This window comes from Mytilus californianus, unplaced genomic scaffold, assembly GCF_021869535.1.
Source record: "Mytilus californianus isolate M0D057914Y unplaced genomic scaffold, xbMytCali1.0.p SCAF_9, whole genome shotgun sequence".
Taxonomy (NCBI): Eukaryota; Metazoa; Mollusca; class Bivalvia; order Mytilida; family Mytilidae; genus Mytilus; species Mytilus californianus.
Genome location: NW_026262745.1, coordinates 85,108,938 through 85,239,280, shown reverse-complemented (window position 1 = coordinate 85,239,280; position 130,343 = coordinate 85,108,938). Strand labels below are relative to the sequence as shown.

General features: G+C 32.6%; 5 protein-coding genes and 2 long non-coding RNA genes across 7 annotated transcripts; 4 read left to right on the top strand and 3 right to left on the bottom strand.

The window, feature by feature from the left end:
• Positions 1-14,427: 14,427 nt before the first annotated feature.
• Positions 14,428-16,651, bottom strand: LOC127714747 (zinc finger protein Xfin-like). Its single transcript, XM_052220800.1, has one exon. The coding sequence runs from the start codon at positions 16,594-16,596 to the stop codon at positions 14,734-14,736; it is 1,863 nt and encodes a 620-aa protein (XP_052076760.1). The 5' UTR covers positions 16,597-16,651; the 3' UTR covers positions 14,428-14,733.
• LOC127714013 (zinc finger protein 728-like) lies at positions 16,605-51,430 on the bottom strand. Its single transcript, XM_052219962.1, has 4 exons — positions 51,311-51,430; positions 33,283-33,387; positions 16,647-20,355; positions 16,605-16,615 (listed from the first exon to the last, which is right to left on the bottom strand). Exons 2-4 carry the CDS (start codon positions 33,358-33,360, stop codon positions 16,605-16,607), a joined length of 3,798 nt encoding a protein of 1,265 aa, XP_052075922.1. The 5' UTR covers positions 33,361-33,387; positions 51,311-51,430.
• An 8,522-nt stretch (positions 51,431-59,952) lies between these two features.
• Positions 59,953-63,137, bottom strand: LOC127714751 (uncharacterized). The gene is made up of 3 exons (XR_007987919.1): positions 62,861-63,137; positions 62,267-62,446; positions 59,953-60,277 (listed from the first exon to the last, which is right to left on the bottom strand). It is a non-coding gene; the product is annotated as an uncharacterized LOC127714751 (long non-coding RNA).
• A 15,519-nt stretch (positions 63,138-78,656) lies between these two features.
• LOC127714753 (uncharacterized) lies at positions 78,657-81,593 on the top strand. The gene is made up of 3 exons (XR_007987921.1): positions 78,657-78,904; positions 79,621-79,800; positions 81,350-81,593. It is a non-coding gene; the product is annotated as an uncharacterized LOC127714753 (long non-coding RNA).
• A 4,930-nt stretch (positions 81,594-86,523) lies between these two features.
• LOC127714742 (uncharacterized) lies at positions 86,524-102,438 on the top strand. Its single transcript, XM_052220793.1, has 4 exons — positions 86,524-86,689; positions 94,711-96,701; positions 99,330-99,471; positions 100,648-102,438. Exons 1-4 carry the CDS (start codon positions 86,673-86,675, stop codon positions 100,667-100,669), a joined length of 2,172 nt encoding a protein of 723 aa, XP_052076753.1. The 5' UTR covers positions 86,524-86,672; the 3' UTR covers positions 100,670-102,438.
• Positions 102,439-125,721: 23,283 nt separating this feature from the next.
• LOC127714748 (uncharacterized) lies at positions 125,722-126,948 on the top strand. Its single transcript, XM_052220801.1, has one exon. It carries the CDS (start codon positions 125,732-125,734, stop codon positions 126,923-126,925), a length of 1,194 nt encoding a protein of 397 aa, XP_052076761.1. The 5' UTR covers positions 125,722-125,731; the 3' UTR covers positions 126,926-126,948.
• Positions 126,926-129,966, top strand: LOC127714012 (uncharacterized; the record flags this gene model as incomplete). The annotated part of the gene is made up of 3 exons (XM_052219961.1): positions 126,926-127,706; positions 128,776-128,890; positions 129,879-129,966. Coding segments are annotated over 3 exons (918 nt in total), but the record flags the coding sequence as incomplete, so codon positions are not given.
• Between the last annotated feature and the right edge of the window lie 377 nt (positions 129,967-130,343).

Sequence of the window (130,343 nt, the reverse complement as noted above, 5' to 3'; positions counted from 1 at the left end):
TTCTGATAAAACTCATAGACAATAATACTTGATTGTCTTCATGCATAGACAATTTCTTATTTCCTTTAAAACGTTTTTCTAAAACTGATATTTTCTACTTCAGAATTTTTTATTGTCTTTTGGTAGATTCATTTCCTATGTAATTATTATTCTGTATAGTCATTAAAAAAAAGGTCAGAATTCCAGAAAATTTGTAAAAATCCAGTGTTTGATCTTTTATAGATTAATGGTAGATAAAGTAAAGATAAAAACATATTTAAGTATTAATGCTTCTTGATCCAACTTGTCGTGTACGCTCACTCACCAGTGACACAAATAAGGAGACTATACCAGGAACAATTGAAAACATTGGCTTGAAGAAAGACCAACAAACCATGGCTAAATGAACAGACAAAGAATAGTCAACATAACGGATAACATTACACAGAAGGCTAATGAGTAATAACTGATTAAAAAACACCACCAATAATTTGGGGCTAATTTTAAATTTCCGAAAGGTCGAGCAATACCAACACAAATAGAGCAAACAATGTGTTACTCTTGTTCAAATACATGTTTGTTAATAGACATTTCCAGTTAAGAATTATCCATTTGAGATTTGGCAAACGTCCGATGTCCAATCATTGGGCGTTTTTAAAGAACCAGACATATAGTTACATTGTAAGTAAACCAGACAAGCGTTTCGTGATACTAAAACAGTTTTAATTATCAGCTATTGCTAAAAGTAATTGCTATCTAATATGCCATTGTTTTCTAGTAGCAGTCCAACTATTCTGCTCTTCATCCATGTTGCATCACCTTGCGATTAACCCTATGTATCTATTGTTAATAGTTTATTGTCATAAATGCTTTAATAAAGATGTTTAGTCATAGTCTTGTTGCCTAATGGGTAACAGTCTAGAGACATATAGAGCGGACATAGGAATGTTTCATGCTCATACGAGGAAATCAAGAAGATTTCTAAATCACCCTCCTTCTTCGTATACAGATATACTGTGTGTGTGGTGCTTACCTGCGTTGCTCGTTCCTCTTTGCTGCCCTGCTCTGTCTACAAAGCTTAAATCCAAATGTAAATGCAGTATTTTTTCTCTTCGTATTGAAATTCATACTTATTGTAGGTAACGTTGAAACTAATCCGGGTCCAGAAAGATCAAGTTCATCGAGTTCACTAAATAATACTTTAGACAATACAATCTCACTTTGTAATCTTAACATTCGAAGTATAAGGAACAAAATAGACTTTCTCCATGACTTTGCTGAAGATATTGATATTCTATTGTTAACCGAGACACATCTTGACGAACGGATTGACGATTTTACTATTTTTCTAGAATCCTTTTCAAATATAATACAGCGAAAAGATAGAACCAATGCGGGTGGTGGTCTACTTATAATGTGGACTAATGAATAAATACTTCACGTCAATATCAAAACTTGAAGAACAAAATGTTGAGATGCCGCCATTTGAGAATAGAATGGAAAGTATTATTAGTGATATTCAAATAACAGTGAAATAGTTGATATACTTCTTACTCTTGATCCTAAAAAAGCATCTGGACCAGACAGAATCAGTCTTAGGATGCTCAAAATATCACCCCCCCCCCCCCTCCACCCCAAAAAAATAAATTTGCAAAACCCCTTAAAATTATATTTAATAAATCCCTGTCCCAAGGTAAATACCCTACTTCATGGAAAATAGCCAATGTAATTGCCATATTTAAGAAAGCAGATGTATCCCTACCATCTAATTATCGACCGATATCCCTGATTAGCTGTGTAGGAAAAGTAATGGAGAGGGTAGTCTACAAACATATTTATAACCATCTACATAGGAACAAACTTATTTATATATATCAGTCAGGATTTTTACATGAACATTCAGCTGTACATCAACTTATTGAACTTTATAATACTATATTAAATTCTCTTGAAAAAAAAGAATTCAGTTGCTTCGTATTCTGTGATTTCTCAAAAGCATTTGATAAAGTATGGCATAATGGACTTATACATAAAATGAATTCTTATGGAATAAAGGGAAATTTACTTGCATGGACTAAACATTATCTGTTTCAAAGAAAACAAAAAGTAGTTATCAGAGATTCGTCTTCGTCATTGTCAATTGTTTCTGCGGGGGTACCCCAAGGCTCTGTTCTCGGTCCCCTTTTATTTTTGCTGTATATAAATGATATTGGCGAAAATTTAATTTCACTGACTACACTTTTTGCTGATGATACGTCGCTGGGATATTCCACCGCAAGCATTACAGACTTAGAGGTAGTAGTTAATCATGATTTAAACAAACTCAATGATTGGTCCAAAAATTGGTTAATGTCCTTTAACCCAGATAAAACGGAAATAATGATTTGCTCAAATACTAATATTCCAAGTAATTTAAGTTTTTCTTTCAATGGAAGATCAATATCTAACACATCAAGTCATAAACACTTAGGCGTAACTCTCTCCCATGACGCAAAGTGGAATGAGCACGTAGAAAATATTTCCAAAAATATTACAAAGCATTTAGGAGTCTTAAGAAAAGTAAAATTTAAGATGAAAAGACAAAACTTAGAAAAAATGTATCTGCTATAAATTCTTTCTATATTTGAGTATGCTTGCGAAGTGTGGGACAATTGTGGTATTTGCTATTCAAACAAATTAGAAAAACTTCAACTGCAAGCTGCGAGGATTGTAACAGGACTGCCAATCTTTACTAAAACAGAATATTTATATTTAGAGACTGGCTGGGAACCCCTACACAGTAGGAGGCACAGAAGAAAAATGCAATTATTTTATAAGATGTACAATGTTCTCGCTCCACAATATTTATGTGATTTATTTGCCCCACTTTACAAAGTACAACTGTTTATCCACTGCGTAATGGCAATGACTTAATAGCCCCCTTTTTCGACTCTCCTTAACAAATTCTGCATTTATTCCCTCGTCCATCAGAGAATAGAACACACTTGATAATTCTATCCGTACACTTGATACGTACCTATCTGAGTTCAAACGCTTGTTGAATAATACATACGAAGCAGAGACTGTACCTAAGCATTGTATGTATTGTCCGCGGAAATTGAGTGTAATTTTAACACAGCTGCGATGTTCAGCCTCATTTCTAAATAACGACCTATTTGAATCAAATATAATACAAAGTCCATATTGTGCTTGTGGCGCTCCGCCTGAAGATTCATTTCATTTTTTCTTTAACTGCAATAAATACAACGATATAAGGAACGATCTATTAACCAATATTCACCGTTTTCCAGTGACAATAAATCTACAGTTGCTCACTGAGGGTAGCCAAACTTTTTAACATACGAGGAAAACTGTGAAATCTTTAAAGAAGTCTTTAAATATATATAAAAAAATCAAAAAGATTCCTTGTAGTTTAATCAAATAAAATATGAATAAACAAAAACACCGTGTCCACAGAATTTCATTTATTTATTTATTTTTCTTTTCTTTTATATTTGTATTATTTCTTATTTTTCTTTTATTTCTATTTTTTTCTCTTTCTCAATTCTCTATCCTTTTTCTTGTTAATTGTGTTAGGCTTTTTTCTTTTTTTTTCTTCTCAGACTGTGCAAATGCCTAATTTTAGTATTACCTTTAATATATATCTACTGAACTGTGCATGCTCTGTATAATTGTTATTGTAATATTAATATGTAAAGGAGAAGACTTCATAAGTTGGTTAAAATTGTGTCCGATCCTTTTTGTATCTTTGAGCAAATAAAATTGTTATAATCTCATAAATATGCAGGAACTAATTGACACTGGAAGTTAGGCAAGCTCAGCATTCAATCTAATAAATCACAAAAATTATTATGCATTGTTCTATTGTCTTGATTAATATTAATTGCATACATTATCTGAAAATTAAGAAAAAATATTTTAATAAACAAACTACGCAATTTCATCGATAACTGTCCAGTATTACAATTATCTATGTGATTGGAACTTAAATGAAAAGGCAAATAACTGACCATGTTTGTCCAAACTCATTATTTTATTGTTTGGCAATTAAAAGAGGGACGAAAGATACCAGAGGGACAGTCAAACTCATAGATCGAAAACAAACTGACAACGTCATGGCCAAAAATAAAAAGACAAACAGAAAAATAATAGTACAGATGACACAATATAGAAAACTAAAGACTAAGCAATACGAACCCCACCAAAAACTGGGGGTGATCTCAGGTGCTCCGGAAGGGTAAGCAGATCCTGCTTCACATGTGAAACCCGTCGTGTTGCTTATATTATTACAAATCCGGTAAATAGTCTAATTCGATAGGTCAAATTCGTGAAAAGGGAAGGGTATTGTAGTTACGACATAAGGAACATATCCGATATCATCCGTGAAACGGTTATTCCATAACGGTCAACCAACTCGTGATATGAAAGTAAAAAGTACAATCTTAAAAAAATCTGATTGATTTAGCCAATGCATATATCTTAATAACAAGTGGGGAGGTTACAATTTTTCAACAAAAATATACCTATATGTTACTATAAAACATAGTTTTCTATAATCACGTATAAATTTACAAATGATCTGTACATATGTCTAACCATTGCAGGAATGTTTTCCAGTTTTGCACTTTAACACAATAATGGGAAAACGTATTCCTTGGGAATTTTTTTTTTTCAGATGGAAGAGAGAACCAATGAGAAAAAAAGTTATAGTACATAACATGCTAAAGCAGAGTCTGTTTCGATACCGGAATTTCTTTAATGAACAATATATAAAAGTAAAAGTAATATATGTGTTTGAATTGGGGTACACATAATGATAATAATAAAACATTTGGTTTAATAATATAACTTGACGATTTGATAAAAAAAATAGTAACTGTTACACTTGACATCTACAATCATAACAATATTTAGTTTTCACAGATTAACGCAAAAGCATCGTTACAGTCACGACCCCTAGCCTCCATGCTTCTAAGTCTTTAACTTTATGATACATCTCATACAGTCTGGCCCTGGTAAGCCGTCAGATTCATCCTCGGAATATCTATGTCCCAGTTATGTATGTAACATGTTCTCCATTATTTGTCCAACGAAAGATTCCATGAATCCTTCCTGTGATGCATTCGTCCCACTTATCCACCATTACAACTTTCCAGTTTTTTTCTGTAAAGTGAATTCACTCATCAACGATACCAGACTTTCAGACATTGTGATAAAAAATATAAATGTGGACTTTGTGTGGACATTTGTACGAATGATTATAATTACAACTTACATATACTCAACGAAGATATAGTAAGTGTTGTTTGCCATTACGCATGTAACAGTTATTACAGGAGATTGACACATCCCCTTCACAAATATATATTTTTGGACATATGTATAGAATCATCAGGAAATATTAGATATTCAAAATAACAATATCTATAACACATGAATACAAAAATTCTGCGCATGTCTGTTCCACTTATAACCAATACATTTTAGTATATTTTCAGCAGGTCAGAAACTGGCGAAATTTAAACAAAATATAGGAAAAATTAAATGAGACAATTTAAAAAAAATAGTTCAATTTGGAATGATTGCTAATAAGACCGGTGTCAAACTATCAAAGTCCGAATAAAGTTAATTTATGTTACTTTTTTCATATAGATTAGACCATTGGTTTTCCTGTTTGAATGGTTTTACACTAATCATTTTGGGGGCCCTTTATAGCTTGCTGTTCGATGTGAGTCAAGGCTCCGTGTTGAAGGCCGTACTTTGACCTATACTGGTTTACTTTTACAAAGTGTGACTTGGATGGAGAGTTGTCTCATTGGCACTCATACCACATCTTCTTATATCTATGTGAGCAAAAAAAGAATATGGAATGCCGTATATAATCATTAATAAAAGACTCCGACATCAAAATATAAATTAACAAAATTAAAATCCAAACGATATACCAATACAAAAGCTTTTGTATTATGCCATAAACATCGCTTATACAATTTACATTAAGAAATTTTAAACCAAATATGAAATATTTAAAACTGTCGGTCCAAATCCAAACACGTTGATTCGAACTCAGAAGCGTGCATGGTTACGTTTGACCTAGATTTAATTAACTATAGAAATCTTGTTAGAACTTTCGTTTAACATCAGCAACGTTCTACATCACAAGGAGGTAACATCTAAAATTCCACTTTTTTTCAAAATCAGTCTGTTCCTATTGTTTCCTACAGTTACACCAAAACTAATTGCACCCAAAGTATTTAACAATAAACAAGCATTGCAGGACCTTGATTTAGAACAATACCTAAAAAAACCCTCTGACATGTGACTGTTCCCAATCGCCTTATATTTATAACCCATCTGGCCATGCTATTATTGCGGATCTAAACATAATTCAACATGAAAATCTCCAAAAGGTCCTAAGTTTAGAGAACCCCAACACATCAATTGGAACCATAACTTCAAAATAATTCGTAATGAATTCAATTGAGGACTACGCCAGAGCTTGGGCTAATGGAGAAGTTGAACTGGGCACTTTGTCGAAATGGTTCAAAACAATTAGGTCTCTGATGATACGTCGCTTTTATAAGTTGAAACAACTGTGTGAATGGTCGACCAAAGTTCGTTATCAGAGACAAAGAGGCTGTGAAATGTCTACCATCTCTTCACGATAAGTATGTTGTTGTTCCTGCGGACAAAGTTTCAAATAATATTGTCTCTTAAATAAAATAAAACTCAAGTTTAAAACAGAATTACTATATTACAAATGGAATGCAACACTAAGAGAATAAAGAAGAGCAATCAATGAACAAAAGACCAACCCGGGAACAGATAAAACACAAAACAACTAACAATAGACAAATAACACTGAAAACTAAAAATAAATCAGAAACATAATGTCATTGGATCCCGAAAAACGGGGGCTACGTCAGAGGGTGAACAGAACTTGCTTCTTGCAAGACACTCGCCGTGAAAACAATTTAATATGAAGACAAGCTTTTGTTTTTGAAATTTCCTACATGAGGCGTTTGACTTAATGTAGTTACAGACCTGTAATAAAACGGAGGTAAATGTTCCTGAGACCCTGAGACAATATACCTCAAGTTAAATGAAACCCATTGTCAGACATTTCAAGTACATTAATATTTATACATTGTATTATTAAAATATTTTGGAAGTTTTTCCCGAAAAAATATGAAAAAAGACGAATTTTGGAAGAATCTGGTGCCATCTCATACTTAAGAATAACATTTATTGTAAAATGGCTTAAAAGGCCTGCCGAGTTATTTATTTTCAATACATCGTAAGTCAGGTTATTTATTTTCAAACTACCCCAAAAGAAACCATTTATTTTTGTTATTATCAAGGCTGAGTTATTTATTTTCAAAATCCTCCTGCCCCTCCCTCAGAATATCAAATGGTCGTCCCCTTGGCACTCAGGTATCCTACATACAAAAACATATCATTTGACAAGAATGAGATTTTGGCGAATTATGAGTCGTTCATGGTTTCAATGAACATTTCATTGAATAGGACATCGGAGGACTTACCTTTGTTGTATTGGATACCTAAGCTACACAAAATTCAGTACACACAACGGTAAATTAACGGCTCATCTGCATGTTCGACTAAAGAATTGTCCATTAGATTAACAAAAATTCTGTCCGCAGTAAAAAAGGGTCTTCAGAAATACTGTGATACTGTTTACACGCGTAGTGGTATTACAAATGTAACCATATGTGGATCATAAAAAACTATAAAAAAAACTATAATCAGTGGATAATTTTAAATCTCGATCTTTTTCTGAAATTAGTTCATATGTTTACATATTTATGATCCTGTTGATAATAACTTTCTCTGTTAACACTTTCACCAGCTTGATCATTCCATTCTTTCTCGTACAGACTATCATTCAACAAGTGACCTCTTACTGGGTACTTAATATCGCTTACAAAGAGCATATTATTTGATTGGAAAATTGTGAACAGCTTTCCAAACAGATGCTACGACATAATCAATGGTGTAGGTAGTTTGTCTATTCCAAGGTGTAGTAATATCAACACATTATTATTGTTGAACATCTCAGTTCGACGCAATAGTAATCACGGTCATCGAAAAATAAATCACCTGTAGTTCACACCGTGTCTTTGGATGGTTTGATATCATCTTTTCACATAAACATTTTAATACAATAATCAAAGATCAATTCACAATTTACAGAGGCTCAAATTATAACCGTTATTGTTTGAATTTCTACTCAGTACTTGTTTGTTGCAATAATTATGATCTTCTTCAGAATTCAATTTGGCCGCTATCCATGTGTATTTTTACTGGTAAAATCCCAAGTTTTGTCTCTATGAGATGAAACATAGATATCGTATCTGGTAACCAGTAGGTAAAAACAAAATATCTATGAATATTATATATATCCCCAAAAGAGGCGTGTTTTGAGAATCAGCTGTATTTACAAAGTGCAACCTATAGGTTATTCCAACTCGTGACAACTACTTCTAAAGATGACGAAAAACGTAGTGCTTCATGTCTGAATCGTTACTAAGGGTTTTGATGCAATGAATATAAACCAAAACATGTGTAAATCAAACAATTACTTCATGAATAAAACTAAATGATTTATGTCTTTCATTAACTTATTCAAAACATATTGCATCAAAATGTTTAACTTCAAGAGACATTAGAGACTTTTACGCTGAAGAATGTAAAATTCAATCCTCCCGATCGCTCTTGTAAATCATCCCCCAAAAAGTTACTCTAGCTGTTTATGTTATGACTGGAGACATTGGCATAGCAACAAGTTATCAAAGCCCAGAATATCAAACACCAAAGTCAATCATCTAGAAAAAATTCTTGCCATCGATGATGCAGAAGGGAACTATCACCAGTGTTCACATATGCCAATTCAAGCTCTCACATAAGTTAAACTCTGTATCACATTCATCACGTTAATGGGTTTTATCACCAGTATGTTCTCATATGCCCAATGAAGCTCTCGCAATAGTTAAACTCTTTATCACATACATCACGTTTATGTGTTTAATCACCAGTGTGCGTTCTCATATGCCCATTTAAGCTCCCACATTAGCTGAACTCTTTATCAAATACATCACTTTTATAAGTTTAATCACAAGTGTTCTCATATGCCCATTAAAGCTCTCACACTAGCTGAACTCTTTATCACATACATCACGTTTATGGGTTTTATCATCAGTGTGCGTTCTCATATGCCCATTAAAGCTCTCACATTAACTGAACTCTTTATCATATACATCACGTTTATGGGTTTTATCACCAGTGTTCTCATATGCCCATTAATGCTCTCACACTAGCTAAAATCTTTATCACATACATGAAGATAATGGGTTTTATCACCAGTGTGCGTTCTCATATGCGCATTAAACTCTCACATTAGCTGAATTCTTTATCACATACATCGTGTTAATGAATTTTATCACCAGTGTGCGTTCTCACATGCCCATTTAAGCTCTCACATTAACTGAACACTTTATCACATACATCACTCTAATGGGTTTTATCATCAGTGTGCGTTCTTATATGCCCATTAAAGCTCTCACATTAACTGAACTCTTTATCATATACATCACGTGTATGGGTTTCATCGTCAGTGTGCGTTCTCATATGCCCATTAAAGCTCTTACATTAGCTGAACTCTTTATCAGATTAATGGGTTTTATCACCAGTGTGTTCTCATATGCCCATCAAAGCTCTTACATTAGTTAAACTCTTTATCAGATACATCACGTTAATGGGTTTTATCACCAGTGTGTGTTCTCATATGCTCATTGAAGCTCTCACATTAGCTATACTCTTTATCAAATACATCACTTTTATAAGTTTAATCACCAGTGTTCTTATATGCCCATTAAAGCTCTCACACTAGCTGAACTCTTTATCCCATACATCACGTTTATGAGTTTTATCACCAGTTTGTGCATGCTCATTAAAGCTCTCACAAAAGCTTAACTCTTTATCACATACATCACGTTAATGGGTTTTATCACCAGTGTGCGTTCTCATATGCCCAATAATATGAGGCGCCGTTTTACTATTTACTCCTTATTTTCTGATATCAAAAAATGATTTTTTGATATCAGGAAATATTTCTTGATATCAGGAATTCAATTTTTTAATATCAAAAAATGCCTTTTTTGATATCAAGAATTCGATTTCTTGATATCAGAAGATAATCTTTATTTCTTGATATCAGAAATTCGATTTTTTGATATCAAGAAATCCATTTTCTGATATCAAAAATTCGAATTCCTGATATCAAATGATGTTTTGATATCAGAAAATAAGAAAAATATCAACGATTGCTCCCTGTGTGTCAATAAAAGCATCAACGTTCACCAATGAGCCCTTACATTAAGTCTGGTGTTTCGGTCGTGTAATATATACGAAAGCATATATCAGAGTTCGGCTTCATCAGTCTTAATATAGGAAGTTTTGTGTTTTTTGTGTTTCACATATTTATTATTTTAAGGTTTATAGTCAACAATTGTAAGTTCTCGCTTCTTTTATAAGCAATTATTGGTTTCCTCTTAAACAGATTTGTGCAGTCAGGTTTTTGCAAATATCAAGCCCCAGTGTTTTGTTCATCTTGTTTTTATAATTTTTTTCCCGTTGTTTATGTTGAGGATTTAGTAAGTAAGTTAGTTCTGTTAAGTTTAAAAATAAGGAGATGTGGTATGATAGCCCATGAGACAACTAGCCACCAAAGTTCAAATGAAGTTGATGTAAGCAATTATAAGCAACCGTACGACCTTCAACAATGAGAAAACCCCATACCATATAGTCGCCTATAAAAGGCCCCAATATGAAAAAGAAATAAACAACTCAATTTAGAAAGCTAAAGGCCTAAATGATTTATACCAAAACAATTTACGTAAAACAAATATGGCAGACATCATTCGTAAATATAAATCAACATGCAGACTTCCTATACGTTCAGGTATTTCACATCCAATATTTTATGGAAATATTCTTTACAAAGCACAAAAATGTCGGCATTCACCTCAAAATCTAACCAAACCTTTAAACAGACTTATTCGGAAAGGATATACCGGTAGTTACGATACTGTTGTCAATTAGTCATTAATGATTGCATATTTTGGTATTAATATTGATTCACTCATAGGGTCTTTGCATCGGAAATAAACACATTTATTCTAAAACCAGTTGTTGGCATGATACGGTTTAGTTCTTCTCATAGATTCTATGATGGTATGATACTAAACTCCTAACGAGAGGGATTGTACTTGATTTTCTTATGATGAAGACATAATCTTTCAATCAGTTTAATTGAGGTCTGGATCTGGCATGTCAGTAACTGCTAGTAGTCCTTTGTTCATTTATGTATCATTGTCATTTTGCTTAGTTTATTTTGTTACCTATTCTGACATCGGACTCGGACATCTTTTAAAATGAGTTTTACTGTGCGTATTGCTATGTTTTTCTTTATTCTACATTGGCTAGAGGTATAGGGGGAGGGTTGAGATCTCACAAAACATGTCTAACCCCTCCGCATTTTTTCGCCTGTCCCAAGTCCGGAGCCTCTGGCCTTTGTTAGTCTTGTATGTTTTTTTATTTTAGTTCATTGATATGTTTTGGAGTTTAGTGTGACGTCCATTTTCGTTGAACTAGTACACAATTTTATTTAGGGTCCAACTGAGGACCACCTCCGGGTGCGGGATTTTCTCCCTGCGTTGAAGACCCATTGGTGGCCTTCGGCTGTTGTCTGCTCTTTGATTGGGTTGTTTTCTCTTTGACATATTCCCCCCATTTCCATTCTCAATTCTATGAACCAAGACAATGCACTTAACTGCAGGCTCCGGACTTGGAACAGACACATAAAGAATGTGGCGGGATTAAACATGTTTGAGTGCTCAACTCTCCCCCTAACCTGGGACACTGGTGTTACATTACAACATAGTGTAAGAACAAACGTGGCAGGGTAACAACAACAAAAAGACACAAATTACAGATGTGATAGTGACAACTTGACTAGTTCAAAGCCAACAACAACATAAAAAAATGCATGTCTTGTATTTTCAAAAGATTTGTCTATTTCGTCTTTTTACGAGACTGCTAGTATTTCTTATGAACCGCGTCTTCCATAAACCTTTTAAATACATATGAGCTTTTTCTGTGAAGTAATGAAACTTTTCAGTAGGTTGGATGTACCTTTTCATCATTTTTTAATATCAGAAAATAGGTAATAAATAGTAAAACGGCGCCTCATACATTAAAGCTCTCACATTAATTTAGCTGAACTCTTTCATCACATACATCACGTTTATGGGTTTTATCAACAGTGTATGTTCTCATATGCCCATCACATATATAAGATATTTCACGTGAGTGGGTTCTCCTATGTATCTGTATTTTAGCTTCCCCCTTCAATAAACTTTTTAAAACGTATGTCCAAGTTCCATGTTTTTCTCCAGTATGTATTCTCATATGTCATGCATGTACTAGTAAGTTGTATCTTGTAACATATGTCACATGTTATGTAAAACGTTTATTACAATATAAAATAAAATGCTCCGCTGGGCGCAGCTTGATACGACCGCAGAGGTCGAACCCTGAACAGTTGGGGCAAGTACGGACACAACATTCAAGCTTGATACAGCACTGAATTTGGATTGTGATTAAATATTTGACACAGCATAGGCTTCTGACACAGACTGAATGTGGTCTAAGAACTTAAAAAAATTTAATTTACCTATTCAAACCATATCATTATTATTTGCTTTTATATATAAATCAGAAATAACCAATTTAAAATGGAAAATTTTAAAGAAAAAAAAAAAGGAAAAAAAGGAAAATAAAATCCCTCCCCCAAATTTTTTGAACCCCCTTATGATTCATCACCCCCAAACTCAATCCCAACCTTCCCTTTGTGGTATGGTACCTTGCTGTACAATTTCAGAGAGATCCATTCACTTGAACACAAGTTATTGTCTGGAAACTAGAAAAATGCTTGTTTTTTGGCCCCTTTTTGGTCCCCAATTCCTAAACGTTTAAGGCAATTACCCCCAAACTCAAACCCAGCTTTCCCTTTGTGATATGGAACCTTGTAGTACAATTTTATAAAGATCCATACACTTACACACAAGTTATTGTCCTGAAACTAGAAAAATGCTTGTTTTTTGCACCTTTTTGGCCCTTAATTCCTAAAATTTTGAGGGAATTACCCCCAAAATCAATCCCAGCCTTCCCTTTGTGGTATGGTAGATTGTAGTACAATTTCAGAGAGATCCATACACTTGAACACAAGTTATTGTCTGGAAACTAGAAAAATGCTTGTTTTTTGGCCCCTTTTTGGCCCCAGATTCCTAAACGTTTAAGGCAATCACCCCCAAACTCAAACCCAGCTTTCCCTTTGTGATATGGAACCTTGTAGTACAATTTCAAAAAGATCCATACACTTACACACAAGTTATTGTCATGAAAATAGAAAAATGCTTGTTTTTTGCCCCTTTTTTTGCCCCTAATTCTCAAATTTTTAGACAAATACCCCCAAAATCAATCCCAGCATTCCCTTTGTGATATGGAACCTTGTGGTACAATGTCAGAGAGATCCATACTCTAACACACAAGTTATGTCTGGAAGTTACAAAAATGCTTATTTTTGGCCCCTAATTCCTTAACTATTGGTACCATAACCCCCGAAATCAATCCCAACCTTCCTTTTGTGGTATTGAACCTTATGGTAAAATTTCATAGAGATCCATTCACTTAAACTAAAGTTAGAGTGAGAAAACCAATGTGTCTTCGGACGACGACGCCGCTCGCCAACGTCATACCAATACGCGACCACAAATTTTTTTTGCGGTCGTATAAAAAGAAAATGTTGTATGATTGCTAATGAGACAACTTTCGACAAGAGACAAAATGACACAGAAATTAACAACTATATGTCACCGTACGCCTTTCAACAATGACCAAAGCCCATACCGAATAGTCAGCTATTAAAGGCCCGAAATGACAAATGTAAAACAATTCAAACGAGAAAACTAACGGCCTAATTTATGTACAAAAATGAACGATAAACAAATATGTAACACATCAACAAACGACAACCACTGAATTACAGGTTCCTGACTTGGGACAGGTACATACATACAGAATGGGGTTAAACATGTTAGCGGGATCCTAACCTTCCAATAACCTGGGACAGTGGTGTAACAGTACAACATAAGAACGAACTATAAAAATCACTTGAAAAGGTTTAATTCACAAGTGTGTTTCCTCATGCGAAGTAATAACTGTTTATCGCCACTAAAGATTTTACAACATAGTACATAGTATAAATTGTTCGTTTTCAGTTTTAGTTTTTGTGTAATACCTCTGTCTGGCATGCTGTGCCTTTTATCATGTTTATTGCAGGTGAGACCATAGAGACAAAAACTATCATATATACAAGAGTTTTTAATTGATAAATTTACAATTTCAAAAGGTAAAAAATAATACTTTAATTATTTTAGAGTACATCAAATAAACACCAGTTAAATTGTACATTTGCTTAGAAATCTGTCATTTTCGTCAGGTTAATTTCGGGTATTACACGTAGTTGTAAGTTGTACTTTCCATTTAACCTAAATTCATTTACATCATATGTTACATCTAAAAGGTTCATCACATGATCTAAAAGGTTTATCACATGATCTAAAAGGTTCATCACGTGATATAAAAGGTTCATCACATGGTCTAACAGGTTCATCACGTGATCACAGATAATAATGATTTGTGTGTAATTTTTGTGTGTAGTCGTAATTTATTCTCTTCACTAAAGCTTTTACGACAGACACCACATAAAAATTGTTCAATTTTAATATTTGATATTGTGTGATCATGGTGATGTTGATCATTCTTTGATATTGTGAACTCTTGATCAGTATTTAATATTGTGTGATCTTGATCAGTATTTGATATTGGGTGATCATGGTGATGTTGATCATTCTTTGATATTGTGAACTCTTGATCAGTTTTTAATATTGTGTGATCTTGGAGATGTTGATCATTCTTTGATATTATGAACACTTGATCAGTATTTAATATTGTGTGATCTTGATCAGTATTTGATATTGGGTGATCATGGTGATCTTGATCATTATATGATATTGTGAACTCTTGATCAGTATTTAATATTGTGTAATCTTGATCAGTATTTGATATTGTGTGATCATGGTGATCTTGCTCATTATATGATATTGTGAACTCTTGATCAGTATTAAAATTTGTGTGATCATCATGATCATGATTATCATGGTGATGTTGATCATTATATGATATTGTGTGATCATGGTTATCTTGATCAGTATTTGATATTGTGTGATCATGATCATTGCTAATATCATTTCTGTCATTAGCCATGGTGTTAGTTATATCACAAGCGTGTTTTTTCATGTGTAGTACTAATATTGTATCCCCACTAAAGATTTCACCACATACACCGCATATAAATTGTTCATTTTCAGTTTCAGTTCTTGTGGGTTCCTGATCATTGCTTAAATGATTACTGACATTAGCCATTGTGTTATTTACACCATGTTTATCAGGTTTAATTTCCGTTTGTTTTACTAAAAACTTTCGTAGTATGTTTTTTGATGCAGCAAATTCAGTTTTTGGCGAGTATTTCTGTAAATGACATCTGCAATTTGCAAAATCGCATACATTACAATGATCAGCATGTATTTTCATATGGTTAGCTAAGGTGCATCTATGAGTAAACCCTTTAAAACAAATATCACATTTATAAGGTGTTTCTCCAGTGTGTGTCCTCATATGTACTTGCAATCTTAGCTTTCCCTTAAACCCTTTATCACATATCTTACATGTAAAAGGTAAGTTATCAGAAGTCTCTTTCCTCTTAGGTAGTACATGTAGTAATGACTGTTTATCTAGACTAAAGCTTTTATCATTCACAACACATATATTTTGTTCATTTGAAGTTTTAGTTCCTGTGGGATCCTGACCATTGTCAACAACATTTCTGAAATGCATATCTACACCAGATTTATCAGGAGTTTTTCCGTTATTTTTTCTGAAATATTCTTGTAGTTTGTTTTTTGATGCTGCATTAATTCTTATGTCCCTTTTTGGTATTTGGCTCTGTGGATGACCATGATGTATGTTCCTATGTCTAGTTAAGGAGGTTCTACGGCCAAAAGCTTTACAACAAATATCACATTTATAAGGTTTTTCTCCAGTATGTGTTCTCATATGTAACTGTAATTTTGTCTCTCCAATAAACCCTTTAAAACAAATATCACATTTATAAGGTTGTTCTCCTGTGTGTGTTCTCATATGTATCAGGAATACTTTCTTTCCCTTAAACTCTTTACAACATATGCCACAGGTTTCGGTTCTTTTAGGTTCCTGATCATTGCTTAAATGATTACTGACATTATCCATTGTGCTATTTACACTATGTTTATCAGGTTTAATTTCCGTTTGTTTTACTAAAAACTTTCGTAGTATGTTTTTTGATGCAGCAAATTCACCTTTTGGTGAGTATTTCTGTAAATGACATCGGCAATTTGCAAAATGGCATACTTTACAATGAACAGCATGTATTTTCATATGGTTAGCTAAGGTGCACCTTTGAGTAAACCCTTTAAAACAAATATCACATTTATAAGGTATTTCTCCAGTGTGTGTCCTCATATGTACTTGTAATCTTATCTCTCCCTTAAACCCTTTATCACATATCTTACATGTAAAAGGTAAGTTATCAGAAGTCTCTTTCCTCTTAGGTAGTAATGACTGTTTATCTAAACTAAAGCTTTTATCATTCACAACACATATATTTTGTTCATTTGAAGTTTTAGTTCCTGTGGGATCCTGACCATTGTCAACAACATTTCTAAAATACATATCTACACCAGATTTATCAGGTTTTTTTCCGGTATTTTTTCTGAAATACTCCCGTAGTTTGTTTTTTGATGCTGCATTAATTCTTATGTCCCTTTTTGGTATTTGGCTCTGTAGATGACCATGATGTACATGATGTATGTTCCTATGTCTAGTTAAGGAGGTTCTACGGCCAAAAGCTTTACAACAAATATCACATTTATAAGGTTTTTCTCCAGTGTGTGTTCGCATATGTAACTGTAATTTTGTCTCTCCAATAAACCCTTTAGAACAAATATCACATTTATAAGGTTGTTCTCCTGTGTGTGTTCTCATATGTATCAGGAATACTTTCTTTCCCTTAAACTCTTTACAACATATGCCACAGGTTTCGGTTCTTTTAGGTTCCTGATCATTGCTTAAATGATTACTGACATTAGCCATTGTGTTATTTACACTATGTTTATCAGGTTTAATTTCCGTTTGTTTTACTAAAAACTTTCGTAGTATGTTTTTTGATGCAGCAAATTCACCTTTTGGCGAGTATTTCTGTAAATGACATTGGCAATTTGCAATATCACATACTTTACAATGAACAGCATGTATTTTCATATGGTTAGCTAAGGTGCACCTTTGAGTAAACCCTTTAAAACAAATATCACATTTATAAGGTGTTTCTCCAGTGTGCGTTCTCATATGTACTTGTAATCTTATCTCTCCCTTAAACCCTTTACCACATATCTCACATGTAAAAGGTAAGTTATCAGAAGTCTCTTTCCTCTTATTTAGTAATGACTGTTTATCTTGACTAAAGCTTTTATCATTCACTATATATTTGTTTTGTTCATTTGCAGTTTTAGTTCCTGTTGGATCCTGACCATTGGCAAAAACATTTCTGACATTAGCCATCGTGTTAACTTCACCAGATTCATCAGGTTTTTTTCCAATACTTTTTCTGAAAAATTCCCGTAGTTTGTTTTTTAATGCTGCAACTTTTTGGTCGCTTAGTTCTATTTGGCTCCGTAGATGACCATGATGTTTGTTCCTATGTCTTGTTAAGGAGGTTCTACATCCAAAAGCTTTACAACAAATATCACATTTATAAAGATTTTCTCCTGTGTGTGTTCTCATATGTAACTGTAATTTTGTCTCTCCAATAAAACCTTTTGAACAAATATCACATTTATAAGGTGTTTCTCCAGTGTGTGTCCTCATATGTACTTGTAATCTTATCTCTCCCTTAAACCCTTTATCACATATCTTACATGTAAAAGGTAAGTTATCAGAAGTCTCTTTCCTCTTAGGTAGTAATGACTGTTTATCTAAACTAAAGCTTTTATCATTCACAACACATATATTTTGTTCATTTGAAGTTTTAGTTCCTGTGGGATCCTGACCATTGTCAACAACATTTCTAAAATACATATCTACACCAGATTTATCAGGTTTTTTTCCGGTATTTTTTCTGAAATACTCCCGTAGTTTGTTTTTTGATGCTGCATTAATTCTTATGTCCCTTTTTGGTATTTGGCTCTGTAGATGACCATGATGTACATGATGTATGTTCCTATGTCTAGTTAAGGAGGTTCTACGGCCAAAAGCTTTACAACAAATATCACATTTATAAGGTTTTTCTCCAGTGTGTGTTCGCATATGTAACTGTAATTTTGTCTCTCCAATAAACCCTTTAGAACAAATATCACATTTATAAGGTTGTTCTCCTGTGTGTGTTCTCATATGTATCAGGAATACTTTCTTTCCCTTAAACTCTTTACAACATATGCCACAGGTTTCGGTTCTTTTAGGTTCCTGATCATTGCTTAAATGATTACTGACATTAGCCATTGTGTTATTTACACTATGTTTATCAGGTTTAATTTCCGTTTGTTTTACTAAAAACTTTCGTAGTATGTTTTTTGATGCAGCAAATTCACCTTTTGGCGAGTATTTCTGTAAATGACATTGGCAATTTGCAAAATCACATACTTTACAATGAACAGCATGTATTTTCATATGGTTAGCTAAGGTGCACCTTTGAGTAAACCCTTTAAAACAAATATCACATTTATAAGGTGTTTCTCCAGTGTGCGTTCTCATATGTACTTGTAATCTTATCTCTCCCTTAAACCCTTTACCACATATCTCACATGTAAAAGGTAAGTTATCAGAAGTCTCTTTCCTCTTATTTAGTAATGACTGTTTATCTTGACTAAAGCTTTTATCATTCACAATATATTTGTTTTGTTCATTTGCAGTTTTAGTTCCTGTTGGATCCTGACCATTGGCAAAAACATTTCTGACATTAGCCATCGTGTTAACTTCACCAGATTCATCAGGTTTTTTTCCAATACTTTTTCTGAAAAATTCCCGTAGTTTGTTTTTTAATGCTGCAACTTTTTGGTCGCTTAGTTCTATTTGGCTCTGTAGATGACCATGATGTTTGTTCCTATGTCTTGTTAAGGAGGTTCTACATCCAAAAGCTTTACAACAAATATCACATTTATAAAGATTTTCTCCTGTGTGTGTTCTCATATGTAACTGTAATTTTGTCTCTCCAATAAAACCTTTTGAACAAATATCACATTTATAAGGTTGTTCTCCTGTGTGTGTTCTCATATGTATCTGGAATTTTTTCTTTCCCTTAAACTCTTTAGAACAAATATCACATTTATGAGGTTGGTCTTCATTGTGTGTTCTCATATGTACGCGTAAGAGTCTCATTTGATTAAACCCTTTACAACATATGCCACAGGTTAAAGGTTCATCTCCATATACATATATATGTGTTTGTGAGGATTCACTTTGACTGTTAACATTGCTATGAATCAGTGTTGGCTTGTATTCACTTTGACTGTTATCATTATTATGAATCAGTGTTGGCTGGTATTGACTTTGACTGATATCATTGCTATGAATCAGTGTTGGCTGGTATTCACTTCGACTGTTATCATTGCTATGAATCAGTGTTGGCTGGTGTTCAATTTGGCTGTCATCATTGCTATAAATCAGTGTTGGCTGGTATTCACTTTGACTGTAATTATTGCTATGAATAAGTGTTGGCTGGTATTCACATCGACTGTTAACATTGCTATAAATCAGTGTTGGCTTGTATTCAATTTGACTGGTATCATTGCTATAAATCAGTGTTGGTTTGTATTCATTTTGACTGTTATCATTGCTATTAATCGGTGTTGGCTGGTATTCACTTTGACTGTAATCATTGCTATGAATAAGTGTTGGCTGGTATTCACATCGACTGTTAACATTGCTATAAATCAGTGTTGGCTTGTATTCACTTTGACTGGTATCATTGCTATAAATCAGTGTTGGCTGGTATTCATTTTGACTGTTATCATTGCTATGAATCGGTGTTGGCTGGTTATTAGTATGATCAGGAGATGTAACCATTTCATTTGTGTCAAATATTTGTATTTGGGTTCCTATTTCAGTGGTCTGTTTCGCATGTTTTGACAGTAAGGCTAACTTTGCCTAAAAAATAAAAAGACATTTGGTAGTTGACAGTCTTATCTAAATATATATTATCTATGAATATAAACTATAATATATTTACCCAAAACATTTAAATTGATCATAATGTCTAGCCAAGTTAAAACACAGTCAAATATCAGAATAGACAAATGATAGATGAATTGGTGTTCAACACCACTTACAACACTGTATATTATGCTATTAAATGGAGGTCAGTTTTTGTTAGTGGAGGCAGCCAGAGAAACCCATGAGAGCACCCTAGACCCTCCCTAGGAAAATTAACAATTCTAGTCAATTAAGATTGGAGGTGGGCGCACCTGCCACATGCAAAATTCAAACTCACAACCTTAGTGTTGACTGGCTAGTGATACAGTATTTTGACTACTTAGACAACTCAGCCACAGAGGCCCCTATCATAATAGAAATCTTCAAACTGATTATGATTTAACTGGGTTCTCATGTTTATGCTAATAAACAAAACAAACACGTTTAACACATTATATTATCCTTATAAATAACTATAAGCACCTTGGGAGCAGGATCAGTTTTTTTGCGGGATACATGTTGCTAAGTCTTCAGCTTTCTTTGCTATACGTATACTGTACATTAATTGTTTGCCTGTTGATCTTATTTCCCTTTTTAGCCATGGCATTATCAGTTTAAGGGACTTTGGTATCTTTGGTCTCTCTTTCAAAGTTTGCATTTATATATACTTGTATGTGTGCATTACGCTTCCTATTTAGAGTGCATTTCTTTCTAACCAAAGTTTGGTAAACATTGTGTGCCGTTTGTTAAACGTTACAAAAGTAGAAACAAATGCCTCGTTTAATCAGTGTTTACTGACCCTGTTTGAACTGTCAAAAAGGTATACACGTGTACATGTTGTTGGTATTTGAACTTATTACGCGTAGAAGATAGCCTCCGTAGAAGATGTTATAGACACAGACAATGACAGAGGACATCGCTCCTCTATGCATATTTAATTTAAGTGGCAGTTCTTCATCTTAATCAGAAGGATGTATGAAGATATATAGAGATGATAAAGCCTTTTTTAAAAAGAGGTATGTTCTTTCTTGTCATAACTAAAAACGATGTCTAAAATTACTCAAATTTAGGTATTACGCCGCCCCCTTTCTTTCATTGGTGTTATTTTAATGAAAGAAAAGAGGTTAATACCTAAATTTGAGTAATTTTAGACATTGTTTTGAGTTATGATAAGCAAGAACATACCTCTTTCTTTCGTGTAAAAATACGTTTAGATAATTGATTTAATGTTAAAGTTAGAAAGAAATAATAATAATTATAAATTCTTTATTTAAAGAGGATAAACTCAGTTAGTTACAATAAACTAATCTTCCCTGAGGCCCTCACATACAAATTACAATACAATCAAAAACAGATATTTACACATAGTTAATTTACAGTCAATTAGTTCAATTTAATTTTACTAAAATGATAAGATATAAGACTGTGCAAGATGCACATGTAGTCAAAAAATCAAATAAAAATAAAAATAAAAGAATATACAAATACATTGTAGAAAACATAATCTTATCAGGACTGTGTTAAGTACTTCTTGATACTTTGTTTAAAAGTATAAGTGTTTTGAGTTTTACGCATTTTGTGTGGTAGTCCATTCCATATCACTGATCCAGAATAAACTAAAGATTTCTTAAATAGCTCAGCTTTTGGCTTAGGAACCATCAGATTACCTTGAGTGACACCTCTCAATGAGTAAGGATTATTATCTGATTTCAGTTTAAACTTTTGAACTAGGTACATTGGTGCTTCCATGCGCATACATTTATATAGAAATAAATATTTGTGGTATTTGATTCTATATTGTCAACTGTCATCCACCCAAGTTCTTTAAATAAGGGGGCTGAGGGGGATTTAGGATCTGCATCTAGAATTAATCTTGCTGCCCTTTTTCGGAGTTTTAAAATTCTTGTTATCCCTTAATTTTTACATTCACCCAAAATAATACAGCAGTAGTCAATCAGGGGCAGAATATACCCATTGTAATGCATCGTTTGTATAGTTTGTTAAAGTGTATTCAAACTTTGCAAACATATTTAAGAAACAAATGTTCTAAACGTGTGCTCGCTGAACCGTTTGTATCGTTTTTGTTAGAAAGAAATGCGCTCACAGTAAACCTTTATTTTCCTATCATTTTGACAATTGTGTCATTTTTGTTAAGTTATAACTCATATGAATACATTTGTTATGTCTTGATTATGTCACAACATAAATATCAACCTTTAACCTATCATATATATACAGATAGCAAAATAAGGAGTACTTTGCAAAGGAGTAGGAGCCGGTTTTGGCCCTAGAAATCAGGGCTCACACTACTTCAGAATCATAGGGAGAAGTGACTTCTCTTTTTGAAATTGAGAGGGAGAAGTGGTGAGATTTGAAAGAGAAGTGCTTGTTCGCTCCCAGTGCTACAATGTTTGGTTTTTACTATAATACATTAAGGGCCATATGTATCTTATTTTTTATATTGTTCAATTTGTACCTGGGTATACAATTAAAGAAACTGTTCAAAAGTAAATGTGGATAGTGTCCACATGTGGACACAGATTATGTCCCCACTTGCATATCATATAGTTATAAAGGGACATAACTGAAGAAGGGTAAATGTGACGCTTCCCAAATTTGAACTTGATCTGAGTTTTGTGGTAATAAGCATAGCGTGTAAGTCTCATAACGTTTGGTTGAGGCTAACTTAAGAACAGAACAGAAACTAAACATTGATCAATATTTCTATTTGTAAACACGCATAACTCTAGAACAGTTGTGCATAAGTTTTATAACATTTGGTTGAGACAGACTAAAAAATTCAGCAATTTCTATGTTTATAAAGGGACATAACTCAAGAATGGTAAAAATGTTGCCACCAAATTTCGTACTTAATTTGTTTTATGTAGTAATAAGCATTGTGTATAATAGTATAAGTTTCATAACATTTAGTCGAGGCAAACTAAAGTTAGAAAACGGAAACAAAAAAATTGTACTTGATCTTAGTTTTGTGGTAATGAATATTGTGTAAAGGTTTCATAATGTTTGGTTGGGGCAAACTTAAGTTTATACAGAATGGAAACTAAAAATTTTGCAATCTTTCGATTTATAAAGGGGCATATCTCAATAATGGTTAAAGTGACATGTACTACCCAAATTCAACTTGATCTGTGTTTTATCATTGGAAGTCAAAATTAAACATTGCATTGAATAAAGCATTGATTGTAGTTGATTTAACTATAATCATGGACAAAGGAAGATAACTCCAATTTTAAAAATAAAATGCTCCGCAGGGCGCAGCTTGATACGACCGCAGAGGTCGAACCCTGCACAGTTGGGGCAAGTATGGACACAACATTCAAGCTTGATACAGCTCTGAATTTGGATTGTGATTAAATATTTGACACAGCATAGGTTTCTGACACAGAATGAATGTGGTCTAAGAACTTAAAAATTTTAAATTGGACATTCACCTATTATGGTCCAATATCCAAAATCTTAATACATGGTTAGATTCAGCATATCAAAGAACCCCAAGAATTCAATTTTTGATGAAATCAAACAAAGTTTAATTTTGGACCCTTTTGACCTCAATGTGGACAAAAAATTGTCAACTATGTATTGGCTTCCGAAGCTACACAAAACACCTTACAAATATAGATTCATTTCGTCTTCAAGCCATTGTTCCACTACTAAATTGTCTATACTTCTTACCAGTACACTTGGTACAATCAAAAACCTGATAATAAATTGTTCAAATAAGGCCTTCGAAAATAGTGGAATTAATTACTTTTGGAGTGTCAAGAACTCGTTGGAAGTACTTGATAAATTGCATGCATATATTGGTGATTTTGAATCTGTTCAAAGTTTTGATTTTTCTACCCTATATACCACATTGCCTCACATTCTTATTAAGAAAAAATTCACACACCTAATTAAATGGGCATTTAAAAAGTCAGAATGTGAATATATATGTTCAAACTCTTTTAGGTCATTTTTTAGTAGCAATAAACAAAAAAACTATGTCAATTGGACATGCTTTGATACTATATATGCCCTTGAATTTTTACTAGATAACATTTTTGTTCGCTTTGGAGATTCCGTATATCGTCAGGTCATCGGAATTCCAATGGGGACTAACTGTGCACCACTTATTGCGGACCTTTTTTTGTATTGCTATGAGTTACAATTTATGACAAAAATCAGCAAAGACCCATCGAAACAACATCTGATACACAAATTTAATAATACTTTTAGATATTTGGAATATATTTTGGCTCTCAATAATGACGACTTCAGTATGTATACTAAAGAAATTTATCCTGTTGAACTTACTTTAAATAAAGCTAATACTAACAATGACCACTGCCCTTTCCTCGATCTTGATATCTATATCATTAACGGAAAGCTTAATACTAAAATATATGATAAAAGAGATGATTTTTCATTTCCTATCGTTAATTATCCATTTTTAGATGGTGACGTTCCCTTGTCACCATCTTACGGTGTTTATATATCTCAACTTGTACGATTCGCTCGTGTATGTAACAATGTTTTAGATTTTAACGAGAGAAATTTATGTATTACTGAAAAATTATTACACCAGGGTTTTCGATATCACAAACTAGTCAAAACATTTACTAAATTTTATCATCGGTATAAGGACATCATTCGTAAATATAGCTCAACATGCAGACTTCTTATACGTTCAGGTATTTCACATTTAATTTTTTATGGAAATATTCTTTATAAAGCACAAAAATGCCAGTATTCACCTCTGAAGCTAACAAAACCTTTAAATAGACTTATTAAGAAGGGATATAGTTACGATATATAGTTACTGTTGTCAGGTTATTAAAGATTGCATATTTTGGCGTTAATATTGATTCACTTATAGGGTCTTTGCATCGGCACTAAACACATTTATTTAAAAACCAGTTGTTGGCATGACACGGGTTATGTTCTTCTCATATATGTTATGATGGTATGATACTAAACCCCTAACGGGAAGGATTGTGCCTGATATTCATATGATGAAGACATAATCTTTCAATCAGTTTAATTGAAGTCTGGAGCTGGCATGTCAGTTAACTGCTAGTAGTCTGTTGTTATTTATGTATTATTGTCATTTTGTTTATTTTCTTTGGTTACATCTTCTGACATCAGACTCGGACTTCTCTTGAACTGAATTTTAATGTGCGTATTGTTATGCGCTTACTTTTCTACATTGGCTAGAGGTATAGGGGGAGGGTTGAGATCTCATAAACATGTTTAACCCCTCCGCATTTTTGCGCCTGTCCCAAGTCAGGAGCCTCTAGCCTTTGTCAGTCTTGTATTATTTTTAATTTTAGTTTCTTGTGTACAATTTGGAGTTTAGTATGGCGTTCATTATCACTGAACTAGTATATATATTTGTTTAGGGGCCAGCTGAAGGACGCCTCCGGTTGCGGGAATTTCTCGCTGCATTGAAGACCTGTTGGTGACCTTCTGCTGTTGTCTGTTCTATGGTCGGGTTGTTGTCTCTTTGACACATTCCCCATTTCCATTCTCAATTTTAAAGTTGATAACGGGGCCCAAAAATCAAAAATCTAAATACATGGTTAGATTCAGCATATCAAAGAACCCCATATATTCAATTTTTGTTGAAATCAAACAAAGTTTAATTATGGACCCCGATTTGGACCAACTTGAAAACTGGGCCCATAATAAAAAAATCTAAATACATGTTTAGATTCAGCATATCAAAAAACCCTAAAAATTCAATTTTTGTTAAAATCAAACTAAGTTTAATTTTGGACCCTTTGGACCTTTATGTAGACCAATTTAAAAACGGGGCCCAAAATCCCAAAAACTTAATACACGGTTAGATTCAGCATATTAAAGAACCCCAAGAATTCAAGAATAAAACCCCATTGAAATTGATCAAGAAATAAGCAATTTATACGAAGTATCTTCTTTTGCACAATACTGTGCAATTGAATATTTCTTGCTATTGCGCAATACTGTACAATTGACAATTTCTTGCTATTGCGCAATATTGTGCTATTGGATATTTCTTGCTATTGCCCAATACTGTGCAATTGAAGATTTCTTGCTATTGCGCAATACTGTGCAATTGAAGATTTCTTGCTATTGTGCAATACTGTGCAATTGAAAATTTCTTGCTATTGCACAATACTTATTATATAATAATTTACACATCCTGTTTGGTGTGTATCTCCTACCATATCATTATTATTTGCTTTTAAATATTAATCAGAAATAACAAACTTAAAATGGAAAATTTTAAAAGAAAAAAAAAGGAAAAAAAGAAAAAAAAAGAAAAAAAACAAATCCCCCCCCAAAATTTTTTTTTTCAACCCCCTTATGATTCATCACCCTCAAACTCAATCCCAGCCTTCCCTTTGTGGTATGGTACCTTGCAGTACAATTTCAGAGAGATCCATACACTTGAACACAAGTTATTGTCTGGAAACTAGAAAAATGCTTATTTTTGGCCCCTTTTTGGCCCCCAATTCCTTAACGTTTCGGGCAATTACCCCTAAACTCAAACCCAGCTTTCCCTTTGTGATATGGAACCTTGTAGTACAATTTCAGAAATATCCAAACACTTACACACAAGTTATTGTCATGAAACTAGAAAAATGCTTGTTTTTGCCCCTTTTTTGGCCCCTAATTCCTAAAATTTTGAGGCAATTACCCCCTAAATCAATTACAGCCTTCCCTTTGTGATATGGAACCTTGTGGTACAATGTCAGAGAGATCCATACACTTACACACAAGTTATTGTCTGGAAGTTACAAAAATGCTTATTTTTGGCCCCTTTTTGGCCCCTAATTCCTTAACTGTTGGTACCATAACCCCCAAAAGCAATCCCAACCTTCCTTTGGTGGTATTGAACCTTATGGTAAAATTTCATGGAGATCCATTCACTTAAACTAAAGTTAGAGTGCGAAAACCAATGTGTCTTCGGACGACGCCAGACGACGACGACGACGACGCCAACGTCATACCAATATACGACCAAAAAATTTTTAATTTTTGCGGTCGTATAATAACTTGATATTTAGAAGAAAATAAAAATGTTGCAATTTTTCCATTTATAAAGGGGCATAACTCTAAAACTGTTAAAGTGACGCCACCAAAATTCAAATTTGATCTGTGTTTTGTAGTAATAAGCATTTTGTATAAGTTTCATAACATTTGGTTGATGCAAACATAAGATAGAGAACGGAAACTAAACATTTTGCAATTTTTCCATTTATAAAGGGGCATAACTCTAGAACGGTTCAAATGATGCCATTAAAATTCAAATTTAATCTGTGTTTTGTGGTAGTAAGCATTGTGTATAAGTTTCATAACATTTGGTTGAGGCAAACTTAAGTTAGAGAACGGAAACCAATTTTGGGACGTATGGACGGACGTACGCATGTACAGACAGACAAGGGTAAAACTTAATGCCCCCACTGCTACGACGGGGCAATAAAAACTACTCTGTTATCATGTTCATGAAACTGACAGAAAATAGAATGATTGAAAACTAAGCTATTTCTAATAAATATAAACCAGTCGTCAAAGTTTAATGAAAACGGCTCTAAGCACATTAACATGATTAAGGATATTGTCTAAAACTTGAAAATCACCCCTTTTTCATGTTTTTTTATGAATAAAATCTTATAACTCAGAAACGTAAAATCTAAAATTTATAATAAAATGCTCCGAGGGGCGCAGCTTGATACGACCGCAGAGGTCGAACCCTGAACAGTTGGGGCAAGTATGGACACAACAATCAAGCTTGATACAGCTTTGCATTTGGATTGTGATTAAATATTTGACACAGCATAAATTTCTGACACAGAATGAAAGTGGTCTAAGAACTTAAAAATTTTAAATTGGACATTCACCTATTATGGTCCAATATCCAAAATCTAAATACATGGTTAGATTCAGCATATCAAAGAACCCCAAAAATTCAATTTTTGATGAAATCAAACAAAGTTTAATTTTGGACCCTTTTGACCTCAATGTGGACAAAGTTGATAACGGGGCCCAAAAATCAAAAATCTAAATACATGGTTAGATTCAGCATATCAAAGAACCCCATATATTTAATTTTTGTTGAAATCAAACAAAGTTTAATTTTGGACCCAGATTTGGACCAACTTGAAAACTGGGCCCATAATCAAAAATCTAAATACATGTTTAGATTCAGCATATCAAAGAACCCTAAGAATTCAATTTTTGTTAAAATCAAACTAAGTTTAATTTTGGACCCTTTGGACCTTAATGTAGACCAATTTGAAAACGGAACCAAAAATTAAGAATCTAAATACACGGTTAGATTCGGCATATCAAAGAACCCCAATAATTCAATTTTTGATGAAATCAAACAAAGTTTAATTTTAGACCCTTTGGACCTCAATGTGGACCAATTTAAAAACGGGGCCCAAAATCCAAAAACTAAATACACGGTTAGATTCAGCATATTAAAGAACCCCAAGAATTCAAGAATAAAACCCCATTGAAATTGGTCAAGAAATAAGCAATTTATACGAAGTATCTTCTTTTGCACAATACTGTGCAATTAAATATTTCTTGCTATTGCGCAATACTGTACAATTGACAATTTCTTGCGATTGCGCAATATTGTGCTATTGGATATTTCTTGCTATTGCGCAATACTGTGCAATTGAAGATTTCTTGCTATTGCGCAATACTGTGCAATTGAAGATTTCTTGCTATTGTGCAATACTGTGCAATTGAAAATTTCTTGCTATTGCACAATACTTTTTATATAATAATTTACACATCCTGTTTGGTGTGTATCTCCTACTATATCATTATTATTTGCTTTTAAATATAAATCAGAAATAACAAACTTAAAATGGAAAATTTTAAAAGAAAAAAAAAGGAAAAAAAGAAAAAAAAAAGGAAAAAAAAAAAAATCCCCCCCCCAAATTTTTTGAACCCCCTTATGATTCATCACCTCCAAACTCAATCCCAGCCTTCTCTTTGTGGTATGGTACCTTGCAGTACAATTTCAGAGAGATCCATACACTTACACACAAGTTATTGTCTGGAAACTAGAAAAATTTGTTTTTTGGCCCCTTTTTGGCCCCAAATTCCTAAAATATTGAGGCAATTACCCCCATCATCAATCCCAGCCTTCCCTTGGTGGTATGGTACCTTGCAGTACAATTTCAGAGAGATCCATACACTTACACACAAGTTATTGTCCTGAAACTAGAAAAATGCTTGTTTTTTGCCCCTTTTTGGCCACTAATTCCTAAAATTTTTGGCAATTACCCCCATCATCAATTCCAGCTTTCCCTTTGTGGTATGGTACCTTGCAGTACAATTTCAGAGAGATCCATACACTTGAACACAAGTTATTGTCTGGAAACTAGAAAAATGCTTATTTTTGGCCCCTTTTTGGCCCCCAATTCCTAAACGTTTCGGCAATTACCCCCAAACTCAATTCCAGCTTTCCCTTTGTGATATGGAACCTTGTAGTACATTTTCAGAAAGATCCATACACTTACACACAAGTTATTGTCATGAAACTAGAAAAATGCTTGTTTTTTGCCCCTTTTTTGGCCCCTAATTCCTAAAATTTTGAGGCAATTACCTCCAAAATCAATCCCAGCATTCCTTTTGTGATATGGAACCTTGTGGTACAATGTCAGAGAGATCCATACACAAACACACAAGTTATGTCTGGAAGTTACAAAAATGCTTTTTTTTGGCCCCTTTTCGGCCCCTTATTCCTTTACTGTTGGTACCATAACCCCCAAAATCAATCCCAACCTTCCTTTTGTGGCATTGAACCTTGTGGTAAAATTTCATAGAGATCTATGCACTTAAACTAAAGTTAGAGTGCGAAAACCAATGTGTCTTCGGACGAAGCCGGACGACGCCAGACGACGACGACGACGCCAACGTCATACCAATATACGACCACAAAAATTTTTTTGCGGTCGTATAAAAATCAAAAGTGAGCTTACAACATTAGATATAAACAATTTACCAAAGTTTCATTAAAAATGCTGAAAGCACGGAAGGCATTTTTGAGTTCTTGTCCGAAAACTGGAAAATCCCCTTTTTGTAATGAATAAAACCCCATAAATAGTGAACTTATAGTCTAAAATTTATTGAAATCAAAAGGGAGCTCATGTCGATAGAAATAAACAATTTACCAAAGTTTCTTGCAAATTGGTGAAATTGTTTTTGAGTTATTGTCCGAAAACAGGAAAATCCCCCACCCCCCTTTTTCTTAATGAATAAAACCACAAAACTCGGAAACGGTAAATTTGAAATTTAAAAAAAAACTAAAGTGAGCTCACGTCAATAAATATAAACAATTCACCAAAGTTTCATGCATATTGGTTAAAGTGTTTTTGAGTTAATGTCCGAAAACTGGAAAATTCCACTTTTTAAATGAAAAAAAACCCAATAATAGGAAACTAAAAATCTTAAATTTATAAAAAATGAAAGGGAGCTCAGGTCAATAGATATAAACATTTCCTTAAAGTTTCATGCGAATTGGTTAAAGCGTTTTTGAGTTATTGTCCGACATGTTGACGACAGACGGACGGACAGATGGACAACGGTAAACCATAATACGTCCTGTAAACGGACGTATAAAAAACAACTATTCTTCATCAGATAAATCTTTAACAGAAAAGTTTAACTCCAAATTGTCAAAAAAATTGTTTCTTAGTTCTCTATTTAATTTACAATCTAATATAAAATGTTTTTCCTTTTCTAATGTGTTACATTTAAGGCATAATCTCTGCTCTCTAGGAATATTAGAATGTCTGCCTTTTTCTATATTTAAATTATGGTAACTAATTCTTAGTTTTGTTTTTAATTATATATATATATATAGTATTATCACAAGTATTTCTATTTCAACTCCCTCAGGCAAAGTTCGCCTTAGATGAATTTGGCTATTTTTTTATGTATTTTTGTCATATAGCTCTTCAACTGTTTTGGTACTTATACATCCTCGGATTTCAAATGTTTGGCTTTGAGCGTTCCTGATGAAGGTCAATCCAGAAAAGCGCTTCGGACGCATGACATTGTTAAATGTGTTGTTTTTAATTTTTTTTTGAACTTGGTCTGTAACTTGTCATAAAACTATATACCAATCAATAAATCAATACCTTCAAGCACAAAGAAAAATAAATGGGACACAGAATGAGATGATGCTCCCGCTTGGATATCATATAAAGGGACAAAATGAAGAACGGTAAAAGTGATGCTACCCAAATTTATTACCGATCTGAGTTTTGTAGTGATAAACATTGTGTATATATAGGTTTAATAATATTTGGTTGATTTAAACTTAAGTTAGAAAGTGGAAACAAAAAATTCAGCATTTTTTTCCACTAGTGTTTCCTAAAGCTTTAGAAAAGGGCAGGGTAATGTTTTTCTCAGAGGGCACTGTTAGCGTGATTGGCTACATTTAAAGGGCACCCTTTGGACGGAGGACTACACTTTTAGGGCACTCTTAGCATAGATATAAAGGCACTGTAATGGACAGGGATTAAATTGAATATACCATTGTTTCATACTTATCTTGCTTATTGGTAAGAAATGAAGATATGTATATTACTATTAGGTTGTTAATTTAATTCCTTTTAGTAATAAAATTATCACTTCTATACTCAGCTAATAGAATCTTGATCATGTTCATAAAAAATTTGTGCAACTGCCTCATTCCAATCAATTAATCCAGTTATTAAGTTTAACATGTTTAATACTGGACCACTGAGTTTGGTTGTGTAAGGATGTGTTGTGAAAGTGGACTTTGCATGACCAAGAGCATATGCAATGCATCCACCATAAAATTGAGAATGGAAATGGGGAATGTGTCAAAGAGACAACAACCCACCATGTCCACCAAAATTTAGTCTTCGTCTGTATTTTGTGGTAATCATCAGTCAGGGGACTTACTTAAATGAATGATTTCTAAATCACTGATTCAAGTAACATTTTGTCCACAAATGTTGGAAGTAAGTGTTGTCTTTCTTTAATAATCACCTATTTAATTCAAGTAGTACAAATAAATTACTAGACTAAGTGATTTAATTTTATTGTAGCTTTAAATATACAATACTAATGATCCAGGGACTAATTATGTTGCTAAAATTATCAGAACCAACATCTGTGTTGATACATATAGGATGACCGGTCATGTCAGGTGATGACCTTGTACTGAATCTGGGATAATGACATGAAAATCACTTGTTTAAGTATCATACCTCTATTTACTTTAAAAAAATCACTTCTTTAAGTTTTATTATTTTAGGTACCCCTACTAATTTCAACACCCCCGAACAGTGAAATTTTGATCCGGAAAAGTAAAATTTTATTACATAATCTGTAAGATAAAACCTAGAATTTTACAGTAAAAATACTCCCACTGCTTGAAAAAATCTGTTAAGAAAGTATCAGTTCATTATGTAAAGCCTTCATTATAGCATTTTTTCAACAAATATAGAATTTACAGCTAAATGGTTGTATCAAAGGCATAAACCTTTAAAAGAAGAAAAAGGTTCATTTTTTTCAATTTTACTAATAATAAGATGTAATCTAAACCTATATGTTTAAAATTTTGGTAAAACTACAAAATCACAATTTGTGATAAAATTTCGAATTTGCTATTTAAATAAGTGATTTTATAAATCACTTATTTCAGTAATTCCCCTGACTGATCATGGTAATAAGCATTAATGTATAAGTTTCATAACATTTGGTTGAGGCAAACTAAAGTGGGGGAACTTCATGAAACCTTTGGGACATACGGAAGGACAAGGGTAAAACTTAATGGGAACTAATGAAAGCAGTCTCGTTTTAACCAATTAGTTTTTGATAGACTATTTGTGAATAAATACATACTAAGTGTCTTTGACGTCTCTTATGTAGCTTGTTTTCCAAATTTCTTTGACTCCTTGATTTTCTCTTCATTTTAGGCATTTTGTTTCAATCACCAATGTTGCATACCTTACAGAAAAAAATCAAAAAATCTTAAAGTTATATACAAAACAGTCATGACTGTGTGAACAAATATACCTTGTACAATACTTATGTTAAATTAATGTTTGATGAAAGCAGCAAAAAGTTTAATTTAGGACTGTTCAGACTGTTAAGAAATTGAAAACAGGGCACAAAATTATCAGACCAACTTGATTTTTTCATGATAAAATAATGAACCAATTTGAATTACTAAATCAATATCTTCAAAATGATGAAAAAAATAGTGGAAAACTGAATATTTGAGCGAATTTTCGAAGTCCAAGAATCATAACTATGCATAAAATTATCAGACCGGAACAAAATTAAAACTTGATCTGTAACTTGTCATGACAAAACAACATACCTAACATCAAATCAGCTATCTTAAGCATGAAAAAAAAGTGTGGAAAACTGATTTGCCGGACTGAAGGATTGACAGACAGGCAGACAGAGTTCAAACCTAAAGGTCCCCTTCCATATTGTCGGTAGGAGACTAAAAACTTTACTTATACAGTCCTACAGAGCTCAAAATCATCACTTAGAAAACACACAAAATTTTCAAATAAACCTGTCACTCAAATCATTATATACATGATATACATGTACATTTTGTAATTGTGTTATAAATAATTACTTAATACATCTTAAAATCTTGATCAGTTAGGGGACTTACTTAAATGATCTTAAATGAATGATTTCTAAATCACTGATTTAAGTAACATTTGTCTGCAAATGTTGGAAGTAAGAGTTGTCTTTCTTTAATAATCACCTAAATGTGGTCCGAGTACACAGTTATTTCTTAGTGCATTTCTTTTAGACAATAAAAGAAAATAAACAAGCAATCAGAGAGTATTGCATAGCAATACATAGTCCCCTACCAGGTAAAGATTCATCATACTGGAACAGGCTAACTTGTTCTATAACTTGTCATGGTGTAAACAAAAAGCAAAATATCAGGTCAATATCTTCAAGCATGAATAATAAACTGCTTCGCTGAGCGCAGCTGGATACGCCCGCAGAGGTCCAACCCTGAGCAGTTGGGGCAAAAATGGACACAATATTCAAGCTTGATACAGGTCTGAATTTGGATTGTAATTTTAAAAATACTTTTGACATATTATAAGTTTCTGAATAAATGTAGTCAAACAACTAGAAATTGGTTATATGAATTGAATTTATATTCAATTAAAGATTTCTTGGTGTTGTGCAATACACTATGCTGTTGTGCAATACTTAGTAAATCTGTTGTCAGACTATAAACAAATAAGATTTATAAAATTCTAAAGGGAGCTTATATCAATAGATATAAACAATTCACCAAAGTTTCATAAGAATTGCTGAAAGCATTTTTGAGTTATTGTCTGAAAACTGGAAAATCACCCCTTTTTAATGAATAAAACCCAATAACTCAGAAATGTAAAATCTAAAGTTTATAAAATATTAAAGGGAGCTTACATCAATAGATATCAACAATTCATCAAAGTTTCATGAGAACTGCTGAAAGCATTTTTGATTTATTGTCCAAAAAAATCCCCCTTTTTTTATGAATAAAACCCTGTAACTTGGAAACGTAATATCTAAAATTCATAAAAATCAAAAGGGAGCTCATGTCAATAGATATAAACAATTAACCAAAATTTCTTGCAAGTTGGTGAAAGCATTCTTGAGTTATTGTCGGAAAACTGGAAAATCCTCCTTTTTTTAATGAATAAAACCCCACAAATCGGAAACTTAAAATCTAAAATTTATAAAAAACGAAAGGGAGCTCACGCCAATAGATATAAACAATTCACCAAAGTTTCATGCAAATTGGTCAAAGGGTTTTTGAGTTAATGTCCGACATGTTGACGACGGACGGACAGACGGACAACGGCATACCATAATACGTCCCATAAATGGGAGTATAAAAAATTGACAAGTCACACTGTCCACACTATGGACTATATTCTCGGACAACGAAAATCAAAGGACGATAACTGTGTACTCGGACCATGTATTTATTAAGAAGTACAAATAAATCACTAGACTTAGTGATTTAACTCTATTGTAGATTTAAATATACAATACTAATGATCCAGGCACCAAATATGTTGCTAAAATTATCAGGAGCCAACATCTGTGTTAATATTAGGATGACCAGTCATGTCAGGTGATGACCTAAATTGTACTGAATCTGGGTTAATGACATGTGAAAATCACTTGTTTAATGATCATACCTGTATTTACTTAAAAAAATCACTCCTTTAAGTATTATTATATCAATTACCCGGCCCCACAAATTTCAATACCCAAAAACGCTGAAATTTAGTTCGGGAACAGTAAAATTTTATTACATAATCTGTAACATGTGTAAGGTGAAAACTTGAATTTTACAGGAAAATCCCCCCACTCACAGTTGGGATAAATCTGTTAAGAAAGCATCAGTTCATTATGTAAAGCCTTCATTATACATTTGAAGCATGTTTTTCAACAAATATAGAATTTACAGCTAAATGAATTCATCAAAGGCATAAACCTTGTTACTTAAAACATGTAAAAGAAGCAACAGCTAGGTTAATTGTTTCTCAATTTTACTAATAATAAGATATATAATCTAAACCTATATGTTGAAAATTTTGGTAAAACCACGAAATCACAATTTGTGACAAAATTTGCTACTTAAATAAGTGACTTTATGAATCAATATTTTATTTGAACCCCATTGAAATTGCTAAAAAAAGAAACAGTTTCGTCATTTGGTTGAGGCAAGCTTAAGTTAGAAAACAGAAACTGCAAATTCAGCAATTTTTCTATTTGTAAAGGTGCATAACTCTAGAATGGTAAAAGTAATGCCACCAAAATTGGAACCTGATCTGTATTGTGTAGTAATAAGCATTGTGAATTTGTTTCATAACATTTGGTTGAGGCAAATTAAAGTTAGAGAATGAAAACTAAAAAATCAGCAATTTTTCCATTTGTAAAGGGGCATAACTCTAGAACAGTACAAATGACGCCACCAAAGTTCAAACTTGGTCTGTGTTTTGTGATAATCATGATAATAAGCATTGTGTATAAGTTTCATAACATTTGGTTGAGGCAAACTATAAAAGTTAGAGAATGGAATTGAAAAATTCAGCAATTTTTCAATTTGTAAAGGGCATAACTCTAGAACTGTAAATTTGACGCCACCAAAGTTCAAACTTGATCTGTATTTTGTGGTAATAAGCATTGTGTGTTTGTTTCATAACATTTGGTTGAGGCAAACTAAAGTTAGAGAAGGGAAATCAGTTTTGGGACGTACAGACGTACCTTTGTACAATGTACGTACAGATGGACAAGGGTAAAACTTAATGCCGCCTTAATGATACGGTGGGGCATAAAAAAATCGTTTTACAAAACTCATAACTAAAAGCAAGTAAACAGAAACAATCATTGATAAACTAAAACAAGCAATCTGTGAGTATTGCATGGCAATACATAGTCCCCCACCGGTTAAAAATAAATAGTAATGGAACGAAATTCTAACTTGATCTATAACTTTTAATGGTGTAAAGTTGTAAACTACATAAAATAACAAACAAACTTACCTCTAAATTTTTCAAACAAATTACTAAATTTAAACAATTTACTAAAGAAAAGGAAAAAAATCCAAAATGTCATTTATCTTAATACAATGTCTTTTACAAAAATCTTTTAAAAATGAGTTACTTCCCTTTGAACAGAAATCTAGTAATTAATAAGTATTTCATCAAGAGCCTGAATCGCTCACCTGTTATTTTTTGCTTCAATCTTTCATCAATGATTATTTTTGCTTTTCAATATATATTAATGAGTAGATCGAGTGGCTTAACATGCCATTTAAATGTTCTTTGTATCTGTCATATATACCTCAAAAGCAAATAAATGCATTTTACCCATACACTGTATGATCCATTTTAGCCCTAGTGGCTATGTTTCTTGACGTACAAGGAAAAAAAATACAAAATCATGCTAGATTCATTTGAAGAGATTTTTTCAAGTTAGAAATCATAAACAAATTGTGTAAAATTGTCCTTAAAGGGCAATAACTCCATAAAGGGTCAATTGACAATTTTGGTCAGGTTGACTTATTTGTTGATCTTACTTTCATGACTTTGCTGAACAATTTTGCTGTTTACAGTTTATCTTTATCTATTATAATATTCAATATAATAACAGTTGATTCACCGATGAACAGCTTCGCCATGAGCGCATGATATGCCCATCGTCTTGTGTGTGAAGTTTTATGCAATAATCATCAATAGTTTTGAGAAACCCCCCGCCCCCTTTTTCAAAAAAACACTCAATAACTCTAAAATGAAATTTTGAATCATCACCAAAAAGTATACAGATCTTTAGATTAATATAACTAAGGAGTGTGTAAAGTTTTAAGCAAAAATCATAAATCGTTTTTGAGATGTGGCACGACATGTGAACCCCCCCCCCTTTTTTTTTTTACAAAAAACTCAACAACTCTAAAATAAAATTTTAAATCATCATCAAAAAGTATACAGATCTTTAGATTAATATAACTAAGAAGTGTGTAAAGTTTTAAGCAATAATCATAAATTGTTTTTGAGATATTGTGCAACATGTGAAAAAAACACACCCCTGTTTTAGTTACAAAGTCCCATAACTCAAACTCTTATTTTCACCAAAAACTATACAGATGGTTTGACCATCATGAGAAACAACTATGTTTAGTTTCATGAAATTTGGATAAGTTGTTCTCAAGTTACAGTGCAACATGTTTATGCTGGACAGACGGACAGCGGACATTTACATACCATAATACGTACGTCCCGTCAAAATTTTGACGGGCGTATAAAAACTGCAAAATTTCCTTAAAATTACCAATTTAGGGACAGCAACCCAACAACGGGTTGTCTGAAGTGTCTGAAAATTTCAAGACAGAGAGATCTTGACCTGATGAACATTTCTACCGCATGTCAGATTTGCTCTAAATGCTTTTGTTATTGAGATATAAGCCAATAAAATGCTATGCTGGGCGCAGCTTGATATGACCGCAGAGGTTGAACCCTGAACAGTTGGGGCAAGTATGGACACAACATTCAAGCTTGATAGCACTGAATTTGGATTGTGATTAAATATTTGACAAAACATAGGTTTCTGACACAGAATGAATGTGGTCTAAGAACTTTTTAATTTACCTATTCAAACCATATCATTATTATTACTTTTATATATAAATCAGAAATAACCAATTTAAAATGGAAAATTTTAAAGAAAAAAAAAGGGGAAAAATCCCCCCAAATTTTTTTAACCCCTTATGATTCATCATCCCCAAACTCAATCCCAGCCTTCCCTTTGTGGTATGGTACCTTGCAGAACAATTTCAGAGAGATCCATACACTTGAACACAAGTTATTGTCTGGAAACTAGAAAAAATGCTTGTTTTTTGGCCCCTTTTTGGCCTCAAATTCCTAAACATTTAGGGCAATTACCCCCAAACTCAAACCCAGCTTTCCCTTTGTGATATGGAACCTTGTAGTACAATGTCATAAAGATCCATACACTTACACACAAGTTATTGTCTGGAAACTAGAAAAATGCTTGTTTTTTGCCACTTTTTGGCCCCTAATTCTTAACATTTTGAGGCAATTACCCCCAAAATCAATCCCAGCCTTCCCTTTGTGGTATGGTACCTTACAGTACAATTTCAGAGAGATCCATACACTTGAACACAAGTTATTCTCTGGAAACTAGAAAAATGCTTATTTTTGGCCCCTTTATTCCTAAACATTTTGGGCAATTACCCCCAAACTCAATTCCATCTTTCCCTTTGTGATATGGAACCTTGTAGTACAATTTCAGAAAGATCCATACACTTACACACAAGTTTTTGTCATGAAACTAGAAAAATCATTGTTTTTGCCCCTAATTCCTAAAATTTTGATGCAATTACCCCTAAAATCAATACCATGCATTCCCTTTGTGATATGGAACCTTGTGGTACAATGTCAGAGAGATCCATACACTAACACACAAGTTATGTCTGGAAGTTACAAAAATGCTTTTTTGAGTTTTGTCCGAAAACTGGAAAATTCCCCCTTTTTTTTTTAATAAAACCCTGTAACTCAGAAACGTAAAATCTAAAATTAATAAAAATCGAAAGGGAGCTCATGTCAATAGATATAAATAATTCACCACAATTTCTTGCAAGTTGGTGAAAGCATTCTTGAGTTATTGTCCGAAAACTGGAAAATCCCCCTTTTTTTTATGAATAAAACCCCATAACTTGGAAACGTAAAATAGATTCATCAAATATGGACGTACACAGGGTTTGACATTATCTTTAATACCAACTTGTGCAGTTGGGCAAGTGCCCTATTACTTTTACTTGTCCGAAAGTGAAATCTACATGCCCAAACTTTTACATGCTATTTTTGTGGTTGTAATGTAGTACATACATCATTTTCATAGACTGAGATACTTATTTCATAATAATTTATCTAAGTAATGCCATTTCAAATAACTGCTTCGCTGAGCTGGATATGCTCGCAGAGGTCCTACCCTGAACAGTTGGGGCAAAAATGGACACAATATTCAAGCTTGATACAGGTCTGAATTTGGATTGTAATTAAATATTTGACATATTATAGGTTTCTGGATAAATGTAGTCAAAGAACTTGAAATTGGTTATATGAATTGGATTTATATTCAATTAAAGATATCTTGCTGTTGCGCAATACACTGTGCTGTTGCGCAATACTTAGTAAATCTGTTGTCAGACTATAAACAGTTAAAGTTCAATTTCTTCTCAATGTCATATTTGAAATTTATGAAAATCAATAGGGAGATTACATCAATAGCTATAAAAAATTAACCAAAGTTTCATGAGAACTGCTGAAAGCATTTTTTGAGTTATTGTTCAAAAACTGGAAAATCCCCCCTTTTTTAATGAATAAAACTCCATAACTTAGAAATTTAAAATCTAAAATTTATAAAATTGTAGAGGGAGCTTACATCAACAGATATAAACAATTCACCAAAGTTTCATGAGAATTGCTGAAAGCATTTTTTAGTTATTGTCCGAAAACTGGAAAATCCCGCTTTTTATATGAATAAAACCCTGTAACTAGGAAACGTTAAATCTGAAATTTATAAAAATCCAAAAGGGAGCTCATGTCAATAGATATAAACAATTCACCAAAATTTCTTGCAAGTTGGTGAAAGCATTCTTGAGTTATTGTCGGAAAACTGGAAAACCCCCCTTTTTTAATGAATAAAACCCCATAACTCGGAAACTTAAAATCTAAAATTTATAAAAAACGAAAGGGAGCTCACGTCAATAGATATAAACAATTCACCAAAGTTTCATGCATATTGGTTAAAGCTTTTTTGAGTTAATGTCTGACATGTTGACGACGGAAGGACAGACGGTCAACGGTATACCATAATACGTCACGTAAACGGGCATATTAAAACCCTTCTTGATGAACTGACAAATTTGTTAAAGTTTAATTACATTTTCTCTTTCAAGCTTTTAGGTTTTTCCATCTTAGGGATATACACATCCAATGTCAAATTCTAAAGTGAGAACAACGAAAATAGATCTCCACTTTCCATGGGTCGGTGGGAATAACACGTGCGCCAGAGTGGTGTCCCAATTGATAACGATAATGACGAAGCAACGCCACGGCTGCCTGATTGGCCAATATTTTTAAACGTGATCTATTTTTGGTAAAATGGAGAATTCAGGTCGAACAAATGACATAATATATGCATTGAAGGGGGTTAATACCACTTTACTCGACCGTGCGGTGTTATCACTGAGTAATCTATGGACAAAACAACAGACACTATTGATTTTGTGAAATTTTAATGATATAACACTTTTTTTTTTCACTTGCCCGATCGGACAACCAAGATGATGTTTTTACTTGTCTGAATACGCCATTAACTTGCCCCGGGCAATTGGACAACAGTAAGTGTCGGACCCTGGTACAGAGGGACAAGGGTAAGATTTAATGTCCCATCCGCTACAGCTGGAGCATAAAAATATATATATATAGCATTCAAACTTTCAGAAAATTGGTTATACAGAATAACAAACAAACCTACCATCATGACCATAAATTATTCAAACAATTTACCAAAGAAAAGAAAAAAACAAGTATAGACACACATTTAAGCTTAAAGCAGCTCTGAATTTGGATTGTGATTGAATATTTGACACAGCATACATGTAGGTTTGTGACACAAAATGATTGTGGTCAAATAACTGAAATATTTGAAATTGGCCAATTACCTACATGTATTATGGTCCAATATCCAAAATCTAAGTACATTGTTAGAATCAGCATATCAAAGAACCCCATGAATTTAATGTTTGACGATGAAATACTTATTAATTAAACCATTTCTAGATCTGTTCAAAGGGAAATAACTCAAACTTATTTCCATGAACCAGTAAAAAAACAGCAAAATAGTTCTCTAAAATTAGATATGATTTAACCGTTAAATAAATAAAAGTTCTCTAAAATTAGATGTGATGTTATATCTATATTCATGTATTACCAGATTATAATTAAATATAATTAATATTTCCCAATATTTTTTCTTTCATTTGTCACAAACTAATCATGCTAATAATATCAGTGTTCTCGCCTGCCCTAAATAGAAGGGCGGCCCGCCCTTGGTGCCCTTACCCCCGCCCTTCTGCCCTCTAAAGTAAAAGAATGCACCCCTCTGCCTTTTCAAAAAATTAAAATTTCCAAATTTCATGCCTACCGGCGTTTCCGGTAAAATTGTTACCTGATTGTGTAACACTAATTAACTGACAATGGGATTAAGTTAAATACCTAATACTTTGGCAGTTTTATCACCTTTGTTAATGATTGTTTACTGCTTATTAGTGGATTTAAGATAATTGAACAAATACTAGATATTTAATACAGAATGAAATGTCCACATGTTATCCATTTGTAATGTTTATGTACAGCATGTACACCTGAAAAAATTTATTTCAGTAGGCATAACATAAAAAATAAAATCGTAAACAATTTTAAAGGCATACATAGTTTTGACTGAATTGGTAAAAAATATATTGTTTCATAAGCATGAGTATGAATTTAAAGAAGAATAAAAGAAATTTGTACTTTGAACATAACAAGATTCACTTCCTGTTTTACTTCTTGTATTTTATAATCCTCCTGACACAAGAGCACTCAACAAATTTATTTTTAACAATGATGGAGAAAAAAGTAACTGTTTATACCTTCTGCAATATATTATTGCATCAATATAATATGATCATCTCCTGTCTCACCTGTTATATTTATAAAACTCCTTACTGAGGAGCACTTTGGTGTGCACTTAAAAATACTTTTTTGTAACAATTCAAATGATAATCATGATAATAAACAACTCTCAATAACATATATACTATATGTTTGAACAAGTAATTTAAATGTAGATAATTTAATTACATTAAACATTCAATTTTGCATGTATAACTCCATCTTTCAAAACTGCTTGTTTATTTTGGTATAAGTTATAAAACATTGAAATTTCTGAAGACTATTTTCCTTACCAAATGTACAAGTTTGTTTAGATTAACATCAAAATGATATGCTTTGCTTCATGGTATGATAATTTGATCAAAAAAAAATTCTTACTGGAACCAACATCAAGAACACATTAATTTTTGAATATGGTTTAAATACAACTAATTTTCTCCAGCTGAGCCTAGCAATATTCAAGGTAATTTATACACTGTCAAACATTGCCCTTAAAATCTGGGTTATAACGCTAAAGTGCCCTTTCAGACAACTAGCACCCTTCTGCCCTGAGATTCAAGCTGGAACACTGAATATACATGTAGATCTGCAACTTATCTAACAATGTCACATGTGTCAGTCAACAACTTTATCTACACAATGTAATCTAATGAAATATATACTTTAATCTTAAACAGTTGTTAAATAAAGTTGTTACTAAAGGGCATGAAATAACTCAAACTGAATATTATAAGTTATATCCAATAAAATTAGATATGATTTAACCACTAAAAGATTGTTAGAATCTGCATATCAAAATGATCAAAGAACCCCAAGAATTCATTTTTTTTTATGAAATTAAACAAAATTTTATTTTAACACCCTTTGGACCTCAATGTGGAAAAACTTATTAACAATTAAATAGATACAGGTTTAGATTCAGCTTTTCAAATAACCTTACATATGTACATTATACATACATTAAAAAAAAAAGAAAACAAAAAGAAAACAAATTCAAAATGTCATTTATCATCAATACAATATCTATTAATAAAATGCTCCGCAGGGCGCAGCTTGATACGACCGCAGAGGTCGAACCCTGAACAGTTGGGGCAAGTATGGACACAACATTCAAGCTTGATACAGCTCTGAATTTGGATTGTGATTAAATATTTGACACAGCATAGGTTTCTGACACAGAATGAATGTGGTCTAAGAACTTAAAAATTTTTAATTGGACATTCAACTATTATGGTCCTATATCCAAAATCTAAATACATGGTTAGATTCAGCATATCAAAGAACCCCAAGAATTCAATTTTTGATGAAATCAAACAAAGTTTAATTTTGGACCCTTTTAACCTCAATGTGGACAAAGTTGATAATTGGGCCCAAAAATCAAAAATCTAAATACATGGTTAGATTCAGCATATCAAAGAACCCCATATATTCAATTTTTGTTGAAATCAAACAAAATTTAATTTTGGACCCCAATTTGGACCAACTTGAAAACTGGGCCCATAATCAAAAGTCTAAATACATGTTTAGATTCAGCATATCAAAGAACCCTAAGAATTCAATTTTTGTTAAAATCAAACTAAGTTTAATTTTGGACCCTTTGGACCTTAATGTAGACCAATTTGAAAACAGAACCAAAAATTAAGAATCTAAATACACGGTAAGATTCGGCATATCAAAGAACCCCAATAATTCAATTTTTGATGAAATCAAACAAAGTTTAATTTTGGACACTTTGGACCTCAATGTGGACCAATTTAAAAACCGGGCCCAAAATCCAAAAACTTAATACAAGGTTAGAATCAGCATATTAAAGAACCCCAAGAATTCAAGAATAAAACCCCATTGAAATTGGTCAAGAAATAAGCAATTTATACGAAGTATCTTCTTTTGCACAATACTGTGCAATTGAATATTTCTTGCTATTGCGCAATACTGTACAATTGACAATTTCTTGCTATTACGCAATATTGTGCTATTGGATATTTCTTGCTATTGCACAATACTGTGCAATTGAAGATTTCTTGCTATTGCGCAATACTGTGCAATTGAAGATTTCTTGCTATTGTGCAATACTGTGCAATTGAAAATTTCTTGCTATTGCACAATACTTATTTTATAATAATTTACACATCCTGTTTGGTGTGTATCTCCTACCATATCATTATTATTTGCTTTTAAATATAAAACAGAAATAACCAACTTAAAATGGAAAATTTTAAAAGAAAAAAAAAAGGAAAAAAAAAAATCCCCCCCCAAATTTTTTGAACCCCCTTATGATTCATCACCCCAAAAATCAATCCAAGCCTTCCCTTTGTGGTATGGTACCTTGCAGTACAATTTCAGAGAGATCCATACACTTGAACACAAGTTATTGTCTGGAAACTAGAAAAATGCTTATTTTTGGCCCCTTTTTGGCCCCTTATTCCTAAACGTTTTGGGCCATTTCCCCCAAACTCAATTCCAGCTTTCCCTTTGTGATATGGAACCTTGTAGTACAATTTCAGAAAGATCCATACACTTACACACAAGTTATTGTCATGAAACTAAAAAAATGCTTGTTTTTTGCCCCTTTTTTGGCCCCTTATTCCTAATATTTTGAGGCAATTACCCCCAAAATTAATCCCAGCATTCCCTGTGTGATATGGAACCTTGTGGTACAATGTCAGAGAGATCCATACACTAACACACAAGTTATGTCTGGAAGTTACAAAAATGCTTATTTTTGGCCCCTTTTTGGCCCCTAATTCCTTAACTGTTGGTACCATAACCCCCAAAATCAATCCCAACCTTCCTTTAGTGGTATTGAACCTTATGGTAAAATTTCATAGAGATCCATTCACCTAAACTAAAGTTAGAGTGCGAAAACCAATGTGTCTTCGGACGACGACGACGACAACATCATACCAATATACGACCGCAAAAAGTTTTTGCGGTCGTATAAAAATCTGTAAAACTTATCTGTAATTATCTTCAATATGTCTAATAATGAACAATAAATTTCAAACTTTATTTATACTGTCCTTCAAATCTTCTCATTAACACTAAGGAACCCAAAGAATTCAATTTTTGATGAAATACTTATTAAATAAACCATTTTTGTTTAAAGGGAAATAACTCAAAGTTATTTCCATGAACCAGTAAGAAATCAGCAAAATAGTTCTCTAAAATTAGCAATGATTTAACCACTAAATTTATACATAAAAGTTCTCTAAAATTAGCTATGGTGTTATAATCTATTTCCAAACTATAATCAAATTTATATAACAAGTGAAACTGTGAGCTACTGCTCACTGATGATACCATGGATACCCCCGCCACAAGTGATAATTTTAATAGTGTAAAACAAAACAAGTGTTCAGTAAACAGGAAGTTGTTGTGTGATAAATCTGAAAACGCATCACACGGTATAGCAGACTTATATAAACCCTGAAACCAAATTTCAGAAATCCTTGTATTGTAGTTTCTGAGAAAAATGTGACGAAAATTTCAACTTGGCTATCATATGTGTAACACGTGTAAAATGAAACAAGTTTTCGGTGAACAGGAAGTTGTTGAGTGATGAATCTAAAAACGCATCACATGGTATAGCTGACTTACAGTACTACCTGTGACATCATCTTATTAATGGTGGCCATAAAAAATATGGTCACCATGATGGCCCTTAATGTCCATCATTATACCTCCTGTTGCTTAATTAATACACAAGGTATTAATCAAAAACTAGTCAAGGATAAAGGAAAATCATGACTGCATTGAAGTGTTTAACTCAAAGGTAAACATGGTAAAGTGTCTCAGGTAAAATATATGTGTTTGTCAAATTTAATAACTGTGATTATGACAAGAAAATTCTAAAATAAAATGAAATAATAAAACTAGTTGAACACATAGCTTCCTAACTTTTTTTTTGTAAACATTAATTTTTCTCATGACTGTTTGTTTTGATGTTATACCTTTTAAATAATTCTATCAATTTAAGTTATTTTTTACATGTATTTTTTGGCAAGTGAATAATAAATGAATAGCATCTTCTAATATAATGCAAACTTTCACAACGCCTGCCTTTTTCCATTGAAAAGGTGTTTCTCAAATTAATTTTCTAAAATGAAAATTGTTTATACTTACTGCATTTAACATGGTTAAACAAATGTTTAAGATGATCTTTAGGACTTATTCTAAATAAAATTTAGGCAATTCATTATTTCTCTATTGAATAAATACATGTATATTCAAAATATTCATTACAGAAAAATTTGATAATATTTTTGTTGTCATATAAACATATTACAATTTAATCAAGTTTCTGACAAAAAAAACAAAAACAATCATTATAATGCAAAGAAATAACAATTTTATAAGAAATCAAAACACATGGAAAAAAATTATTAGGTTTTATCCTCAGTTCTAATGACTTTTTTTTTATAAAGGAGCCAATATTTTAAACATGTTCCATGTTATAGAGGTTTAGCATTTCTTTTGCTTTTTGTTCTTGGTTAAGATTTTATTCATAAGATTCAAGATTTTATTCATAAACTGGTCAGAGACATAATTATGAGAAAGTAAACAATTTTCAAATAGATTTTACAAACAATTCTATCCTTTATAGGAATTTTTATCCACCATTTTCTATTTCTAAATTATGATCATTAATTCTTTACTGCGTGAAGCATTTGAGTTTACTGTTTTCATCATAAGTTTTTATTTTATTTTCAAAAATATTCTTATTTTTTTTTCTTAAAATTCATTTTTAATCAAGGGCTTTAAAGAATCTAATTCATTCAAGTCCCTGCAATTATTAACTTTATCTAAAAGGCCTGAGTTGAGTGAAATATTCTTTGTAAATGTATACCAAGAATATGTATCATGCATATGCCAATCCTGCAGTTTCGACAATATAATACACAGAACAAAAAGTTATTTAATTAATAGACCATAAAAATGTCACAATCTATATAGACATGATAGAAGTGTACTTTATTTTTTCTGGAGACAAATTTTGCCTGTTAACTGACAAAATTAGCCAAACTGAAGATAACATATTTGATAAGTTTACAATTATTTCAAAAAGCAAGACAATTTTTTCTTTAAATAATTTCTTTTCATAAGATTTACTTTATTCAGCTCAATATAGAGATAAGAACATTTTTCATTATGATTAGCATATATCAAAATTTGATGGTAACTAGGTAGCCATTTGGAAAATTTAAGTCTCTAGTGATTTGTCATGCACAACTCGAGTTTTGAGATTTGGAAAAATATAAAGGATAAACAAAAATAGTTTATTCCTATACCATATAATGATATTTTTAGTTTTCCTGGATAATAATCATGAAAATAGATTGTACAACTTTGTTAACAAAATTTATTGTAAAAGGATTGATATTCATGATATTGATAATTTTAATTAGTTAAGAAACAGGCTTGTTAAATTACTTGCTTCATGGTTCCTTTAAACATATCATTTGCATGATTATAAGTTATAATTAATAATAATTCATTTAGTAATGAAAACAAACAATTGAATACCATGTACATCATGTACAATAACTTTTTTTTACTGTAAAAATAATTATTTAAAGGATTCTCTGTTTTCATGGTTTTATTTTCAAATGCTAGTCAATAACTTTACTTATCTTTGAGTTTTTGTCATTTCTACTCAAGATTCTTTCCAAGAAGAAATTAAAAGAATAAGAAGCAAAAAAACAAATAAAAAAATAACATCATAAAAAAAGGAAAATATGTAAATTTAAAGACAGAAAAATCAAGAAATGATATGAATTAACAAAGACTAAAACAACATTCTATTCTACATTTTAAAGAAAAGGTGATATGTCAATTTGAGAAGAAACCTGAGTTACCTGTACAGGTAAATTTTAATGAAACATACAAGCTGAAAACTTCAACCCTGATTGATTTCAACAGGTAACATAATTAAATAAAACATTAACCTATGTTTTATGACCCCAATAAATGGCCAACATCTCAAGATTGAATACCCCAATAAATGGCCACCATTAGATGGTGACCATACAAGAGGGTGGACATAACTAAGAGGAAGTCACAGGTTGTACTGTATATAAACCCTGAAATTAAAATTTCAGAAATCCTTGTACTGTAGTTCCTGAGAAAATGTGACGAAGATTTTCAACTTGGCTATCATGTGTAAAATGATACAAGTGTTCAATAAAGGAAGTTGTTGAGTGATGAATCTGAAAACTCATCACACAGTATAGCTGACTTATATAAACCCTGAAACCAAATTTCAGAAATCCTTGTATTGTAGTTCCTGAGAAAATGCGACAAAAAATATTAATGGGGCGGAAGGACAGACTGAAGGACTGATGGACGGACAGATAGACAGAGGTTAAACAGTATACAAATGTACCCCCACTTTTTTAAAGCGGAGGTATAATTAATAGTTCCCAATATTTTTTCTTTCATTTGTCACAAACTAATATAGATCTGCAACTTATCCATCAATGTCAACAACTTTATCTACACAACGTTATATAATGAAATATATCCTTTAATAAAAATAGATTATTATCTACATGATATAATTAAATAAAGGTTTAGATTCAGCTTCTGAAAGAACCCTATATACATGATATATATACATGTGAAATGAAACACACATATATACTTATTAATTTTCTATTCAAAGGGAAATAACTCAAACTGAATATTTCAAATTATAATCAATAAAATTTGTATAACTCCTGGATACTAAAGAGTGGACAAATCAAAAACGAGCATTGATTTTGAAGTTGGTTGCATGTTATTTCATAAAAACAATTTTTATCACTTCCCACATGTCTGGTATTTGTTACTCCAGAACGTACATCAAATCATTCTAAATTTTTACTGCATTAGAATGTGATAAAATTTGCCTGAAGTAAATTTGTTATCCATGTATTGCATTAAAAACGTCAAATTCCTTACCAAACAGTGTGTCAAACATTGTTTATTTTGTTACAATTTTCTTTGTTCGCCACTGAAATATTTGTAAACTACTGCTTGTACTGATCAGAACCGGACCAGCTAAGACGGAAATCCGGATTCAAACGATAATGACTACCGACGAATGAATGGCACAGCTGACAGAGGAATATTGATCCCAAAAGGAAAAATTACACATTCCACGCACATTAACATACTTTTGGTTAGATCTACTAGATTAATGTATATATTTCCATGTATATGCATTGTTTCAATTTATAAATTAGAATTGCTCATCTCTGGGACTTTTATACTTTGTCCAAGCTTAACTGTGTTAAATTTATATATATATCTTTTTAATGAGAAACACTGAATTTCATAAACATGATAACAGAGTACATTTTAAGAGGGTGGTACATGTAAAGGAGGTTCCTGAACACGGAAATATTTGAAATAAAAATCGCAAAAACGTTGCACGGAAAATAAAAATCTGGAAAAACAAAGCACGAGAAATAAAATAGTAAATATTAATGAAAAAAGTACTAGAAATTATTACTCAGATCATGCAGTCTTATTAATAGAAATAAAGACCCTGTCTTCACCTTTTACATGTTTTAGCGTCTGTTCGTTGAAAACAAATATTATTCATAGTAATTTCAAGAACTTTATTGCATACCATTCATATACAATATCCAAGCCAAATTGAATAAGCCTGGTTTACCTTTGAATCAAATGTGGGACAAGCATGAGAAATAAAGAGTACCAACACGAAATACGGCATGCACATCAAACTTAACACAAGAAAACGAGAAATAAAACGTCAAAACACGAAAACACTTGAAATAAATAGGCCGAAAACGTTGCACAAAAATAACCCTTTACCACCCTCTTTTAAATTTTAGTTGATATAACAACTTTCTTTTCCTTTTTGATATGAAACAAATATTTTTTAATTATTGCTTTATATTTCACAGTTTTTTTCTGATAAGAGGACTAATATGATTGTGCAACTAGATATGATTAAATTAAACAACTTTGAATATTAACTGTTACTTTTATTGTATTCTCTCAGTTTCACTTCTCCCTATATTGCCCTACATGTATGTACACGAATCTCCTGTTTTGAATGGACACTGCTTTCTGTCTCTATATTGCACCAAAAAAATGGCAAAAGCAATAAAAAGCAAATGCAAATAAGGAAATATATGCATAATTTATAGGGACAGAAGAATTTGGTCTATGGTCCTGTCACGAAATAGAAGTTCCTTCATAATATTAGTTCCAAATGGAAAAAATATTCTGGAATATTATTTCCACTGGAATAAATATTACAGTATATGTTCCTAACGGAATAAATGGTGTAGAATATTTGTTCCAACAGGAACAGATATTATGACATTGTTTATAACAAAATTTCCAGTAGAACTTCTGTTAGGCGGAACAAATATAAAATATACGTTGACAGTCCCCCTTATAACTGTTATAAAGAGTTCTGAATTCGCCACTGAAATTTCTATGACAGATTGAAATAAGTCCAAATAAGTCTGACGTCTTGCAAAGCTATTTTTTTTTTCTGGGACGCCTACCTACGTAGGAAGGCGTCCCCCCAAAAAAAAATAATAAAACGTCCCAGAAAAATAGTGATAATTATTTGTACTAGATTGAATTGTGCAATACAGCTCTAAATTTAGATTGTAAACGAATATTTGACTTACCAAGTTTCTGATACAGTGTTAGTGTGGTTTGGGAGCTTTAAAATTGGACGTTTACCTAATAACCTATTAATAGTATTATATGAAATCCAAATCAATCAAAATTTACACAACACAATTCACAAAGGAAGTTTCCGGAGATACATTAGTTTTAGATCCGAGACGGAAAAGACTTTTTTATCCGCAAATTTGATATAGTAATTTAACAACAAATAGCTTTTCTAAAATGCTTGCCGTTTTATAGCTTATTTTGTTGAAAATTGATTTTTTTTTTGTAGTATAACTATTAAGCCATCCAAAATATTACTCTGCATATAAACTGTATTGGAGTTAAAAAGTTAAATATTGGAAAGGCCAATATGGTTTTCTTGTGAGGTTCGTATTGCCCAGACTCTACAAAAGTGAGTTTCTATAATATATTTATGGACGTATTCGTCGTCTTTCGTTTTTTCTGCCATGACTTTGACAATTTCTCTAGACTTGTTGTGAATGTTCGTTAGTATCTTTTTTCTCTCACACCTACTGTGCAATGAATTGTTCTAATGAGTACCAATTTTCGAGAATTGAGGGAACATATTGTATTTTTGTATCATAGCAAACTTCTTCATACAAGCCTATAAAAATGTCTACTTTGTTGAATATTTTATTTCTTTTTCCACGACTAATGATGAATCTACAGTATATTAGATCTTATTAATTAACATAGTGGCACATAATTTGTTATGATTCGCGAAGGTCAAGGCTAGTATGAAAAGCAATGATCACAAGGTGTTCTTTTTAATTGCTTTCTTACATTTATGTAAACTAATGATACACGTACACTTTGTGTATAATTTGGAGTTTAGTATGACGTCCATTATTACTGAACTAGTATACATATTTGTTTAGGGGCCAGCTGAAGGAAGTCTCCGGGTGCGGGAGTTTCTCGCTGCATTGAAGACCCATTGGTGGCCTTCGGCTGTTGTCTGCTCTATGGTCGGGTTGTTGTCTCTTTGACACATTCCCCATTTCCATTCTCAATTTTATTAATAAGTATCGCAAAACCGAGATTGGTTCGATATATAGTAATTCAAACTTTGTTATTAAACTCAAAATATATCATAGACAATTTCTTTTCTCTTTTATACTTTTTTCTGAGACTGCTATTTTTACTTCTCAGTCCTACAACTATGCGCAAGAATTTGCATCAAAATGATGTTGGATTGAAAATCAGCTTATCACCAACACCACTTAGAAAACACAAAATTTTCAAATAAATTTGTCACTCCAATTATAAGTTTGTTAGTTGATGAATACCACATGTTTAGTTTTCTTGATAATTGGTGGTAATTGTTGCATGAGTGAATTAGTAGTAAATACAAATGTGAATACATGTATTTAGTTAACTACAAATGTAAACATGTAATACAAATTAAAAATTATAGGAAGACAAATATAAATTTCAATTTTTTTTTATGTGTAGGGAAATATAACATCACAAACTTTCCTTCATCCTTTTTAATATTTAATTTCCATGAGTAGTTATTAAAATGTTAAAATAATCAAAATTTCAATTAATTTCATTGTTCCTGTTCTGGAATGGTAATATCAGAAACTGGACACATTGTGTATTATCATCTCTACTGTTATTACAAACTCAGTTTTTTGTTTTAAACATCTGTTTGTTAAGTATTATTATCTGACCCTTTATCAGCATCAGGTGACAGATTTACAGCTTTAGTTAACCATTTTATAATTGAGAGAAGATATGAAAATTTCACTCTGTAGGGTTTGGATGCAAGACTGTTCTTTGTTTGTCTTTTAGTAGATTCATTTTCTACGTTATAGTAATTGTCATTTTGTGTAAATATTCATTCATTAATTTTTTTTTTAAATCCTCCAAAAAATAACAGAAGTCTAGAAAATGTTTGATCTTTGATATATATATTACTGGAAGATAAAATAAAAGTTAAATAAGTGATGATGAAGTAAAGATAACATAAAGATAAAGTAATGATAAAGTAATGCTTAAGTAAAGATAAAGTAAAGATAAAGTAATGCTAAAGTAAAGATAAAGTAAAGACAAGGTAATGATAAAGTAATGATAATGTAGAGTTAAAGTAAAGATAAAGGAAATATATCATAAATACCTATTTAGTATGAATGTTTCTGGCTCCAACTTGTCGTGTACATATTAAAAAGAAGATGTGGTATGATTGCCAATGAGACAACTCTCCACAAGAGACCAAATGACACAGAAATTAACAACTATAGGTAACCGTACCGCCTTCAACAATGAGCAAAGCCCATACCGCACAGTCAGTTATAAAAGGCCCCGAAATGACAATGTAAAACAATTCAAACGAGAAAACTAACGGCCTAATTTATGTACAAAAAATGAACGAAAAACAAATATGTAACACATAAACAAACGACAACCACTGAATTACAGGCTCCTGACTTGGGACAGGCACATATATACAGAATGTGGCGGGTTAAACATGTCAGCGGGATCCCAACCCTCCCCTAACCTGGGACAGTGGTGTAACAGTACAACATAAGAAAGAACTATAAAAATCAGTTGAAAGAGGCTTAACTCATCAGATGGATAAAAATACAAATAATACAAATACAAGTGGACGTGGCCGGGTACTTGTACATCCAAACAACAAAAAGACACAAAGTACAGATCTGAGAGTACTCGCAGTTAGTGACAGCTAGTTCAAAGCCACTAACAACTAATAAAAAAATCATGCATCTAAGACTAAATTATCAATCCGTACACATCCAACATCCAATGGATTTAGTGTAAAGACGTCATAAACAGTCAGAGAAAAACATGACCTTGTGCAATGCCAAGATACAGGTATCGACAGATGGTAGATCCATGAATGTGTATATGTAAATAACAATAATATTTAGTTTGCTTTTAATTAACTGATAACAAAATCAATATTAGTACCAATAAAAACAATATTTAATGACCTAATTACAGTGTTGAATTGGTAACCTTTTAGAATAAGTTTATTTAAAGGATCGATAAGTTTACCAGGATTGTTTCTAAATTTCCGGGCACGGTAAACAATATTGCCGTAAAAATGAGGATGTGCAATCCCGTTTGAAATAAGTTTTCTACAGGTACAACCAAACTTCAAAACCAAATCTTTATATCTGTGGAAGAATTTAGTAAAGGTTTTAAGTAATTTGTGGTAACGAACTCCCTGGCTTAATAATTTACCATTAATACATAGATTACGTTCGTTAAAATCAAAAACGTCACAATAGACACGGGCATAGCGAACGAGTTGTGAAATATAAACACCGTAAGATGGTGCCAAAGGAACATCACCATCCAAAAAGGGAAAATTAACAATAGGGATTGAAAAATCGTCCCTTTTTGTCGTAAATTTTAGTGTAAAGTTTCCCGTGTAAAACCGAAATATCCAAATCTAGGAAAGGACAGTTGTTACCGTTTAAATTTGATTTATTTAAAGTAAGTTCCTTTGGGTAAATTTCGGCAGTATATTGAGAAAATTCTTCATTATTTAACGAAAAAATATCATCAAGATAACGGTAAGTGTTGTTGAATTTATCAATTAAATGCAATTTAGACGGATCTTTACTGAGTTTGGTCATAAACTGTGATTCATAACAGTACAAAAACAAATCTGCTATTAAAGGGGCGCAATTAGTGCCCATAGGAATACATACAACCTGTCGATAAACTTTGCTGCCGAAACGTACATAAATATATCAAGGAGAAAATTAACAGCTTAAATCATCTCATCACACCTCCAGTAAGTATATCTAGCATATTTACCTTCTTTCTCATTAGAGATGAAGGCTTTAAATGAGTTGCAGCAAATATATTTGCATTCAGATTTACCAAACGACCATTTAATTGAATAGTCAATTTTTTGTTTGATAAGATTGCGTGGAAGTGTAGTGTAAAGAGTAGAAAAGTCAAAACTGTCAACAGAATCAAAAGGACCATCAAAAGCACGTAATTTATCTAAAACATCCAAAGAATTTTTTACACTTCAAAAATAATTAATTCCACTATTTTCATATATTTTATTACGTTCACTCACCAGTGACTCAGATAAGGAGACTATACCAGGAACAGTTGAAAACAATGGTTTGAAGAAAGACCAACAAACCATGGCCAAATGAACAGACAAAGAACAGTTTAACATTACACAGAAGACTAATAACTGTTTAAAAAAAAACAACAATAATTTGGGGCTGATTTTAAATTTTCCGAAAGGTCGAGCAATTCCAACACAAATAGAGCAAACAATTTGTTACTCTTGTTCAAATACATGTTTGTCAATAGACATTTCCAGTTAGGAATTATCCATTTGAGATTTGGCAAACGTTCGTTGTCCAATCATTAGACGTTTTTTAAAGACACCAAACATATAGTTAAGTAAACCAGATAAGCGTTTCGTGATTATACTAAAACAGTCTTAAATATCAGCTGTTGCTAAGAAAAAATGCTATCTAACATGGAATTGTTTTCTAGTAGCAGTCCAGCTATTCCGCTCTTCATCTCTGATGCATCACCTTGCAGAACCTACCCAGTGATCAATCGTTAATAGTTTATCGTCATAAATATGCAGGAACTTATTGACACTGGAAGTTAGGCAAGCTCAACATTCAATCAAATCAATTACAATTAATTATGCCTTGTTTTCTTGTTTTGATTAATCATGTTAATAATATTAATTGCACACATCATCTGAAAATTAAGAACAAATATTCTCATAAACAAACAAATTATATGACACTTTAATCAAACACATTTTTACATATGCTTCCGGTGTATGGGGCATTAATATACATAATTGTATAAATAGTTTGCAAAACAATGCCTGTAAATTTTTCTTAGGCTTAAGCAAGAAAAGCAGCAATTTAGCTGCTACAGGTGATATGTGTTTTTTATCAGGCGATGCACTACTAAAAGTTGAAGTTTTTAAACTATGGAATCGTCTTAAATGTGACAATACTAGTAATATATGTAAAAAGGTTCATACCTGGGCGATAAGGAAACAATCTTCATGGGATTATAGAGTTTTACAGTTAGCTCGAAAATTTAATTTAATTGAAAATTTAGAAGATGAAATTAATTTGAGTAATGTATGGGATTCTATACAAACTTTTGAAAAAGAATCTTGGTATCATGAGGTATGGAATGATAAAAATAATGTCAATGGTAATAAATTAAGATTTTATAGATTGTTAAAAATTTGTATTGGTACGGAGCCTTATGTAAAGGTTGTTAATAATAGATGCCACCGACGTATTTTGTCACTTTTCAGAGCTGGTTCGTTACAACTTAAAGTTGAAACTGGTGGATATGCTAGACCACCAGAACCTCTACAAGACCGTTTATGTATTTTTTGTGATAGTGGCCAAATTGAAGATGAAAAACACTTTCTTTTTAATTGTTGTTTTTACTCTGATATCAGACATGAATTATATGCCAAATCCTGTCTTTTAAATGTTGATTTTGAGTATTTATGCGATATTGAAAAGCTTCGTTATCTTATGTGTAATGAGAATATGGTTCCTCTTTTAGCTAGTTCCCTTTATTCTATGTTTTACCGACGAAAACATGTTGTCATCTAGAAATTATATATGTATATTTTTTTTTGGTTTTATTTACGAACTACTTTTTAAATGTAAAAAAGTTGTCCTTTTATGTATGTATTAGATGTTTGTTTTAATGATAATGTTAATGAAATGCGGACACAAGATATTTTGAACAACTAACACGTGCAGTGTTGCATATGTCAAATACCATGATGTGGGAAATTAGCAAAATTCTCTTAGAATCTAGTGTTATGAGTGCGAATACGATATATTATATCAATAAAGTATTGATTTGGGTTTGATTTGTTTTGCTTTTATTTTGCTTATTACGAACATAATGCGTTTACAAGTCTGATTTGCACTCCAGTTGACAACTTGCACACGTCTTCACAAGGTCAAAAACTAAACATGTCAACCACGGGATGTCAAGTCAATCTGTTTCTCTTTCTGTACAGAATGTCTACATGTTTAGGACTTTTGCAAGAGCAAAATTGAGCAAAATTGAAATGGAATGAAATCAAATGTACCGAAAACGACCGACCAACATGCAAATGAAATTGCAACAATGTCTCGTAGACAAGAGGCTATTTGACAATGATGCTATTGGCTAATTATTTATGAAATTAATGTTATAAAAACATGAATATGTATCAACACTACTGTGCGAAATTATTGAAAGTGGTAAGGGAAATGAAGAGGTAAAGAGTTGGACCTTCTTAATGCGGAAGAGGCATATGAACTTATTGATATCAAAGATATTCTTTTGAAAGAAATGTTTTAATAAGACTTTTTAAAACATGATAGAAATAAAGTAAACAATACATCGGTTTTAAAGACCTCTTTAGACTTTCTGCGAGCGTCCAACAGTAATGAATTTGTACATCCAGTCGTCTGTCGGTCTGTCCGTCCGACTAATGAAAAACTTTGTGTAAAACCGAAAAACAAACGAGATTCCTCATGGGGAGGTCCCAGTAATTGCATAATCCCCAAATTTTTTACAATATTATCACATAATCATTAATTATTTGCTTTGGTAATAATCATTTAAAAATTTAAATGGAAAATACTTATTAACAAAAAACTTCAAAAATCTTGGTTTTCTCTGGCATATCTTGCTCGTTTACTTCTATGATTTTTTTTCAGCAAGCTATTCCTCTTCCTCATCTATTTCCTCGGGTGAAACAGTAACACCTGCATCTACTACAGTTGGTTCGGTAATTTTCTAATGTGAACGACATATACCTCACGTTTTTTTTTTTACTTGCATGGATGAATGAATGTTAGTAATTAATCATCCTTTGCACCGATCGTTAACCTGTTGGGTTTGAGACATTTCATATAAGGCACCGAACTAGGCATGCATGTTCTGCACACGTTGTTATCCTATCGCCAGTCGGATAAAATCCGATGCCATTATTGGTCATGAGAGAACGGCCGGGTATTATATAGAAATAGTATATATATGTGGGACGAAATGCAACAAACACCAATATGGTATCATCATGAGTGACCACAATCTCTAGCACTATTTCTTTATTATGGCCTGCAGACTTTCGGTGGGTGCCCTATTATTGTAATCACCCTGTCTGTCTATCCATCCGTCCGTCTATACTTTCTATATCGAAGGATAACTAAAGTTTTCTCCGACGGTTTTAACTTGAAGAATTTGAACACACCATTTAGTACCATTAGGGGAAGCTCCTTTCCTTTTTTTTACTTATCATTTTGGAGATATTGGACTTGGGCCGGCAGGGCCCTTCATTGAGGAGTGACACGGGTCAGTATTCATAATACTGAATTTTTTCTATAATTCCCTGAAATTTGTGGTTTCCATTTTTTCCCTATTCCCATTTAATTTTTCGGACATTCCAATTTAAAGTTTTGCATGTTTCCCTCACACCTTGCGTTTTCCCATTTTTGATTTCCGATTGAAAAATAAGCATTTTTACTCATTCCATAAACTGTGCAGATGTTCATGGCGTTTGATGGGCAGCAAAAAATCATACTTGTCAAAGAGTAAATACAAACCCGAGGATACATAAAAGTATCTCACAAGTATCGGAAAGTGCAAATGTAAAAATATCGCCTCAAGGCGGCGTATGCTCTAGGACTAAGAATTTTTAAGTGATAAGGACATTAAAACACATTGCAATGAATGCCATGGGATTTGAAATTGAAAGTTATCCCAACTATATCACGTACAATGTATATAAATTTGTATGCACGCATTCATCTTGGAAGACAATATATCACGATGGAAGTTGTCAGTACAAAAAAGTTTCTGCATCTTATATAATTTATTAATTGGCGTGGTCTATGATATTTACTGAACTTTTTTAATCTTAATTTTCTCACCTCTCCACATGTATTACCAGTTCATGTGAGAAAACCATTCCCAAACATGCTTTAAGATGCACTGGAGGGTTTTCATGAAAGGTGATGTTATATATACATAATCTCTCCGTTTTGAATAGCAAAAACTATTAAAACTAAGTGTCCGCAATTTAACGACAAGGTGTCCGTATTTTAACTCCCCCTGTCCGCATTTATACGACTCGGCATTTCCGCGGGTTTTAAGAGTCTTAAATCTAACAATCAAGAGAGGAGACCTGAAAACGCGGGAAATAGTTCATTTGATACCCCTCTATCCTCTTCTGCCAAATGCAACCACCAGTATGTGAGCTGTTCGCAATTGGCCTCGACGGTATCCAAACTTCCGGATTTGAAAAAAAAATGTCCGCAATTAGGCGAATTTCCCCTAACTGACCATGTTTGACCAAACTCATTATTTCATTGTTTGGCAATTTAAGAGGAAACTTCGTGCAATGCTGTATTTTTCTATACTCACACAAGCTAGTTTCCAAATTGCTGGGCTAGGAATGTATTCCAGTTTTACACTTTAAATCAATAATGGGAAAACTTATTCCTTGGGAAAGTTGTTTTTCAGATGGAAAAGAGGATAAGAGGGGTAAGTTCTAAACATGATAAAAAGAGTCTTCTTCGGTACCAGCATTTATTAAATGAACAATATTTAAAAGTAACTATAGTAATACGTTTTGGGGGTTTGGTAATAAAAGTACATATGAGTCATCAATATAACTCGATGATTGGATAAAATAACAGTTTCACCTCTCATCTATAATAACGAAAACATTTTGTTTTCACAAATGAACGCAAATTCATTGTTACAGTCACGATCCCACCATGTTGCTTTAGTCTTTGATTTAATGATGTATCTCATACAGTCTGCCCCTGGTATACCGTCAGATCCATCATCGGGTTGATCTATGTCCCAGTTACTGTATGTAACATTTTCACCATTTTTTATCCAACGGAAGATTCCTTCCTGTGATGCATCCGTCCCACCTATCCACCATAACACCATTCCAGTTTTTTCTGTAAAGTGAATAAACTCATCATAGATACCAGACTTACAGGTTTGTACGCATGACGTGTATTTTGTTTACAAAAGACTGATGAGTGAAGCTCGAATAAAGAAAAAGTCAAAAATGCGAAATAAAGTACAAAGTTAAAGAGCATTGCGGACTTTATAAATGCGATCAATGTAGGAAAACTATTATACAGTAAGTATGCAATGTGACGACCATTTTCTATCCAAATTTGATTTGATCAAGATTTGTTTTCTAATAGAGGTAGGTCAATTTAAAACGTATCCAAAGTATATATACGTTGACATATGGGGAATATGCTCAAATAATTACCCTGATCGAGAGTATTACTCAATGTATCAAGTTTAAGGAAAACTGGGGATCAAACTTTGTGGCACTGATTAATTTGCATCTGTTTATTTCAGAATGCCTCACTTCAACTTAATATATAACTTCTTTATATTTAGCATTGGAACAACAAAAAGGAACATAATCCTTTATGTTCATCATCACTTGTTGGCTGATATGGCCGTTTTTACACCACAAATTTTACTCTGAGTACAGACAAACCTGTATACCTGGAAAAGTTTTAAGGAATGGCAGGAACTAGATAATTAAATTTCAAATGCATTTTATGTTTCAGAAAATTATAAACTTTTCTGAATTTTGCTATTTATTTTTTACATTCCTGCAGAAGTTGCCAAAATAAACTAAGTTGGGAAACAGGCTTGAAATGCTCCCCTCAAATAATAAATGGTGTGCGTAGTATTGATTTAAATGGCCAATAGATGGACAATATACATCTGCAAATAATAGATGATTCAAACTGTTTAACTGAGTGCGCCGTATCAAATGAAACTCTTGTGTTTGCTTATTTTGCTATCTTCTGCAGACTGGAAAAAACACATATCAAAATCCAGGTAAGTTTTTAATTTTCTGAAATATAGACTACGTATTGTTTTTTATATCTAGGTCCTGCCATGCCTTTAAACTTTCCTAGATGCATAAGTTTGTCTGTACTTATAGTAGATCAGGTTTGTGGTGTAAACACGACCATATTTTTCAATTCTTTTTGATGAACCTTAAGTCTATGTTTTATATCAAAGATCTTTATTTCATGGGGACCTACAACAATTAAACACAGTTTTTTTCTAGATTGGCGATGATATTGTTTTACGAAAAGATGGGATCTACTAATGAAGGGTAGTACGACATATGACATTGATCCCCATTATTCTTTAAAAAGAATACACCGAGTAATATATTCGATTTGGATAATTATTTTAGCATATTCCCCTAGATACGTATACGTCAACGTATCGGATACTGGCGCAAATACAAAATTTCAATCCTGGTATCTATGATGAGTTAATTTATATACTTTGGATACGTTTAAAAATTGACTAACCTCTATTTCAATTAAACATTATTTTTTGTGTAGACATCCGATTTCGACGTTATCGCTCATTGGAAGTGCTTATATAGTACAGTTATTATTTTTGGTGACGAAAATAAAAATTCTTGGTTTTAATTCCCACAACAAGTGCTGTATGACTAATATATAGATGGCCTTATATTTGGGCTGTTTTCTGCTCTTCGTTCCGGTTGTTGTCTTTTTGACACATTCTCCGTTTCCATTCTCTATCGTATATATATATATAATATATTTAATCAAATAAAGTCTAAAATGTTTACAAAGATGCATGCTACCTTTTCTTTATGTTCTGTTATGTAATATGTTGCTACTATATAATAACAACTTTATATTTCAAAATAAAACTATCAATTATTTAATCCATTTATCAACTCTAGAAAAATGTTACTCAATAATATATTACATTTTTTATTTTTGTTAGTTTTAGTTTTTTTTATATTATCAGACAACATATTTGATGTTTGTGCTCGTCGTATTGCTAATATTTGTGTATCGTCTTATTTTTTCAAAAGCACGTACCCTGACTTTGCTATAAATCAGTACTATTGAGGCGGAACATACCATATTTGTCAATTAAAAATGGGAAAAAGAAATAGTCTTTTCTTGCAGTTTCAACAGATAATAGATTTCCATTGTCTTCAACGCATCTTTGCTGTGAATCATTCCACGTTAGTTTTGTAGTATAAAACATAATGCAAGTATTCAACTGCCATATATTTTCCTACCCATAATGAAGGCAATCTACAAAAAGTTGAATATTATCATTTTTAGCTATTTTCTACATATGCCCTGTCATCAAGCATTTGTAACAAAAACTGAATAAATATAAGTTGAGAATGGCACATTGTATAACATTACTTTAAAGAGTAAACCACTGGGAAAGCAAAAATAGAAAAGAAAAAAGAAGACATATTGGTATCTGTTTCAGATTTCCCGCATATGCTGCTATGTGCATCAAAGCTTGTCATGGAACAATTATGAATGTTTCAACGAAAACAAATGCTGTCGTCCATTATAATACTTTTCCTTAAATGTCCTGTGACTCGATCAGAATACCTTGTATTCAAAAGTACATCTTCTAATGAGCGTCAATATAACAAAACAAAAAAGCCCCACATTCATCTTTATTAAAATCACATATAAACAAATACTTACTTTTCTTTCGGTAAAAAAATTCTCCTAAAATGATATCCTTTATGACATTTCCATCATTATTTTCAACAATCGCACAATATCCTGTGGTGTTGTTAAAGAAGATACCATCGCAAACATCAGACTGTTGACAATACCTGGCACACTGTAGATACGTATCAACAATTTTTGAAGTTTCTATTTTCCCTTGAACGTCCAAACTATCCCACTTTGGAATCCCATGCATAATTCGCACTGTACTGACTACATAAAATATATGTAAAAACAAACGCATTCAATAAAGTTTATTGATTGTAGAAAAAAATCAGTCAAATTTAGATTAGATATACAAGATAGCATGTGAGTCATGGGAAATTTAATTAAATGAATGTCTCTTAAAGGCTAATCAACGTAATGAGTATATGTCAAAATAAAACAAAAAAAAGGATACATGTACATTTGTACCATTTCTAGTTAATCTTTTGATTAAAGGTTGTACATTTTAAGATCATAACAAACAACGTTGTAATCTGTTTTATAAGTTCACATTTCCAAAACGTCACACTGAGTATGCATGTGTACAAAGATCACAGTAAACCACATTGTAAATACATTAAATAACGTCAAAGTAAACAATGCTATATTGTTTTAAGATCATAATAAACAACGTTGTATTTGTTTAAGTCACTTAGACATGTTATAATTTCCCAATGAATATAGTAAACATGTTGTTAATTTAAGATCAAGGTAAACACCGTCGTAAATCAAATATCATATAAGTAACATTGCTAACAGAAATCAGATGGTCCATCGGTCATTTTTGACTTCCATGAATATAAACTCACCTGTACAAATTTCAACTGACATCAAAAGACACAGCTGTTTTGCACGGAACCAATGCATGGTCATTATTATTGTAAAACTATTACAGTACTGCGCGTATTTGAAATAAACTGAGTTTTTATTATATCAAGTATTAATTGTTTTGAATTAACAAAAAAAAAAAAACAAACTTAAAGAACGACAGCTGAACAAATATAAATACAAAACACAAATGTTGATGCTTACATAATTTTCTGTCGCAATAACAGTTCTGTACCTCAACGTCCATAATATTGATTTGAAATTGAATTATGCATAGAGAAACACAATACGAAACTACTCGATTAATTTCAATTAAGATAAACCAATATTTATTCCACTATTAATTTATTTAATATTTTTTATTTTCAAATACAATCGGCTTTTTTTCATAAGCCAATCAAGTGTGTTTGTGCTCAACAGTTGGTAAAGTATTGGCAAAGTACAGATCTGAAATTGAAATTGTAAAAGAAGAATGTGTTTTCCCCGAATTTTGTTAAATTATTTATTGAAAAAAAAATTAAATTAAATCAATCATATTAAAAATTCAGGTGTTGTTTGAGAAGTATTTTTAAGTATTTTACAATTTTTTTTAAATTACATGACACTTAATAAATCAAATAATGAATAAAATTTTGAAATGGAACAACAATTCAAATCTCTTTTGATGAAGAATACCTATTCGTTAATAAATTGGACGGTGAAGATTAAGCGTCAGTATGCAAAACCTCTGGAAAAACATGTTGCATTTGCAACAAGATATGTATGATTACATGAAGGACAACACATTGACCCGTTGAAAAAAAAAGTCGAAATAAATAAAGGTAAGCAAATCCTGCTAATTTAAATACGTGTAGTAAAATGTTGTTAATAATTTTACTTTTATTAATAGTTTTTTGATTGCATGTTAAATAATTACATTAGTTAAATTTATTAGATTTTAGTACTTTACATTTGTTTATTAAAACAATTATTTATATTCATTTATTAATTGATTAGAGTGATACGTTTTAAACTATTTTTTATAAAATTTATTAATAATGTGATTAATAACTATCGAAATTTTCTCATAATATTAAGGAAATGCAATCAAAATAATGAGGAAAGGCTTCCAGTTCAAGATTTAGCTTAACCGAGCTATACTGATTGAGGTTAGTACAGCTGCCACATACTTACTTCATCATCAGCTGCTAATGGCTCCATAACTCCATAAATTTGTAAAGAATTATACTTAGTTTTATTTTCACTTACTTTTGATTGTTTAGTGTATATACACTTATCATCTGTCCTCGTTCTGTCCATCAGTCAATGAACAAGTATTATATGTGCCACATCCCCGAATCAAAAAAGAATAGTTTCTAATTCAAGAATATTAGCAATAGGAAACACTACCAACTGTATCCCTGCCATAACAAACATTATCGAAAGAGCATGTTTTAATAGGTTTTGAAAGTTTTGATGTACGTAGGCTTTTATGATAATTTTTTTCATTTCGTAATTATCTTCTTTATGCCCCTCTTTTTTGTTATCATAAATGTGTAATGTAATTACGGAGTAGAAATAATGCAGATCTTGCACAGTACATCATTTTGGTTCCAATTGCGTTTTATAGGTTGATGTGGAGGTTTCCTACACGCGTGTTATTTCCATCAAAAAAATTTAAAAGAAGCATACAATATAGTCATCTATAAAAACTCCGTCATCAGAATAAGATTAAAAGAATTCAAACGATAAACCGATTCAAATGCTATTGTATTATGCCATAAACATCGCTGATTCGATATATATTAAGAAATTTTAAACCAAATATGAAAAATTTAAAACTCTCAATACAAATCAAAGCACGTTGATTCCAACTCAAAAGTGTTGTTATGTTTGACCTATTATTCCTTACGAGTAAATTTAACTTAAAAAATCTTTTAATAAATTTCGTTTATATATTCCGAGAATAATTATGTCGGCAGTAAGAAAAAGAAGAGTAATTTTCTTTATTTGCTATAACTTCTAGTAGATTCAGACCCACTGTTTTAAAGGATTGTAACTAACCCTTGTGTTCGATATGGAGCAAGGGTAAGATTTTGAGTTCGAGTTCAAGTATTAGTTAGAGCTCAAGTTCAAGTAACTATTTTAGAACTAGTTCAAAAGGTTCAGATGAGACACTGTTAGAATGCGTGTTCAAAGACACCGTGCAAAAAACATGAAAAAAGGTCTTATTCGGCTAAATTTTTTATCGCAAGATTTTTCTTTGGATTTAAGACTTCCGATAATTGAGGTAATATAAAACAAAAATATACAGTTTTAATTCTTGAAGACATAATGAAAGCAATTGTAACGTCAAAACCTAGGTATAAGGTCCTTCTAGGTGTTATCTTTATAAATACATATATTTTGGTCAATATTCAGATAGCAATTGAATCCAACAGTATAGGCCTTTAACGTAACTCCGCCTTTTTAAATTCTAGTTAACAGTATATTATACTGATTTGGAAATCTTTACGTTTTCGAACTTTTGTTTATTGTCTCGTACAATGTTTCCGCCCTCCATCCCTAACAACGATAATGAACATAGGACTTACTTCGCCTTCATGAAAATAATTGAAATGTTGCATATTGTCTGAATTGTTGTTTTCTACTTCAACCAATAAATTTTTAGTGAGTTTGTTCCGCCCTAATATGTTTAATTCTTTTGACAACTATTTTGTTTTCGTTGCAGTAAAATATTGAACAACAAACCTTACCATATAAGTTAAACAACTAACACAATCGGTGACATAGTCATAATAATTTTTGCAGTTGTTCTTAAGTTAAGGTGAACGAGGATCTTGCATATAAAGTCTTATCGGTCGTCCCAATGTCTATATCACTATTCTCAGCTCTTAATATTATTCCATATCACGTTGACCCGGCCTTAATAACTTTGACCCGGAAATATCAGCGACGTCCTAATGTTTGAACCGACGTTGATAAGTTTGACCCGAACTTATCAAGCGAACTTCCGGTTGCTTGTGAAACTAAGAAAACACTTCCAAATGACGCAAATACAGCCCGATAAATCGATTATCAGGTTATCTGCATATTGATATTGTAAAATATCAGCTGCTCGACAAAATATGAAGGCTTTTTGTTCTCGTTCGCTGCGCTCACTCGACAAAAATCTTCATATTGTGACTCGCAGCTGATATTTTACAATATCAACATACAGACAACCTGATAATCGGTACTTATACATCCTAGGCTATCAAATGTTTGGGTTTGAGCATTCTTGATAACTGTAAATCCAGAGAAAGCCCTTCAGACTCACAAAATTAATGAAGTGTTATTTTTATGAACTACTTTTCATTATAAAAAGAAGATTGTGTTGGAGCCAATGAAAAAAGGGAATAATTGCACGATGAACTCTCACTTATTTTGTTTTGCTTTTGCAATTGTATCATGTTTTTCTTATTACAAACTATAACAATTCATTCACATGTGATACTTTGCAATGTTTCCTGCTTTATAATAACATTGAAGTCATACTGCTGAATAAAAAAAAATTGTTATAAACATACTATAATTTATTTAATATACTGAAACCATAAAAGTCTCCCTTGAAAATATGACGAACCATATATAAAGTCTAAAAAAAAGTTATGTTATTAAAGTAATTTATTAGCCAAGGATCTAAATTGAATTACCGAAAATATCATTGTCAGAGTATTTCTTTGTCATTCTATTGATAACTTTATTTCTACACAATTAAACAAGTTTCACAAATAACCAGAATGCAAAACAAAACATTTAATAATAATACAGTACATCTAAAGTCCAAATCAGTATCTTTATCTTGGTCTAACGGTAGAGTGTTTGACCTTCAAATCTTATATGTAAATCTAGAATGTCTCAGTAAATAAATCTTTTCTAAACTTACGAGGAAAGGGGAAATATTCCTTCATTATCTAAAATAAACCTTCATTGCCCATAATTAATAAACGATAAGTGAAAACATTATAAATAAATAAAAATAATAACATAATCAAATATTCTACTATACGATACCATTGTATCATTAAGGCTTACAAGTTTAATTTTTTTCCTAGGAAAACATTCCAATTTTACATAAGAAGCCTTAAAAAGTCGGTTTACTTTTGCAAAAGGAACTTTCCAATGCCAAAGAAGGAAAACTTTTCAAATTATAATGCAGAGTCGTCTACGTCGTTGAAATGTGATAAGTGAAAAAAAAATAGAAGTACGGAATAGTGCCCGAGTTCTTTCCAACATTTGTTTCGAACAGAAACAATAGCAATACACATAACACATTAATCTAACTTGATGATTTTCCCTCATTAAATACATTTATGTCTTCTATAATCACAAAAAGATTTTGTTTTCACATGTAGATCGCAATTGATCGTTATTATCCCGATCCAACCATACTGCATCAGTCTTGGACTTAATATCATATCTCATATAGTCTGCCCCCTGGCATGCCGTCAGACAAATCATCAGGTTGCCGCTGGTCCAAGTTGCTGTAAGTAACATTTTCTCCATTTATCCAACGTAAAATTCCCTCCTGGGCTGCATCCGTCCCACCTTTCCACCAGAACCTTAGCCCCTGTTTTTCTGTAATGTAAATATAATCAATAATCCGGATCAACAGGATAAACACTTGTATAAGAGGTGTTTTACTGAACACTACAAACAAATGAAAGTCTGCAATAGGTTCTCGTTTTTTTGTACTCGACTGTTTTTTTTTCACGACCAGTCTGATTTAGTCTGGAATTTTCTTAAAATTTCTTGACGCTTATCTTAACTCTACTTGTCTTCTTGTCTTGTACTCTACCCCAATCTTGCCAATTCTAACAAGGCTTAACAATAACATGATCAGGCTGAATCTGTCTTAACTCATTCCCGACCTGTATGCGGCCTAACAACCTAACTAGTTCTCAACAAGTTGTTGATTTCGGAACCATACACGATCAAAGGTTTAAACCGTACACAACGAATGTTTCTTTATAAACCACCTGTTCATGTCTGTTCTATCAATCTTAAACATGTTGAATGTGTAACTAACTATAACTTCTTGGAAAAATAAAGTACTTCCTTTTGATTAGTTATATACACTAGAGGCTGTCAAGAGCCTGTGTCGCTTACCCGACTCTACTTTGGTTTTAGAAATCATGTAAAGATAGATAAAAATCATAACATATACCCAAATAATGATTGAGGTCAAATTTTGATTAATATTGGTCCCGTTATTTAATAAAATATCCTGGTGGCCATCTTGAACAGTAAATCGGCAACAAAGTAGCAACACTTGGTCAGCACTTCATAAGGAACATTCATGCCATGTTTGGTTTCATTCCATTCAGTGGTACTCTAAAAGAAGACATTTGTATGTATTTCCCATAGGGTCCTATGTTAAACTAAGCCCCTCCCCTAGCAGCCATCTTGGATGATGGATCGACTGCAAAGTAACAACACTTGGTCAGCAACTCATAAGGAACATTCATGCCATGTTTGGTTCAATTCCATTCAGTGGTTCTCTAAAAGAAGACAATTGTATGTATTTTCCATAGGGTCCTATGTTAAACTAAGTCCCCCGCTGTCGGCCATCTTGGATGATGGATCGGCTGCAAAGTAACAACACTTGGTCAACATCTCATAAGGAACATTCATGCCATGTTTGGTTCCATTCCATTTATTGGTTCTCTAAAAGAAGACATTTTTATGTATTTCCCAAAGGGTCCTATGTAAAACTAAGTCCCCCGCTGGCGGCCATCTTGGATGATGGATCGGCTACAAAGTAACAACACTTGGTCAGCATCTCGTAAGGAAGATTCATGCCATGTTTGGTTTCATTCCATTCAGTGGTTCTCTAAAAGAAGACATTTGTATGTATTTTTCATAGGTCCTTTGTTAAACTAAGTCCCCTGCTGTCGGCCATCTTGGATGATGGACCGACTGCAAAGTAACAACACTTGGTCAGCACCTCATAAGGAACGTTCATGCCATGTTTGGTTTCATTCCATTCAGTGGTTCTCTAAAAGAAGACATTTGTATGTATTTCCCATAGGGTCCTATGTTAAACTAAGTCCCCCGCTGGCGGCCATCTTGGATGATGGATCGGCTACAAAGTAACAACACCTGGTCAGAACCTCATAAGGAACATTCATGCCATGTTTGGTTCCATTCCATTCAGTGGTTCTCTAAAAGAAGACATTTTTATGTATTTCCCATAGGGTCCTATGTTAAACTAAGTCCCCCGCTGGCGGCCATCTTGGATGATGGATCGGCTACAAAGTAACAACACTTGGTCAGCACCTCATAAGGAACATTCATGCCATGTTTGGTTTCATTCCATTCAGTGATTCTCTAAAAGAAGACATTTGTATGTATTTCCCATAGGGTCCTATGTTAAACTAAGTTCCCCGATGGCGGCCATCTTGGATGATTGATCGGCTACAAAGTAACAACACATGGTCAGCACTTCATAAGGAACATTCATGCCATGTTTGGTTTTATTCCATTCAGTGGTTCTCTAAAAGAAGTCATTTGTATGCATTTCCCATAGGGTCCTATGTTAAACTAAGTCCCCCGCTGGCGGCCATCTTGGATGATGGATCGGCTACAAAGTAACAACACTTGGTCAGCACCTCATAAGGAACATTCATGCCATGTTTGGTTTCATTCCATTTAGTGGTTCTCTAAAAGAAGTCATTTGTATGCATTTCCCATAGGGTCCTATGTTAAACTAAGTCCCCCGCTGGCGGCCATCTTGGATAATGGATCGGCTACAAAGTAACAACACTTGGTCAGCACCTCATAAGGAACATCCATGCCATGTTTGGTTTCATTCCAATCAGTGGTTCTCTAGAAGAAGTTCAAAATGTAAAAAGTTAACGCCGACGCCGGACGACGACGGACGACGGACGACGGACGCCAAGTGATGAGAAAAGCTCACTTGGCCCTTCGGGCCAGGTGAGCTAAAAATAAGATAAATATTAAACCATATTATCACTTTCAAGCAAAACATTTTTGTGAATGCAGTTTCTATAGAAGTGCTTTCGTTTGCTAAAGCTTTTATAACATCCGTTAAAATATCTATTGCTAAAATGGGAAATTATGACAAATTGGATTAAGATTGGAAAATTTAGGCAACATTAATTAACCGATGTTCAAATCTCAGGCAAGAAAACAAATCAAAATTCTGAACATTATAACACATTCTGTAGAAGAATATATCATTATGCACGTAAACAATTAATATTTAAGATACAAGTAAAAACAAGTACCCTTCAATATATTTGAAGCTCAAAATTATCCACTGTAATACACATTTTCCTTAAATTTGGACTACATATATTTAGTCATATAAGGATGATAATACAATTGTCATCTATTGATAAAATCGGTTTTATAAGTAATTGGATCCAAAAAGGAATATTTAGGCAACAGTTGTTAAATGATGTTCAAAGAACGTAACAAGAAAAAAAATCAAGATAAGCAACAAATACTGAAGGAATTGCAGGAACTTTTAAAGGAGCGGGACCGGCTTTCCCGACAGAGTAAGCATCTCCATCAATGAATGCATCATAGGTACAATCTAAACGAATATAAGTTTAATTAGTTATCAAAGGTACCAGGATTATAATTTAATACGCCAGACGCGCATTTCGTCTACATAAGACTCATCAGTGACGTTTAATCGTTCCAAAAAATGTTTGGAGTGCTTCACAGTACTATAAATTAACATCTGTGTATGCCTTTGTGTTGGTTTGTTTATGTCACTTTTAACATTTTAAAGAAAACGACAGTTTTTTAAAGAAGTATTTCTTGTTTAATTTTCGGATGCTTTTATTTGGGTTTAAGTTTCATTATTTGTAGTAGTATGAAACTCAATGCGACATAACAGGATACAAGCTCCGTTCAGATGGTAAGGAATCAGGGACTGTAAAAGGAAAATGTGACCTGAAACAGTAAAACTAGCAAAGTGTTCATCAGACGAAGGAAGTTATTTTAGGATAACCTTGATTAGACGAGATACCATTCTGATTAGATAGTTTTACTCTCTCTTATGAACTAGATTATTTCTGTCGTGTGTCAGTAAATTGAAACTCTAGACTTCATCATCACATCAAAGTACATAACACAGAAAGAGTTAACCATGAATTGACGTTTTAAATTTACCCTGTTTCGAGGGTTACATCTATGATGTTTACCATATATATTTATGTGTTGGTTCGTTTGTTTTGATAAAAAAATACAAAAATAATAAGCCTACTGTCTGTTTTATACACATCTATCAGCAAGACACAACAATGGCAGACAGCAAACAACGAAACACACTGAATTACAGGCTTCCGAAAGGATCAAAACGAATATGGTAAGGTCAAACATGTTTGTGAACGCTAAGCCCTATCTCTAAGTTAAACATGTTTCAGTGGTGTTATAGCAAGAACTAACTGTAAAAATCAGTTGGAAAAAAGCTTCTGTAATTTTGTTTGTTTTATTTGTTTTTAATCAAACTAAACATTTAATGTCTGTGCTAATCATACATGTCATATAAGTTATACTAATCCCTGTAAAAAGATGCTACCTATAATTACTATAAATTGGTATCCATAATATTGTACATACCATATCTTTCTATCACAAATGGTAAAAACGTATATTCTTTTCTTGCTGTTTCAATGGCTAAAAGATTACCATTGCCGTTGAGGCATCTTAGCTTTGAATCATTCCATGTTAGAGGCGAAGTATAAAACATTACACAGGAATCCAACTGCCATATATATTCATATCCAGAATAAAAATACCTTTTTTTAGCTTTTTTTTTACGTTAGCCCTGAATGTATGCAGGATGTATATTGACACATTGACTAACACTATTAAACAACTGCTCTGGAAACCAATCTACTTGTGTAAATAGGAATATCAGTAGAAAACTAAAGGTTTTGTGATACAAACATTATAAAAGAAAACCGAAACAAAGCGACTTATGTACATAAGACAGCTAGAAACCAACTTAATGTGTACACAAATAGATAGGCGTGTACACAATATAAAATGAGCTTGTTATTCACTATTGTTGATGGTTGCCGTCGGTCATAATAAATTGTGTTTCGTTTAATGCTATGAGGTCGTAGACGGACGGTAGTTTTTCATTTATTGTTTCGTATTTTGCTATCCGAGATTTTCATTTCGTACTATTCGGCATTGGTTTTGCTTAATCTTGAAGGCGACCCATAGCTGTAGACAAATGTGCCCTTTGATAATTTGGTGGATACTTGTCTCATTTGTAATCATACGAAATTTCTTATTTCCATATGTTTGTTATACAAAGTGTACATATTTTTTATAGCAACATTAGATATTTTTTGATGTTTTTACCTTTTTTTCCAAATTTTTCAATTTCATCGGAAGATGATAAGGACTCTAAAAAGGGGTAGTATACACCAAGGAGTACATAAAAATACATGTCGAAAAAAACCCAACAAAACCTTGGGGAAAAACCTACTGAAATAGTCCACAAAATAATTGACAGAAAATAAAAGATTGTACAAATTAAATAATGTGATCGTGAAGTCTAATCGCTTCTTAGTGTTGATCATAGCCATTAGAAATAAGTTGATGAGTCGTATTTGGTGTATTTATAATCGAAGAAAAGGCAGCTGTACAATATCCATGGTTATATGCAACGTTTTTATTCCATAACGGTAAACCAAATCAAAATGGTCGATATAGATTGCAAAACAAAACTTATGTTATTTGTCTTCAAAATTATGCTATCAATGTATAAGCATCCTTACATAACAGTTGTAATAAAGATTGGAATACAAATTGATAGAAATTAACAGTGAACCTCGAATTGCTACATGCTCATCAGGTATGATTTTTTTTCAATTATCCTTGACTCACATATATATAAAATTGCCATTCTAAACATTACCTTTCTTATCCATGTTTATCATAAAATACGACAACGTTTTACTGGAATCATGGTAATTGTAACCAAAGACCCAAGACCTCCTCAAAGACATTTTTGGCAAATTAATAATTCGGTCCAACTGATGGACTTGACTTTTATATCGTTTCGTATAAGGCTGCAAGCAGGTTAATTGTAGTTATACCCTTTCCTATAGATTATTAATATACCAGTAAGCAAGAACAAATAGGACAACATAACAATCCACACGACTTTTTACAACTTACGTTTCTTTAAATGAAAGAATTTTCCGAGAGAGACATTATTGATTAATCCATCAGCAATTTCAAAAATCGCACAATATCCAGTGGTGCTGTTATAGAAGATACCATCACAAACATCAGACTGTAGACAACACCTGACACACTGTAGATAAGTATCAACAGTTAATAAAGTTTCTATTTTCCCTTGAACGTCCATGCTGTATCACTTCAGTGATGCTCGTAAAATTAGAAAATTATAAACTTTTAAAAGCTGATGTAACCAAAATAGTCCAAAATGTATAACTAAACCGGAAAAAGAATTAAACTTTTGCATGAAGGAGATACATTGCTTGATCTAACATGATTTTCGCAGATTAAGAACAGAAAATTTTAACAAAACAGTATAAGTATCATGGCAGTACAGACGTACCTAGCTACTGGGCTTGTGATAACCTCGGGAACCGACAGTACAACAGCAGACGTATCCACATAGTGGTAGCATTAAGATTTACGAAAATGTGTCTGCATCTGATTGGAGTTTGACAAGCAAGGTCTTTTTAGTTATGGTCGTGTCAACAATATTTGATGATTTAAAATCTTATTTTTTAAACATTGTTACAGTTATGCTTAAATTATGTTCGATGTAGAATTTTTTTTTAACTACTTGATATGTCATTTAAAAAAAATGATTAGCATATAACTTTACGTATTAAAGGAAAATAAACCAGTTTAATTGCAAAAAAGGGACGAGGATTGGAATATGAAAAATATCAAGGTAGTGGCACTAACAATATCAGCATCTTGAATTGAATGTACCTAATTTATATCTTATCAATCGTATCTCGGTGCAGAAAGTTGGTACGTTCATTGAAAAATGTAATCCTTTTTCATTGGTTTTTTCATCCTCGAAGTATTTAAAAAAAATGAAATAAACGTTTTATTACAGCTGCCACCAAAAGTCCACTCAATGTGTCCCATGATTTGGTCTTAAATATTTTCGATAAAATTGAATCCATTAGACCCGTCTTAGTACACAAGGAGAATTTACTATTAGCGACATAAAGATGTCAGAAGAACAGACTTTAACCGATATAAAAGGGCACAGAAATATATTAAAAGATATATACATGTAGCAATGTACATATGATATATAAAAAAATACAATTTTTTATTAGACATCTTAGATATGTCACAAAATTCAATAACAAAGCCTAGCTTAATTTATGTTAAAAAACAACTATGGTCATATTCGATTTCCTCCCTGGAAAAAACCCGATAACAGCAGCCGGTATGTGCCATGTTTAGTATAATCATTCAGTTACCAACAGCTTTTCTAGATGCGGGGTATTTTTCATGCGACGAACGGGGCATATCCTTATCATGCTGAATGATGATCAAATGTTGATCTTTAGATATCTATTTCCGTTTAACTGTTTCAAAATAAAGAGATGTGATATGACTGTGTTGGGTTGCCTTGTAAACCACGTATTCCCACATTTCCTTTAGTCTATATAAAAAGTCTATATAAACGCATATTATATTTAGATATTTTATTAGCAGTCAAAAGTAAACAATTCACTGACCAAATGTATATTTATATAAATTCCTCAGCTGCTTTACCAATATTGATTTCCATTCAATGGTCATTTAATATATTTTAGAAAACTAAACAAACTCAAAGATTTTGTACTTTTCTTACACTGACTGAACTAATGTTCTATATGTTATGGAACTGAAACTTTTTTTTTATTGTTCACAATATTTCACAATAAACAGTTCTTTGGTACTAACGTGAAAATAGTTCACAATCAAATCAATATAATAAGCGTTAAAAATGTTTATTTAATAAGTGTCAATATTTATTTCCATTGTTCATAATACAAACTATATTTTTACCATTGATATAAATTTTAGTTTTGAAATGCCTGAAATATTGCGATATTTTACCCTATTTTCCACATCTGCAGAACTGAAATGCTTTTACAATAATAATGACCATAACTCTGTTCGGAACTATATCAATATGTTTCCTTGTTTCGATTCCATTTATTTTTGGTAAGTATATGTTATCGGCAATAAGTAAAATTAGGCAATAAGCTTAAATCCTAGGCAATAAGCTACCGCCTAGCCATTAAGTTATTGCCTGAAATATTCAGGTCTTAGGCTTATTTCCTGAAATCTGATGATGATTATTCAACCTATTGCCAAACCTCATTCTATCAGGCAATAACTAAAAAAAGTTTGGGATTTTTGTTTAATCATCAAAGTACAAATGTATATGTACATTCTGTTAAATATTCTTGATGTAAAGTATTGTACGATAGTTTACATGTATGTCTTTGTGGTATTAAAAGAAATAATATGTTTCCAACAAGTGATTGCATCTAATGAAAGGAGAGGGGATGAAAGATTATATTTGAAAATTATTTGAGGAAAATTTAAACTTCACTGATGGAGCTGGTGTAGATCTGGTCAAAAAAGACAAATGTTAACTTGAATTTTTGCCCACATCGTCTTTCCATTGATTTTATTTTAAAAATACTGTTAAACATTGCGTTAAATACCCCAGGCCATTTCGTCTTTTTTAATTTTTTTAATTCTGGATTGTTAGCATTTAAGTGACATGTCTACTAAATGCAAATTTCTTGAATCTTTGCGATCTCCATTTGATTCAGTGATAACAAGGAGCATATACCCAAAACAGAACAATGATATTTTGACAAAGATTAAAATTTTAGCTTTTAGAACCCATAGAAAAGATGGCAACTATAGACTACTGAAATTATAACGGTATGACAATTTCACCATTGGAGCCTTTGAAAGGTTAATAAGTAAGGTTAAGAATAATGATGAGGAAATTTTTTTTTTAAATTCTAGAGTGATTTTATGGTACTTTGGAAAAGGCGCAAAAACAGATTTTGGCGACAGAGACCGTACTTAATAAACAGTACATAAAATTTTACATTGATACCATGGCTATGCAAATATCTCGCGACATCGAACTATTTCTTTCTTTTTGTAAAAATTGTAACATGAAGCATTTATGGAAGGGAGAAGTAGTAAACCCCATTTTTATTCAATGTTTGTCAAAATATGCATCATAGGTGACTTTCTATTTAATTGATGTTTTCACAATTGTATGCGCCCCATTAACTACTAGGTGGCAAAGGTCGTGAATTAATAACTTTGATTATATCCGAGTTATAAACGAAAGTAGTCATAACTAATGACTTTATTTTAAGAAGTTGACATTTGAAACTTCAATTCTTATCATATTTTTATGTATCAACTGTATTTTTTAACATTGAATAAATATCTTTTTATTTACTCGCATTTACATTTTAGGCATTAAGATTAATGCCTGGCCACATTTTACAGGATTTCTGAATAATGCCTAACATCATTTAGACAATAGACTTACTGCCTAGGCGTTAGCTTATTGCCTAGGATTTAACCCCTAGGATTTAAGCTAAATGCCTTATTTCACTTATTGCCGCTAACATATGCAATGCATATTGACAACAAAAACGGAATACATATAAGAATATTCCTGCCTAATTTCAGAAAGCAAAAAAAAAAAAAACCAAAAAAAAACCAAAAACCAAAAACCAAAAAAAAAAAAAACAAACAAACAAGAAAGAAGAATTAAAAATACCCAAACATTTGCATCTCAACTTGATGACCTTATTTGTTATAAGGGCAAGCTATTGTTTTACTTTAAAAAGTTAACGTTTTAAACTTGACAGGTTAATCAACAGGATCAATGTAAATATATGACTTCAAATTGAATGGATAAAATTTACATTCTGTTATTTTGCAAAACTAATTTAATTTTGAGTGGCGGACTTGTTATAATTACAATAAGAAATTTATATCGGTCATAATTTAGACAGAATTTTTACGATTACAATAGGATTTTGTAATTTTCATGGCAAATATCTACGTTTTCTTTATGTATAAACCATAAACAGTTAATCAGAATTTCAGGGAAAACAAACAGGTACTTAACTTTTAAAATTCAATGATGCGTTTGTGCCAACCATATTTAAGCTTTTAAGTTACAAGGATTATTTGAATAATGTATGCTTCAATAAATCGATGAAACTGACTATTACATGTGTTACTGTATCGATTTATTGGTTAACCACCTTTACTCCAGGTCTATCTCATTAATTGGATTTACGTTAACTGTTATACATGTATAATGACTGACAGCGATATTTGGGTCTAATGTTCAGTATTCTTTATGTGTTCAAATATTTGCAGATACTATTTGAACGTTGGAAAGATTGTTAATAAACATTCTAAAAATAAACCGTACCAACCACATTGATATTAAAATAACGTTTGGTGGAAACATAAACTTTGAATACTCTGTACAATATCATGAATAGATCATCATCCATTTCCATTAGTGATGTGTCTGATATTCTTAAATGACTATAGTCTTTATCGGCGTAAAGCATGACACCGAAAGTTTCAGAAAATAAGAAACATGCCAGCAATGTAATTTGGATTTTAATAGTATAAGAAGATGTGAATGATACAACATCAATAACAACTATCCACCAAATATCAAAAGAAGTGGATATAACCAATTATAGGCAACCGTATGGCTTTCAACAACGAGTTTACGATATACGTTTTCAGCGAGATTTTAAATGGTTTGATTTGAAAAGCTTTTACCGCTTAGCAATGCAAAATGTGTTATATTTGTAAAGAGACTTCATTTGCCATTTGTTTTGTAAAAATATGTACATTATTTAACTGTATTTTATGATTTAAAATATGTTTTAGTGAGTACCATGCAAACCTTTGTATCAATTCCAAACTGGGATACAACTAATGTCCAAGGAAGAATAAACACAACAACAACAGTCAGTTCAACGCTTGATTGTTCTAGATGTTGTCATCAAAATAAAACATGCGACGGTTTTTTCTATGACAAAACTAGTGGACATTGTGCGACCTTTAACATTGAGGATGGCCTCATAATATATGAAAACACACTAGGAAACTTCTTTTATAGGAAGAAAGGTAAATTTGCGTTGGTTATGCATTAACCGTAACACTTACATTAAATTGTTTGCCTTATTTTAGCTTTTAACATTAACACATAATAATATATACGACATATTTGTAGGTTAAGCGTTCTGTGTATGTGTAAAGTTGTTCGTAAGCTTGTAAAGTGACATAGTTTCCAAAGGCATCACCAGAACAGTATGTCAAGTAGTCGTTTTTGGATAGTTATTTTGACACTTGTTTAGGAAATGATACAAACTTATATATATAATCATAATCTTTATGCTTTGATAGTATGAACGATACATTTTATGGTAAAGCTCTAAATTGATATCAATCCTTTATCCTGCAGTCCTCAGGTTAATGCCAGTCTATCGATTCAAATAGTTTTATATAAATGCTAAACGGCTTAACATTGTACCAGTTTATTTACCCAACACCAATATAATCATCAGAAGTTTAGAACTTCTCGAGGGTATAATGTTTATTTTGATTAAGGACTGATATGGTATCATATGCATACTGTTATACACTTAACACATGTTATATAAGACACAAACATGATTGACATCCTTATGAGCATAAATGGCTGATTCAAAACGCTTGCAATTTTTTGAATAACACCAATATTTGTTGGTATTTACTACTAAGTGTAACTCAGGCCTTTCAGGTAGTAAGTTCTGCATACCAGACTAGGAAATCATAAATTAAAATTATTTGTCTATTTGTAGATTGCCTTGATTCTAGTTATGCATACATATGGCAGTTGGACATTTGTATCACATTTTACGCCACCAAATTATCATGGAATGCATCACAGCAAAGATGCGCTGATGACAGCGGAAATCTGCTAGGTATACAAAATGGAAGAATAGAATATTTCTTTTTACCATATTTGTTGGCAAAATCTGGTAGGTTTTCACTTTTATGTTCATGCGTATAATCAGGTATTATCAAATTAAAGTCATTTGTAAATTACGAGGGAATTCCGAAAGATGAACTCGTTCTCCCATTTAAACTCACGTAACACTTAAATAGAATCAAACTCGACTGTTAGTCTTCCAACTGGTCCTCCTTAAAACCGCAATTTGAAATTATATCTGCGCATTTACGTTTTATTTGCTATCTTTCATTAGTGTGTCATTATGTGTTTTTTTCGTTACTTAGACAAGTATTTTTTAGAGGGATGTCACACATTTTATATATTTTTGTCTGTTACAATTTAAAAAGGCAAACGCAGGATGATGGGAATACCATTTTTTTGTAACATATGTTTAGTGCCAGACTTCAGACATTGCTTGCCGAAATATTATTTTCAGTACTTAAAGGGACATAAGCACCAAGATATAAAATATGATTTTTTTGTTCAATCATTTATAGAAGTGTAATAGTGAAATTAATAGCTAAAGTTTAGTTAAATTCTATCAAAATAAGCATTTTATTAGATGGCGTCTAGTCTAAAATACACACGATATGATGGTATTTGTTATCAAGTCCATGCATTGTTGATTGTTTATTAAAGACTAAGTGTAATATGTATATACGTTTGAGTATGTCAGAAATCATATATTAGATTTTGAGTCAAATCGGTAAAAATAAATTTGACAGCTAATGCCCCTTTAATACATCTGGAAATAAGAATGAAAATAAAAATAAAAAATACAATGTATTTTTGTTAAATGAAATCTTTATAATAAAATTGAAATGCAGCTGATATATTATGATACTGTGGATGCACACTGAAATTTTGCATTCGAGCCCCTCAAAGAGTTGTTGTATGCGTGCAGAGAGCATGGTATCCTTCTCTTATCGAGGCATGCGATTTAACGTTTCCATTCTGACCGCGGACATGACTGTCAAAATATACATGTCTCACAGCCAAACAGTTTGTAAAGTTCAATCTATATCCGGAATTTACTTTTCCAAACCTTCAACATCGAATGACGAGTATTTATTTCGAATTACCTTTATTCATTTTTAGTTTCGAATTATCAATCGCAAATAGTGCGATAGGTCATCACAATGTGTTTATTTTGAACATGAATCATTTATGCACATTCAGTCGTTAAACACCCCCTTTCAACGATAACTCAATCACACTCGAAAGGCAGAAACAATTGAAAGTAAAATAACAAAGATACCGAGCACCAAGTAATATTTAAAACGAAACTTCCCTTATCAAAAGACAACTCAAAAGCTCAAACAAATCAAACGAATGGAAAACAACTGTCATATCCCTAACTTGGTACAGACATTTTCTTATGTAGAAAATGGTGGATAAAACCTGGTTTTATAGCTAACCAAACCTCTCACTTGACAGTTGCATATAATTATATTGACAGCAATGTGTGTACAAAACAAACAGACAAAGTTGGTACAAATGTCACAATTTGGGGTACAACTAACAACATTTTTGCTATAATATTAATCTTTATTAAAACAAACAATTGTAATTAACAGAAATAACGGGAATACTCGGGTGGTGGATAGGTGGAACGGATGTATACCAAGAGGGAATTTTCCGATGGATGGACGGAGAACGTGTTACATACACCAACTGGGGTTATAATCAACCAGATAATATGACGGACACCGTAATACCAGGCGGAGACTGCATGAGATATGGCATTTACCCTAAAGCAAAATGGTTTGATATTGATTGTAGCAAAACATTTGCCTTCATATGCGAAAACAAAATGTTTTTGTAACGGTTAATGATATAGAGAAACAAAATGTTCAATTTTCAATTTGCATTTGTTATATTTTTCTTTCATTGCATTATTATCCAACAACAAAAACTCGGACAATATGAAAGGAACAGTCAAAATCAATCTCTAGGTCGAAGAAGTTCCGAGGCAAAACCAAAAACTGGGGTTTATCTATAGATAACCAGAAAGGTTAAAAAAGTCATTACAATCATGTGGCAACTGTCATGTTCATCAAGGTCAATTCAAAAGTCTAATTCGGTAATTTCATAATCATATAAAAGAGCACGAGGTTGTGGCTTCGATTATTGTAACATAGCTATTGTTGTACCAAACAACGATTTATTGGTGTTTAACGACCCGTTAATATATTAAATCATTATTGTGCTATTTCGTGGCGGTCAGATTGGAGTTGAGTGTACCAAACACGTGCGGAATTCGAACTCACAACATCAGTGTTGACAGGCTAGTGATACAGTAGTTCGACTACTTAGACCACTTGGCCACATGGGCCCAAACCAAATAAGGAATGCGTCCGTAAATGATGAACTCAACTTTTACACTAGGAACCATTAGTTCAATAGTGTCCTTACGAAAATACGGGATAATCAGAGCTACCTTTTAATTTTTCTTGGTGTGCATGCATGAAGTCTACCTCATATGAACAAAGAAACAAGTATAAAAAAAGATGGGAACAGCAAGTTTCCATACAACATAAAAAAAAGTTAAAAAAAAAAATTAAACACAATCCTTCTTTACTCAAATGAGAAAAAAACCTTAAAACCAAAAAAACGGCATAACATATTACATTACAACTTTATTAACAAAACATCTGCAAAAACAAAACAAAGCTAAGAAAATTTGGAACCAAAATAAAATGAAACATTTGGATAGCATTTTGAAATTCCTGCAATTAGATAAGAAAGGTTCAACGATGACCTGACGGGATAATTACTTGAAATTACTTTCTACAAATGCTTAGTTATAAATTACAAATAAGTAGTTGCATATTTTAATGATGGAACAAGAAAAAAAATATGTGGAGATGAACGTTATATCAAAATATAAGGCAACCAGGACACATACATGTCTAACAAGCAAATACATATCAGTTTGCTTATGTATTAAAGATGAATAAAAAGATACAGGTTTACGTCAAATGAGACCGCAACCCTCGACGACAAATATAATCAATATGACATCTATAAATCAAAATAAAAACAGCACGTTATCAATTTCATTCGTTCGAAGTGCATTTCAACATAGTCTTCAGCCATACTGAGTTGTCTATACAATATGTCTATCTCTAAAGCGTCCTAAGGCAATAAAAGTTGTGTAGAACAATATGAGTTTTACTTACGTATTGCTGTGTGTTTGTTTTTTTCTACATTGGCTAGAAGTATAGGGTGAGGGTTCAGATCTCACTTAACATGTTTAACCCCCGCCGCATTTCTGCGCCTGTCCCAAGTCAGGAGCCTCTGGCCTTCGTTAGTCTTTTATGATTTTAAATTTTAGTTCATTTATATGTTTTGGAGTTTAGTATGACGTCCATTTTCACTGAACTAGTACACATTTTTTGTTAAGGGGCCAGCTGAAGCCCGCATCCGGGTGCGGGATCTTGTCGCTGTGTTGAAGAAGGCCAATTGGTGGCCTTCGGCTGTTTCTGCTCTTTTGTCGGGTTGTTGTCTCTTTGACACATTCCCCATTTCAATTTTCAATTTTATTGTTACCTAATTCTCCAAATAACGAAAAACGTTTAGATATAATAAACGACTATAGGGCTTAATATTTAGATAGGACATTGATAGCTTTTCAATATAACCACTGTAATGAATCAATAGAGGTTATTAGTTATAAATTTGGTAATTAAACTAGACAATTCCCGGGAGGCACAATGAAAGTCCTGTAGTTGGACGGGAACATGAACGTATGGCCAGCATATCTATCCTTTATATACTTATTTATCATTCGAGACCTTTATTAAGGACTAGTGGACAAAGAAACAGTACGTAAAATCCAAATCAGCAAAGACATAGCACATTTGACTTTAAAAGAACTGTATAGAATAAATAGCAAAAAATCACCACAAAGAAAAACAAACATTACGACACCGTATCAAAAAAATGTTCCATATAACTATTGAAGCTCAAGTACATAACCTGCTTATATGGAATCTTGACTCTTACGTATACATTCACATATGTATTTTTTCAGTATGTTTTTTAGTACTTTTTACACAGTCAATAACATTATATTCAAACAAAACTACTTTCAGTTTTGAAATAATTAATCCAGATCACAAGAAATCTGATTCAAGACACTCCATCTGCTATTATTGATATAGGCGTTGTTTCTGAAATATGTTATATGTAAAGATTTTATTTTTGTTTGGAAGTCGCATAGAAACTATCATAATAAGTATTTATATAAGTTCCTAGAACTCTTTTCTCAATACGGATAGTTGAACTGGTTCAACTGCGATGCCGGGTTGATGAATGTTATAATATAAATTTAAGGAGATGTAGTATAATTGTTAAAAGAACAAACTTTCATCCAGAAACTAATTGACGAGGATTTAAACAACAATAAGTACTGTATGAACTTCAACAATGAGCAAAATCTATACCGTATAGTAATTAATGAAAAGGATCGGCACGATAAAGTATGAAACAATTTAAAAGAGAAAACCCACGACCCGATTGATTCTAAAACATCAAACGAGAAACAACTAAGGCAGAAAACAACCAGCCCCAACAACTTACTGAGTGAGGGGATTCTGACTTGGGACAGCTATATAAAGATTGTGGCGGGAATAAAATTGTTTGTTAGCCCCACCAACTCATAGTATGGTACACTGTTGTAACAGGAAAACATAGTCTATCAAACTATAAAATTCAGTTGGAAAACTCTGGAATCATCAGCAAAGCAACAAACACACACAAACCATAACAAAAAGTACCGATATAAGAGAATTCACAATAGCTCTGAACACATTGCCTTGTGCAACATGTGCAATGCTACAATATAAGTATTGATAAGATGTAGGGCGAAAAGTGGTCATAATTGTATATAGTCACACATATTTAGTTATGTGTCAATCTTATTTTAAAAGAACAAAGTTCGCTTAAGATAATGGCATCGGGCACTAGTATAGAACTGACAAAAAATGTGTTAATTGCGTACACATTAATACTGTGTAAATTGTTAAATTATTGTTTGATACATTTTACATAACTGGAACACGTCGAACGCCCAGTAGATTGACTGAGGTATACAAATTTGAGCATCTGAATTTCTCTCATCAGGCAGCAAAACCAATTCTAAGGATAGGGCAGCTTCGGCTCACACGAAGAATGAATACAGAGCCACGAGGTCCTGGAATTACAACAATGCATTTGATACATTATTTAGGGAGAGTTTAACGCTCTTCGTTTAAAGAACCATTGTAACCATTTATTCAGGCATCCGTAGTTGGCATGTATGCAGGTCACTTTTTTTTCCCTATCCAAATACCTATTTTCCTATGGCAGCCGACAATTCTTGTCTGAATCCAGGTCGATACGACCTGCATATCCATTTATGTGAATTAATTTTTAAGTTTTTCTCGTTCTTAATTAGCCTGACAATTGTGCCAATAGGAGTTAAGCTAACAACAACAAAATAATTTATTTCGTAAGAAAACATTTTTTTCGTCACGATACTTTATAAGATGAGAGATGTGTAGAAACCTTTGACTTAAATTTAATCCAAAGGCAGAGGTACAAAGAAAGGACATTTTCCTTTTTCTAAGACTTCAAAATAGTTTGCACCTGTTATATTAAATGTACTTGTCATCAAAATCTTTTAGTTTCATTACAGAAAAAAACCTTTATCTCCATATCGCTGTCATTTGCATATCAAATGCATAGCGAAATGACTTCTGCGTTTTAACTTTTTTTGATTCGAGCGTCACTGATGAGTCTTTTGTAGAAGAAACGCGCGTCTGGCGCAAATACAAAATTTCAATCCTGGTATCTATGATGAACTTATTTGCACTGAAGAAAACAAATAAGAACACGAGACCATCTCCCATAGTTCAATAAAATATATTCAAATACAGTCACTTCTGGTAATAAATGTTCTCAAATTTTATAAAAAAAATTAAAAAGTTTCGAAACGAACATTCCCGATAAAAAAGCAACAATTAAATTAGACGGTCGATTGTTTCTGTATTTCCTGTAGACGTCAACGCAACGGTTTTAGTCTTTTGTTTTTCCCTTGAATTTGTACTACATTTAAAAAAAAAATGCCACCTCATCGAAAAAATGATATATTTCGTTTTTGGATACATGAAATACGAAACGCGCCTCTGTCGTAACAAATTATAAGCCAGTTATCTTTGAACAAATGTTTGGTTGTCAATGCTCTCCAGCTTCGTACTTCATTTGGCGTTATCAACCTTTCTGATTTGAGCGTCACTGATGAATCTTTTGTAGACGAAACGCGCGTCGGACGTACAAAATTCAATTCTGGTATCTGTGATGAGTTTATTTTCGTACGAAGGATCAATTTATTGTTTTTACTTTCTGTGTTTATCATGTATGGTAATGTAGTTATAGTGAACAATATCCGAAATCCAAGTTATGAAAGTTTAATTGAAAATAAAATGCGAACATTTTGTTTTCTATTTTTAATACGCGTTGACGAATAAGTATATACAGAATTCGGTGAATGTTTTTTTAAAGGACATGTTTGAATATGAAGTAGAAAAGCTTTTATTGTTTTCAAAATCAAAGGTTAGACTATTATATTTCACAAAGTTCAAGGATATGTACACAACTTCCCTGATAAAATATCATGAATTAGAATAGTTGATTGTTATAATTGTTGATAAGTTATACTAAAAGTATCCAAACACTCAGTGTTTTTTCATGCCATGTGACTTGAAAATATAAGTTAATTATTTCAGTCATATGTCGAACTTTCCGACATACGGGAATACGAAAATGACTTTATTCGATCAATTTTCCTACAAATTCTAATTTGCAGACAAGTTGTATCAACCGTAATATTCAGTAATACAGTTTTTTGGGTCAAAAATGGAATTTAATTGTCGGTAAGTACTAAACATAATGAATGTCATGCATTTGATCCCTTTCAAGGAGACAAAATGTTACATCTTCTGATTTTGGACAAAACGTAATATTTCTTAATGTCAAAATGAAGTATTGGTATTCATTTGGTTTATCATTCAATGTGCAATTTTTGCAAGTATTATATAGCTCTTTAAAAGACAATTATACAAAAATTTAATCAAGAATTGAAATTTTAAGTGAACATACAGTCAAATCTGTCTATAAAGGAAATAATGGGAAAACAGGTTATTACCTTTTATAATCATGTGTTCTTTATTAATAAGAGGACAACAAATGTGTACGCCAGACGCATGATTCGCCTACAAAAGACGCTTTAGTAATGCTTTAATAAAAATAAAATTAAAAAGGACAAAAGTCGAAGTATAGAGATGGTCGATGGAGCTACCTTACATGTTTTAAGGTACTGTCCATGGATACAATTATGTAATCTGACATACTATGTAAGGCCTTGAATTTCATTGTTTTTTTATTTCAATGCCTAAATTGTGTTTAATTTTTTGTCCATCATCATCACTGCAAAATACAAAGCAGAATGATAAGTATCGAAGATCCGTTTTGTTTTTCCTGAAAATTTGGTTATTTTTAGAGTTCTTTAAGGTCTACCTTATGTTTTTTAAACTGAATCCGGATAATGAATACGGGCTAAAAACTACAAGTTTGGGTCCGGTCACTTCCGAATTTAGTTGTTTGGAGATTTTTAGTTAGGACATTTTACGTGTGAAATTAGCTTGAACTGCCCTATTAGAACATATAACCAGTCCATTTTGCCACTGAAATGGGTGCCTTCTGCCAGCGTTAGACAGTACACGCCATATGAAGAACAAATAAATACGTGTGTGGTTTGTTTTTTATTTTTTGTTTGTTTTTTGTTGTTTTTTGTTGTTGTTTGTTTGGTTTTTTTTTTTGGGGGGGGGGGGGGGACTACTCGTTATAAGCTTTATGTTAAAATGAATGTTGGACGGAACAGCTGACCCTTACTTGATAAAAAGTAGACTGATTTGTGTGTTGAATAAAATCCATTATTGTATATGTAAAACATCTATACTTTTATCTTGCATACATCTAAATTAACACTGAATACAAAACTAAAACTTTGACATTAATTTCAATATTTTTATTTAAAATGAATTAATGTTCCTTACTTTTTCAAATTGTTTTCATGTAATGTATCTTGTAGTTCATGTACTATTTGCCTCAAATACTACAGTGTAATGACATTTGTACAGTTTCAAAGTGCATTAATCAAAAGAGTTATGGCCATTTTCACCTTTATTTAGTCAACTGAATTAAAACATGCAAACCAACCAGTATTCGTTGAACTAGTTTTTTTTTCTGCTGAGGGACACAAATCTATAGAAGTTTAGGCACGGCAACCTTTCCTTTTGTTTTTTTATTTTCTTCATAATAAAATAATCCTGCATAATCAAAGTACTATATTTTAGACATTGTATTCACCAACTCAACACTCAATGTATGTATTTATCAATCTGTTTGTATACCAAGTTTATATTTTAATGTCACTTTCAATATTCGTCTAAAAATTAAACTTCTAAAATAACTCATTGCATTTCGTTCATTTTGAAGTCTTACTGTTTGACCGGATAAGTAGATGTAACCATATTTCTGCATTAAAGGACACAAAGCTTCACAATAACTATTTTTGTACGTAAATGTATGCTTATTAACTTAAATTGCTTTAGGATTTATCGGGAATATTTACAAATTCACATAAAGCTGTAAAACTTATAACAATCAAAAACTAATTATGCACTGCCAATGACCAAAAAATACCCTTTCTTTGAATATATACTTTAACAAAATATGCTATTTTTATACTTGTTTTGTAAAATTGGCAAAACAAATATTTACTTTACCTTGAACATGTTGAACTGTGATACTTTGAATACCTTTTTTTAACTAAAAAAATAAATAAAATCATCTTCCTTCATCTTTTACCTCGTTAACATAGAAGATCGATAGGGAAGCACATACACTTAGCTATTTGTTTACTACATCACTGGCCTGGTACTACAAATAAAGTTGTACAATTACTAGACCGAATACACTGTGGTTCGTTATCATGGGATATATTCAGCCCAGTAGTAAACACTCTGGGTGACATAAAATACAATGCTTGCTGCTTTTTTGTTATTTAACTGTAAACAAAGTGTTTAGATCATTCAAGAGACTCAAGTTGTTTTACAACACGAAAAAGAGGATTTTCCCAGATTCTTTAAATTTCTGGTTTTGAATGCCCTTCAACTTCGTTATCTATATTCGGTATATACACCGATGTATATTATGTAGACGACAGATTTCAATATATGGTATACTTATTTATGAGCATGGTAGCTTTTAGGTCTTTTCGCTTCATGCACGTGAAAGTATGACAAGGAAAAAGATATTATTTAAGTGAACTTTAATATTCTCATTAATTGTTAGTCACATACTTACACAATCTCAGTCAACAAACAAAAAAAGAAGTTATATGAGATTCGAAATATCAACAAATTCCAGAAATGGTATGTGAACTTCACAATTTTAAATTCAATATTCAATTTCAATCTCTAATATTTCCAGTTTCAATGTGTGGAACATTTTAATGTTGTATTTCTGTTGTGTCGTAGTTCTCCTCTTATATTTGATGTGTTTCCCTCAGTTTAAGTTTGTAACCCGGATTTGTTTTTTTTCTTAATCAATTTATGAATTTCGAACAGCGGTATACTACTGTTGCCTTTATTCAACACTATAAATTCTATATTAAGATCAAAATTATAACAGCAATCTAAAAGAATACCAGTCTTGAGACCAAAAATGTTAACGCTATTTAAAAAACTGAGATAAAAAAATTATCCCAGCAGCATGTATGTTGAGAAGGAACAAACGCTAAGTTCATAATCTAAATTATGTGCTTTTTAATGATGATCTTCTTTGGTATAGACAGTCACTTTGTTATCCAGGGTGTGAAAGTTTAATGTCTTCAGTTTAAATAAGTACATACGATATTTATCTAAACACACGCAAGAATACCTTTATCGTTTTAAAAGAACCCATAAATTCAAAAGTATCATTTATCAACACCTTAAGAAGCACAATCATCCTTTTAAATATTCAACAGTTCAACCTTTAGAAGTAGTAAATAAGCAGCCTGGGGAATCTCATTAAAATATTGTACGATCACGAAAAATAATTGAATTAAATTGGATTAAAAACTTACAGACAGTCTATCCTCTCGGTCTTAATGACAATATCATGGGAATTGGTAATATATCTAGAACAGATTCTGTTAACATTTTTGATATAGTTTCTAAAACAGTTCGTAAAAACCGTTCTCATGGGCGTAGAATAAATCGCAATCAAAGAAAATTGCGTAATAACAATACAAATATTTCGGACCTAATTTCTATTTCAAAAAACAACGGTAGACATTATCTATTAACCAAGCTCTGTTTTTTACCTGTTAAGAAATTACATCAAATTTTGGAGGAATGCAACACAAATCCATATTGCAGTCCTAAGTATGAAATTGTCCAAATTATAATTGCATATTGTTATTCTAAATTGTTTCCAAAAATTGATCGCCCTGAAGATCACAATTTTTTTTTTTATTAAAACTAAATATGTCAAGAAAGGTTTTGATTTTGTAAATATTGCCGGTATTTTTAATGATCATTCTGTTAAAGAACAAATTCCTGGTTATTTTGATAATACTGAACTCCCTCTTATTTGTTATGTTTACAAAAAATCTACCCGGAAATATGTGTTTAATTACAGCGAAGTGTGTAAAGATGTTAATATCAGTGACAATACACCTACGTCATGAAATTGCAGTAGTTCCGAATACATGTATGGCCCCAGTTCCCATGTTATAACAGGAGACCTTAACATCGTTCGTGACCGAGAGTTGAAATCATTCCTCATTAAAGGACCTAAATGTCGTCCCCCGTCAATAATTAATTGGAATGAGTGTCGTAACATCATCAACGACTCACTCCGTACTTACTGCTCTAAATGGATAAAACGAGAAAAAGCTGACAAGAAATCATTAGATTTTTTTTTATTCGATAATGAACACAGTTGATATATTTATTCAACATTTTAAAGAACATTTTACTCATAACAATAACCATAATAGCCCAGTTTCTCGTATCAAACATAAGCTCTGCACAAAACTCCTTACAAATATAGATTTATTTCGTCTTCAAGCCATTGTTCCACTATGTCACTAAACTATCTATTCTACTTACTATTACACTTGGTACAATCAAAAACCTGGTAATAAATTGTTCAAATATGGCCTTTGAAAATAGTGGAATAAATTACTTTTGGAGTGTCAAAAATTCGTTGGAAGTACTTGATAAAGTGTATGCTTATATTGGTGATTTTGAATCTGTTCAAAGTTTTGATTTTTCTACCCTATATACCACTTTGCCTCATAATCTTATTAAGAAAAAATTCACACACCTGACTAAATGGACATTTAAAAAGTCGGAATGCGAATATATATGTTCGAACTCTTTTAGGTAATTTTTTAGTAACAACAAACAAAAGAACTATGTTAATTGGACCTGCTTTGATACTATAACTGCCCTTGAATTTTTACTAGATAACATTTTTGTTCGCTATGGAGATTCCGTATATCGTCAGAATATCGGAATTCCCATGGGTACTAACTGTGCACCACTTATTGCGGACCTGTTTCTGTATTGTTATGAGTTACAGTTTATGACTAAAATCAGCAAAGACCGATCGAAACAACATCTGATTCAAAAATGTAATAACACTTAGATATTTAGATGATATATTGGCTCTCAATAATGACATCTTCGGTATGTACACTAAAGAGATTTATCCTGCCGAACTGAATTTAAATAAAGCTAATACTAACAATGAACACTGTCCTTTCCTGGATCTTGATATCTATTTAAGAGAGGGACGAAATATACCAGAGGGACAGTCCAAATCATATATCGAAAACAAACTGACAACGCCATGGCCAAAAATAAAAAAGACAAACAGACAAATAATAGTACAGATGACACAACATAGAAAACTAAAGACTAAACAACAAAAATCCCACCAAAAACTGGGGTGATCTCAGGTGCTTCGGAAGGGTAAGCAGATCCTGCTCCACATGTGGCACCCGTCGTGTTGCTTATGTTATTACAAATCTGGTAAATAGTCTAATTCGGTAAGTCACATTCGTGAAAAGGGAAGGGTATTATAGTTACGACATAAGGAACATATCCGATATCATCTGTGAAACGGTTATTCCATAACGGTCAACCAACTTGTGATGGCGTCCTTAAAATTTTAAAGGGACGACTTCAACTTTCACCATTTGGAACTCTTGGTTTAATAGCTTCCTTGTGAGCAGCAATCCTCTATTAAGGAAATCATGATAGGAAACACAAGCTCGGGAATATCGTATCAATTGGGAGATATATACTCCGTATGCAGGCGCTGTTGCTACATAGAAATGGAAAGTTCACAATTGGGAAGCTGAAATCATCTCTTTTGTCGTAAAGTTTTGTTTTCAACCGACCCTCATTGTCAATTTCTAGATGTAAGTCAAGATATGAGGCAGACTTAACTGTATCTGTAGTATCCTTTATCTCTAGTTCGATGGGATAGATTCGTTCAAGATAGTCACCAACTTTTGTATTATTTAGTGAGAGAACATCCATCTATATAGCGGAACGTAAAGTTAAAGGATATTGCTAACTTCTTATCTTTCTTCCTAAGAAGTTCCTGTATGAAGCCAGCCTCATAATAATAAAGAAATAAGTCGGCAAGAAGAGGGGCACAATTGGTTCTCATTGGAACTCCGACAGTCTGTTGATCAACCCGTCCTCCAAACATAACAAATATGTTGTCAATCAAGAAATCAAGCAACTATCTATCACGGGAAGCTTAATACCAAAATGTATGATAAAAGAGATGATTTGTCATTTCCTATTGTTAATTATTCATTTGTAGATGGTGACGTTCCCTTGTCACCATCTTATGTTGTTTATATATCTCAACTTGTTCGATTCGCTCGTGTATGTAACAACGTATTTAATTTCAACGAAAGAAATTTCTGTATAACTGAAAAATTATTACACCAGGGTTTTCGATATCACAAACTAGTCAAAACATTTACTAAATTTTATCATCGGTACAAGGACATCATTCGTAAATATAAATCAACATGCAGACATCTTATACGTTCAGGTATTTTACATCCAATATTTTATGGTAATATTCTTTACAAAGCACAAAAATGTCGGCATTCACCTCACAAGCTAACCAAACCTTTAAACAGACTTATTCGGAAGGGATATAGTTACCATACTGTTGTCAGGTCATTAAGGATTGCATATTTTGGTATTAATATTGATTCACTCATAGGGTCTTTGCATCGGAAATAAACACATTTATTCTAAAACCAGTTGTTGGCATGATACGGGTTATGTTCTTCTCATATATTTTATGATGGTATGATACTAAACCCCTAACGAGAGGGATTGTACCTGATTTTCATATGATGAAGACATAATCTTTCAATCAGTTTAATTGAGGTCTGGAGCTGGCATGTCAGTAACTGCTAGTAGTCCTTTGTTAATTTATGTATCATTGTCATTTTGCTTAGTTTTTTTTTGTTACATATTCTGATATCGGACTCGGACTTCTTGTAAAGTGAGTTTTACTGTGCGTTTTGTTATTGGCTAGAGGTATAGGGGGAGGGTTGAGACCTCACAAAACATGTTTAACCCCGCCCCCTTTTTGAGCCTGTCCCAAGTCAGGAGTCTCTGGCCTTGTTAGTCTTGTATGTTTTTTTTTAATTCTAGTTTCTTTATATGTTTTGGAGTTTAGTGTGACGTCCATTTTCACTAAAACAGTACACAATTTTATTTAGGGGCCAAATGAAAACCACCTCCAAGTGCGGGTTTTTCTCGCTGCGTTGAAGACCCATTGGTGGCCTTCGGCTGTTGTCTGCTCTTTGGTCTGGTTGTTGTCTCTTTGACATATTCCCCATTTCCATTCTCGATTTTATTTTTATTACTGGTTATATACACATATGATTAATTTGTTCGGTTTTAAACATGCATGACTTTTTTCTAAGTTAGTTACATCCTAATTGATTTTGAGTCTAATGATAGTTTAATTAAATGAAGGAAAGATAAATTAACTTTCTGACATATTTTTTTTACGTTCCGCTATAAAGATGATGTTCTCTCACTAAATAATACAAAATTTGGTGACTATGTTGAACGAATCTATCCCATCGAACTGGAGATAAAGGATACTACAGATACAGTTAAGTCTGCCTCATATCTTGACTTACATCTAGAAATTGACAATGAGGGTCTGTTGAAAACAAAACTTTACGACAAAAGAGATGATTTCAGCTTCCCAATTGTGAACTTTCCATTTCTATGTAGCAACATTCCAGCAGCGCCTGCATACGGAGTATATATCTCCCAATTGATACGATATTCCCGAGCTTGTGTTTCCTATCATGATTTCCTTGATAAAGGATTGCTGCTCACAAGAAAGCTATTAAACCAAGAGTTCCAAATGGTGAAGTTGAAGTCATCCCTTCGTAAATTTTACGGACGCCATCACGAGTTGGTTGACCGTTATGGAATAACCGTTTCACAGATGATATCGGATATGTTCCTTATGTCGTAACTACAATACCCTCCCTTTTCACGAATGTGACTTACCGAATTATACTATATACCGGATTTGTAATAACATAAGCAACACGACGGGTGCCACATGTGGAGCAGGATCTGTTTACCCTTCCGGAGCACCTGAGATCACCCCCAGTTTTTGGTTGGGTTTGTGTTGCTTAGTCTTTGGTTTTCTATGTTGTGTCATCTGTACTATTATTTGTCTGTTTGTCTTTTTATTTTTGGCGATGGCGTTGTCAGTTTGTTTTCGATCTATGAGTTTGACTGTCCCTCTGGTATCTTTCGTCCCTCTTTTTTAGATTATATCTGCTATCCATGTTGTTCATATTGGATGGATTTTCTGCACAGTCAACAGACACAGACTGGTTTAATTATTTTCTGAAAACAGGAACATCATGTAAGATCAATACATGTCGTCAAAATGATCCAGTCTGCGAATGCTATCTGAGTATAGAAATCGACTTATCAATGTTGTACAAAGGGGCCGGATCACCGGCGATTTTGTTGAAACCACAAAATGGTGCGGCTGTTAATTTCAATACTGGTGCAGAATTCGAAAAAAAAATTGAGGACAGTTTTATTTTAGCGGATGGATTCAACTCACAGCAAGTTATTTCTATAAACGGAAGATTTCCTGGACCAGTTATCACTGCATATGAAAATCAAAACATGATCGTCCACGTTAGGAACTTGATGCATACTGATAGTTTGACTATTCATTGGCATGGAATTCACCAAAGATCGACCCCTGAAGCGGATGGTGTAGCGTTTTTAACACAGTACCCATTATTACCAGGCCAGAGCCAAACATACAAATTTAAAGCATTTCCATTTGGAACCCATCTTTACCATGCACATATTGGCGACCAAAGGACAATGGGACTATATGGGCCATTTATAATTATTCCAAAGGGCCACGAAAAGGTGTCACGACCACAAGAAGGAAAACATGTTTTTGTAGCAATCTTGCAAGACTGGAATCACGACGACAGTTCTGAAGTATTATATCAAAAAATGTTGTGGGGTGATTACGACCGAGAGACAGGAAAAGCATATACAGAGACTCTTGATCCATCTGGTGCAAAATATAGTCGATTCCGATTCCATTCTGGTTTAATTAATGGCCGTGGACGTTATTATTCATCGTCTACTGTAAACAATGAAGCTCCACTGTATAGATTTATTGTCGAACAGCATCAAAAATATAGATTTAGGGTGATAAGTGCTGCCACTTTATATCCATTCCGCGTATTTGTAGAGAAACATCGTCAACTATATATTGTAGCCTCAGATGGAAGAGAAATCCAGGAAGAAGCGACTGAGTCATTTATAATTCATCCTGGAGAAAGAATAGACTTTATGTTATATACCGATAACGTTCCTGGTACATATTTACTTGTCGCTGAGTCTTTAGAAAATGGACTGGAACAGAGAAATGAATACCATGCAGCCGAAGCTATAATGTTTTACAAGACGTCTCCTACGAAGATAGATTTAAATCCATCAAAGGCGGATAATAATGACTGCATTCTTGATGCTTGCAGAGTTTTCAATTGTCCTTTTGAATATTTTCCAGTGCAGGAAAATCGGTATTGCTTTACTTTTAACGATGTGCCATCGAATGATCCAAACTCGAAGACAGACGAGGTTGAAGGTGATGCAACAGAACTATTCTTTAATTTTGGATTTCCCGGTGTAAACGGATATACACCCGGTTCCGTGAACGGTCACAAATTTCGTCCTCCGGTCGTAAATGCATATACAGAGCCAAATAAAGTAGACTACAACTGCCGATATTGCAACGCATCCAATATTTGTGAATGCACGTATTCAAAAACGATAGGCCGTCCCAATAAAAACAATATATATCAATTTGTTCTTACAAATATTGGCAATGGTGCCGGATGGTCACATCCAATACATTTACATGGACATTCGTTTTACATTATGAAAATAGGATTTGGTAAATATGACAAAACTACTGGTAATATTATCTCAAACGGGGGACAGGACACAATTGATATAATTTGCAACGATAAAAGCGGATATTGTAACGATGCAAAATGGAGAAATGAATCGTGGTCGGAAGGGAAACACCCTGACTTGAATTGGAAGGATCCTCCACAAAAAGATACAATAATTGTACCAACCGGAAGTTACGTTATCATCAGGTTTAAGGCCGATAATCCAGGTGTTTGGTTCTTCCATTGCCACATTGACTTGCACAATACGAATGGGATGGGAATGATCATAAATGAATTACCGGAGCTTCAGAGAAATACTGATGAAGGTAAGAAAATATTAAAATGATGTCCTTTGTTTCCTTAATCTTTATGTATTCATAAAACTAAAACATCACTATGAAAAAGTTCAAATTGTACGTAAAATGTAATAAAAAAATTTTTTTTTGGTTTGAATAACCATATTTATAAATTCCGAGTATGAAGAGCAGCTATGTTACATACCATACCATTCGAGTTTTGTACAGTAACACATACAAGTATATACATTATCATAAAATAGATTTTAAAAAGTTGAATTCTTCATTATAATTTCTGGTGAAAGAATCGATTTCATCTTGTTTGATAACACAATGAAGGAAAATACGTTCTAGTCGCCAAAAGATTAGAATATGAGGTCTGACAGCGTAATGTAAACCATGTTGCCAACGCTATCATCCTTTATAATATTGATAAGGTACTGTTGTTTTTGTATTTATATTCACACACTTTAGAAAATGTAATAAATTTGAAATTTCATAAAACCTCAAGTAATGTCTGTTACATAACTTATTTGCTTTTAATAATAAGATTGGGCACTATCCTGCAGAAACGAATCGCAGATGTCTCTCATTTAATGATGTCAAATCAGTCCATTTAAAACTTCGCACAGAGGAAGCTATTGGAAATTCAGAGGAACTATTTTCCAATTTACATTTCCTGGTGATATAGGATACCCATTCATATTGTTAATTGAATGTTTTTAAGGATTTGTGATTCGTTAAAACTTGATCACATGTACATTTGTATTTGCTCAGTACTGTTGAATTTAGCTTTTCGTAGGTCAAAAACAGCATATTGCACAGGGTATACAGCATGTTACTAAAAATATATTTTCTAGAAATCCCCAATTTTACATCGTTCATGCAATAGTTGTCGATAAATGAAATAATATGCAGCCTTTGATTAATGTCAATACGATGTTATATCGATCTAGAGTAGCATATCGAACTCGGACTTCGTCCTCAGTCCATTTGCTTCTCTTTGGTCAATATAAACTCGTATCGACCTCATACAAAGGCTATGATTGTATAGTATTGGTAAATGATCCCCAGTTTTGACCACCCTCAGTCGTGTATATGCCAAGAATGATCAAGTAGATTATAGAGATGATGTGTGCACTACTACCACAATGGGTGCATGCACTTATCTGAAATCCTTGACAGTCTATATCTAATATTTGAAATGGAAATGGTTCTGGTTTGTCTCATCCAATATATATCATACACATAAACACTAGTTTAATGTCGTGAACATGGCTTTTGATAAATACGATTAGAATTCAGACAGTTGAATGGAGAACAATCCCGATCAAAGTAGTAATGATACTTTAAAGATGCCGCTCTTATGCACAGTGCAGCAATGGTTCATAGTTTAGCGAATACCATTCATTTCTGAATGGGAATAACCCAATCCAAAAAGATTCAACAATAGTCCAAACCGGCGGTTATGTGGTCATCTGAATAAAGGCAGACAACCAATGAGATTTTCCCTTGTCGTGTAGATTCAAACAATACAAATGGCATTGAAATGAAGGTACATTAATCACTAATAAACAATCCAATGGTTTCTATTGATTTTTAAATTTGTGAGTTTTCTTGAAAAGATGATGATTTTAAAAATATTTATTTATCTAATATACAATGCATAATTTCGTATCCAAGGAGGTAAATGTATCTGTGACTCTTTATAAAAGAAATGAAATAATTACATTTATTTGCGTCAGAGTTATAATCTATGATAATTTATTTACTGCGTCTAATTTTAGGAATATTTTGTAGCAAATCGACAATTTCTTTTATCACTTTGTTCTTATAATTTTTTTGCGTTTGCAGTAATAATCTATGATGAGTTCACTTACTACGTCTTATTATGGGATTTTTTTGTTATAAATCGAGCATTTTTCTATAAAAGCATTTTTCTATAAAACTTTTTTTCCGGCAAAATATAAGATTTACATGAATGTGTTTACATAAAGACCAAGTCACTGATCAATTTATCAATACACACTATCAGCATGATCATGCGATATTTAACACAAAGGTTGTTTTACCCTCACCGCCACCTTTTTACAGAAATATATAGTCTCAATCGTATTTTGCACAAAATTTCGAATGATACAATCTGCAAGAACATTTTTTATTCAAGTCTATAAATTCAGTTTTTTATCTGCAAATTAGAGGAAATTTGAATACTCGTATTTAAGGGCCAATTTGGTGAAACATCGAACCTTCTCTTGTAACAAAGCAATTCAACAATCACCATAAAGATAAAATCAAATTGAGTTAAACATGAAGGCTGGATAATTATGCAGACATGATGAACGAAAGGTCTTGTCGTTGTTTCAGCTCTTTCATATTTGTTTTCTGTAAAGTGTTTTGGTATAAATTAGGCGATTAATTTTCTCTTTTGAATTGTTTTACATTTTTTTATGTGGAGTTTATAGCCGACTATACGACATGGGTTGTGTTAATTATGTTAAAGGCCGTACGGTGATCTATATAGCTATAATTGCGTTTATTCACTTTATTTGAACTCGTGTAGATAGGTGTCTCATTGGCAATCATACCACATCTTTTTATAATTATTTTCACCGTCGCAAAAACACAAAGTCATGTATTGTTTAAATTGTATTTCAGGTGCAACAAACAACTGTAAACGAGATAGGATAATAATGATAATTTTCGTAGTTCTAACATCTGTTTTAGTAGTTATATTGATGACACTATTTACTTGCATTTGCTGTCCTCGTAGCCGAAGCTGCTTTGACTGCATAAAAAGGTAAGAATAATCAACTTTCTAAACATGGACTCATTTCTCAATTACATACAAATATTTGACATTTTCTGTTGAAATAAAAAATAAATGAAGCCTTGTCAATTCTTATAACATTAAACTTTTTTGATACTTTTATTAAAAGTTTCTAAAAAGTAAAAAAATATGATTGTAACGACAACATAGATGTCTCTAATAAAAAAGCAAGATGTTAAAAACGTGTTACAATATGTTAATGTGACGTTCAAAATATTTTGTCTTGTTATACTAATAGACAATATAAAATGATATAAAAAATAATACAAAATTATGGTTCATTACGAGTTAAAATAACTTAAACAACATCACAATTGTCAAAGTAAGTCATGATTATGTAATTGATTGTATGATAAGATAACTGTTTTTAGAACATAAATCCGAAAACCAAAAAGTACTATAAATCTATCGATAACATCCCCCAAATGTCAAATGTTCATAAGACATTACTTTTTCTGACAACATTATTCATGTTTTTGCATTTTTTGTCTAACATATTGGCATTAGAGCTCCAAAAGAGAGGCGAAAGACACCAAAGGCATATGCAAACTCATTAGTCTAAAACAAACTGACAATGCCATGGCAAAAAACAAATAACTACGAAAAGGCAAACTACACAAAACTCAATATAGAAAACCAAATACTGAACAAAACAAATCCCTCCAACACCGGGGTGATCTCTTGTGCCCTGTAAGGTTAAGCAGATTCACCTCCACATGTGGCACCCGCCACGTTGCTCATTAAACTACAAACCCCGTGATAAGTCGTATATGGTAGATCACATTTTATGAAAAAATGTCGAATTGTGGTAACAACAATGAAAAATATACGTCTCTTCAAACATCTTCTTACATTTAGGGCAAAATAGAAAACAAAAACTGTCAAAATAGCTAAATTTTCAGATTTTGTCATTAATACATGGATTTGAGTAACAACGTTTCCAAAGAGATATTTTGATATTTTTGCTAAAAATTCAACATGTGCAACCCTTCAAGGTTATGTTGATCTTATTAATAAATGAACAGTTTACATATAATCTGTAAACATCAGTGCATAACGGATAATTTATATATATATATATACCTAACATTATACTCATTTTATTTCAAAATGTTTACTGCAAATCATATTGTCTATTCATTTCAGAGGAGATTATCGGGAATTTTGAACAACAGGAGACGGAAGGGAACGCTTTTAATTTGGTATAACAAACAGAATAACTGTATAAAGTAAAATAATATCATGAATAAAGAAGATGCATGGAGTATTTTGTTAATGTGAATGATTAACAATCAAAAATTATATAGAAAAGGCAACACAAGGTGAACTTAAGGACAATGAAAACACTACTATATCATTAATTACACTCAAATTAGCAGGGATCTAATACTTTTAAGTGTAGAAGTACATGGTAAATCATAAAGACTTACGTACGTACGGGCACTGCCTTAACATTTTCTGGCTTTTTGTTATTGTAAAATGTCATTGCGGAAAATATTAATTAAGATGGCTTGTTTCTACAAATGCTGATCAATTTTAGACCGGGTTTGACGAAGTCCAACGGTTTGTACCACAATGTACTAAATGATGATTGATTGAGAAAAGTGGCAACCTAATTCGTGAGATTAAATCCTCTCCCAGTTTTCAAACGTGATGCACATAAAGATTGCAATTATGTTAAAGACGTTCCCTGGCTGTTGGAGATTTGTTTTTGTTGATTTTTTTTTATATTATGGAACTTAGTAATTGTTTAAAAAACTTACAAAGGATGAAACCAGTATTATCTTTTAAACCTAACAAAAAGTTTGCAAATATTTGTAAGTTGTGGTCCTGTTCTTATGGGATTGTATACAAATGAAAACAACACTGTGTAAATGTCTGAAGAGCGTTTTTGGATTTACCTGGTCTTCATTTCACAACAAATCATCCGCTTAAACTTGACCGTAAGTCATAAAAAAGTCAGCATTTAGTTATAAGATGTTTGTGAAACCTTAGTCTGATATCTAAAGGAAACTATTTGAAAGCCAAGGATGTTAAAGAAGCGACATACGTAAAGAGCTGTGTGACTTAAAGGACATAATTTGAAGACTTATTTACCATATCTTAAGTCCTGAGAACTTCTTCATTTTTTTCAATTTTTTGTGTTTTAATCTTTTGAAAGTTCAGGAAGTTTGCGAAAATATTGGGTTGAACATCTTCTTTCCTGGAGGTTAAAAAGAAGCAATTTTCAATTTTCACATAGAAATAATGGACATTGACAATTCTACATAGTTTTATAAATATTCTATATCTTTTAAATGGTAACATTGACAACTATCGATAAATAGAAATAAGTTTTACAGGTATCATGTGATAAACTATAACGTTTTTCGTTTGGAATTTGAACAAGAAATTTAAACATAACAGGAGAAAGTTTGCAAAAAGAATGAGGTTGTGTACCTTTAATCTTTGGCTTGATTTAGATCTTTTCTTACATCTATATTCAAAGATTTAAATGTTCAGTATTGACCATGGTCCATTGTTCAATAAACATTCTACCAAACCCTTCAATTTAAGTCTTTGGTTGATTTTAATAGAAACTTTTTAAGTAAGACAAGATTTACAGATATCTAGTGACTACGTTTCTTTTCATTACGCGGTTAGTATTTATTGACAAAAATAAGTCGTTTGACCTGCTTCTGCTGACCTTGGAAAAATAATAATCTGATTCTCCATTTACTAAATTTTTAACTTTCACTCTATAGGAAGCTCATAATTATATATTATTTAAGAAAAAAAACTTCTAATCAGCATCTCATTTTATTCAAAAGCAAGCATATGTAATCAAATTTAGGCATTTCATTCATTTTATTGCTAATTATTGTGACATTGCAAATATAGGTGGTATGCGGCTCTGTTGATTCATAGCAATTGTTTTAATAAAAAAAATTATACTCACATAGCTTTTGTGATTATTTATTGGTTCAATTTGTTTTAAAATGATTATTAACTGGAATTTTTGTATGCTTTCATTTACGCATTCTTTTATTTGAAACATTCGTTTAAACATCAGTTTTCCCCGAAGATTCTGCTGTTCATGCCAAAATATTAAGATCATAGTAAAACTATAATATTTTGAACTGACATCGATATATTTCTTTTCCAGTATTATATGATTTAGTAACACAAGTAAACCAGTTTTGATCTTAAATGGTCATACTGCTTTAAACAGCTCTTAAAACAATCTCGAACAGTAACTTTATGAATTCATTTTCAGTATTTCAGTCTATGTGCATACTTATCAACTACTGTAAATTCAGTACTGTTGAAACAATTCTCGTGCAGTCAATTAAACTCTGTTTAGTCTATGGGAATAAAATTGATAATGGAAATGGGGAATATGTCAAAGAGACAACAACCCGACCAAAGAGCAGATAACAGCCGAAAGCCACCAATGGGCTTCAACGCAGCGAGAAAATCCCGCACCTGGAGGTGGACCTCAGCTGGCCCCTAATTAAAAATGTGTTCTAGTTCAGTGAAAATGGACGTCATACTATACTCCAAAAAATTAAAATGAACTAAAATTAAAAAACATACAAGACTAATAAAGGCAAGAGGCTCCTGACTTGGGACAGGTGCAAAAATGCAGCGGGGTTAAACATGTTTTGTGAGATCTCAACCATCCATATCAAGTTTGGAAGCGTACATCTATCTACATTTCTTGTTGTAAGTAACTTATATCGAGGATAACGGTTATCACAAAATACAATTGATAATACACTATCCATCACAAAATATAAAAAAAAAAAAAAAAAAAAAAAAAAAAACACCCGACCTCTCCGACAAAAAAAGACATAGACACAAGAACTAAACAAAACAACGCATGAGCCAGATGAAGTAATTAGTTATATGAATATTTGTATTTGTCAGCCATATTGATACATGTTTCGAGTACAACAATTTACAACTTTAAATCAAATGCTTGGTTTAACATCTATGGGTTTATTTCGAAATAACACATTTAATAATCAATAACCAGAGTTTACAAAATGTTTCCAATGTCTAATTCTAACGTGGCGATAGCTTGTTATTTAATGAACGTTTGCCTACTGACCGATATTACAAAGGATGGAGTTGAGCCAACAACAAATTACCGCCACAATAGTTTATCTGTGTTCAAATCTGGTTAATTGAATAAGAAGACATAAATGAAAGAAGCACAACTGAGGGAATCGCATGAACTCAGAACAGGAGAGAGGCCAGATGCGTCAACACAATAAGCGTCACCAGCCGTGAATCAGTCAAAATATCAGATGCGGGAATGGGACACAAGTAGGTGGTAATAGCAAAGTTTTGAGTGTTTCTGTTTCATGCATATTTTTGTTTTATTGATTATGACCATGTAAAACTTGATATACTGTAAAAACACCTGTCTATTGTTTTGATATTGTGTTTTGCTGTTATGATGAACTTCGTGTTTTTTGTCAATAAAGTGCAGTTTTATTTGAGTTTAATCTAAAGTTTCTATTAATTATATTGAACAGCTACTCCATCAAATTGAATATGATATGGACACTTTACTACTCATTTACAGTTAAGAAAGAAAACAACATGTGCGATTTTGAAACAACACAAGGACAAATGCATTAAAATAATTTGCTCTCAAATAAAAGTATCTTGTTTTTTCGGACTAACTCTTTTAAAACACTGTTTTAAATGTGTTAATTCCTAAAAAAATAAATTTTGTATGTGCTGTAAAAAGTATATTTTTGTTATACTTTCTTAATACATGTATCACATCTCTCTCTCGCTCTATCTCTCTCTCCTGTTTTTTTACTTATGATTGTTGTATTTTTCAGTCGGCTTTACATGGACAAAAGACAGAGAGATATTTAAAATATATATAAGCAAAAAAAAAACCTGATATGTACCCGTGATGCTGCATATATATCTTTTAACATGACCAATTAGGTGAATAAAACCGAAAATTTCCATATATGATCAAGTGTTTTAACGCCGCTAATATCCATATGATTTAAATAATATGTTATGAAAATTATAAAAAACAGGTGGATAAATCATTTATTTACATTTCACAAATATTTTATTTTTTTGTTCAAATTCGATTTCTTGTTTGAGGATGAAGGTAGACATTCGAATATTAAATAAAACTTATAGTTGAGTCAAATATGACTAATGTGTCGTACAGATTATGTCGCGCTGATAGTATAGGAAATTATGAGAATACCTGAATAATCAATTCGCGGAAAAAAATTGTGATACGATTTAGTATTAACTGTACCAATTGCTGTTAGATAAAGATAATGCTATTGTATAAAAGTGTATTTAAAATAAACTGAAAAAACTAGGTAACATTCATATTTTGTTTAACAAATTTCATACAAACATGACAAAGTTGAGCTTTACTAGTCAATAAAAGAAACGATACAAGGCAATGTATTTTCCATATATAATGATATTGGATACACTGTACAAAGGTGAATAATTGCCCAATTGGTCTAATATTTACAGAGTGTTATTTTCTTATCAAAACCATTGATTTAACAAAAAATACGCAAAATTTTTTAGGGGAAATTTTTGTTATTTCAAAAATCGTATTTTCACCCAAAAATTCCAAAATCGATATTAGAACTAAAAAAAAAAATAATTTAAAATTTTGAATACCTTTGCAGATATTTGAATACTTAATTCCCATTTTTCAAATTAAGTGCTGATCTTTTGTCATCATTTTCCGCAATGGATATGTTTGTAGTCAAATTACATTCGTACATCTTGTCCTCTACATAGTGTCATGTCTTGTGTTAAACATGTTTTTAAACTAAAAAAAGCTTTGTTGATTTTGAATCTGTATATATTTATGTTGAGGAGACCCACACGTAGCGCTGTTGGCAATCCTCTTTAAATAAATAACGAATTAAATAAAAAAATTTCCGTAAAATAAATTTCACTCCTGTGTTCAATAACTCGGTATTTTCTAACTTTTCAATTTGGCCAGAACACCACCTCTGATACATTCAAAAAAATGTTGCAAGCGTTCTGTAGCGTTTGAAGCGTGACATTTTATTTGTACGGTGCCTCCATTTTCACGTCACTATTCCAACTTGAAGTAATTTGCTGTTTAAATACCATGCACAGTCAAACGACAATTCATATTGATCACGGACTTTACTGCATGACATAAGCAGTTCAGACTCCAAAGTAGATTCTTACAGTACATTTTTCGGAAGGACACTCGTTTAAACAAATCTGTATAAAAAGGAATTATTAATCTGTTGAGGTAAAGCTAACTATATTATATGGATACTTTGCTGTTTGATTGGTAGATCAAATCAGCTTGCGATGATATGATATTAAATAACGAAAGTACGTTTATTATCAATTCGCGGAAAAAACACTTAATCGGAAATGATGAAATCACAGTGTCCTATTAATAATCAAATTTGGACCTATGAAGGTTTACACGTATCTTTAAATATGGACAGTACTTACAGGTAACGTTTATTTGTTGTTTAACAGATTTTTCATTGCAAGTAATTGCTAGACCTGTCATATCTTAATCTATCAAATAGTTTGTTGGTCAAATACATTTAAACGAAAGTAATGTCTTTATTTCAGCGGTACATTTAGAAAAAAAAGTTCGACAAGTGACAAAACAACATTTTAATACTTTTTTTCGGTCAGGAGTTGAACCCTTTTTAACCGTATTTCCGAAGGAAAAATCGGTTATTGATTTGGGGATGTAAGGCGGGCGAGCGGGTGGCTGTCAAACAGTGTCTATGAATTAACTCATGAACCGTTCAACCAAAGATTTTCAAATTGTAATACTATGAAAGTACTTTTATTCGTGGGGTACCAATTTTCGTAGTTTGTTTGGAAGGCTTTATCCACGAATTTAAGTGTCAAACGAAATAAAACAATTGTTGTCCAAAGCAAGACATTGAAAGATCCACTGTATGTTTGACTAAAAGGATACGGGCATACAATCTAGAGAAAAAAATCAAGATGAAAGTCAGACTTACGGTGAAGATATACCATGATGAAGTGTTCATTTTATCTCTTCATAATTCTGACGAAAAAAAATCATTTTGGCTTGCATTTTATTTCATAAGAATTATTTTATAAGAATTAATTCAAAGTACATTAATTTTGAAGCGTTTTTATGCAACTTTTTTTTAAATGACATGTTAATGACCCAATTAACACCTTTGCTGATCGTTAATCTGTTGATCATTCCATCTCGGGTTAATTAGTGTCAACACTTCTGTGCATCAATTAAAATGTTTACTTTGCAATTTCCTTCAATGAGACATTTTATATTCAGAGATAAATCAGTTTATTTCTGAAAACTATTATTCTATTAAAAATTTGATGAATGTTATCAGAAAGAAAGACAAACTTGTGAGCGACAATTTTTGTTTTTGATAGGTTCAAATTCTTCACCCGATTTTTTTTCTCCAGAAAACTAAAATCCACGAATTTAAGAACCCACGAATAAAAGTACTTTCACAGTATGTTGTTACTGAAGACAAAATGAAGGTCAAATTCAATATTGACGATGTTCGCTTTCCCCGTTCAGGAATTATGGTTCTTGAAAGATTGAAAAACGGTCTTTCCAGTCGTGTCCGTGCTTTAACTAATGAGCCGTTCAACCAAAGCTTTTCAGTTTTTAATATGTTGTTACTGATGATAAAATGGAGTTCAAGTTCATTATTGACGATTTTCACTTGCACTGTTCAGGAGTTATGGTCCTTGTGATATTGAAAAATGCCAGAACACAAACAAATGTTAACATATCCGGTTTTCTGTGGCACTGACAGCCTCTTGTTGAAATATTATTCCTGGGTTAATTATTATTTTAATAACATTTCTTTGACTTTTGATGTGAAAAACAGTCAAATGATAGAAACGAAACTTTGTCTCTTACAACGCGTTTTCAAATATTTTGGTACTCACGTTATCTTTAACAAATGTCAACGATTTATGTAACTTTTTTTTCACTTCTTTTCAATTCTATTTTGCTCGTTTACTGCTATATATAAATTTAGGAACACATTATGACAAAAATATTTACAGTTTCAGTTATAATAATAGTGAATCATGGTAATAGGATATCAGTCTTTGTATCAAACTAAAACTCTATATATATGATATATGCGTCAGTTGTCTCCTGGTAGAATGTACTCTCTCTCTTTCTCCCTCTCTCTCTCTCGATTATTGTATTATATCAATAGGACACTGTTATTTCATCACGTCTGATTAAGTCTTTAACATGTCAAAATGTACTATTATAATATTGGGTGTTCTTGTATGTGTTTGTTCTGTATGCCTGTCATGTAATATTGACATTTTAGTTGTATATTTAACATTGCCATAACGCGCGGAGGTTTGGCTGGCCATAAAACCAGGTTCAACCAACCATTTTTTCTTAGGGCAGTTGTTATCTAATAGTTCGTTTCTAAGTATGTTGCATTGTCGTTTGTTTTTTTTTTTGTTTCACTTCAGTGATCTGTTGTTTCGTTTTTAGTTTGTAAGTGAAAATCGTCAATAATGAACTTAAATTTCCAAAAGTCCATCCAACAGTTCTGCAGATTTCTCTGCAAGGCTTACTGGGGGAAAATAAAAAAATAACGAGAGAGAGAGAGAGAGAGAATTAATTTGACCCTAAAATACACAATCCGAATATACCTGATATGTCTCTTTAGTAGTGATTATTTAAAAAAAAGAAAAATTATATAACCGAACATGTTCAATATGTATTTGTTTGAGTTTTTAAAGCAGCTTAAATGCATACAATTCAAATTAAAGGTTATGAAAATTTAGAGACATATGCATATACAATTAATTTCTATATCACCTTATGTTATTTTAAAAGTCAATTTCTGATCTGAAAATAATGACAGTTAACAAATATTCAAATGTTTATCAAAAGTCATATGTGTAGTTGAAGGATTGTTATAATTTGATGTGTCGCACAGTGAAGGTCGCTGATACATGTGACATGATATGATATGAAATAATGGAAATACCGAAATAATCAATTCACGGAAAACATAATTTACGTAATACGATTTAATGAAATTTCAATATTAGTAATCAGTATTAGATTAAGATATTGTTATTGGGTTAAGCATATTGAAAATAAAGCAAAACACTAGGTAACATTCATATTTTGTTTAACAGATTCCTTTATTTTCAAGTATATCTATAAATTTGCTTTTACTAACAAGATTATAGTTTGAATTGTTTAATTTGTTGCTCAAATTAGCGTTTTATTTGTGAATTGTGTGCGTATTTTTTTTAATCATTTTAAAAGAAATAATCAATATAATTACAATAAATAGTTAGATTGATTAAATTGTTTCCTCTACGTCCATTGACAAATATTTCGTACAAGTTCAGCATAATTCAGAACAAATAAACAATTACCATAGATAGGCCCTACACTTTTAATTACAACACGCAATGAGGTCTCGTTTGAATGTCAACGCTTCGGACAATAAAAGTTATCAGATAACATAAACAGGTATATTACACACAGTTCCTTAATGAAGTTTTAATACACATTTCATTAAATACAATCTAAAACAAGAGCATCAGTAATGCATTCATCCTCAGCTGGAACATTTCTTAATTCTCAACTCACTTCTGTTAAAACATAACTTCATCATAAGGACCTCTACAATCCTGTTCAAAGTTTGTGCATTGCTGTAAAGGAATGATAATAGAGTTGAAATGAAGTAAAAAAAAATACACATAAATCGTTGAGATATGTTCAAAACTGTATAATAATAAAACTGCTGATAAATACATGAAATATGTAAAACTTAAAACTTTAAAATGCTTATCACATAATGATGAAAAAGAGGGGGAAAATAGCTGATACGGTTCCCTTTAGGTTTTTGTATAGTATGGAACCATGTTTTCATTTTGCTTCAAATGCGAAATGAATTATTTATCAAAGTTATTGGCAATATTAGAGCAATTGAATATATTTAATGGCTCTCTTAAATTTGACCAATTTTTAACACTAATGTGATTAGATTCGTGTGTATGTGTATGATCGTTCACTTGTCCGTTTTGTTGATTAGAAATAGCTGATGTAAACATCATCAAACTCTGAATGTGTAGAGGTGCATTTATTTGTAAAAAGTAAAGTCAGATCTATTATTAGGATACTTTTATGTGTGATTGGTAGATCAAAGTAGCTCGGGATGATATGATATGAAATAACGAAAGTAACCAATTCGCGGAAAAACACATAATCAGACTACATGACATTACAATGTCCTATTGATAATTCAATTTGGACATGTGCAGGTTTGCATGTATCTTTGAAATGGACAATACTTACAGGTATCGTTTTTTGTTGTTGTTGGTAAAACAGATTTTTAAGCAAATAATCGCTCGTACCGGTTGATATAAATCAATTGTTTGTGTTTTTATCAAAATGAATTAAAACGAAAGGGATGTATATGTTACAGTATAAATCGAAATTCAGTAGAAGCCATCTACCAAGTACACATTGAAGATCAATTTCTATTGGTAGGAATAGGAATTCTGCTTTGTTCTTCGTAAAATCAAGTACACATTATATTTCCTAGATATATTAATTAAAATTGGGAAATCTAGATGTGTATTAGGAGAGTTCCAGATTGTACTAAGTTTTAATTTTGATCTATGATACTACTAATAATAAAAATTAGTATGATTCTGATTTTTACTGGATTTTCCATTAACTACTTAGTATCTTTACCGATGCACTTGATTAGTGGAAAAACAAAAAACAAAACATAATTGTATAATGCCAATTTCAAGAGGTCATTACAAACAACATATGGTAAAATACATAAACGTTCGTGAAATCTTTTGTTTGTAAAAAGAGTTGCTAAAATTATATATATATATATGGTATTTTGATAAGCGAAGAATGTTGACGTTACAACATGAACAGAGTTTATGGAAACACACTGTGCTTACACTACCCATGTCAACAGGATTGTTTTTTAAATATTAGAATTGAGACATAGTTGAAAATATAACATATTTTGTTAGATTTTGTATCAATAAGTGGTAAGTACATAAACTTGTCATGTTTTAATTGACAAGACTTCACATACTGCTAATCAACTTTTGGGTTTGGTGGAGAAGATACTATATATTTGCCATAATCGTCGTGTTTAACAATTTTTCGGTATCTATTATTTCATTAAATGTTCTGAAATTTACGATCTCTAAAGAGCTTTTAAAACAACAAAATAACTTATATGAACATGCGATACTGTGAATTTTTGAAAAAAATATAGGTCTTTTTGAAAAAAGGTTTGCAGCGAATTCACTTTACAGGAAATTAACATGTTATCTTTTTGGGGTTTTTGATTCATTAAAAAAGCATTATATCAGTTTATTTCTTTTAATATCATTTTTTTCTTTCATTGTGTTGGTTCTAGTACATACCCAGTAGAATTTAGGTTATACAACCTATATATTCCAATCTTTACTATTAGGTGTTTGAATTCTGATTTGTACTTGGTTTAGTTAATATAGATCGGAATCCAAATTACAATTACATATACTTAGTAGATACTGAATTTACGATTTGTACTAGGAGGATTCTTGATCCTACAGAGTTCTAATTTGTACTGTAACATATACATGTATACTCATTCGTCATTTTATCTTCTTCCTCTAATCTAGGTCGATTATATTATTCCTTTTTGATAATCTGATAATGTTGATGATGATGCCTTTCAACTAAGAACGCTATATATTTTTCCCATAAAAATAATAAATCCAATCGGACGTTGAAGTCAGTTATATATTTAATGATATTCGTATTATAAACTATAATACTACACTGACAATCAAAATCAACTCATTATTTGTAGTCATCCGTATGTTTGGTAAAAATAGCAACAACAAAAATGTGCGACAAACATACACTGAGACATTTCCCGTAGTACAAGGTTTCCTTCCCGTGGCTCAATATGCTGCCATTTAGTGTTTACTCCAATCCACCTTTAACGGGATATTTTGAAGATAAGTTCAACTGGTCTATAAAACCACAAAGGCTTTGCCATCACTTTTCGTCCATCGTCAACAGTATGTTCATCCGACGTCTATCCGTCCATCCGTTGTCGTCAGGTAAACGAAATCTTCTCCACTGAAACGTGATTCGTGTAAATAACTTTCACCCCTGAAATTGCTTGGCCTAATGCTTACAAAAAAGTAAAATAACAAAAATATCGAATTCGAAAGAAAATTCAAAACGAAAAGTCTCTAATCAAATGGCAAAATCAAAATCTCAAACACATCAAACAAATGGATAACAACTGTCATATTCCTATATTGGTACAGGCATTTCTTATGTAGAAAATGGTGGATTAGACCTGGTGTTATAGCTAGCTAAACCCCTCACTTTTATGAAAGTAGCATACAATTCCATTATATTGACAACAATGTGTGAACAAAACAAACAGACAGAATAGGTAAAAATGTCAAAAATAGGGGTACAGCAGTCAATATTGTGTTATAATCTTAATCACTATAAGAACAAATAAATATGTCAACAAAGTTTTCTTAAATGTTACTTAGGATATACAGTTACAGCTAAATATCCGGGGGTTTCATCCATCAACAATAAAGGTTGGTGTTGCTAAAATAGAGCATAGGGAATGAAGTGCAGATTTCTAAAATACTTAAGCAATGAGAGCAAACTTTTTAAGATAAACAAATGATCAGCTGGTCAAGCTCTATCGCCTGTGGAATTTTAAGAAAAATCAGACTACAAACATGTGAGGTATTGCCCCTGAAGTGCTAATTCATAATGCATTTAAGATTTTTTTAATTTATGCGACAAAAACGAAAGTATTAAAGAGCAAACATCACATGGTAGAACTGATCAACCTGCGAAATTTGAAGAAAAAAATACTCATTTTTGAGTTATTGTAAATTAAATTTTAATTATTTGCAGATTTCGCATTTTTTGTTTGTTTTCATCTTGAAAACTGTAGATAGAGATTAATTCTAAAAAGTAATCATCCATAGATCATTACGATGTACAAAACAGGTCGACCTGGCAGACCCTTATAAGAGCCTTTGAAGTACTAATTTTTCTCATTTTTTGAGCGTTTTGCAGACACTTTTAATAGATAGAAGTTGTAAAAAGCAAAAGTGTTCAGCAAAATAAGATCTGTTAATATATCAACTTTGCCTAAATGGCTACTGTACTTGATAATTGTGTTTTTTTGTTTTCATTTTTTGCAAAACTATAATAGATAGAAAGAAATTGGTCATACATTTACCAAAGATCGTAAGCACAATAAGATCTACAAATAATTCAACATGAACGAAATAGTAAACTTACTTTTTATGAGTTCTTGTTCCTTTTTCAACCGTTGATGAATTTTTAGAAGAAAAAAAAATACAACGATACATATACAGCAATAATAAACAACAAAAATGTACTCAAAATTATCACTTTACTGTGAAAATCTAGTTACATGGGTTTCATATCAATTTATGAATCGCAGTGGGGTTTTGTCAATAGATTAATCTTAAATTGCAAACTTTTAAGTAAATATTTACCTTTTTATATTTTACTTGCTTGACAACATGTGCGTCAAAGATACAATCAAAGTATTACTTAAGCAGGAAAAAAAGTTTTAAAAAGGAAATAATAGTTACAATAAGAGCTACATTCCAATTTGGAGGTAAAAAAAATCAATCTTAAAATTTGATAGGCCCAACATTTCAGCAGCGCCTGCATATGGCGTGTATATCTTCTAGTTGATACAAGATTCCAGAGATTGCGATTTCTATCATGATTTTCATGAAAGAGTATTGCGTCTAACAAGAAAGCTGTTGAACCAGTGATTCTAAGTGGTAAATGTGAAGTCATAACTTTGAGTGTTTTAGTGACGCCATCACATGTTGGTTGACTGTTATGGAATATCTGTGTCACAGATGACAACGGATATGTTTCAATTGTGGCAACCAAATTCTTGTTCTCTTTTGTTCGAGAGTGACTTCCCCAAAAGAAATATGTCACCAGATTTCAATTCGCTTGATCAACACGTGCGGATAATGATCTGATTTAGTGATTATCTTTCAGGAGCATTACCAAGTTTAAGTGAAGTGCATGTTGCTAAGTTTAAAATTTTCTCTGTTTTGTTTTTTAATTTGTTTATAATTTCATTTTTCATTTGCCTTACGGTTGTCTCCCTTTTTTTTTCCTTGACTAATAATTTTAGAATTTCCTCATGTTTGTTATATTTCGCTTCCTGTTTTGTGGTAATTTACTACTACTGTATATAACAATGATATTCTTTATAGTCGTATTATTCTATTTAATGGTTGTGACAAACTCATATATTTACAAAGCAATGCACTGCCGTAGCACACGGTACGGTTGGTACGGTTCCGACCGTACCATTTTTAACTGCAGGTACGGAAAACCGTACCAAAAAAAAATCAAAATATATAAAAAATATGTTAGAATATTATGCAAACTTCCATACAATAAATGTTTTACAATTACCTCTGCCTGTTTTCTTAAAGAAAAAAAACGTCTCTCAACGTTAAAAGTATAGAGCAACGTCAACGTACGCAACCACAGTACCGTAATCGATTTATTGATTAGCAATTAATTAATCTATTAATTAATCGGAATCGTGCGATTGTTTTGATGCTGTTGCGAATAATGTTTCGTGTTGTCCTGGATCATGCTCTAATCTGACACTGACTGAATAAATTGAAATGTCATGATGGACAATCTGAAGAATGCTATAGCCAGCAACAATCGCCAACTAATTCAGCAAATCTCCACCAATGTTGCTAGTTCTCTAAGTTTAACAATTCAACTTGGTGGAGAAGCCAGCAGTTTTTCTTTGAATGAATTATCTCAAATTTTGATTCCAGATGATGTAGTCGTAGATACAAGCCTGATAGCTATCAAAACAACTGGAAATGGCAATGTTAATACAATGCCACATCCTTAGGTTTAGCAGGTAACTGATTTTTGTAATGATTTCATTCGTTTTTATTTTTATAAAACCAACACACGTCAAGTTCAAAATCAGTTGATTGGTTGATTGTTGTTGTTGTTTTCTTAACGTCCAGTTTCAAATATTTCATGCATAATATCAATTGAAATGAGAGCTGATGTTTTTTTTTATAAATAATGTAAGAAACCGTATTGTAAAAGGGGGTATAATAACCTTTATCGAGACTCCTGGATTGACCATTAGAAAAAAACGGAATTCTGGATTGACCATTTCGCGATCGGGAAATCGGGATTGGTTTTGTTCGGGACTTCGGCATTTCATGTTTTTTAACTCGTGATTTGGGGATAAGACCCCTTCCTATCCCTTTCTGTAGTGCTTTAAGTGTCCTTCCGTAACATATGCATAAACCCAGAGCATACAGTAACATCACCGTTAAAAAAATCTATACTTCACCGGGCGGCGGTTTTCGCGAAACCGTCGATTTACTCTTTCAATTGTTCATTACAATAATTTAGAATAAAATGCTCCGCTGGGCGCAGCTAGATACGATCGCAGAGGTCGAACCCTGAACAGTTGGGGCAAGTATGGACACAGCATTCAAGCTTGATACAGCACTGAATTTGGATTGTGATTAAATATTCGACACAGTATAGGTTTCTGACACAGAATGAATGTGGTCTAAGAACTTAAAAATTTATAATCTACCTATTCAAACCATATCATTATTATTTGCTTTTATATATAAATCAGAAATAACCAATTTAAAATGGAAAATTTTAAAGAAAAAAAAATCCCCCCCCCCAAATTTTTTGAACCCCCGTATGATTCATCACCCCCAAACTCAATCCGAGCCTTCCCTTTGTGGTATGGTACCTTGCAGTACAATTTCAGAGAGATCCATACACTTGAACTCAAGTTATTGTCTGGAAACTAGAAAAATGCTTCTTTTTTGGCCCCAAATTCCTAAACGTTTCGGGCAATTACCCCAAAACTCAAACCCAGCTTTCCCTTTGTAATATGAAATCTTGTAGTACAATTTCGTAAAGATCCATACACTTACACACAAGTTATTGTCCTGAAACTAGAAAAATGCTTGTTTTTTGCCCCTTTTTTGCCCTTAATTACTAAAATTTTGAGGCAATTACCCCTATAATCAATCCCAGCCTTCTCTTTGTGGTATGGTACCTTGCAGTACAATTTCAGAGAGATCCATACACTTGAACACAAGTTATTGTCTGGAAACAAGAAAAATGCTTATTTTTGGCCCCTTATTCCTAAACGTTTTTGGGCAATTACCCCCAAACTCAATTCCAGCTTTTCCTTTGTGATATGGAACCTTGTAGTACAATTTCAGAAAGATCCATACACTTACACACAAGTTAGTGTCATGAAACTAGAAAAATGCTTGTTTTTTGCCCCTTTTTTGGCCCCTAATTCCTAAAATTTTGAGGCAATTACCCCCAAAATCAATCCCAGCATTCCCTTTGTGATATGGAACCTTGTGGTACAATGTCAGAGAGATCCATACACAAACACACAAGTTATGTCTGGAAGTTACAAAAATGCTTATTTTTGGCCCCTTATTCCTTAACTGTTGGTACCATAACCCCCAAAATCAATCCCAACTCCTTTTGTGGTATTGAACCTGATGGTAAAATTTCATAGAGATCCATTCACTTAAACTAAAGTTAGAGTGCGAAAACCAATGTGTCTTCGGATGACGACGACGACGCCAACGTCATACCAATATACGACCGCAAAAGTTTTTGCGGTCGTATAAAAACTGTAGGAATGGTGTAGAATTTCTGTAGAAAGTGCATTGTATTTATAATTAATTTATCACTATTCTGGTCATTTAAATATTGATATTATAAATCAAGCGATTGTCGCGCGAAAATCGCGAGACCGTCGCTCAGCCTTCACGGTTAACTTTTAAGTCCACAAGCCCAAAGCTCAATTTTTTCAAAATTTTAGTTAGATTCTGTTGGCTTGTAGAGAAGAATTTTACAAGTCAGAAAGCAATTTTACAAGCCAATGCCGTAGGACTTGTGGTTAAGCGTGAAGACTCGCTGGTGAAATTTAGTTGCGCCCTTTAAAGCAAGCTACGTGTATCTTGATTGTATAATATTTCCTAGAAGTCACAACGACCAACTCTGTTCGGGGTGTGAAATCATGACATATGTATTAAACAACAGGCCATGGACCCCACTCCCGAGGGCAGGGTTCAGTCGTTCCCTTCCGTTGATAAAGTATATATACTAGTTCATTGATGATTCGGATACTCTTAATTAATAAAATCAGGAATCTCAAGTGAGGAATCTATATGTTTTGAATTGTCATTTGCATACCCCTCCTACCGAATTTAGGGGCATAAAGTGTTCGGGTCCATCCGTCTGTCAACAAGTGAAGGGCAGTTACAATAACCTGCAAGGAATATACAAATTCGTTCGGGCTGATATTCTTATTTATCATAAATGATTCAACCGTAAATCTAATGTCAGAAAAAGGTCGATTCCTTATTTCATTCCATTATAGGGAATGAATCATATGCTGAAAATCTACGTCTTCTGTGTGCAGTTGAAATGTTCATAAATGCCCAGGCTTATACCTCACATGAAGCCCTAATAACGGATGACAACTTTAGAATGTGCCTCTCTGCAAATGCCGAACGTGTTTTTACTACAAATCAAGACAGGTATATATATATTATCCATACCATGCAGATAGATTGTATGAGCGTCCATCAGACGGGGAAAAACTTATGATCAATTATTCCCCGCATATGGTCGTGTTTTCATTCTTTGTCAAGCGAGGTCCATTCGTTCAATATGCAATGGATAGTTGTTTAATAGCATATAGAATACTAGATATCAACGGTTTACCATTTAAAAGTTATTATGCCGATGCATTGACCCTATCACCGTTGAGTGTTTCGACATATGGGGCCGTCCAGTACTCTTGAGTACAACATTTTAGCTGCATAATAAAATATTTAATAATGTACAATAATCATTGATCAATGTGGGACTAAGACGACTTCCTACTCCTGCAGGATAAGTGTGGTTCTATCACAGTATACGGATGAATTCTGATATCGATAAGATGACCACTCCAGATGTACGTTATCGGGGTCCGCCATGGTATGGCGCCCTGTCCGCCCGTCTGTCCGTTCGTCTGTCCATCACACTTTTCTATGTCTTACGATAACTCAAGTTTGCATCGACAGATCGAAATTAAATTCATTCACAGCATTGCTAGAAAAAGCTCCCGTTCGATTTTTAAGCGTTTTCAATCTTTCATGTCCGAGAAATAGGACCAAGGCCGACGGGCCCTTCATGATGTATCGTAGTCGTTTTTATTGCTTGCTGTAGAGTTTAAAAAAAGCACTGACATAATTTTGAAAAAGGATATATATATTATAGTTACTACAATTATATGGTCAGTAAATCATGTACTTTAATAGTCTCTAGTGCCTACTACAATATTCTAGTTAAATATAATATATTTTCAGAGTTAAAGCTTTAGAATGTGAAGCCCTCAATACATGTACAATAAATCCAAGACCAACCTGGAGCAATCTGATACATCTCATTGTATTACCAAATGTAATACAAAGACCGGTTTACTCCTTGTACCCGTCAAATGTAAGTAAAAGTGCCCAGTGACAGTTAAGCAAAGCTATGTTGATTTTATAGTGGTTGTTGGTGCTCAAATTCTGTTGATCTATATTTATTTGTATTTTCAAACTTATAACAGCACTACTCCGAAGAAATTCGCACTGTCTCAAAGACTAAAAATATGTAACGCACGTCATAAATATAAGTATTTTATTCGAGTAAAAAAAACTTAAGCAAATGGAAAGCGTCTCCAAATTAGCATTATCCGAGGTTTACTGAATGATTTACACCGGGTGGGGTGGGGTGGGGTGGGGTGGGGTGGGGTGGGGGGGGGGGGGGTGGGGAGGGGGGGGGGGTCATGGGGATGAGGGGAAGTTACTTCTCTTCAAAGTTGGTATAGTTGTACATCGGATATCGGGAAAATACTATTTTATGTATGCAACGTGGAATAAAAATGTCCACTCCGTGTAGTATTTGTATTTGAATCCATCTGATGAGTTAAGCCTTTTCAACTGATTTTATAGTTCGCTCTTATGTTTTACTGTTACACCACTGTCACAGGGGAAGGGTTGGGATCCCGCTAACATGTTTAACCCCGCCCCATTCTGTATGTATGTGCCTGTCCCAAGTCAGGAGCCTGTAATTCAATGGTTGTCGTTTGTTTATGTGTTAAATATCTGTTTTTCGTTCATTTTTTGTACTCATCACTTGGCGTCCGTCGTCCGTCGTCGTCGTCGTCGTCCGTCGTCGTTAGCTTTTTACAAAAATCTTCTCCTCTGAAACTGGGCCAAATTATAACCAAACTTGGCCACAATCATCATTAGGGTATCTAGCTTTAAAAATGTGTCCGATGACCCCGCCAACCAACCAAGATGGCCGCAATGGCTAAAAATAGTACATAGGGGTAAAATGTAGATTTTTGCTTATATCTCTGAAACCAAAGCATTTAGAGTAAATCTGACATGATAAAACTGATTATCAGGTCAAAATCTATCTGCCCTGAAATTTTCAGACAAATCTGACTATCTGTTGTTGGGTTGCTGCCCCTGAATTGGTAATTTTAAGGAAATTTTGCAGTTTTTGGTTATTTTCTTGAATATTATTATAGATAGAGATAAACTGTAAACAGCAATAATGTTCAGCAAAGTAAGATCTACAAATAAGTTGTATGACCAAAATTGTCAGTCGACTCCTTTAGGAGTTATTGCCCTTTATAGTAAATTTTTAACAATTTTTCGTAAATTTTTGTAATCTTTTACAAAAATCTTCTTCTCTGAAACTACTGAGACAAATTTAACCATACTTTGCCATAATCATTATTAGGGTATCTAGTTTAAAAAATTTGTCCGATGACCCCGCCTTTCAACCATTATGGCCGACTTGGTTAAAAATAGAACATAGGGGTAAAATGCAGTTTTTGGTTTATATCTCTGAAACTAAAGCATTTAGAGCAAATCTGACAGGTGTCAAAAATGTTCATCAGATTTAGGTTTATCTGCCCTGAAATTTTCAGACGAATCCGACAACCCGTTGTTGGGTTGCTGCCCCTGAGTTAGTAATTTTACAGAAATTTTGCAGTTTTTTGTTATTATCTGAGATATCATTATAATATCTTATACCTAATACTATTAATTATGATTTTAACCTTATTTTACATGATTTCCAAAGCATCAGTAAATACAGGTGAGCGACACAGGCTCTTGAGAGCCTCTAGTTATATTAACTTTTTAAATATAAACATCTTTGTTTGTAGACGGGATTTCCATATAGACACGTGTTTAACAGACTGTATACACCATTTGAAGAATGTAACTTAGCTAAACCACTCTACATATTATGGTCTGTCGATGGTGCTCTTCCCCATGAGAACTTCACACCAAATCATTTTGTCTTTCTCAAAGAAGGTAAGGAAAACTGTTAGCTCAATTGACCAAAGGCCGTTGTGAGCTATTTTCGTCACTTTATGTCCGTCATCCGTGGTTCGTACTAGGTGTTTTTGGTCTCTCGTTTTGTATATAGATTAGACCGTTGGTTTTCCTGTTTGAATTGTTTTACACTGTCATTTTTTGGGCTCTTTATAGCTTGCTGTTCAATGTGTGCCTAGGCTCCGCGTTGAAGACCTTACTTTAGCCTATAACTGTTAACTTTTAATACACTGTTACTTGGATTGAGAGTTGTCTCATTGGTACTCATACCACATCTTCTTATTTCTATTTCTATATTTAATTAAATTCGAATATAAACATCTCACGACAAGTGGATTTCTTCATGTTGCCCTGATCTGTTGGCTTCTTTTTCTATTCTGGGCAACAGCTCAAATTGTGCTCTTATTTAGTTTCTTAGACTGCATATATGTTAACAACAGCTAATATATATTGAGTTCATTCTTATTAGCCAATTCCTATTATAGGAAGTCAAAACAGTCAAAGGGAAAGTCATACAGCATGTACAACCGACCATGAAGAAACACTCACTGCATCTCCTAAGTATGGCGATAATACAAGGAGGAAGGATAAAACGCGGCGCAGTACAATTGATGACTTTTTTTAGGGTAAGCATACCGATAAAAGTTAAATAAATAATAACTGACATAAAACAAATCAAAGATCTAACTGCATTTTTCAGTTTTAATGTGAAAGAATTAAAAAAAAAATATGCACATGGAATTGTTGTATGAACATTTGTCTTATAATTTGTAAAACAGTGAATGATTCGGAAACGTTATCATGAGTTCTAGCTAGTGCTTTCTTCGTTGATGATGATTGGAAATTTAGAAATTTTCGGACAGTATATCGTAGACGTAATTTATTGGGATAAAAAAAATCCTCTATTGTCCGAATAAACTCAAGTTTATTTATCTTTTTAGCCCAAGAAAAATAAGCCAGTCATGGAAGATGAGCAAAGACAAGCAGCAGTAGACCTTTCTAATTAAAAAACGTTTAGACTTAAATTGAAGACGTAACATAACAATGCTTTTAAAATTTTGTATTCCAACTTTTAATATAAAAGTACATTTTTGCATTCCTTTTGTGGTCTGGGCACTATGGTTTTTTGTTTAGTCTGTCCGTGTGTGCATGCCTAAAGTTCTGTGATCCATGTTTGTATTTTCAGTTTGAAAAAGAGATATGCAGCTTGTTTCTGATGCTAGACCGAACCTGAGTTAAATCTTAAAACTTTATCAAAATGTTACCTAAGTTTGTGTTTAACGTTCAATTTAAATTTAAATAAAAACTGTCAACATAAATGCTAAAAAAAATGTATAAATAAAATTTAATTGACGACACCAGCAAAACCAAATGAATTTTTGGATAGGGAATGTAATTTACATTTTCTCTTTTTTTCAGACACCTCTTAGTAGCTTTGAAACCCCACATCAACCAAAAGTGTTCAAATTTCCGAAACGGGCTTTTGGGAAGGATAAGATTCGTTTTCGTCAATTTCAGCCACAATGGTTTTAGAAATATAGATGGCTTCACTATAGCGAGGAAGAGGATAAAGTATATTGCCATCCTTGTGCAGTTGCATATGAAAAAAATATGATAACAACTGGAACTATAGAACAAAAGTTCATATCATCTGGATTTACGAACTGGAATGATGCTGTGAGAGGATTGAATAAACATGAGCTGTCAAACTGCCATCGAGAATCAACACAAAGACTGGTTTTTGAGAAAAGTAATTCAAACATTGATGAAGCATTAGTTACTCAGTCAAGTCAAGAAAAAGAAAAAAATAGATATTCTCTCCTGAAAATTATTTCAAATATTCAGTTTTTAGCAAGACAGGGTCTTCCAATCAGAGGTGCTGATAATGATAAAGATTCTAATTTCTATCAGTTGAACAACCTGAGATGTCAAGAAGATCCAAAGTTTAAAGAATGGCTTCAACGAAAAACAGATAGGTATACCTCACCTGAGATCCAAAATGAAATCATTTCTATAATGTCTGATCAGGTTGTTAGAAGTTTAGCTACAGAAATTCGGCAGTCCAACTTTTTTGCCATATTGGCCGACGAAACAACTGACATAAGTAACCGTCAACAGTTAGTTGTTTGTCTACGATGGATTGACGATCATCTACAGGCACACGAAGACTTGGTTGGTCTTTATAAAGTAGACAACACACAGGCTGCAACTATAGCAGAATCGATCAAAGATGTGTTAGTAGGACTTAACGTTAACATAGGAAATTGTAGAGGCCAAACATATGATGGTGCCAGCGCAATGGCGGGACGCAAATCGGGGGTACAACAGAGAATAAAAGAGATTGAACCAAAAGCTCTTTACAACCATTGTCACGGTCATTTGCTTAATCTTGCATGTGCAGATAACATCAAAAAGAATGAATCTCTTTCCAGTGCCATGGATACTGCTTACGAGATAACAAAACTTGTAAAGAAATCGCCCAATCGTGATACACATCTGGAAAAGATTTGTAAAGATGCTGCAACAGATCTTGACAGACCGAACTCGAAGATAAGAATTCTATGTCCAACTAGGTGGACAGTGAAAGCAGATGCCTTGCTTAGTATCATTGATAACTACGACACCCTTAATGACTTATGGGATTGGTCCCTGCAGACAGTAAAGGACACAGACATGAAAGCTAGAATAAGGGGAGTTCAAGCTCATATGAAGAAATTCGAATTTTACTTTGGATCATCCTTGGCAGAGGTTCTGCTTAGAAATGCAGACAATTTAAGCAGGACTCTTCAGTGTAAAGATTTATCAGCTGCTGAAAGTAAATCTATTGCCCAGAAGACAGTTCAAACTCTGAAAAGCTTGAGAGATGATCAGTGCTTTGATTTGTTCTGGGAAAATGTTGTTATGAAATCCAGACGGAAGTCAGTTGAAGAACCAGTTCTCCCAAGGAAAAGAAGAATGCCATCTAGATTTGAAATTGGGACAGCAACTGCAGAGTTTCATTCTACTCCTAAAAATTTTTAACCGTCAAAAATATTTTCAAGCTGTTGACCATATTGTTCAAGCTATTACTGATAGATTCGAACAATGAGACTTCAACATCTATTTGAATACAGAGCAAGTTCTTCTAAAATGCATCAAGGGTGTGGATTTCAGCGAAGAATTAAAGTTAGTTTGCCAGTTTTATCAAGAAGATTTACACGAAGCAAATCTTCAATGCTAGTTAAGGCTATTTGCAACTGTCTTTGAATCCGCAACACCAAGAGAAAGTATAGTACTTGCAGATATCATCACGTTCATAAGAGGAATGGCACTTAGAGAACGAGTGTTGTTGTCGGAAGTAGTAACAGTCTTAAAACTAGTTTTAGTCCTACATGTACCAGCAACAAATGCAACAAGCGAAAGGTCGTTTAGTACACTCTGTCGTATTAAGACATATCTAAGGTCGACCATGAAACAGGATAGATTGAACGATCTCATAGTGCTGCATGTTCACAAAACAAAAACAGATAATTTGGACTTGAAGAGTGTAGCAAGCGAGTTTGCATTCAAAGAATACAGGAAAAACATATTTGGAAAATTTCAATAAAGTTATTCTTCATACGTTTCTTAACATGATACGTGTACTGATTACGGGCTTATCATTTTTACCGACCGAGGAGGAAAAGGGGGGGGCGGCATCCCATTTCGTGGGGATATCATGGTTTGTTTTTGGATAGGGAAAAAAATGCAAACTTATATTAGAAATAGACAAGTAGGGAAAACATTCCTTATTATTCTAACGTGAAAAAAGTTTTCCTTTTTGCAAAGGTGATTTTGGTATTTTTCATCGAAGTAAAATCAGAGATGGGGAGATCCCCCAACCGCTACCGGTAAATATCATTAGTCCTTTGAAATCTGAAAAGTGATTTCTTATGTAATAAAGTTTTCAATCAGAAAATTACAAAGCCACCAACATGTTAAAAAGGTGTTATGTAGTTAACTGACAACCGAAGCGACATTCAAAAAAGAATCGCGATCAATGGACAAAAGACAAACCAGGGAACAAATATGACACACAAGGACAAACAACACCATTCAACATTGAAAACTAAAAACAAATAAGAAACACGGACCCCGAAAAAAAACTGGGTCGACCTCAGGTGCTCCAGAAGGGTAAGTGCAAGACATCCAAAAAAATCACGGTAATTGCGACGGGCTCTCGAGTAAATGTGCATATGACAAAATCGTACACAATACATATAGACAAGATACAAATAATCAAGAAACACAGTGCTTTATTTCATTTCTTCGTCTTGACAGTCGCTGCATGTTTTTCAAAATTTCATATCCTACAAGGTCAAGACGACCCCCATAGTGTCGACTTAAGTGGTTGTCTTGAAAGTTCACATTAAAACATGTTAACCCCAACGAAATTATGCGCCTGTCCCAAGTCAGGAACCTCTGGCCTTTGTTTTTCCTGTATTGTTTTCAGTTTTAGTTCTTTTGTGTGTTATGGAGTTTTGAAGAGAGTGAATTCCTCTGAACCAGTTTACATCGTTGTTTCGTGGCCGGATGCAGCCTACCCCAGTGTGTAAGGGTTCCGGTATTGTATTGACACATTTCCCATTTCAATTCACTTTTCTATTAACTATAGCTCAATAGTTGCTAGCACACTATTGTTTCAATTTGTAAAAAAATACTAAGATTTTATTACAAATAAACTGATAGAAGTATCTTATAAATCATGAACTTTACGCAATGATTTGTGGTGAAGTGGCAAGGTATAATATGCTCGTGTTGTTCTCATTCACCGATCTTGCTATGTAAATTACACAAAAATGGGGAAAAAATTTAAAACTACAAAACCCGCAAGTGATTGGAACACAGACATTCATATTTTTTTTTTTTTCAAGTTGTCAAGTAAAACATGCTGCTTTTCAAAAACAATTTTTAGTGCCAGGAAACACCTAGAATGCAGGATTTTAACGCTATTAACCCCAGAGCTTATGGGGGCCTTGAGCGGCCCCCAGACCCCCTGCCATAATGAAGCCTCGCTTTGCGAGGCTTGAGGAACAATTCGTGTCCCTCATGTCTAATTTTCAAAACCGTACCATTATTTTCGGGAATGCTACGCCTATGCAATGTAATAATATGCAAAAATCAATCCTCACAGTTTTAACTTTTATAAAGTTTCAATGTTAACAAAACCCATTATAGATAAAATATTTATAAAAGTTTTTAAAATGATACCAATGTTGACTTAAAGACTTATAGTTTGATTGTTTTATTGACAAGTACTCATTTGATCAGATACGATATGAATAGAAAATACAAAAATTTAATAAAAATATGTTTCGTTTTTCTTAAGAAAAGGGATCAAATATCAACGTGAAAATGAACAAAAAAAGTCGATGAAAAACAGAATACACCACGAACAAAGAAAATTTACGAAAAGGCAGTATAAAGTCATTATAACCATGATACAATAACCCCGTATTGAAGCAAAGGCATTAAGATGATGTCTTACTAGAGAACATAAAGCAAAACACCGCAGTTTTTTTTCTTTTTTTCAAAATTAAAACATTGTCTAATCAAATTTAAACGATTCATGTTTTTGATGATACACACTAATTATTATTCTTTTGTTTTCAGACATATTTGCTTTTTCTTTACTGTTATTGTATTTGTGGATATTTCAACATCAGAAATGACAGACAAAGATTTATTCGATCAACTTCAAAAAAATGGAACTGCTTGTAAAGAAGGAACATGTAGAGAGACCGACTTAATTTGTGAATGCTTTCTGACTGTAGACCATAAACTTAGTATGATTTACAAAGGACCCAATTCAACACAGGCAATACTGTTAAAGCCATTAAATGGAAGGGCTGTTAACTATCATACTGGGCAGACATACGATCAACAAAAAGAAGACACATTTGTTTTAGCTGATGGAAATCACTCGAAAATCGTTATATTATTAAATGGACGATTTCCTGGACCTGCAATCACTGCGTATGAATATCAAGATATAATTGTACACGTTCGTAACTTGTTGCATACGGATGCTGTAACCATTCACTGGCATGGTATGCAACAGAAAAATACACCTTGGTCAGATGGGGTAGCCTTCGTTTCGCAATGTCCTATACTCCCAGGACAAAATTTCACATACCAGTTTAAAGGAAAACCATTTGGGACCAGTTTTTACCATGCCCATATCGGGGATCAAAGGACAATGGGTCTGTATGGACCGCTGATTATTCTTCCAATGCGTGGTCAAAATATTTCTCAGCCCCAAGAAGGAAGCAATGTATTTGTTGTAGCTATACAAGACTGGAATCATAACGACGATGCTGATGTTCTGTACCAGAAAATGCTGGTAGGTGATTACGACATGAACACAGGACGTCTATATAACACAACGTCAGACTTATCTGGTGCCATGTACAGTAGATTTCAATTCCATTCCGGTCTTATCAATGGTCGAGGGCGTTTTTATCTTACAAACAACCAAACCAATGGCTCTCCACTTACAAGATTTGTAGTACAAAGTAATCAGACTTATAGATTCCGAGTAATTAGTGCAGCTACTCTATATCCATTTCGGGTTTTTGTACAGCAACACCAATCAATATATATAGTAGCATCAGATGGTTTTGAAATAGAAAAGGAACCAGTTGAATCCTTCATAATCCATCCTGGTGAAAGGATCGATTTTTTAATGGTTGCTAACCAAACTCCAGGAACGTACTTACTAGTTGCCGAAACATTAGAAGTTGAAGCCAAACAAAGAAATCAATATCATGTTGCCGAAGCAATTATCTTTTATAACAGTTCGCAAAACAAAATAAATCTAAATCCAGCAAAGGCCAAAGAGGAAGTCTGTTTAACAACGTGAACAGTTTTTAATTGTCCATTTGCGTATTATCCTGCAGCTGAAAATCGAAGATGTCTCTCATTGAATGATGTCAGATCAGCAGACCCTAATTCCCACACAGAGGATGTAGAAGGCGATGCAATTGAACACTTTTTTAATTTTGCATTCCCTGGCGATAAAGGATACACACCAGGGTCAGTGAATGGTCACCAGTTTCAACCGCCATCAGTTGGTGCATACGAACATCCCGATACAGTAGACTACAACTGTGATGCTTGTAATGAAACCACTATTTGTCAATGCACTTATGCTGTAACATTACATAGTCCAAATAAAGACAAGATATACCAGTTTGTGTTGACTAATATTGGAAATGGTTCTGGTTGGTCTCATCCGATACATTTGCATGGACACTCGTTTTATGTCATGAAAATGGCATTTGGTAACTACGATAAAAATTCAGGCAGGCTTGTTCAAAATGGAGGTCAGGACAATCAAGATTTAATTTGCAATGACCCGAAAATATTTTGTTCTTATGCAAAATGGCGAAACAACTCATGGTCAAACGGATCTCATCCCTTTCTTAATTGGAATAATCCACCTCAAAAAGATTCAATTATCGTTCCAACTGGTGGTTACGTTGTCATTAGATTTAAGGCCGATAACCCAGGAGTATGGTTTTTTCATTGTCATATAGATTTACACAATACCAATGGTATGGGGATGATGATAAATGAGTCACCAACAAATCATCCAAATGTCCCGAATGGATTTCAAATTTGTGGCACTTCGTTAAATGATGGTAATTAATAATTTTAGATTTATTTAATGTAAAAGTTAAATATAAATTTTCATATGCAAGGAAATAGATTCATATTTTAGTCTCAATACATTTAAAATAATCTTAATGTATCCTGTTTACAGATTTAAGATACTAGCAGATCTTTTTATATAAATGCTAAGTTCTTAATCGACAACTCTTCGATTCACTTTGTACCACAAGGAGACACCTTTAGACAATACATTTACGCAAACAGACCGAGTGTCTTATTAATACAAACGTGATGAATTGCCTTTACTTCACTTATACTCAATTATTCAAAATGCAAAGGGTTTCACCACTGGAATATAGGGTCTTCGGTACAGTATGTCGAAATGTTAGGTTTTTCAATGCTCTGTAACTTCGTGTTTGATATGGCCTTCAGACTGTTTTAATTCGAGCGCCGCTGAGGAGGCATATTTAGACGAAACTCGCATCTGATGTTACTAAATATAGGACTGGTATCTTCAATAAATTTTTAATTAGCGGTGTAATTCACCAAATGTGATTATTAGAAAATCTTGAAGACACTCCCGCCTTTGACGTCATTAAAGTGATGTCAGAAGGGAAATTAGAAATTTAAACAAAAAATAGTCAACTTACCGGAATAAACGCGTAACCCAACAAATCATTTTGTAAATTGAATATATATATAAAAATTGCGCATATTTATTTGGCAACAGTTGTGCTTGATACTGTTTCCTGTTCGAGTCAAATTTTCCGATTTTTTTATCCAATTTTCCATTTTTTTGTAATTAAACGCCATTGTGTGGCTGACTTAAACATATGAAGGCTATAATTTTAACTGAAGCTGCAATATTTTAAATTTAACATGTAATTCTGTAAATTTAAGATAATTTGTTTCCTCTTTCGGGTCTTTAGAGTCCAATTAGACAAAATCGGCTAAGCAATAAGAATTGATAAAATGACTTAATAATTTGTTAGTGTATTCACCTCTATGTCTCCATATGGGTTAATTGTTGTGTCAAGCATAACAAACAAATATAATTTACCATTGTATGTGAACATAGACTCTACGACTTTTTTGTAGATGCAAGAGATAAATCAACATCGTATTATTGGGCGATGATTGGAATCCTAATTTATTCAATAGTTATAACGTTTACTCTGGCTTTGTGCTTGTTGATTCACTGTTGCAAAAAGCAGTAAGTAATACCAGTTATCTAATATAGACGACAGACTCGAATACATAAAAAAATTACACTGATATTTTCATTTAAAAGTTAAAAACAGTTTGCCATATCCAATCACAAAAAGCTATTAATTAAAACTTAGTTATTTGTATAACTTTTTAAAGTATTAAATCTGAAAATTGAAAACATAATTATCTATATCACGACATCATTCGCAATGTGTTTTCGTCTAAAAAGCCTTTAAAAATCATTCAATACTTGTCATAGGGACGTAAACGTCATTTTTTCTTATCATCCTTATATATGATAAACAAAAATTGATAAATAAGCATGACATGTAACGTAAAAATCGCCTAGGTTTTTTTAAATAAATGTTGACTGTAAAAATTCGCTTGTGATGTATGTTTATGTAAATACTTTTCTCATTTATAAGGACATGTGTGAATGTAAGTTGTCTTGCAGCTGGTGGAGTTTTTATTCCCCGAGGGTATCACCAGCCCAGTAGTCAGCACTTCTGTGTTGACATGAATTATCATTGATATGGTCATAATTATAAATTAACTGTTTACAAAACTTTGAATTTTTGAAAAACTGAGGCTTTTCTACCTCAGGAATAGATTACCTTAGCTGTATTTGGCAAAACTTTTAGGAATTTTTGGTCCTCAATGCTCTTCAACTTCGTACTTTATTTTGCCTTTTTAACTTTTTTTTATTCCAGTGTCACTGATGAGTCTTTTGTAGACGAAACGCTCGTCTGGCGCAAATACAAAATTTCAATCCTGGTATCTATGATGATTTTATTTGCACGTACAGTAATGGTATAACAGATACGGTTACGTTACTGTATAACGTTGTTATAGTTATGTTATCTCTCTTTCTCTCTCTCTCTCTCTCCGATATTCATAGTACTCTATTACATAATGTACTTATATATACATGTCTGTCTGTCTGTCTGTATGTATGTCTGTACTTTTGATTATATTTTATCTTTTTATTTTAGAAGAGATTACCAGCCGATGTAATGGGACGATGGGCATACATGAAGCATTTTCAATTCATTGAACATAAACCTTATAAAGTCATGAAATAATAAAATAGATGTAATGCATTTGTTTATTGATATGATTTAATAAAAAGGCATTACTGAGCCAATAAATGGCCAATAGAAACCCGTGTTAATCCACGTAGCACAGTTATGATAGCAGGAAGTCTATACGTTTGCTTGATGAAGTACTTTACCAATTGTATGGAGAATGCCATTTGATGTCTTTAGTTTTCTATGTTGTGTTTTGTGTACTGATGTTTGTCTTTCCGTCGTTTTTCTGTTTTTTTTGCCATGGCATTGTCAGTTTGTTTTCTACTGATGCGTTTGAATATCCCTTTGGTTTATATTGCCTCTCTTGTGATATGCATGCTATTGCAAGGCTTATATATGAAAGTGAAATACTGTTATGAGATAAAACAC

Excerpts from the sequence above, each read along its gene's own strand:
- LOC127714747 (XM_052220800.1), bottom strand. The coding sequence starts at position 16,596 with ATGAAAATACATGCTGTTCATTGTAAAGTATGCCATTTTGCAAATTGC.
- LOC127714013 (XM_052219962.1), bottom strand. The coding sequence starts at position 33,360 with ATGCCTAAAATGAAGAGAAAATCAAGGAGTCAAAGAAATTTGGAAAAC. Across the intron at positions 20,356-33,282 it reads AGAGACGTCAAAGACACTTA|GCAAAGTTAGCCTTACTGTC; the intron begins GTATGTATTTAT and ends TTTATTTTTTAG.
- LOC127714742 (XM_052220793.1), top strand. Across the intron at positions 96,702-99,329 it reads TCAGAGAAATACTGATGAAG|GTGCAACAAACAACTGTAAA; the intron begins GTAAGAAAATAT and ends ATTGTATTTCAG. Across the intron at positions 99,472-100,647 it reads TGCTTTGACTGCATAAAAAG|AGGAGATTATCGGGAATTTT; the intron begins GTAAGAATAATC and ends TATTCATTTCAG.
- LOC127714748 (XM_052220801.1), top strand. The coding sequence starts at position 125,732 with ATGACAGACAAAGATTTATTCGATCAACTTCAAAAAAATGGAACTGCT.